Source organism: Augochlora pura, chromosome 4 (assembly GCF_028453695.1).
Source record: "Augochlora pura isolate Apur16 chromosome 4, APUR_v2.2.1, whole genome shotgun sequence".
In the NCBI taxonomy this organism is placed as follows: domain Eukaryota; kingdom Metazoa; phylum Arthropoda; class Insecta; order Hymenoptera; family Halictidae; genus Augochlora; species Augochlora pura.
Window position 1 is genome coordinate 12,744,545 of NC_135775.1, and position 111,924 is coordinate 12,856,468.

Genomic DNA, 111,924 nt, shown 5'->3' on the forward strand with positions numbered 1-111,924 from the left:
TCTTCATCCCTCGGCCGTTTCTGTCTTCTTCCATCGCGCCTCATCCCTCTCACCCCAGGATACCTCCGCCATCCGGCGACGGACCCGAACCCTTGGCGCCCCTTTGCTCTTAGCCGCGGATGCGAAAGCCGCGGTGTATATATACGGGGGCGAACGAGCGAGCCAGCGAACGAACCGACGATGCTATAGCGTAGCGCTGCTACGTAGCTTGAAGCAGCTACGGCCAAGTTCCCGTAACTCGCGCTCCGGTAAATTTCCACGGAGACCCTCCTCCTCCTCCTTCCTTCTCCTCCTCCTCCTCCTCCTCCTCCTCCTCTGCCTCGACCTCTTCCTTCTTCCACCTTCCACTGCACCTTTGGTCTTACTCGCTCGCCCGTGTCCGTTCTAATATCTCCTCTCCTCGCTCTCCCCGGCCGTTTTCTCTGTCTATTCGTCTTGCTTCACCCGCCACCCTCTTTATTCCACCTTGCCCCCGCTTTTGTGCCAACACAGGGTGAAACCACACCGGCAGCGATCTTCGCGTTTCTCTAGTGTACGCCTTCTTCCTCTTCTTCTTCTCTTTTGGTTTCTTCTTCTTGGGCTTTCGATCGTTCGTTGATTCGCTCGGCCGTTCGTTCGTCTGACAACCCCTTTCCCTGTCTTCCTTTTCCAGCAGGCGTCCTCGAACAGCCGCTACCAGGATTTCCACTTCGCTAGCGATTACGTGGGTGTCCAGGTAGGTGTGAGATCGCAAAGATACGCGCGCGGGTGGAGTGCACGCGGCAACAGCCGCGTGGGCGTTCGCCAGAAGGGTGGCTCTCTCTTTTCCTCTCTCTTCCTCTTTTTCTGTCTCGATTCCCCCAACCTTGCCCCTTTTCTCTCTCGGGCTATCGATTTTCCTTTTTGAGCAAAAATTTCGAAGGTTCGCGTTTCACGCAGACAAAAGGGGTGCCCGTGATCGTTGCCGACCGCTATTCCGGGACAGAAAAGGGATCCAGGTATACGCCAGGTTTCCAGCGAACCGCGGCTTAACCGTCGGCCGTACGCGGAAACCTCGGGTCCGCTAATTCTACGCGCAAACACGCCCTTCCTGTTCCCCGCATGACCCTTTACAACAGAGTAGCAATGTATCTTTCATGTTACGGAAGAGTTGCCGCAGTGAAACCGATTCAAAGTTTTCAAGAACACCGAACAAAGTTTACGGAAGTATGCGGGACAGCGATACAGGAACAGCGAGGCGACGGAGAAGGAAAGCAAGGAGCGAAAGAAGGAGTCGGACGTTTCCGGGATTACTTTCCTGTCCGATTCAAGGAATCCAGTCGCAATTAAAACGCTCTGAACCCCAGGCTCGTAATTAATACGATTTCCACGGATGGAGGGAAATGCCGGCCGAAGGCGTCGGGGCATAAAAAAAATTGAAAAAACTCCGGCGAAAGTACGTTCGTCCTCCTGGACGTCTATCAGCGAAGCGAGAAGAAGTCCCGGTCGAAATCGGACGGCTCGATTCGGTTATCGGGACAGTGTTTGCGTTTTCACCCCGTAGCGATCGTTTGCTCGATGACAATTTATTCAAATTAACCTCTCGGCATAAGCTTCTGATCGTAAATCTACTCCGGCAACCCTTGCAACGTATTAAGTACCACTTCAGGAACACGGTAAATGGAAACTCGTGACAACGGAACATCCACGTGGGGAAAGGTAGCAAGGGCGTGCGCGCGCGTTCGCGTGGGAGAGCGAGAGCAGCGACGAACGAAAGAGAGACATCGGGAGATACATTTATGAATTGCCCCATTCACGGAATGCGAATTCTCGCTCGGCAAACTTTAGGGGTCAACGGGTCGGGAACTGTTAGGTAGTTCTCCCATTGGCCGTACATGCGCTCTCCCGGCCTCGTGCTCCGTCTCGCTCCCGCCCGATACAACCCCTCCGTCGATATATCGACACTCTTTCGAAACTTCCGCCCACACGGCCTGCAATAACCCCTGGATCGTATTAAACGAGCGAGTTAAGAACTCGGGCTCGACTTTCCCCGTCGAACTTTCCTCCGTCTGATTCGTGTTCAACCGTCCTCCGGATCTCCTGGTGCAGCTGAGAGATGACCCTCGACCGCGTGGGAGGGTTGGAAGTTTATCACGGCAGATCTTTTACGGTTGCAGCGACGATAAGGAGGCCACCGTGAGGGTAGGGGAGGGGGGGGGGGGCGGATAATCGTCGTTCAGAAGTCGCCGAGAACGCCGGCTGCCCGCCCAGCCACTGCCATGCGGCGCGGGGGAGGGAGAACGCGGGCATTATTCACTTTGCGGGAGCCGAGTCGCTTCTCGCGGCTGTAATAATTTTCTTTTTTATGAATGAACTTCGCTCTCTACTCTTCGCTATCTCTGTTTCTCTCTCCGGCATTCGGTGTTTCTCTCTTTTTCTCTCCTTCTCATACCATTTTTTCTCATCTCCCTTTCTGCTTCTATCGTCTTGCTCTATGTTCGTGCCACGCGTTTCGCGGCGCGCCGTACAGTGATCTGACGGAGCAGAGATCCATGACCAAAAGTAAATCCTGCAAGTTTTATATTTTTAACGATTCTTTTTTCTAATTGGTTTACAAGCACTCGGAGCTTTAAATCTATAAGATTAGTTCACCCAGATAGTTCCGTAGTAAGATGTAAGGTTATGAATACCAGGTAATAAATATTTTAAGAAATTAATTTTTTAAATTAATTATTTTAGACTATCAATATAAGTATGAGTTCGAGTAGGTAATAGCGGCCGGTTCTAACTCTGCTGCTCCGAGGGGCAATTTTACCCGCGGGGCAAGGGGAGGGGGGAGCTCCGCCGCGAGCCCCGGTAGGCGCGAAGTGGGGGAAGCGCCGCTGTGAGCTCGCGGATGGGCGTGGTGGGGGAAATCTCGTGGTTTCGCGTCCTTGAGGACTCGCGTTACCGAAATTCGCTTATCTTCCGGAACGCGATTTTCTCGCCTTATTGAAAAAGGAGATGCCTATTGCTTATCGCTCGCATTATTACACAGTATGACATTTTTTCTGGAGCGAGAGAAAGGGAGAGAGGGCAAGATGCATCTCTCTCGCTTCCATGCGACGGTTGTCGCATATAGTGAGGTGTACTTGTGTGCATGTTAATAAATAGATTCGGCTAAACGTGGAGCAAATTAAATTAAAGTGGCTATCATACAGTGCGAACTCTTGCTCCCCAGAAAAGAAAACGAAACGTCTCGCTTTTAATAAAATTCATGATAAGGCGAGAAAAACCACGAGTGCGCGAAAAAAACGCGAGCGCGAGTCCTCAAGGACGCGAAACCACGAGATTACCCCCACCACGCCCACCCGCGAGCTCGCAAGATGCATCTTCCTCCACCGATAAGAAAGCGCGGCCGTTGCGTTGATTAAAAAGGAAGAGAGAGGGAGACGCCGCGATGCATCTTGCCCTCTCTCTCTCTCTCTCTCTCTCTCTCTCTCTCTCTCTCTCTCTTTCTCTCTCTCACACTCCAGAAAAAATGTCACACCGTGTAATAATGCGAGCGATAAGCAATAGGCATCTCATTTTTCAATAAGGCGAGAAAACCGCGCTCCGGAAGATAAGCGAATTTCGGTAACGCGAGTCCTCAAGGACGCGAAACCACGAGATTACCCCCCACCACACCCACCCGCGAACTCATGGCAGAGCTTCCCCCCTTGCCCCGCGGATTAAAATTTCTACTAGTTCGTATTATTGCAGAACTTACAAAAAAACTGTTGAAAACTTTTAGATGAGATTTATTTTATATGAGAACTAATTCAATTTTTATTAAGGACATTTCAATTTCAAAGACGTCCCTCTACATCCCTCGGCTCTATGTTATTTCAAAAATGACACTCGAGATGTATTTCGACGCTTCAGTAAGCTGTCAAGCGGTAAACGCACTCGTCATTCAATGCTCGTATCCACTCCAAGACTAAGCATGATTTTTTAAACATTTTCGATGATCTTGTCAAAAATGTTCGTAACAAAAGTTGATCAGTATTCATTTTTCTACCAATTAAAATATAAAAAACTTGGAGAAATAAGTTTTTTTATAAAAAATGGTGATTGGCCAATTTTTTAAATGTTAATTCATACTTTTGACTCGGTAACATCCTAGCTGGTGTCAAGGCGAATTCAATGACCTATTACACTACGACATTAAACCTTGAAACAACGTTCAAATAATTTTGGCTTTGCCAGACCACTGTGTGACGTTTCGAATGCGCGAGACGCGAACATTCGTCTTCGTCAAAGCTGGAGGTCTGGAGGTCTACGGTTGGCATGCGTTCTTGCTCCGCGATTTCTTTTCCACGATTTTCCGATGGTCGATTCGATCGTCTGCTCGGATGAGTCACGCCTTAATTTCGACGGCATTCGTCGGAAACCGATCGGGAACAATGTCCCCCATAGCGAAGGGGTTTGCTGCACAGAAAATAATCCGATTCTGCTCGAAATGGAGTTTCACGATTTTGTTTTAATCTGCACAATGATTGCTAGATTACTAATTATTTCTTTCGAACCATTATAATTTAATTTTTTTATTTACATATTTAATGGGATATTCCGATCCGGAATCATCAATTGTAAGTGTAATTCTTAAAATGGTGTAATTTTTAAGCAGTTTCTTTTCTGCTATTAACATTTATGTATAATTATCTTTTGAATTAGGCTAAGACAGAAGTGTTTGACTTAGACTTTTGCGTGACGACTAACTGCATCCAAATTTTAAAACAGTTTCCCAATAAAAACCAAAGCATATTTTATCTAAGAGATTGTTTGAAATTAGTAAAAATCGATGAAATATTTATCTAGATAAAAATTTATCCAAATGAGTTTTTATTATATATAATATAATAAAAATTCTATTATTTTATGATATATAATATAATAAAAATTCAATTATTTTATTATATATAATATAATAAAAATTCATACATTATTCGTATAGGAATTCATAGGGAAATTAATCAATTTGAATTAAAATCGTGAAATCTAAAACATTTCTTTCATAGTTTATCGATTTACTTCTTCCATATTTCTTTTTTTTAAATGTTGCATCGGAAATTTGTTTAGTTTTGTGTAGATTGATCATTGGTGTATAACTAAATAATCTTTCTACGGGTGCAGAGAAAGGCAGCAGCAATTTCATAATTGTATAAGTATTTGGAAATGAACAAATCCTGAATGTACTCGTATAAATATATTCTTATACAGTAACAGAAAAACAAAGTTAGTCAATATTGTTAGCATTATTTTTCGAATAATTTAAAAATATCTATTTGAATAACTTATTCGAATTAAACAGTTGCACGAATAATTTATGCAGAATAATGAATAATCATTATTACCATCTAGATAAATTTTTATTTGATTAAATATTCAATAGTTGAATATTCAAATAAAAATGTATTCATTAGCTCATATCTTTGGTAAGTACGTAGACGACCGCGGTGCTAATAATTATGACTAAAATTGATATGATACGAACAATAAGTGAGTTTACGTGCTTTTCTTCGTAGAAACATAATTTTTTATTAATAAAACAATTAGTTGGAAAAATAATTGTCTCATTATTCAAATTAAAATTCATATTTTTGCAATTTTATCTGGCAAATTACTGGTAATTAATTTTTGCCTGGTTACCTGCCTGAGACTGTTAAATATCGTGTCAAATCTTTGACAGAGGTTATCGTATTTACTATTTGAATAACGGATGACAATCTAGTAAATATAAAGTTAAAGACACCACGACAGTTTGAAGCTCGAAGTTTTTTCCATTCAATTTTCAAGGTTGAGTCGTTAGCGAAAATACGTCTGATTCAAAATTTCGCACATATGTATATGTAATGTCACCAACCGTCCGCTTGCGACGCGACGCTGTATTATTGTATAGCGCCAAAACAGTGTATCGCTCGAACGCCGCGTCCGCGGAATGATAACGGAGTCAGCGACGAAAAATAAACACTTTACCAAAACTGCTATCTTTATGTCCTTTTTGAATCTTTAATTGCACGTTTCCTCGGACTGTTACAGATTCTACTGTCACATAGTAGGAAACTATGTCATCTTCATACGTAGAAAATGGTGCAGTGATCAAAATATCAACTCACGTTTACTAAAAGACTGGCACCTGTTGACAGCTACTCAAATAAATATAAAGGTTGTAAAGTTGAAAGTGATTTGGATAAGAACCCGTAGGTTATATACGTGCTGAAAAGTCCCGTAAGGAAATGCTGGAAAGTTCCCGAGGAAAATGGGACCGGTTGGTGGTCTGCGGATTAAACGTGCCTGCCGCTAAACAGCCGAACGGAATGAGGTCCCCGCGACTGACACCAAGAGGATAATCGAATATGCCGAGTGGCGGATTCCATGAAGCTTCGACCCTGTTTGTCCCCAGGATCAGAGGAATATCTCTCGGCCCTGTTGTTATAACGCAGCTTCATTTCCATTCGCCGCACGGCCGCTGATTACCACAATAGGACCGGAGGACACCTGTGACTGCTATGCAAGGTAGCTCTGTACAGGGCGCGCATTGTAAATTTTTCTATGGCGACTTGGCCCAGGTCAAAAACACCTTTCATTCGTTACGACGCCGACCTGCGTTGTTCGTCGTTCCGCCGCCGTTCGACGGACAAGTTAATCCCGTGCCTTGGTCGGCCCACACAACACCGTTGCTCTCCGCGGCCCATCAACCGACCAACCTACCCGTTCCTAGGGTCGTAAAGCGAAACAAAGAAAGCAAACGGTACTCGATCGAATGATTTAAGAGCTCTATGGAATTGTTAATTGCGCCCTGGGCCAACCCAATCGCAAAACGCTATAAAATGTCTATGTAATCGTACAGCATTCGAACCTTCCTCTCTCTCTCTCTCTCTTTCCCTATCTTTGTCTCTATTTCTCCGGTTCTCGCCATTACACGGCCTATTAGGTTTTTAGTTGGTGTCTTTCCACCCTCTTAACCGGCGAAATCCATCACTGGCTACCTAACCGTATCGCCTCCGGGCAAACAAATTATTCCTACAATTAGGGGGCCGGTTCCCTGTTTATTTGTTCCGAATTCCCGATTCCCTGTTTCATTGTTTACGCACATTGCCACGTGCGTTAAACAGCGGATATCGGGAAAGGGTTGAACGAAATCACGCGGTAATTCCGAGCGTATATCGAGCCGAACTATCCCAAACACCTGTTAGTTCGGTGGAAAATAAATCTGCTGGAGGTATAATTATTAGAGTCGCATCCAGCTCGATCGCCGGTCCGCCCTGCCCTACACCCTTCTGGCCTCCCGCGGTTGCCTCGAAAAGAGACGCGACCAAACCGGAAGCGAAAGCAACGTTGCCCCGGTGTCGCCAGCCAAATCCTCCATTTCACTGTTTGGAAAGTCTCTCGGACAACGGAAAATCCGGGGACGCGATTCTCGTCGTAAATAACCGGGGTAGACCGTGTTCTCTCGGCAGTCTCGTTCCACGCTCGCAAATGAGTCCGAACAGGATCGTTGAACGTTTCGCACCGGGGGACGATTGCGAAGTTGGCGCCAACTTCTACGGGCTTCGGGAGACGCGCGTAACCCCGGTGGCTCCTCGCTAACAAGTACCGTCGCAGACCCTTGCCTTCGAGTTACAACCACCTTTGATATAGTACAGCTGATTCCATTTAACTAATTACAATGCCGGCGACTCGCAATCGCTACAGTACCAACCATCTTGCATCGGATCGATGACCGCTGCCTACATGCAAATCTCGATCCTCCTGGATCAGTTTTGAAAATTGATTAAGTTCTTAATTAAGTTCCTAATTAGTAAACAAACAGTTCCATATTTGATCGTCTCCGCACGAATTGCAAGCGCAATAAAAGTGCCGTTAAATTCGTAACAAGATATTCATTTAGCCCAAATCAGCAGCTCAGCGGCGCGAATAGATGCGATGCCCAGACGATTAAACGGAAACTGGATATAAGATAAAATTAACTGACAAATGTCTAAAACCGAACGAGTTCAATGACCAGACTATTTTGTCGCTACTGGGATTTAAATAAACATCAATGTAGAGTATTTATACGATAGAATATCTGTACGAAACTACGAGTAATTGCTTTTACAGGTATATGTTCAAATAATTTCTACAAACGTTAACTCTCAAACTCTAATTATTCTGCTGTTCTATGTAAAAATGGAATAGGTTAGTGGAACCAGTTGCTATAAGGTGATAAATTGCTGAGCCTTTGGTTTATTTTCATGCATAATTTTTTAAGATGTTTTATCCAATAAATATGAAATTAATTATGTCAAAGAACTGACCAATGGTATCACAATTTGTCATCGCGCAGTGATAGCTCTGCTACTTTACATAATTTTTAATCAAACATTGATGAATTTATAAAGTAGACACAGAGGCAAAATTGCACGGAAGTGAAAAATAATCTATGGGCATGTCGTTCGCGGGGACATTTCTTCGGAACTTTTATGGTGGATCGAGAACACCCCTCAGTTTAGCGAGATGCACCGTATTGGTCCCGCGCGGTTTTTACAACCATGGAAAAATTGAAAACTGTTTGGGGTTTCCCGGACGCTAACGACGCGAGACAGGACTACTTTTAACGTGACTTGGCCTGGCCCCGGGGCCGTAAGAAGAGTCGTAAAACCTGGCGTTCGATAATAAGGTACAGCAAGGGCTGGGTAATCCGTGCTTGGATAAACCGATAGTCGATTCTGTCCAGCTAATCCCACGACCCTTTCCACGAAAATTGTGTACTAAGACCGCGGCGAACGGTACTCGTCATTCTCTTCTGCCCGGTAAACAAGACCGTTACTGAAAGTCTACCCCGGTCTATTGTTCATCGAACTGTCCGACAATTATACTGCTTAATCCTCCTCGACAATTGATAGCCCTGCGTTAATATACCTAGTGTCTGGCTCGTCCATTTATTGCTCCACCGTCGAAAGCGACTGGAATCGGGCGAGTTTGCGCGCATTTTATACCCCCTGTCCCCCATTGTCATACTACAGAATTGACATCACGACTGTCGGTTTTCTATTATGCATAAACCAGGCCATCCATTCAGCGGGCGAGAAAAGAACAGGACCCCTTTCTCTCTTTCACCCTTAGTTCTATGAAAGTTGACCTGGCACTTTCGCGGTGTACCTTTAAGGCGAAAAGTTCGTGTTAACGTAAACGAGGTAGAATCGAATCCATCTGTACTTCGACTCTAACCACTGTCTGCTTCAACTCTGCTTGCAGTTCTCGATTACGCGAAAACGACCTGTCAGGGCTGGTGAATGTACTCCTACGATCCGTTCTCTTCTTAAAAATCGACATTCTAATTAACCTTATAAAGTAATCTTGTACGATATTTACGTATATGTTAACGGCAAGGCTTTCTGAATTATCTGTACATTCTTCAATCAAGTTATGTCGCGTGACACAATTCTTAATTTGATGCTAACATTTATTGGAGCAACTAGCGAACATTTTGTTCGTGCGAACGACCACACGAGATCAACATTAATAAGATAGAAAAACTTTAATATATAAATTCAATAATATCCACAAGAGATTGACCCTGCCATTTAAACAAAATTTGAACAAAAATCAAACCGATATTATATACATACATGTATACGCGTTGGCTCGGCGACTTATCATCGGTATCGATCAAAGCGAAGACCGCAGTGGTCAATTCCGGACGATACGTCGCGAAATTAGTCCAGGCCGTTTTCTCCGGTCTCATCCGGTACACGCGTGTCTTTTTCGCGGAACGATGGCGACCGTTAAGTCCGAGACTGCGAGCGTCACGTAGCGTACGCACGCACGCACGCATGTACACATACTTATACAGCCGTGTGTACACACGTAAGCACGCACACAGACGGTGCCCGCGCCTTCGCGCATGAAACGAGCGCTCGCGCGTGCACGGTCTTCGTCCTCGTCGGTGTTCCGCCGGTCGTGTTCGCTCGGTCGCGCACATCCTTCCGCGAAAGGCCGAGCCGCGAGGGAAGCAGGTGAAAATTAATTGTACGGGTTACCGGCTCGAGTGGCGAAGGAGCACACGGTCTGGCTTCGTCTTGTCGGTGCGCGGCGCGCAAAGTGCGCCTCGCCGCGTACCGGAGGACGTGTCGATCGATTTTGCCCTCTCCCCCCTTCCGCCCCCTTCGCCGCTCCTCTCTCCTTTCTCTTTCACGCCTTCGTCCTTTCCCCTTTGCGCGACTCTCCGTTCGTTAATCGGCCGCCGTACGTCCGACCGCGTCTCGAGTCTCGAGCAGCAGCAGAGGCAGCAGCCGCACCGATATCGAGATCGATAAGGTGTATCCGGTGACGTCCGCGCTCCTCCGCCCCGCTATCTTCTCGATCTCGTGCGCGTTCGAAATATTTTCGTAACGTTGTTCCTCCGATAATACGCCGACGATGCTCTCTCTCTCTCTCTCTCTCACTCTTCCTCGCGTTCTTTCCCACTCTATTCCCCTCTCTTGTGGACTATCTCCCTATCGTTGGTACCAATTTATCGATAAACACCCGATTCCAGTTATAACGCGCGCAAACATGCGCGGACCAAAATCATCCCACACGGTTATTCGGGAATAACAATACCGAGCGATAACAGCACCGTTCCCTTCCTGTCGGTCGAATCGTCATCGATGCCAAATTAATCGCGAAAGGCAACCAATCGATTTCAGTGATCACGGCAGACGTTCGTCGCTTGTCCGTTACATAAAACACGAACGGCTTTTTCACGATGGTGTTCTCGCCCGTTTTCGTCCGCTCGTTCCCCTTTAACGTTCGGTTACAAACCAGGAGAGCCCGATATTTCGGGGCACGATTATTTCTGGAACGACCGAAAAATCCGTAGCATTCGTGGCATTCGCCCGCGCGTCCCGTGGGCCGCGCGCAGGTAATATAATGTCGCCGTTGTCGCCGTCGTCGGTGTCGTGCTGTTCGAGCTTCTGGTTGCCCCGTCTATATCGCCAACGTCGACGTCGTCGTCGTCGTCGTTCCTGTAAAGTGGGACTCCGAGAAGGCCGAAGGCTGGCGTTCACGGCCGACCAACCGAACGAGCGATAATTATCGGGCAAGGGTAGGGCGCGACTCGTCCGTTCGTTCGCTCGCCGATGCGACCGCTCGCACGCGAAAAAGAAATCGACGTTATAGGTGTCGGACGTGGCTGCGGTGTCCGCACGCGTATTTACGAGAGTAAATACGCTTGGTCGCCGGTGCCGCCGCCGTCACTGTTGCCGCTGCCACCCAGCGGCCTGGTAAATTTATCCGCGAATTACCGCGACGTTCCTTACTCCGCAACTTCGTACGGCCGCGTTCGCTCGCGTACGGATTTTAGGCCGCGCTCATAAATCCAGCTCTCCCCTTGGGGCCGCGCGCGACGTTGCCGGGGGTAGGAGGGTCGGATTTAAGGGTTTTGCCACGGGTTCGCCGTCCCTCCCTCCTTCCGCCCCTCCGTCCACCCTCCGTGCAGCTCCCGGCGGCTCCTCTATATTTCAGAGGAGAGAGCAGAGGTTGGAAAAACGGCGAGCCCCGGAGAGAGATCCCGGAATCGCGGGGAAATTAAACGAGCGTTCGGGTACGCGCGAAAAAATCGCGTCGCTCGTAAATTTCGACGACCGGCTTTCCTCTCCTCTTCCATTCCATCGTTTCCTGTCCGGTTCTATCTCGTTCCTTCTTGCTTTCCCGCTCTCGGTCTTTTCTGGCTCTATCATCGGCCGTCGCTCTCGTAGTCACGGCCGCGGACCGGAAACTCGGACACGGAGGCGTCCCTCGGAACTCTCGTCGGGGGGGAGGACAAAGAAATCGACATAGCTCGTGGCAACTTTTGAAATGGGAAGAAGGAAGTCTGACGAGAGACTCGCGGACCAAGGATATTGCGTATAGGATCCTATGTAAGGGTAAGCGCGGAGGGTTGCCTCGTGTGCTTGGTGTCACCTTGGTAAGGACAAGGAACGGAAGACCGGTAGCGGACGACGTCGACGTCAACGTCATCGTCTAGCGACGTGAACAAGGAGGAGGAAGAGGAGGCGCAGGAGATGGTGGAAGAGGAGGAGGTGGAGGAGGAAGCAGGAGGACGACAACGTCGACGACGGCGACGACGACGACGACGACGGTTGAGAAGAGAGAAGAGGCCGAGAGAGGGTCGTGGGCTGAAGAGGGGTTTTAGTGGATAAGGGCGCAGAGGGGTAAAGAACGAGAGAAGCGCGCGTTCGACAGCACGAAGGAAGACCGAGGGACAGGAACGGAAGAGGACGAGGTGAACCTGTGGGGAAAGGCTATGGGCGGAGGAGGGTTGGGTCAGGGAGGGACGGATAGGTAGCGTAGAATAGCCGGGGGTATAGGCAAGACGAGGCAGGGACGAGGCAAAAGCAAGACGCGCGGCGCGGTTCGGCTCGGCTCGGCGCGGCGCGGCGCGGCGCGGCATGGCAAAGCATGGCAAGCCAAGCCAAGGCATGGCATGGCAAGGCGAGGCGCAAGCTGGGCTGCGGCGGAGGATCAGAGAGGGAGAGGGGAGGGCCGAATGGCGCGGTACCGCATGGCAAGGGGAAGTCCGGGTGGAGGGGTGCGGGGGCTAACGACGGAGGGGCGAAACAGAGAAAGAAAGAGATAGAGAGTGTGTGTGAGAGAGAGAGAGCAAGCCATCGCAATAGAGGGAGAGGGAGAAAACGGCGTCGCGAGTCCGCGGAAAGCCGGCGGCGACCACCGCCGCAGTTGAGCGTCGCGATTCGTCGCGAGAACATCGTGCGTTGGTAGTTCGTGCGCCCCGACGTGTACATCGCCGTGTGCGCACACACAACGGAACAGTTAGCTGCGAGGCGTAGAACCGGGCGGATCGACTGATCGCCGATCAGGTTCGACGGTCGAGAGGGAAGCGAACGAACCAGCGACGGGGTGCGGTGCGGTGCGGTGTAGTGCGGCGCGACGCGAGGCGACACAACGCGCGCCCCGAAACCAGTAAACGCGGTGAACGCACACACCGGCGGTTCAGTCGAGGTCGATCCACCGTCAGGTGAGGATCGCCGGTGTCACGGTCTCGTTTGTACCCTAAGCAGTACACGGCTGTTAAATCGCGATTGATTGTCATCATATATATACATATACACATACTCGTGCTGTGTATATATAGATATATATATACATTGTTATTATATATATATACACATTATATTGTGCGTCCGAATTGTTTCTCATAAACACCTGCCCACGTTGTTCGACGAGTTTACAATCTAGTCGGTTTGTCGGGGTTGTTTTTTCCTGAGTGAAGGAAAAGTGAAGACTGTGATTGTTGTGTGCTGGAACCACTGCGACCGATGATCGTTGTTCTCTGGTGACATGGAACGGGATACGTCGAACGACACGTCTCATTGATACGTTTGCGTGAACTTGAAGGTTCGCTGTTTCCGCGGGGAAGGAGAGAGCCATAGAATAAAGGAAACGCGAAGAATCAAATAATTTGTCAGTGTTCCCGGGAATTGGTGCGCGCGGCTGTACGCGTTTGTCCTTGACGAACGTCCTTTCGTCGACTCGTTGCGTCGAGACACTGTGCGTGCTTTTTTTCCCTTTCGGTCTGGCAACAGGCTCTGTCTCGCTCGGTTGTCTTGATTGTCGCTTGCTACGAACGCGACTACTAAGCAGTCAAACAGAGAGGACAATCGGTTAGTCAGACAAACCATCACATTGCCGCGAGCAGATTGGAGCAACGAAGAAGAACGCAGAGACGACACGCTCGGCCCATTCAGAGTACACGGTCCCACGAACCAACACCCGAGAAGAATTAATCGAACCGAGACGACCGGGACATCATCAAAGTGGGACCCCGAAGCGGATAACGCGACGGCGAGAACCGATCTGACTGTAAAGCCGGCGCGACCTCACCGCCGAACCCGTGTGTGTCTATCACCATCTTTGTTTCGCCCGATTCTATCTTCCTCCGGACATCTCCTTCCAACCAGAGTCGCCGCTATTCCTCGTGGTACAGCAATAATATCGTTTCCCGCGCGGACTGCGGATTGGCTGATGTACCCACGAACGAAGAGCACCGGAGCAGCGAAGCAACGTGCCCCGTTTTACTCGCGCTAGCGCCGAGGACGTGTACAAAGGAGAAACGAAAGGAAGATAGAGAGAGAGAGAAAGAAAGAGAAGCCACGAGCGCGGAGTGCGCCAGAGTGGCAAAACTGTGGCAGACAGACAGACAGAGAGAGAGAGAGAACGAGAGTAGCAAAGGAGGGGGGTGGGCGGCAGACGAGGAGGGGAACCGCCCGACCGAGTTGTTTCATTCATAAAAAAGTTCTTTATTACTCTCTGTGAGCGCATGTGCTATTCCACGGAGGAGGACCTCCCCCGACCGGCGTAACCACGTTTACACACGGTATTATTTACTACTGCGCGAGATACGAATCGCTGCCACACGCCGTGGCAACGGTACGGCGTACGGATCTCTTTGGTGGCTCGCGTCGTGTTACGGTTCCCATTATTCGGTAATCGTCGGCTTTCGGTATTTGTCGCTCAGTGATATCGTGGTTGAGGTATCGCGTGTGTTTACGTACCTGTGTATAAATGTCGTGTGTGACCACCGTCGACGCACCTAACTAGGAACAGTTTTTTATCGAACGTTCACCGAATCGGTCTCTCGACGTTTCGCCGAAGAAGAAAGAAAAAGAAGAGGACTTGGTGCTATCGAGTGGGGTGTCCCTCGGACCCGCTGCTACCGCTCTTCTCTCTTGCTCCCGTTTTCTTTCGCGAGCGAGGGACATCGTACGCGCTCGTCCCCTCGAACAGACACTCGTCTCGATTGCGGACGAGCAATTGGAATTCCTCGCGTGTCCACACGCAGGCCCGATATAGTCGGATGGCGCGATCTGGAACGTGAACGTCGATCGATCGCCTTCTCGCGCGCGTCACAAGACCCGCTCGAGGCTCGGCGAAGGTTCGCGCGCGCTAACACACAGGGGCTACCAACCGCGAGGAGGAGTTACCGGTGGTGGACAGAGAGAACGAGAGTGTGCATGTGTGCAGTGTCGGTTGTGCGTGAACCAAGAGGAACAATAGGGGGGAAGAAGAACCGTTGAAAAACGAAGACGGTCCTCTGAGCAATCAGTGCGGCCAGCAAAGTGAGACTGATCGTGCGATCGAAGAACGCGCGGGTAGTTCCGTTGTATAGAAAGTTGCTATTGAAATCTTTCAACCTGGATCTAAGAACGACAAATCTTGACGTTTACGTCGACGACCCTGATCGGTTGTTGGACGTTCGCGATAAATCGCGGGCCAGGGACCGCAGCAAAGCAACCAAAATAGATCCAAAAGCGTTGATCTTAGACGAATCAATCACCACGACGGAAGACAACGGTTACGAGGATCGTTTGCGTGAAGGCGCGAAAGATCGTCTCGCCGGAATGAGGGGCGAGTCGGCACGACCGGGGAAGCGGCCCTTAAGGGCACTTTCCGCATCCGAGAAGATGGACGCTATACAGAGGGTACACGAAGGTGAGAGCAAGGCGTCGGTGGCTCGGGACATAGGTGTTCCTGAGTCGACGTTACGAGGTTGGTGCAAGTCGGAGCACAAAATCCGAGGTATGGCGAGGAACTCATCGACGCCGGACAGTGAGGCGCACTCACCAGCGTCGTCTTCAGGTGCAAATATGACGGGCACGGGCAATTTGGCCGGCGGATCGGCGAATTTATCTAGCGAGGACGAGGGTCCTTGCGCGAAGAAGTCGAAAATAGATCAGCAAACATCAGTGGTGACCAGTGCCGGGACGTCCTTCGTCGGTGACGTTTGCACCGATGTGGACGGCAAGCAAGAGAACAAACAACCGAAGATCGATTACGTGGGCTTGATGACCAGCATGGCGGGCATGAGACCCGAGAATAGTTCGTTACTGCTGCAGCAGTTGGGTCTGCTGTCCGGCGCCACCGGTACCCTAGCCAAGAATATTTTGAGTATGTCACCGGCATTGTCGCACGGCAGCGCTGTCGGGCTCGTCGAGAACGGCCTCCAGTACACGAAAAGCAGCACCGGTAACGCCGGTTGCCTGGCGAACGCCGCAAACACTTTAAACGGTGGCACCGCCAAAAGACACAGTATTTCGGCGATTGCGCCCGCTCAAATGGACTCTGTGGTTGCGAAGTCTTGTACGAGGAAAAGCTTACCACCTGCCGCGGAAGCGCCGTCGACGCCGGTCCCGGCGTCACCACGGAAAACTAACGAGAACAGCGGGATCCAACGGTCGAGCAAACCGAAGAAGGATGGGAACGTGAGCGGGAACAACAAGAAGGTGGACGAGGCGCTCTGGCTTTGGCTGACGCAGCAGCAACAGCTGCTCGGTCAACAGTCGGCCAGCTTCAATCCGAGCATCAATCAGCAGGACGGTTCGTGGTTCTGGCAGTGGTACAAGCAGTGCAGCTTCCCGCTGATAACGCCGACGCCGACCCAGCTAGCGCCCAGTCCGGTCGCCAAGAAATCGCCGAGCAAGGCGAGAGCAATGCTCGACAATGTTCTGTGCAACAATAACAACAACAACGAGAACGTGAAACGGAGCCTGAACATGGACGTGGTCCCGGACGAGGAAGAGATGGAGACGACCGGAGACGTGCCATGCACCACCGAGGAGGCGATCGAGCACGGCGAGAAGTTCTTCAAATGGTTGGACAAATGTTCCGATCCAGCGGTCACGCGACTACAGATCATACAGTTCAAATACCTATTGGACAATCTGAAGGCGTGTAGGAAGAAGTCGTCGTCCAGCTCGAAACAGAGCAGAAAGTAGGCGAGAGATAGAGACAGAAGCTCCTGTGATGCTAAATATATATCTTAGAAAGAGTGCGGTTAGAGCGTGCCGCGTCGAACGCCGAGGACAGTGGATCGAAAACGAGATAGGTAGAGAGTGTGTGGGAACGTGTGCGTGTATTTGAGTGAGGGAGAGATAGAGATAGAATGATGGACAGTAAATCAGAGGCTCGTCTTCTCGAGCTAACGCTACACAAAGTCACGATCTCCTTTTTTCGTTCAATCATACTTCGCTTATCGGAACGTATTTTCCTATACGTTTCGATTTGTTTTCCTTCTTGTTTTTATTTTTAAGCCTCGCGCACCTAGTTTCTTGATGTATATGAGTGTGCCACAGAGAGGGAGAGAGAGAGAAAGAGAGAGACAAAGAATATGAACGAACAAACGATCGTGTCATGACCCATCCACTCACCACCGGCTCCTCAAGTTTAGTAACCTTAAAGAACTTCTTTCGTCTTTTGTTCAATATTAGTCCCACTTTGATCCTATCTGGTTCAATTTTCGTGTTAACCGGTTACCCATAGAGTCGGATCGAATCAAAAAGATAGAAGGGTCGGTAACCGATCTTTTGCTTGTCAATAAGCTTGTACATAAGAGGATATACCAAATTTGTGAGTGGACTGTTGTAATTATAGTGAGAGTTACGATGTTTCTAGGGGAGGTAATTAATATCGAGTACTCAATCATTCATTAGCGTAAGGTTGCGCGGGAAAAAACGTCCTCGCGACAATCGAGTGACACTGACGGTCACAGAAAACTGTATCCGACCGATGGAAAACTATTTAGAAAAATGTTCGCCTCGAAGACTATATATATGTATATACACGTACTCAAACACGTATTCATATATACGTATATTATGTTGTCCGATGCGAACCGGTAGTGCGATAGAAGAAATCGGGAATCGAGACATCGCAAAAATCTGTTATCCTCGGTCGGGAAAAGGGGGTGGTAATCTACCATCTTTATTTCTTTTTTCGTTTTCGATTTTAGTTAGGCATATATCACGGTTTAATTATTCGCGCAGCATATTATTGTATACATATATATTTAATGAAATGAAAGGATGTCTTGGCGACGTTCATTCCGTTCATTCTAGACTGCGCTTTTTCCCAAACAGTTCTACCTCTCGTGTTCTGTTAGTGAGTTATTTACATAAGGTAAACAAGGAGTAAGGTTATGTGTGTGTCGTATATGTGGAAGGTGTGCGTGCGCGTATGACTGGGTATGTATGCGTGGACGCGTGCGCCTGAACTGTGTGTGTGTATCTACACGCGACTCGCATGAAACTAAATGGTCCAAAAATGAAGAACACAACAAAAAGAAAAAGTCCGATGGAACGGTTACGAACGCGATGTTTATTATGTCGATGAGAAATTATATATGAATATATATAATTAAGGACCTTCGTCGCTTAGCTTTACGAAAGAAACAAGACATTGTTCGATCGAGTAATATGTTTGTGACTACTCACTATGCTGAATGGCTTGTCCAGCGGCACGTAGTCGATATAGTCGCTGACGAATTTTCCGCACCCCTGCCATGTGTACAGTTCTGGATACGGCAGCGTACTTCGTCTGATAGTCGTAGACACAAATTTCTGCACACACACACACACACACATAAACAAACAAGAAAGCGATTAGTATTGTTAAAAAAGACAGATGGGCACACACACATATCCTTTTCTATATCGCGTTTTTTGTTTCTCCATTGTTCTTTGACACGATGCTTTGCTATCGTAAGATTCGTTCCACGAAGTGTAACGTTCTTCGTCAAATATTTATTTTTCTTGAACCCTGTCTCATTTCGGAATTGTGAGATGAATCAGTTTTCCGTTCGAGCATCGTCCACGCAACAATCGATCGTCGAACCCTGTCGAAGCATTTAATGCCATTATTTTTGTTGTTTTCGTCATTGGTTCATGAGTGTGTTTGTATGTATATATATATATAAATATATATGTGTGTAAATATGTGGGAACGTTGACCGCGTGTGAAAACGTTTGTCATGTCTCGTCGTTCCTATCATGCTCGAATTGTACTTCGAAGGGAAACCTCCTAATCTTACCGGTAGCAAAGCGTATTTATATTAACGAAACATACTGAACATAGATACAGACACACATGTACACACAACAGAAAACCAAAGTGAAAAAAGCGCTGTCGAGTGTTTGACAGCGCGTGTAAATAAGACTGTGACCGTGCACTTGCACGTGAAGTGCATAACATGTATTGTAGAATGTTTGAAGCATGTACGAATAAATGTATAGCGAAGTTTATTTTTATTATTTAGATCGTAGAAGAGGACGGTTCGAGTGCATTAGAAAGATTCCTATTATGCAGTTATATTTCCATTAGTTGTGAATTTAATGGAAAGGGAAAAATGACGGCGGAGAGAACTTTTAGAATCTGTTCGCAAGACGACATTCCTCGTTACCTTTTAGATAAAAAGAGAGAGAGAGAAAGAGAGAGAGTGAAAACACGTGCATACACATACATACACACGTAAACCTTTAAGTAAAGGAACGACTCAAAAAAATTTTTAACGGTAATATCGACATAATTTTATTTATAACACGGTTTAATTTTTATATGAGGAATGAATAATATGCCTTTGTATAATGAGTCGAAAATATTTATCGAGAGAATACACGAAAAATAATAAAACACGAACCTATTCGTATATTTCTTGACACTTATTCCTTTTATCGAACACTGATCATAGGAGTGACCAATAATCAAGGGAGTAACGAGAAATGGATGTAACATTTTTGCGAGGAAATTAGTATATAAAAGAGAAAACAGCAAAATTCAAACTCGTTCGCTGCATCGAATTATCAGAGGAATTGCGAGTCCGAACGTTTCTTTTCAAATCGATCAATTTTCAATGTCTTTTATTCGATTCCTGTAAAGGTTATCTTTTCATTTTGATATTAGGCAAACGGGCAAGCGTGAAAGCTCGTCTTATAAAATGTGCAGAAAATGTATAAATATAAATATCCAATGTTACGTACAAAAATACAAGAACCATTTGAACTGTTACGAATTCGAGTTCAAAGCACGCGAAAAAGTTTCTCCCGCGGTACTTTTACTCGACATCTTGACGACTAATAAAACGATCGGAGGAGGCAGGGTGGAGAACTTCATGCGGTACTACGTAACTAAACTACTGTAGGTAACCGATTCGAGCAACACAACACTTAATTGTTCGCAGTTGTTAATAAAATCGAAAAATTTCTATGCGTTTCATCAGAAAGCGAGAAACACTCGACTAACGAAGAACGAAGTCTCAAATTAAAAATGGAAGAAAAAATGCGATTCTGTAAAGTTGAATAGTAAAACCAGGTAGAACGCGACAGAAACGATATACTCGAACTATTGTTCGAGTCTTTCGATTAATATCTCTAATTTAATATTTAAAAAGTTAATTTGAAAGAAACGCAGAAATAAATAAAAAGTATTATTTAAACTGAAGTGATGTTTTGCAGTAACGTGTATGTATATATCACCATTTTCCATATCATATTTTCCAGTTAATTATATAGCTAGCTTTGTACATGCAACAATTCGATCATCAACAATATCATGGGCACACGGAATAAAGAGGACAATTCGTTTATGACTGATTTGTTGGTTAGCGATAGTTTGCATTTAACTTACTTGCATGCCGCACTCATTCTCGCACACGAGCAGAAGCGGCTTTCGATCCGGATATTTCATGTGAAATTGTCGTCGAAAGTTTTCGGCGTACCACGCGAGCACCTTCTCCTTATCGCTGACAGTATTGTAACTGCGTGGAAGCGTTCTCAGGTAAACATCTTCTCTCAAGTCAGGTTCCGGCCAGCACAGTTTAATCATACCAAGTTCTTGTTGTGCTTCTTTTATGAGTCCAGGTGAAATTTCGGTAAAACTGATAATGTTTTCGGACAATTTATCAGTGTCATGTTCTGCGTTCGTCCCTGTGAAAGTTGTTTCACTCTCGGAACTACTAAATTTAGCTTCTTCATGGTTGTTGGACATATTTGATATAACAATTAATTAAATAACTCTGCACGAGGGAAGCTAACGATTGCAACTTTGTTCGATACAGTAACTTGTCAGTGCGACAGGATGTCAGAATTTAAATCGAAGTACCTCGATAAATGATTGTTTGTTGTCATAGCAATTGGATGTATTTGGTATTTAACATGCTAGTTAGAGGGCACCACCGATCGAGTAAATCGATCATCGTTTTATGTTTGTTATTTCAATATAACATAATAATCTGAAAACAGTTTTTGATGCAATATTGTATTACCATTCTAAATGATTTCTAAAATGGTTGCAATATTATCCAAACAATATTACTTCGATTTTCTGTAATTACGTAACAAAACAGTTGATAACATGCAAGCTACCAAACATTTCCAACAACTTCAGTGATTCACTCAAGATGGCGCATAAAAACAGAATTTCTTATTGCGCCACCTTTCATGTTCGATAAGAATTGCAGATGTAATACAATTAACAACAACAGGTAAGTTTTTGCAATTTTATTTCGTATCGTTACATTTAAATTTAATAACACAGACATTGTTAAAACTCCGTGGTTCTTTTAGAATTGCAATCAAATAAAATAATAAAAAATAATCAAATAATGAATACAAAATAACTATCAAAATTGAACTTCATAAAGTGAAGCCATAAAAATCGGTACCTACCATATAGGTCTATACTTGCATCTTGTTAACACGTTCGTCGCCCAGCGCGAAACGCCCAAGTTTCTTATCGAGCCCAAATTTAGTAGTTAGATCGCATAGGATAACGTTATATTTTATACATTAAATATAAATTAATGTACAACAAATATAATAATGTATGAATTTTTAGTATTTTTATTTTGTATATTTTACATTTGCCGGTGCATAATTCCATTCAATTTCTGTGCTACAAATGAAATTTTCGTAAATTGAATAAATAAAATCTTGAATGAGAAGAGTATCACCCATATTTGGGTGACGGGGCCCCCACAGAAGCATACCTGTCACCCAGATATGGGTGACGCGGCGACGAACGTGTTAATAATTACATGCTATTATTTATAGTTTTATATAGAAAATGGCACATCATAATAAGCCTTATAATTTTATTAACAAAAGTCTTCAGATACATATCACTGGTATAAAACATACGCATCGTCGGAACAAATATACATAGAAGCTGCGAGAATAACATTTCACGATAGTATACATTTTTATTCATAAACTATAAATATAACAAATCGAGTTTTCTATACATACATATATATGTATATATGAATATATATATATGTATACATACATACAGTCGTGTGTGTCTCTGTGTGTGTATGCGCGCGCGCGCGCGCGTGTGTGGCCGCGTGTAAAAAACAATGGAACTAAAGGATAGTTACACGAATGTTGCATTGCTCACTTGCATAATCTTGCAAAAATCTCATAATAAAATTTATGCGTTTAGGTCTAAGGTGCATTTTATTCGCGTGTCATCGTGTCAATTGACTTTCTCGTATTGTATGTTGTTTGTTTCTAGGATTCACTCGCCTTTCCTTGTAATTTCGCGTCATGGATTCAATATATTAGAGGTCGTGAAAGACTGCTTGGGTACTAGACACAGACCGACAAACATCAATTGTCTTCGTTCGAATCTTGTCGCCATTTCTGAGCCGCTTCCCATCTCGCATCAGGCACCAATTGTGACTGCATACCACCTAAAACGTTACTTGTGGCTTCGGTGGCCAAAATAATTGGCTTCACGACTGTTGATGGTATTTGTCGTAAAACACCCCCAACGGCGCCAGAAACACCCTTCTGCTCATGTTCTTCGCTAGCTACACGGACTAACTGATTTGCTGTTTCTCCCAAACCCTAAAAAATATACCTTTGATGTTAGTGATTAGCATGACAAAATATTAATTCTGTTTAGAACATTAATTGGATGATTTTACAACCGTGAATATGCATTGGACACCAATAAAGATCTACAACAAATTATCTCGCAAGGAATAGAATTAACATTTAATTTATTTTGTTACCAGTGCTATAATATAGTTTAATGCAAGCTTTTATAGATGAATAAATAGGCAAACTAAGAATCAGTTGAAGATAATGGTGAAATACAGCGGAAAAGTATATTCAGCATTCTGAGTAATAGATTCACGTTAAATTATTTTTTAATAAAGTCCTTTATATATCAGCAAATCTTGGCACTCTATTAAAAATTGTATTTAGTGCATTTTGGGTTCCATAAATATTTTACAATTTTCAAGATTCACCTCTTTTACTAGCATATAGGCGTTATTCATTCCTTCTCGAATGTCCAATGGTTGACTATATCTCTTCCGACGTCCTTTCTGTCCTTTAGGTTTTCGCCTTACACTGGGCCCAGGACTGACCATGTCGTAAGCTGTTTCAGCGGTGCTTTGTATAGCGTGTATTAATCTAGAAGTTAATTCTAATGCTGCCATTGTCGTCGACGTGGTAAAACTGTTTGCACCTCGTTGGAGGCCCCTAATGATTCTTCCATCTTTCTGGTACTGTTCAATGGGTAACCAAAAGAGATCTCTTATCCCTTGAACTATAATACCAAAGGAGCATTCAATTTGAATATTTAATATAGTATATTATACAGTGAATATAGTAAAATATCTAAAATAATATTTTTACTCACATAATTGAACCAGCGAGTGTATAGGACCTACACCACCAAGCAAACTTGGGAGTTGATTCTTTTTAATGTCTTGCAACCACTCGGAGAGTAAAAATGTAATGAGTTTATCGAATCCCAGAAGTCCATGTCGATGTGTCAATCTTTTCAGTCTTAATTCAGAACAGTTCAACTGTGCCAGTCCCATTAGGAGGCCCGCTAATGATCCGTGAGTGAGATCAACACGCTTCCCATGATAATCTAATCTAACAAGGACTTCGGGGGAAAATATTACACTCCTGGCGTAAAAAAAGACAATATTTTAATATGTTATGAAATAAATCTTACTTTCATAGTATCGTTACCTAAAATATATCGGTTGACAATCTTCGTGAACTTCTTGCATTGCTTTCGTTTTCGTTTTCTTCTCTTTGATCATTAGCTCGTCTTCCAACAATATTAACAGATTCGGATTTAGAGTATCATTTTCTGATGTATTCGTTGGTGATGGAGCATTAGGCGCAATGTCGTTCACGCTCATGACTGGTGGATGGTGAGTTAGTGACCCTTGCTTGGACATTGGAGGAGTTTGAGGATTATTAGACGTATTAGAGTTTTCAGTTATCTGCTTCGATTCACCACTCAATTCGTTGAAGAATTCTATCAAGAACAATAGGCTGTCTTGATCTATATTTAGACGCAATGGCAGTAGGCTAAGTTTTAAACAACATTCTTGAGCACTTAATCTTGGGTCCGGTCTGACATGGACAGCTTTCATGGCAAACATGTTCGCATGCGACTGTTTGGGTTTTGACTCACTACTATATTGGTATAAGAATTTGTTGATTTGCGAAGATGCCAGCCTGTCCCGAATTTCTATATCACTTATTAGCAATATCTGTCTTGCTGCTTCAACAGTGTTATCTGGATAGACCTCATGTTGAAATCGTACTTTATTCAACTGGAGTTCCATCAAGACATCGTGCTGTCGACCTGGGCCTCCTAATGCTTGCCATTCTGTAACTTCTTTAACCTTTCCTCGCGGTGAATTTGGCACACTACCGAAATGTACCTCATTAGGATTGGATTTATTGAAAGTGACACCATCGCACCAAGGAGATCTGCATATATAATCACAATTTCATGATATATTTAAGATTTTTGTTGATATGTATACATACCGTTCTTGAGGTCCTGTGTTCGGGCGAATTATATTATCATTAATAGTAACTTGTTTCTTGATCGGTGGCGACATATCAAAATCCTTTCCTCCGTACATGTGCCAAATCAGTGTCATTTCGCAGAGGGTGTACCTTAAGATGGGAACAGGAAAATGTCTAGGCGCTTTCAGTAAATCCGTTTTACCGAGCGGAACTGAAAAGTGGTTGTCTATTATCCTTAAAGATTCTAAACACAGCCACCGAACTTCTGGTACACCGTGCCTAGGCATGATTCCTGTACCAGCCTCTTCTCCTAATATACAAAAGTCCTCATTAGAGTCATCAGCCTCCATATTACATTCTGATTTGGCACATTGCTCAGGGCCTTTACACATTTCAGGTACTGCTTGTGATGATGCTTGGGGTTCGTCGGGAAAAAAGAACACTTCTACACGATTTTCGGCTATCATTGTGTTATCACCCACATTTGCATCTTTTCCTAAATGGTAACAATACCGTTACTTATAAATGAATTAAATTATGTTGATGAGTTAAAAGAATTATGAGTTAAAAATGTTGCATTGTATTACCTTTCACGGTCTCTTCCATCGCTTCCTCCATTAAACTATTTATACGTTCTTCTTGACTTTTAGTTAACATATTGATACTTTCGTCCCCGAGAAGACTCTCCTCATCTCCAGAACTTGGCACTGTGATACTTTCCATGCTTTCTGTATTCGATGTCAAGTCTCCATCGCTGGCAAAGTATTTTAATAGTTGAATAAGAGCACGACCGGAATCCGAACACGTTCGTATATGAAGAACATTGTTGCTAGCTCTCAGATCTATTCTGGGCCCTCCACCACACATTTTTTCATTTAATCTCAAAGATAGTTCAAACAAGCCTACATCCATGACGCAAACATAATCCCGCTTTATGTTAACTATTTTCCCCAACTTATTGGAGATAAATAAAGCAATATCTTCTGCTATAAAATGTAATGTTGAAGTGTTTGTCTGTGCAGCTATATTACTAGAAACGCTGAAATTGCCGAGAGTCACCATTGCTCTAAGTGGCAAATATAATGGCCTAAAATTTAAAAAAAAAAGCGTTCCATTAGCTGTTCATTATAAATGTCCTTTGAATTTATCGGAATAAGAACCTATAATCAATTGCACAGTTCCAAAGATGTAAATGCAGCTCTGTTAATATCCCAGGAGGACAATATCCAGCGACTGGATGATCAGCTACATCCAAGCAATCTTTCAGTTGCGAAAACCATGATGTAGTACTAGTGCATACTCTATGTCTGAGCGTTGCATTTGATATGCCTATTGCTACTCTGAAAGTCTATAAAAAGAAACATGAATATACAAATAATTGCACTAATTATAATAATTGGTTACATTTAAAAAACAAACTTTTATACGATGAGTCTGATGAGCCGTTTGTATTCGAATAGCAAGCATCACCATATCTTTATCATTGTTGCTTGTTCCTATTACATTCGCATCTGGTTCGGTTTTATATATAACCTTTTGACAATGTCGCGGAGTAACACTGTTAATAGGTCTCAGTGGAGGCGGTTCTGATGGAGTGGTCATTAATCCATAATGATCCAAAGACACTTCTTTTATCATGGCACACACGTAACCTAAATTTGAATTCCCTTTATAGGCAGGTACTGAAAATATCGTCGCGTCTTCCAATCTTATTATCAATTCCCCCTGTTGTCCGGGTATAACATTGCGCATCGAATCTCGAACTGGGGCAAACATACAAAGGAGGCCTTGATCTATACTCAAAATTAGTGCTAATTTACTCTGACCATTTCTTGATGACTTATTTTGATGTTGTCTATAACTTTTATCAGCTGCAGAGTGAAATATGCCATCTGAGTCCGATTCCGTGTCGGAATTGTATTGAATGCCACTTTTACACGTGCTGAATCTAAAATGCACAAACATATTATATGGTTATCAGAAGACGACTATTTTACTCTTGTTAAAACTCATTACTTGGGATAAGTTGACTCTTGCAATAAAGTAGATGCCAAATTAAGTCCAACATAACTCTCCATGTGCGTACTATACTTCGGCTTCGGTGCTGATGGTTGCCATAAAAATAGGTCAGTATTTAATCTATTAAACAACAATTCATAAAGATGCTTAGATGGTATTTGTACAGAGACACATGGAAAGTTAATCTCCACTTGAATCCTAGAACCTCGAATGCCTTCGTCCATAAACTCTAGCATTTCTTCTCGACTGCCTGGTATAATTAATTCCTCTCCTTCTCTATTAATGAAATTAAAACATTTTTAAATCTAAAATTACTATAATCATGACAATGTTCTTCTATATAAAAATTTCGTAGAATGTTATATATTTTTCCAAATTAGTTAAATGTTGTCAAACATTCTAATAAACCAACCTTTGTTCTGTATCATCCCTGTCATCCTGCCCAGGTGGTCTAGAATGGGGTGTATCGGATTCATGAATCACCCGTTTGGAACTGAATGGCGATGGTTGATGCTTAGGAGTCTTCTTTAAAGTTTCGTCCAGGCTGGAATCCGTTTCACCATCGGAACTGTCCTCTAGTTGGCTGCTCAAGCGTTGCGGATAAATCGTAATAACCACTCTGGCCCAGTCGAAACCTTCGTTGACTTGCTCACAGGATACATTGTCTTTTTCGTCAGTAGTTACTTTGCCTATATTTATTAGAATGTCCGTCTCCGTTTCCGCATATGAAAGAAGCATCTTCTGGAATTGAACCTCGTACTTCACCACAGATTGAGGATGATTTTTCATGGTACAATTTATTTGCGCATCTTTTAATTTCAAAACCATGTAATCCATTCTTACTGATCGTTTCCACCATGGTGCTCGATTCATGTCGTGCAGTGGTCTTAAATCTGGTATTGGAAACCTATTTTTAAATTATTGACCATTTAAATGTGTAATATGTAAAAAATACTCATATGCTTTCACTTTTGTATTTGCATATTACCTTAATTTTATTGTACACTGTGTTGTAGATACATTTATAACAGCTGCAAAATTTGATAACGTTGAATGTTCTACATCTTGGTAAAATAAAGTTTGTTGAGTCTGAAAAAGATATTACTTAATAATAAGAGTTTAAATTACAATACAATGCAATATTTCCTCCGTAATCTTATAGCACAATGAATTGTTCGTTCGCGAATGTTTCACTTGATTTTGAGTTGCACGATGTTCTAAAAGAAATATTATACATTATTGTGAAATAATATGATGAAACTCACGGTATTTTTGTTTTTAGATGCTGCATTACAAACGCATATTGGTTGTGGGTTAAGTAAAGCACATATCCTATCTACAATAGTTATATCCACTTCGCTGTTGCATGGCCCCAGTTCAATGCTACACATACATTGGTGCAGGTTTAATTACAGCAACTTAAATTTATTTTATGAATATAGATTGTTACTTAATAAACTTACTCTGTTTCTGTACAAGGATGCGTGGATTTCATTAATTGGGCATGTCGAGCACCATGAGCATCTTCCACATACTTAAATTTCATTTTAAAATTTGTTTTGTTACTAATACCGTGTTTTGTTAAATTCTTTTTTACAAAAGTAAGTAATTCTACATATTCCACCTGCGGTGTTCCATTTACATTGGAATTGTTTGAATCGATTAAACATTCTACAATTTCTAAGCTGGCTAAAGTCAACGTTCCAGATATTACTGAAGACAATGTAATAGTCTTTTCCCTCCCTTCCATTACTAGAGGGGCAGCAAGCAACCTGTAATAAATCCAAAATGATTAAATACAAAATTTAAATTGTTTTAATATAATACATAGATTATTTATACATGCCTAATGTGACTCAAATGGCAAGCATCTAAAAGCAATTTAGATGCCTTGTCAAAATCTTTATTTCCATATCCACCAACTGCAAACATTCCTAGTTGCTTAAAAAATTCATCTGCTGAATTTTTCATTTGCTGTATACTGGAGCATGTTAGACCACCACCATCCACACATGTTGTCAATATATCTTCGTGTAACAAGATCACAGCTATAGAAGATACTCTCACGCGAAAATGAAACGTATCAACAGAGGAACCATTGTCTACGCTGTGTCTGTGTTTGCGCTGTTTTGATGTATTTGTAACTGAACTTTTACTGGTGGACATACTTCCATCCATACTAGTATTATTGCTTGTAATAGAATCGCTCATTGAAGAAGATCCCGGTAATTGCATTGGTAAAAATTCATCTTCATTATCTGACTCATCCAGAGATGCTGTTGACCAACCCTGCGTGTGCCTCAGATCCTACAATTTTATATTTATGATTCATTTATTGAAGATTTTTAAATATTTAATCATATATTTATACCGCAGTACGTAATCCTTGTGTTGGACGTATTTGATGAATAAGTTCTCGTTCTACGCGATTAAAGTCACTACCGGCCATTGGTTTCTCAGTGCATGTTCTCGGTACAACGTTACTAATGTCTTCCAAGTCTGGAGATGCTAATCCATGTTCTAGTTCCAATAAAACATGCACCTGCCGAGGGCTTAGAAATGAAGTGAAGGATCCCAAAGTTACTTCCAATTCTACCTAAAGTAATTAATTTTCCTTTACTTTGTGTGACATTCATTAAAATGTAGTAACAACATATTAAGATATTTGTTATTTAATTTCAATCATTTGACTTTACCTTTGGCCCTGAGACACCTTCTCCTTGTTTGAACATCAATCTTATTTCTTGGCTGCCTGCCAATTTAGCAAACATTATAGGATTCGATCCATTTAAGTTATTAAAAATATTTCCTTCTGGAGGAGTTTGGGTATTTTGAACAGGAGATATTTGTGCTGAAGAAAATTGACCATCTGAATTCTGTAGCAAAAATATTCCAAAAAAATTTTTTCTAGGTTTCTAATTTTATTGGTTTCTTAACTAAATTTCAAGAAAAAATATTACTTTAAGATCTGGTGTGGAACCCCTACTCGTTGCTATTAAACTTCTTGAAAAAGTTCTTGCTCGAGATGGAAATTCATCTGTATAAAACGTTACACCCTCCAGATAGAAGCGTTTTGTAGTAAACGCTGACACAATATAACTTTTTGTTGCCTGGTTGGGATCTAATGATGTACTACTTGGGTCCAAGCCTGCTTCATCTGAATATTCTAGGTTTTGTATACACATTTCTATTGCAACTCCAGTGGAAGAATCTAGTGGCACATGTTCCAAACGTATTATGGTATCTATAAATCTCACTTTCACCCTGCATAAAACTAAAATCAAATTGTTTTGAATTAAGATACATTTATTCTTAAACTTTATATATTATATCCAAATCCATACTTGAGTCTATTGTTTGTGCAAATAGTTCTATTCCTTCCAATGGCTGCGTATTTCCAGCATTACTAGCATCTTCTTGTAAGCATTCTTGTGCAAGCTGCATACTAGATGTCATAGAACTCCACATAGACTCAAACATTGATGTCCCACTTTGCGTTCTCTGTCTAGGTTGCACAGTCAATCTGAGACGGGTTACTTCCACATACGTGGCTTCACTTAACAAAGCTGACCAAGGTATACTGATGGACATTTCTGCTATAAAACCATCAACGAATTCCAATGGGAGATTTTGTTGTTCTCCCATTTCGTTAAGTGCCTATTAAAGAGAAAGTAACAGTTGTTTGTTACTCTGTCTTTGAGTTTCATATTCAATAAAAGAGAATCCCTTTAAATAAGAAGGGTGACTCATACCTGTCATTACTAAGCAAAGACTAAGAAAGATGAATGAAACAAAGAAAATGACAATACCTGCACATCAAGGCTGACATTGGTTACACGACCAGTTCCATTATAAAGATCTACAGTGAGCTGATCCAATGTCAACTTCTCCTCAAAAAATTGACCAAGATATCGTTGTAGAAGATATCTGCAGGCCCGTTTTTTGATTCCCTGTGACCAGGGGAAACATCCCAACCAGGACATTTTATTTTTATGTTTGACAGTCCAAATCTAAGAAAGACAGGATTTTTGAAGGTCTATCTCCCGTCATGCGTCTTATGTTAGGCCTATTATTCGGGCACAGTGCATAAAAAACAATTTATCTACATAAATTACATCTTCCTAGCAGGTGTCCAACTTGGTGCAATGATCCTTAAACATAATACGACAATTCGGATGTAACGGGGGTTCTAGCTGCGTAATGTTTTCCTTCGGATACACTACAAACATTTACACATACACATGCTGACGCGCAGGTACAATCGCGCCTGACTATCGGACAACACTGTGAACGAAACACTCATTGACTAAAATCATCTGACTTTCGAGAGAGACGCGTACCGATACTTGGATTTTCTAATATGTATTGCCGCTTTACATTTGTATATTAATGCAGTTTCATCACATTTCAATAACATTTCAATACCATTTATATCACGAGTGATACAGCAATTCCGCTACACTCGCTTATGAATCTATTTTTTTTCTGTTTATCGTTGAGAATTATTCATTCTGTTTCTCTGATGAGTAAAGCAGCGCGGGACTTCTAACTTACAACTTGAAACGAATTTATTTTTATCATACCATGTCATAGGTTATTATTTTTATTACAATTTAATAAAAATCTATTCTTCTAACTATGGAGTTTACTATACGAAATGCTGCGATATACATAGTGTGATTGCAATTAATTTTTATTATACCTTATCATTTGTTCCGTATATGTACATATTGTATATATGTAACGTACCTATATACGTATATTTGAAACTATGAAAAAAGTATAAATGATTCCTATTGCATATGTATTTGTACAAATATTAAATGTATTCCTTATTCCAATGCGATTTACATGTCAATACGAAAAATTTAGTGTTTACACAATGTCAACTTTATGATACTCTTTGCATTACATATGGTTTTTTGAGTAAACATATATGCGCAGTTATTGTATACTTACTGTACATTATGTAAAAATAATTTATCATTTTGGGATTTTCATATTTTCTCTATATGCATAACCGATAATAACGTTTTAATATTTATTTAAAGTTTTAATGTATCCGTTCTTGCGCAATTATTTGGCGTTCAATCATTTCAAATTTATTTAGGAGACATGTAAATGAAGGAGATTCTTTGCAAAGTTTACCAGACTGATCGCGCCCTTATTCGTACTAGATTTTTAATAAGTGATGTGTACATGTATTTACATGCATATATATAGTATACATATTGGATTGGATCGCACTGTCATAGAAATTATTCAGTAGTTTCCTAGAAGTTCATTAAAACGAAATTTTTTTCTATAAACGTGTTACAGACGAACAATTATCTCTACTGATTAAGAAAATGGCTCTAACCAATATTTTGTTGCTCAGCCAAATATCTGGATATATTGTAGCCTTTATTTTGTCACTTTGCATTATTATTCCTATGGGTTTACATCAAGATGAATTTAGGTATTTTCAGCGTCAAGTAAACCAATTAACAATTAATAATGAGTTTTATGTGTGACATGTTGTCACTGTAATTTTCTTTTTCAGGGGACATTGTCTACTATTCTCGACAGGAACATGGCAAGAATCAGATGGACAATTTGTTGTAAATTGGGCCTCGCAGGCTTATTGTAATTATACAATATTTGTTGGTTTGTTGTTGCTTTTAACATCTGCTATACAAATCTACAGATTATCTGTATTAATGTATCATGGCGAAGATAGCTCTTTCTTATCAGCATTCATAGATGTTGTTAGTTCAATAGTGTTAACAGCAATAACTTTAATTGCTGCGATTATTGTCACGCTTGGATTTATGACTTGGTGTCAAAATATGACAATAAGATTTCCATCGTGTGAATTGGCAGCTGGAAATGACATTGATAAAGCTGATGGAATAGATACATCTGGTTTTCACATAGAGTTAGGTGCTGCTCAGTTTGGAACATGGACTAGTTTATCTATTTGGGTTGGTTTGTCAGTTTTTGCAGTTTTAAAATTGTTACGATATCATCAATTGGAAAATATGAAAGTTTCTATGTACAGAGAAAGACAAAGATTGATAGAAGCTGCTAGAAGTAATGAAGTACAAGAAGTGAATTAAGAGAATATACATATTGTGTAAAAATTTTTAATATGCCAATGTTTCAATTATATTATCGAAACTCTGAAAAAAATGTTTGTACACTAAAAAATCAATTTTGCAAACATGCAGTTTCTAATTAATGTAATTGATACAATATAAATTGATTTCAAACGATTTTCTATCAAAGAGTATGAAACCGCAAGTTTTTGAGATTAAAGAGTAGAATCTTAAAATAAGTTTCTCTTTGTTCAAATTGTAATATGTTATATAGTTTTTAAACTTTACACATATCAAGACTGGATAAAATTGTTACTTATATGCTTTATAATTAGTAATATATGCTCTAGTAATAGAAGGTTTGTGATTTTTATTTTAACTAACATTCTTTACCTTAATCAAGTGTTACATGTAAAGCATTTTTATTGTATTATAGTTTGTCATTTGTATATACAGTATATAAAAATAGGGAAGACATAATACAACATAGTTATGTATTGCAATTAATATAGTTATCTTTAATGGAGAAAGTTAGTATTACATATTTTATAAGTATATATATTATAATATAATATATATGTATTAAATGTATATAATATACGTTATGTTAAAATAATATTACTTAAATATATTTTGTAAGTATATATGTAACATATTCTAATAATACATGAGTAATTTAAATGTGTGTAGATACTTTTTATTCTAAGTATTGTGTAAATGACAATTCGAGAAATAGTACGTTAAGACTTCAATATATCTCTGCACATTCCAAGACTATTTCTACGAGTTCCTATAGGACATCGTCTTGTAGGTGGATCCACTATTATAAATTGTTCAAGATCTGCTGGTACACATTCTACTTCAAAAGTAGTTTCATTTATACCCAATACTCCTTTGGGAGCACATGGACCACCTATAGTTCTCAGAGGATAACATTCATTATTGTACTGTACCAAACCATCTTCAGAACATGGATTTTTTACACATCGTGGTGTTGCTTCATTTTTAGGCAACACTACATAATTTTTAGGGGGACAAGGTCCTTGTCTATAAGCTTCATGACAACTGTCATTTAAAGGAAAATATAAAAATGTAGGTCTGCAATCACATATCCATGCACTTTTATTTCCATATCCAGGATAAAGATACATATTTTCAGGACATTGACCTGTTGCAATTAATGGTACTCGTTCTGTTACCTAAAAAAACGAAATGTATTAATTATTTCTTATTATGTAATGTAATTAAATTATTGTTCAAACATTAGGTAATTACCATTCCTATACTGCTACTAATAGGAGATATATCATCATCTTTTGGAAATACAATGTCTTGACCAGATATTATATGATTCCATATAACCAATGTAGCACAAAAAATTGTCCACTTCATTTTATGAATATAGTACTATTTAACTGTTTAAATATTAAATTTTTAATAATATTTTGCAATAAGTGCTAATACTTAATTGCAAAAAATATTTATTTCTGTTGAAAACAGATTATGTAAGCTATAATTTAATATGAATGTCAACTTACATTATTGAATGTGACTATCTACTGGAGATGCAGAGAACTATATATTACACTTATGTATGTACATACATATATAGTGTATGTATTTATATACTTTTCATTGAATGACCTGACTGCCCCTGAGATTTCAAGGTCAGCCATAATTCAAAATAAGAGAAATAAAATTATTAACCAATCACTGGTGAGTATCACCAGTCATTAAATCATTAGCCAATCACTATTTTCAACTACAGTTGTATGTATTATTCCACAAAAATAAAAATACTATTTTAGATGTTTAATAGCAAATTATATTTGTAACATAATTAGAATACATATTAGTATATTTTTAATAAATAATAATAAGTTTATTGTTTCACAATCTCAGAATGCATTACCACTACTATCATATTTGTGATTTTCTTCTTCTTTAACTATATAATTATTCAACATATACTTGACATCGGCTGCATTTGATACAAACATGCTTTTTTCAAATTCTGGCCATGAACGAAATTCTACATAAAGATCTTGCATTTGTTTAATGCTCAAATCTTTGTACTGAGTAAACACATTCATATTTAAAGCTATTAGTCGTATACCACAACCTGGTATCAATTTCCTGGAAGAATTAATTCGTTATATATTTAATAATCTAATGTGTACTTAATATTTACTACGACTATAGTCACATAATTACTTACTCCAATGAAGGTATTATTCGATCAGCTGGGTGATATAAATGATGTCGAATAAAATACCAAAAGTAGAACAACTCATTTTTCCCATAGTCTAATATTGGTACTTCACGTTTCGGTTCAATTTTAACAACATATAGACTGGATAAATTTTTATTACAGTCGTTTTCATTCAGAGGTGAAAATTTCTGTGTAGATTTTTTGTTATATGTTACAAATGCATTACTACTTACTTCTCCAAAAACATGATAATCAAATATTGTTTGAAACATAACACTATTAGATCTTATTTTTGTACCAGCGAATTTCTAAAAATTAACCATTAATAGTTAAAAACATCATATCTATATAATATAATGCATCGCAAAGTAAATGAAATATTATAATTTTGAAATATTTTTAATAAATGTCTATACTAACATTCCACATAAATGGTGGTACAGCCAGATAAAATATTGGTCGTCCATATACCATAAAACATGTTTGAAATACTGTACTTAATATTAAATGTCTTAGAAATCCTATTCTACCTGTTGCGCCAATTACTTGCATACAACTTTTTTCATTCCATTTCTTATGTTTTACATTTTTCAATAGATTATATGTAATGTCAATATTACTGTGAATATTATTTATATGCATTGATTTTGATATATTATAAAGATTTGCTTTTTGCACACTCAATTTATTAGGAAATTTATTACACAATTCTTTTAACATACTCATAAAATAGTTTTCCTTCTCATAGATATGAACAAATGGGATACCTATATTGAGCAACTCCTCGGTTACAAGACCAAAACCAGGATTCAATTCTATCACATGTGATGTATTCTTTTGTAAATCAGCTTTAATTAACGAGACAAATTTTTTAGCTACAATTTTATCCACAATGTATAAGTTGTCTTTTAAATTTGTGAATGAATTCACTGATGCATACTGCAGTGGAATATTATGTTTAAGTCGTTTAAGGAGAGTATTTTGTTTGCATAAGACTTTTACATTCATATAACGTACTAATTGTTTTGAATTTGTTTTTAAAATAAATCTTGTCAAATTTAAAAAACTACCATTGTTAAATCCTTGTAATTGTAATGTGAAATCATGTTTTATTAATAACAAATTTTTCCGCATCATCCTCGTTGCGATAAATTTGTTTAACTAGTATATAGTTAGTACGATCGATGAATAAATTTAAGGTTAGCAAGTAATTTTACAGATATTGTCGAACGAATTCATTTTCAGTAAGTATTTCACTATGTATATTATTTAAAAATTTGTCTTAGTCGATGCTGTTTTTAAATTACTGCAGTTAATATGTACTCTACATATGTATTCATGTTTTATATGAAATTGTGCTACTGCTAAAGATAAAAAATGAATTAATATTATAAATAGATATGGATAAAACATTAATATTGTTCTTGAAATATTATTTCTTTATATTTTACTATTACGGAGAAATGTGACCATTGATCGTATGGACTAAAAAATACATTCAAACAAATGACACGGAACGTGTATACTTCACCTATGCAATTTCCTTTCTCATAACAATGTAACACATATACTTTGTATACTTTATATACTTATTGACACGTTGACCGTTGATTACATTACCGTGTATGTATAGACTTTGAAGTATTTTCTCTTTTTTGTGTACATATTTCTGTTGAACTATTTTTAATACATAAATGGTTTGTATATAAAATATGTTACTTCCATGAATAATTATATAAATTAATCAATTCTTTTGTTACTACATATTTAGTAATACATTGATAACGTTAATGTTACAATCACAAAAATGTAACGTAATGTTTTATATCAATTAAATTTAAACGTATTTATATCAATTAAATATTTGTCTTATATTTTTTATGTGTAACTGTTAGAGGTACGATTTTTCCTTTTTTTAAAAATCATTTTAAATTGCACTTTATTTATAAATTTAAAAAATTAATTAATTCAAACTAGAATTTCAGACCTTAATAGTAATTTAAACATTACAAAACTTGGAGAGAATTTATATATTATAGGCACTAAAAAGCATATTGCAAATTTGTACAACTTTCTTGCACGCATTACTTAACACAGCCTTGAGAAATGATTGTAACATTTTAAGTCTTTTTATTACAATGTTTTTGTACCTAGAACCAGAATGATTATATAGGCAACAAATTGAAAGTATTCACACAAGGTACAGTTTCTGTGATCTTTAAACATTGGTGTCAATATCTGCTCGCTACTAACAGTTACATTGTAGATATGGCTCAGACTGCATCCATAGTATCACGCATAGTGGCATCTTCTATATCTGCTACTGTGAGAGCAGGTAAAATTATAAGAGATGTTATGAGTCATGGAGGTCTAAATATAGTAGAAAAAGGCAAGAATGATTTACAAACTGAAGCTGATCGCTGTGCTCAACGGTGCATTATTGCTTCGCTAAGTTCTCAATTTCCAAATATTACTATCATTGGCGAAGAAGAATCAACAAACTGTGATGTACCACCTGATTGGATGGTGACAGAGATAGATCAAGAAATATTAAAATTAAAGTTACCAGCACATCTGGAAAATATTGATCCTAAAGATGTATGTGTTTGGGTAGATCCATTAGATGGTACATATTTATTTCAATTGTCATAAAAAAAAGTACGTATACCTTGGTTTGTAAAACATATGTTAAAAGAAGATAATGTTTTAGGAACATCAGAATATACACAAGGACTTGTAGAACATGTTACAGTTTTAGTAGGAGTAGCAGTTGGACAAAAAGCTGTTGGAGGAGTAATACATCAACCATATTATAAAAATACTGATAGTGGTATATTAGGACGAACTATTTGGGGCATAAGTGGTGTAGGGTTTGGTGGCTTCTCACCAATAACACCTGTGGGTGGAAAAAGAATAATTACAACTACACGGTAAATTTTGATTTCACTGTCATTATAATTTGTCATGTTTAATATCAACAAATATTACACATCTTTTTAGTTCGCATTCAGATAATAATGTTCAAGCAGCTATAGATGCTTTACATCCTGATGAAATTTTACGCGTTGGTGGTGCAGGGTATAAGGTAATTATACTTATAAATAATAGATTCAAATTCATCAGAGTGGTTATTTAATATGTTTATTTTATCGTAGGTAATACTTTTATTGGAGGGAAAAGCCCATGCTTATGTATTTGCTAGTAAAGGTTGCAAAAGATGGGATACTTGTGCACCTGAGGCTATTCTTAGTGCCGTCGGTGGCACTTTAACTGATTTCTATGGAGAATTTTATTCATATAATGCAAAAACTTCATTTGCAAATGTAAAGGGAGTATTAGCTACTGCTCCTGGTGAAAATCATCAATGGTATTTAAATCAAATACCAGACAAAGTAAAACAAAAGTTGATACAGTAATTTATATAGCCCGTTATCAATTATAAAAGATTTATCTTATGCATTTATGCCCCTTTTTTAATATTTCAAACACGAGATTAGAAGAGAATGTTTTTTTAAATTCTACATACTTAAAGACAAATTGGAGTCTTTCATGTCTCAATGTTTGAAAATGAATATAAAAATAAAATAACAAAAAATTTTAAACTTGTAATGTTTCTACTAAATATCGAAATTTTACAGTTTTGATTTAAATGTATCTCGTAATGATCGGCGTAGAATTTTTCCTGATGGTGTTTTAGGTATACTATCAACAAATTTGATGCCACCCCGAAGTCGTTTGTGACTCGATACACGATCTGTAACAATTTTTATTAACAGTTAATAAAAATATTAATTTTCTGAACTTCATTACTTACCATTTACAAATTTAACAATATCTTCTGTCGTTATGTCAAATCCATCTTGCCTAACTATAAAAGCAGCTGGTAATTCGCCTGCTTCTTCATGTGGTAATCCAATAACTGCTGCATCTTTAACTCCAGGACATGTTAATAATAATGCTTCTAATTCAGCTGGTGGAACTTGATATCCTTTGTATTTAATAAGTTCTTTTAAACGGTCTACTATATAGAAATAATACTCTTCATCATAGTATCCTATATCTCCTGAATGTAGCCAGCCATCTTTATCAATTGTGGTTTTTGTAGCTTTCTTGTCATTGTAGTATCCTTTCATTATTAGATCTCCCTTGAAACATAATTCTCCAATCTCGTTTGGTCCTAGAGGTTCACTCGATTCATTTCCATTGATTGCTATTACCTTTGCTGAATGGAAATACAATAGTATCAAAACAATATCATGAAAAGAGCATATCAATTATATTACCTGAAGTTCCAGGGACTAGAATGCCTACGCTTCCATATTTTGTACTATTATTTGGTGATCTAAGTACAGCCAGAGTAGTTTCTGTTAATCCATATCCTTGTTTAATATTTGTCATATTCAATCTTTTTGAAACTATTTTTGCAATATTTTCTGACAAATGTGCTGCACCACACCTGATCAAACAAAAGTAATTAGTTTTTACTAAAATTTAATGGTGGAACTTATTGTTAGAAATATTGGCTTACCAAATATCTTTCACACTAGATAAATCGTATTTATCTACAATAGGGTGCTTTGCCAGAAATACCATAAGAGGTGGTACAAGAGTTATGTATTCAATCCTATACTTTTCTATAGTTCGTAGAAACATTTTTTCTTCAAAACGTGGTACGATGACACTCTTATTTCCAAAAGCAAGTCTCATAAGAAGTACAGAAAAAGAATATGCATGAAAAAATGGTAACAAGGCTAATGTTGTTACGTTAGTATTCAAAACCTCAGGTGTTGAAACTGCAAGACCCCTTATTACCGCTAATAAATTTTTATTTGTTAACATTACTCCTTTTGGTAGACCTGTTGTGCCACTGGAATATGGGATGACTGCTATATCATCATTATCCACAGAACAGGCACTGAATGTATTATCAACAATTACATCTAACATCAAATTCTTCATACTGGAAAACTCATTATTTTCTGATTCTCTTAACATTATTAGCTGAGGTGACCAGAATAACTGAGGATGAATTTTAAGCATGTTACTTGCTCCAATCGTTGATACAAAAATGTATTTTGGCTTTGTAATGTTTAACGCATATGTTAATTCCCTTTCTGAATAGAGTGGATTCAATGGACTAACAGTAACACCTAGATAAAATGCAGCACACATTGGTATACAAAATTCTGTATTATTCTCACTGCATATAGCGATACAATCATGTTTCTTTAATCCCCTTTTTTTAAGAGAAATTGCTAGCTTTTGACTGTCATCCAAAATTTCTTTAAACGTTTGTTCTTGTCCTGTACAAGCATCTATCTAAAAACATTTCCATTAGTAAATAAAAATAATATTAATTTATTTGTATGAACAGTGGAGATAGTATTTAAATTATTTACTTGTGCTACCCAATGTTTATGAATGTTTAGTTGTTTTAAAAGTAATTGTCCAATAGACAAATTTTTAAATTGTGGAATAATATCAGGTGGACCATGTAAAATATTTTTTTGTTGCATTTTAAAAATATTTTATTGCACAGCTCACTGGAAGAAACATAGTTTTTTATAATCTTTTACACGAAATTATGGCTATTATCTATTTCTTGTATGATAGATTCTTTATATTCATTTTCTATGACAGAAGGTACTAAATATATAAATAAGATACTAAACTAAATATTATTTTCTTTTTAGAATTAGTTATTAATATACAGATAAGAGTAAGGGTGGCAGTTTTGAAAATTAGTGGTGTATTTACGTAAATATAATTCTGTTTCTTTTTGAAATAGATAAAAGTAAATTATTCTTTTAAAACCAACATACCGTGTCAATTTACTCCTAATTATGGGTGCGGTATAATAATACACTGGAATACACGCATGCTACTTACATGTGTACATGCAAATATGTATGTATGGAACACCGGCACATTAATGGGGGAGTGATCCTTATAGTAGATAACGTAAATCTTATCAATTTATTATTACATATATTTAAACTGTTTTCACAAAAATTGACATAAAATATATTTTTTCAAATTGATTGATAATTCTATATTTACTTTTATTTGACATCATCATGATTTATATAATTTATTATTCAAAGATTTTAAGTGTTAATACGTTTGTATCTATACATGAAACAATACGAAATCTAAAGGTGGCAGCACTAGATAGAGTTTGCACGGTACATTAAACGATCTTACTCCTCTACATCTGCAGGCCGCAGTTCGATTCGTTAGCGAGAGCAATATAAAAATATTCTTTGCTCTGATTAGTTGACATTTACTGGTGGGACAGTGCTGCCCTTACAGCCAAAGAAATAGAGGGAAAACAGCAAGTGAGCAAGAGAGCATGAAACAGCGCAACTACATGCGAAGCAAGTCACATGATGTTTAACGATGTAGCTTGCCTCATTCTACTGCACTTGCGAGAGGCCAGCCACGCATTATTATTCAAATAATAAAATCTGTTATCTCACAGGATTTTGAAAAACGTATTTGTAAAGACTATTTTTGCGTCTATATACAGCCATTAACTCTATGTAATTATCGATCTCGAATTAGTTACAGAATGATCGAAGTTTTTCCGATCTATAATTGATTGGAAATCGAAAATTACATCAATTTGCCGAGTCTCACTACATGGAAGTTGCTGTGACTAGAGACTTGTAAGGGGGTTAGAACGAAACCAGACTTCGTTACTCCGTTTTATTAAGTTTTGCTTAATAAATAACTAATGCTTTAATAAATAACGCAATCCTCGATAATATTCCTGAATAATATTTCTGGTCAACTTCGTGGTACTATTATATTATCATAGTTTCCTTTTCTTGTATCAATGTTATGTTAAGTGTCATTAGTTTTTCAGATACTTCAAATACGTTGGAAAATGAGTACGTTTGATAATAATTTCATAAGAATAATTTAAAGAATTTCACGACGTGTCTTTCGGATGGCGCGCCAACCGAATACATGTGCGGAGTGAGGCCGCAAGCGCGGCAAAGTAAAAGCAAGCTAGGTTTCTTATCCATGTGCACAACAAGTGTAGAATCTGATGGGTATTATTCTGTTTCTCTCCATCGTTTTTCGTTCTCTTTCTACAGTACTTGTGTGAATTTTTATGCGCAGTAAAATGGTAGGGATGTGTGCACCAGCTTAGGAAGCATAAAAAATGTGTAGGAATAATCTAAGTTTATGTTGCTGTAGACCAGGTCTAATGTAGAGAACTGTGATTTTAACTGAACCACCAAAGCAGTAAAGCTACCGGTAATTAATATTCTATAGAGTGACGTTCTCACACTGAGGTTCGTCTATCTATCGTCGACGGCGCTGAGGTAGAAATTCTACAAATCTTACACACTGGTGCAGGCTTGTGGTTGTTTCCAGTTGTTTCTGTGTAGACGTATACGTGATGTGAGTAAACGGTGAAAACAGTTTGAGATCACTTAAATTACAAATAAATATTTTGGGAAGCAATTAATAGAACGACTGTAAGCTGTATTAAAAGAGAGCGGCGAGGTGTAAAAGATGGGTGTACCAGCATTTTTTCGGTGGTTGAGTAAAAAATACCCTTCCGTAATTGTTCAATGCACCGAACAAAAGGTAGGTTAGATTGTTTGGGCGATGAATAATTGATTACACAGATATCGGTTGTATAGGCAAACTTTATGGTTCTTACAAAGTGTTCGTGACCTTTTTTTATATAACGTAAAAACTTTAACAGCTTGTAATATATTTTTTATGTTTTTGAATACGTTTATAGATATTTATATTTGCATTACTGCATTGTGATAAAAATGTAGTAATAATATAAAGAATTGTTATTATATAATTTAGTGCTGTCCTTGAAAATAAATAAGCACTGATATATTTAAATATACATTTATGACTTTTTAAATACTATGTTTTAAATATTGTTGTAACTAACGATCACTAATGATTTGTAGGGATGTGTAAATTCAGAGGAACCAAACCCAAATGGTATAGAATTTGATAATCTATATCTTGACATGAATGGTATTATTCATCCTTGTACGCATCCAGAAGATAAGTAAATATTCATTAAATTATTTGGTAATGTAAAGCTGTACATACTTGAAAATGTTTTACATAATCAGTAACATTGTTGCAGACCAGCACCAAAAAATGAAGACGAAATGATGGAAGCTATTTTTGAATGCATTGATCGTCTATTTCGTATTGTGAGACCCCGAAAATTGCTTTACATGGCTATTGATGGAGTTGTAAGTTTTACGTCCAGTAATTTTATATGAATAATATGGTTGTACATTAAAATAATATTTATAGGCGCCTAGAGCTAAAATGAATCAACAGAGATCAAGAAGATTTAGAGCATCGAAGGAGGCAGTTGAGAAAATTAGTGAAATTAAAAGGATACGTTCCGAATTGGAATCAAGAGGTGCAGTATTGCCACCGGAAAAAGCAAAGGAAGATCATTTCGACAGCAATTGTATTACACCAGTTAGTAGAATTGGTTTATTTTGTATTAAGATGTTTGAGAAAATAGTTTTCGAATAACCACATTGATTATAGGGTACACCCTTTATGGCAAGATTATCACAATGTTTACATTATTATATTCATGACCGTCTAAACAATGACCCTGGTTGGAGGAAGATAAAAGTAATTTTAAGTGATGCAAATGTACCAGGCGAAGGAGAACATAAGATAATGGATTTTATACGTAAACAGAGAGGTAAAAATATATTTAGTTTTCAAAGTTATTATATAAAAATAATATTTTCATCGTTGTGTATAATATATATTAAATGGTTTTTTATATAATAGCACAACCTGATCACGATCCGAATACGCAACACGTTTTGTGTGGAGCAGATGCTGATTTAATTATGTTGGGACTCGCAACACATGAAATGAATTTCACAATTATTCGTGAAGAGTTCAAACCAAATAAACCGAGACCGTGTGAGATATGCGGTCAACTTGGTCATGATATGAAGGAATGTACGGGTGCAAAACCAAATGATAAAAATCAAGAGATTGCTTTCGACTCTGAAACCCTGTTCATATTTGTGCGTTTAAACGTACTTAGGGAATACTTAGAGAGAGAATTGAAAATGCCTAATCTACCATTTAAGTACGATTTTGAGCGAGTTATCGATGATTGGGTATTCATGTGTTTTTTCGTAGGAAATGATTTTTTACCACATCTCCCATCATTGGAGATTCGAGAGGGGGCCATCGATAGACTCGTTACATTGTACAAAGAAGCACTATATAAAACAGGAGTGCGTAATATTTATTTAACGAAACCTTATTATTTGAGAACAATACTTGTTAAATAATAATATTATCAATGATAATAATTTTGCATTACAGGGATTCTTAACAGAGAGCGGAGATGTGAATTTAGATAGAGTTCAATTCATCATGTCTGAACTCGGTGATGTCGAGGACGAAATTTTTAAGAAAAGACAAGAGAATGAATTAATGTTCAGACAGCGTGAAAAGCAGAAGAAGAATCGAATGCAAGGAATCAGTAATTACAAGCCGAAGTGGATTCCTACTGGACAATTTGCTCCCATGGTATACATTATCAATGCAAACTATTGGCAATAATGTTCTTCTGATGATATTAGTAATAATGCTTAAAAACATCTATTTGCTAACAGCCGTTGGGTGAACGAGTTAAACCGGTACAAAATGCCCGTTACGAAGCTTATCAGATGCGCGTACAAGGTAGAAATTATAGTACTCCTAATACAGGAGGAGGTCATAATAAAGCTCTAGAGAGCATGATGCAATTACAGGTATGACTGTGTAGTTCAATCTACAATTCTTAGTGGTTTCATATTTTTAAATGTGTATTGAATATGTTGTAGGAATCACCTGATAAAAAAAGGAAACATTTACCTGAAGAAGATTCAGGGGATGATCAATCGCATGACGAAGTACGATTGTGGGAAGAAGGCTTTAAAGATCGTTATTATGAATCGAAATTTGATATTTCTCCTGATAATTTACAATTTAGGTAATAAAATTGCAGTGTATTATAATCTATAAACAATATCATCAGTTATTTATAAATAACAAATTTTGTATTGTCTATATAGAAATAATATAGCTTTGCAATACGTACGAGGTCTGTGTTGGGTTCTACGTTATTACTATCAAGGTTGCGCATCGTGGAAATGGTATTTTCCCTACCACTATGCTCCTTTTGCTAGTGATTTTATTAATATTGGCGGTTTATCGACAGAATTTGAAAAAGGAACAGAACCTGTAAGCTAAAATAATATGATTAAACATATAGGAATAATTAATATTTAATGGAGTATTAATATTTCAATTGTTACAGATCCGTCCATTAGAACAGCTAATGAGCGTATTTCCAGCAGCTAGTAGCAGTCACGTTCCTCCTTCGTGGGCGAAGTTAATGAGCGATCCAGTAAGTACAATAGTGTTATCATTAAAAAACGTGAATACTTTTAGTGATATTTAATTAATTTCCATAAAATCATTTGCAGAGGTCGCTAATTATAGATTTTTATCCAGAAGATTTTAAAATAGACCTGAATGGCAAAAGGTTCGCTTGGCAAGGGGTTGCTTTACTTCCGTTTGTGGATGAAAAAAGACTTTTTAAGACTTTGAAACCATATTACGAGCTTCTAACAGAAGCAGAGAGTACGAAATTAATTTTTCCAATTTTTCTAAATATACAGTTTCTCCCCGTGTTACGCAATTAGAGATATAACGACATGATAAAAAAACAATTGAAAATTCGTCGTCAAAGACGTATACATTCTCTTATACAATTCGATATATGAGAGAATTTTCATACGAAGTTTCGTTTATTTCTATCCTGTATTCCTTGTCCGTCACTTGTTTTGGAGGTCTGCAATTTAGCAGATGTGTCATGATATAGTGAGGATAAAAGTATGTCTCCAGAAGATCGTCCAAGTGTAATGCTAGGGGGAACCTGTATGTTATATCCGATTCAAGAGTAATTGCAATCCATTACCATTTTTTTTTAGAAAAACGAAATATCAGGGGCGACGACCGATTGTACGTTGGAGTAGGAAACAGCGGTTACAATTTGATCAAAGAACTGTACGTGAATAATGTTAAATCGGACGTAGAAACTCCTATAAGTATAGATGGGATGCGTGGCACTGTATTGTTCTCAGAAGATTGCGTGGGAGATGGAGCTACTTTACCTTCTCCTGTATCCGGACATCCTGTAAAAAATAATAAAATATACTGGTATGTACGATTGGTATACGTTTTTAATTGTGCCCTTGCGACTCGATTTGTACTCATTTTTGTTGTATTCTTGTTACAGCATTCGATACAAAGATCCAAAATACAGCAGTAATTTTATTTTCCCTGCAAAGAAATTGAAAGGCGCCAGAGAACCACCGAAAGTATTAAAACCTTTAGATATGCAACAGATGAAGGGTAACAATGATAATGTGTGGAAACCTCGGATCGGTTTTACCCCCGCAACTCAAACTGCGTCTTTGACCGACGCTGGACGTAGGATGCTTGGGTAATTTATGTCAATATTTTACGCATTTCGCTATTTAAATATGTTATCTATCTTTTCTTAATTCCTGAATAATCCTTTTCTTAATAAGTTTTCCTAAACTTTTTCCATTTCATATAAATTAACTATCGCGAGCCGAGTAGCTAGTGAATATCTTTGGAACATTCAATCAAAGATAGATTTCAAAACTATCGTCTCATGATTGATACAGTCATTAATATTTACTAAATATGTTTGCTCATAGGCATTACACAAACCATAATAGAGTACCACCTCCGTACACTTCAGTGTCTGGACCACCAAATTTGTATCCAGATAATCAGCACGGTGAGTTATTGCATGCATTTTAGTTTATTGAAACCATACGGTTATCTAAATTCAAAAGAAAAACGAGGTAGAAGTTGAAAAATGATTGGGACTTGGATTAAAAGGGAAAGAAGTTTTTATCTTTAACCTTTTCGGTACGAGTGCCAGATATATCCAGCATCTATGTGATGATCAGTATGGACGAGCGCCGAATGTATCCGGCATCCATCTGATACCCGGTATAAATAACAAAATTTTATATAAGTATCTTTTAACATTAAAGCTACAAGCAACATGTTTTGTTAAAAAACATTGTCTTATCAAGCACAGTTTTTATTTAACGCTTAGGACAATCTTAAGAGGAATGATTGACCATGTGCGAATTTTCGGCGCGGCGCCTCGTACAGCGAGAGTGTCACGGCGGACAGAGCGCTCGTACCGAAAGGGTTAAATCAGCTCAGTACTCTTCATTTTTCAAACAATAACATAGTTTATGAAAGTTTGATTAGAGCGCACGCGACTCTTCGCCATCAACGACAGTACCGGAAAAAATTACTTGAAAATTACAGTATTTATTGTTTTTCTCATCATGACGGAGGTAGTCATTTCATCTCATCGTTTACATACTTATTTCATGTTATGCTCGTTGGTCGGTTGAGGGCGTTTTCTGAGTGTCCTTACTTCGTCGATTACATGCGTTACAAACCATTCTTATATTTATGACATCTGTTTTATCGTAACTACGTATGTGCACAAATTCCATTGACAGATCTCTCTTCGAACAAGTGTCGGATTTTTTATAAACATAAGTATCTGCAGCGTAGAAAAGATATTGCGCCCTGATACCGATGATTATTCGCTTTCTGAATGGCAAAAATGCGTTATAAAATTTTATGCAAGCATGTGGAAAATCTTGGTCAATATAAATGTATGAGACCATCAACAATCTATCGCTTCTTTATATCTCGTGTATTAATTAACAAGTTTACAGGGAAATAATTACAAATTTCATGTGTATATATGTATACATATAGTGAGCGAAAAAGTGCTCACACATCTTTTAAAACGGCATCACTTTTTTTTAAACTGCTCGGAATGACTTGAATTTTGTTGTAAATGTTAGAGGTACTAGTTCATTGTACAATTACTAAAATGCTTTCCTTTTCATTTTGCTATTACTTAGAACAAAAAAATATAAAAATCTTTCGGTTTTTTCATTTTTTCATCTTAGCCCATAACGAAATTTAAATAATACATTTGAGCCTTCTCGATAACTTATATATGTATACATGTTGAAAATTTCATTGAACAATTTGAGTCATTTAATAAGAATAAAATATACCATTACAGAATTATAAAATGTAAGATTTAAGTAGAGTTAAAATATTCCAAGGGAACAAAAAGTAATGTGATACAGTTGAAAAAAGGTTTTGATAGATAGCGTATAATTTGTTTTCTTTTAACATATATACTTTGCATGCGCTGTTATTTATTTTTATTAATTACTCCAAGAGCAGGTATAGCTACTTACATTTAGTATACTGTGAATTTCATAAGGTACAACCAATAATTCCAGTTGCAATACAGTAATTTGTTTAACAAACTTTTGCAAATAATTTATTTCATGTTGAACGTAATCTTGCAGTAGAGAAAACAAATCTTTGTTTGATTTACGTGACTAGAAATGAAACTACGATTTTAGTGGATGCGATTTTTGATTGCATTCTAATTATTTGTTTAAACGTGTTTTTTTTCATATATTCTTCGTGTTTTAGTGTATGCACAGGTTGAGCATCACATTTAAAATCACATCATAGCTTAAACTATAGCCAAGTATCGGTGCGAAACATTCCTTCAATTTGTATTAGAACCTACAATCTTTGGTTAAAAAAATAACACGTACCGTTTACATATCTTATCTTTCGAGCTTCTGTTATTAATGATTTCGTCTTACTCAATTAATATTGGCATTATCAAAAATTGATTCCGCTTTTCTAGAATCTTAGCGATGCTTGTCCGAGTAGGGTGTGGATGAAGGGGTGCAAGGGGGCAGTCGGGTCTCGTGGGGGTCAGAGACAGTGACGGGAGCCACGAGCCTGTCGTGGCAGGGGGCGGTGAGTTGCTAGAACCGAGGGGTCCCGGTGTTCGGATTAGCTGCGAGGGTAGTTTGTCACGTAGAGCGTGACTCCGGCCGTTCCGTTGTTTGGCACGTCGAGGCTAGGAACTGTTCCACGGGCTTCGCCCAATTATAAAACAAACGCGGCGCACTCCGTAATTATCCAATTAGCGGATGTTCCACCTCCCGAGCTTTCACGTATCGTCTGTCTGTCTGTCCCACCCCTGCGCGATCTCCGGCGTGTCTGGTCTGAATCACAAAGGCGAACGGCGCGCGACTCTATCGCTTTGTGCCAGCGATTCTCGTTACACCGTCGTTGTGCCGTTGTTTTTCCTCCTGTCGACGTGTGGCCGTCGCCGAACAAACTCATCTCGTTTTATGGAACGTTGAACGAGCGCTGGATGCTAGTTTTCGTAACTCTCGGAGGTCAATTCCGAACCTTCCCGACATCCGGAAAGATGAATTACGATTTCAGACGGACTTGACACTGTAACTGCCTTTTGCTCCACTCTGGGAGGCGTGATCGGCGAGCACGACCAAGGAGACGGACACGATGCGACAGACCCGTAAAAACAAAGCGTCCACGTATGGACCGTGGTGTGTGATTGATTTACCGAGGGGTGTAAATGCCAGACACATACGCGTGCACCATGACTCCCGAGATCCGCTTCCAACGACCGATGTCGTCAATTATTGCTCGAAATTTCATCGGTCGATGAGATCTACGCGTGAATTTTTAAGGAACTAATAAGTCTATCGGAAGGATATAAAGTATTGTTCGCTCAAATGTTGTAAGATCGCGTTTCTGCGACACTTATTCGGAGTGGTTAATAAGTACCCTAAAAATTGCTTGAATTGTTTCTCATCGCTTCGTTCACTGTTTTTGTGCATCCAAGGCGAGAGCGAGGAAAAGCAACAAATACACTGTTCCTTGTTTGGTCCATGGAAGCAGTTTCAACTATTGGTAGGGATAATTCTGCGACATTTAGGCGGGGGAAAAATACGACACTTAAGTGGACAATACTGTACAAGGATATCTGGGTCCAGTTAAGTACGACATGGGTCCGGTTAAGGCCTAAGTGGAATCGGCGAAAATTGAAGTCAGCAGCAGTCGTTCATGTGCGAAGATTTCAACGAATCTTGACAATAGACAAACGAAGCATACCAATCTGTTTTCGCATTTTATTGCGTCGATAGTTGCACTGCTCCTTATGTAAGAGTTTTATGATAGAAGTTATTTTAATCCCTTGCACTACGATTTCTCTCACGACTACGCTGAACGATATAATTCTTGTTTTTGTTAAGTCTTCAGATATTAATAACAAAAAAGTTTAATTGTGAGAGGAAATAAGTAACACTTATATTTAGTAGTTCGTATGCGAAATATTTGATGTAGCACGAATCGTTCTGGTTAGTGTGGTGCGGGGGCTAAATTTTGTTGGAATCGTAATGGAGGGTCACGCGTGCAGCACATCAAAACAACGAGTAAAAACAAGAGTTAAAACTGACTCGCCTTCTTCGACACACTGTTAACAACGTTCAATCGCAAGCCAGGCCTAGTCCCGACCACTGTTGGGTGGAATCTCGCGAAGGATCCCCTAGGAAGGGGTCAAACACACGTTACAGAGAAAAGCTAACCTGTCGATCGGCGAGTAAGCAAGCAAACGTTCCTCGGACCGAAGGGGGTTGAATCGGGGAGAAAGAGGAAGAGGAGAAGGAAGAGGACTGCGAGAGTGGAAAGAGGAGAGAGGGTTTGGCCTACGTCTGTTCGTATCTCCGTCCAGATGACAGGTGCAGAGGCCCCTCGTTAGACAAATTAAGCTTCGTTCCTGGCCTCCCGCCTCGACCGATGTCTCTCCGGCCGTCTCTCCACGGCTTTGTCCAGCCGTCTCTGTTCCCGGGCCGGCTCTCCCTCTTCCTCGTGCTTGCGAGCTCGTTCGGGACTGGTTTCGAGTGGACTGCAAACACTCGTGCAGCGGTAGCAACGCCGACGGAGGCTCGAATCGCGCAGAAACCGGGCGCAAGACGAATGGAGGCTGCTCGAACCGCTATCTAACCCAGCTACCGGTGATACCGAGATCTCCTGCGTTGTCCGTCCGGGCGGTTTCGCGATCATGGGTGTTGCAAATTAGAGCCGGTCACCGAGAGGACGTTCGTTCTTTCGCGGGAAACCCGTTGGACTTTGTTACATGAGTCAAAGACTTAAGGGACTTACCTTGGGTTCACTTATCGACACGCAGATCTGGCTTTCGTAAGATGAATGTTTCCGACGATAAAGCAGTTATCTTTATCATTTTTGCGATCAACAATTTTTCGAAGCGTATTCTTAAAGTACTTATTCAGTGTACGAAGAGGTTTAACATTTTTATTGATTTATAATGGGAGATTTCATTTCATATCTCTGCAATAATATGGTTAGGTCAATTTTGAACTTTGCTGTTTATTATTTGTCGTGGGTTTGTTAGAAATATTTTTCCCTAATAAGTTAAACTTGAATCATATCGTTCTTCTATAGTTATATGTATTAACTTGGAACACGTACCTAAGGGATTGCAGACGTGTTAACGTTTTCTTTAAAATCATGGTACTTCAATCTGTTTGAAGGAGCCATTTTGTTTAATGATTTAGCAAATCGTTCGATAGATTGCAAAAGTGCTCGTGCCCCGAGAAGACAACAAGTCCAAATTGACAGCAACGTGCATAATTTCTATAGAATTCTGTACGAATACCTTGAGAACAAGATGACCACCGGAGAGTACCTTGAGGCTACCAAGAAGGTTGGTGAAGGATCCTAGAAGAGACTGATCCGCCGGCAGAAGAAGCGGATTGCGATAATAAAATAGTTTTTTCCCCCTCGGGTCCGTTTGGTGGACACGCTTTGAAGTTCCAGGGCGAAAAGGAATCCACCGCGAGCCATCGAGTGTCTGAAGAGATCGCGAGGACAAACTCACCTACGCTCTCGAAGATGAATGGATCCTATAGATTAATGGGGGTGGAGGCTGTATCGCAGGTAGACATACGCGAGATGAATAGGCGAGGGTGAACGAGCATTTAAAGAAGAGAATCCTCTGTCCGTTCTTCTGTCTCTCCCTTCCTACCACGACGGCTTTGTTCCGGCTCGTCTTCGGGATCGAAGGCTTTTCCATGGAAAACACGTGTCCTCGTTACCCGTTCCAATCGTAATTACCGAGACGACTGTCTTGCTCAGGGATAGCTACGGATCACACTTCCGGTCGTTTCAATAAAATCGTTAGCGACCAATGAGTTTACCTCCCAACAGAGATCTTGCGAAATAGGAACAGAGTGTGCCAACAAAGCCTATACAATCTATCACAATAATTGCATAAATTACGCAGATCAGTGATTTGTTCTCTCTAACTATTTGTTTAAACAATATCATCTCATTTAGAAGATTCGCTCGCACTCAGAACACAAAAATTTCAATCAACATCCATTCAAAGCTCGTAAAGGAAGTTCAAATTTTCCGTTCAGTGTTATCGGAATTTCAAAAGAACGATGCGAACGTCTGTATGACATATTGCTCGCGGGAGCACGAAGTATTGTAAGAAAACAATAGAAACGAAGTTACCAGCGACCTGAGAGTAGAATGGCACAAAGAGCCTGGGCAAGCGCAGAGATCTATTATTCTCCTGGATTTTATTGAAATCAGCCGGGAACAGGTCCGTATCGCCCTTTGCTGGTATTTCGGGCTGTCTCACTCCTCGACGTCTTTCCGTCACCAGAAAGTCGAAGATTTTCGCGAGCGAGCTTCTCCTTTCGGCCCTTTCTCGAAACAGCCAACGAAGAAGAGGATGAAGAGGATGAAAAGGGGTCCGCAGACCGTTTCACGGTGGCAAACCGTGCAAGCGTTCTTCTTGCGAGGCGTCCACGGACCCGTGGAAAACGACTAATGGATGGATAATGACCCGTAATGGATGCGCGGCGGACATTACAGGTAATATCTCGTGAAAGCGGCTGGAATTTCTCGCGGTGGCAGCGTGGGATGGCCCGAGAGAAAAAGAAGAAGACCGAGGAGGAGGAGGAGGAGGAGAGTACCCGGCACGTAAATAGGCGCACACCTCGGTGACGATGGATGGGGGTTGGGGACGAGAGGTAATTTCTAACGGCGTATCCAGACTGAAGAAGCACCGCGCGAGCCTTTCAGCGGACACGTTTCGTACACTCCTACCATTCAGAATCTGGGAAATCGTTTTTGGATTGATATTCGGACTCCTCTGCCGTGTTCGGCCATCACTGACCCATAATTTCTATCGCGATTAGTGAGATTAATTAACTTTCTATTGTTAGTCCGAAAAAGCTCTCTCGGTGCCAAATGTTCTATAAGATGTTTCTAGATAGTGTAGCGATTTGGTCGTCAGCTATACTTAAACCTTTGCCGTACCATTGTTTATATGTGCCGTACCAATTTTTTCTGATTGCAATAATTTCTCAGAAGAAGAAGAAAATAATTTATATTTGTCACTGTTCGACGTTTCTTGGATAATTAACAGATACCGAGAAAACGAAAGTGCATTCCGGCTTAAAAGGACGGATAACATTCATACTTGACAGGTTATTGCTTGAGATCATCATAACGACTCACACTCGTCAAAGTACAGCAAGGGGTAAAAAATTGGGAAGATTTGTGTAATACCGGTGAATTCAAGTGATTGTACTTTATCTTCGGGTACTGTTGGAAACAGTCGAATTAAAGAAAAAGTAATTTGTTCTAATAACGTTTCATAAAATGCAATAAATCGTTTTTCTTTATTTCTATCATGTAGATTGATAATTTGTAAGAACAAAGAAGTTGTAATTTGCATCGAATGCAAATTGTCGTCCAGTTCCGACTATCTGTTTCTGGTTATTTAATAGATTTCAAGACCACAAAGATTAGTAACGTTAGTAAAATACATTTTAAAATAGTATGGAAGTTTGATTTAGCCACGTCTACAAATATCACAGGAAAAATGATCGATATTTTCTTGATCTAGTGTTCTTACGATCATTTCTGGATGATATGTCCTGAAAGCTTATTAAAATTGCTTGTTTTCTTTTCTCAATTGATGTTACAATTTTAAATACTCAACCAAATCGTATGTAGAGTTAAAAAATTCAGTTTTACTTAAAGACATTGTGCTAGCTTAATCGTTTATATGTATAATATATGGGATTAATTGACTTGCGTAATGATAAAACAAATTACAAAACGACTCTTCCCCCATTATACCGAGAGGCTAATTTGCAAAGTTTACTTTTATAGTAAGCTTCCACTATATTGAAAAATAGAAGAATAGACGAAAACTAAACCTTTACAAAGATGACGATACTTTAAAGTGGACGATTTTCTAGAAAACGGAGCTTCGGATAAAAATATGTTTTATCAAATTTATTTCTTATTTTTTCACACAGTTACCTTCTGCTCGATTATAGCGGTTTGTGACGGACTATCATATTTGTTACTAATGTTTCATGATTTATATATATATCATGAGGAAATATATTAATTAGCTACTGTTTTTTAGATTGAAGAAATCTATTTTCGATGTAGTACATGTAATAAGATTTTTCGTGTAAATAAGCAGTAAGACATCGTGCTTCAACGAAACGTAGATAAATAAAAATCAAGTTTTATGTAGTTAGAAACAAAATTCTCATTTTGAATAGACAAATGATAATTTTAGTAATTTTCTGGTTGAAATTAATAACATTAATTGAGCCGTTCAGTGTACACATCGACTAACTCCATAAAACAAGAAGTCGAGAAACGTGATGAAATGATGTACATTGTTTTTTAAAATTCTTGTTATAACATAGATTCACATATATAATGTAGAATGCATAAATACAGATATAGCTTTCATTTAACGATGTATAAAATTAACAAGAAAGAATAGCCAAAAAATAATCGTCGGTAATGTTACAGTTTTTATGTGACTGGTGGAGTTAATCAATTTGGCAACTGAAAAAAGCAGCAAAGTTAAATTCAGTCTTTAAATTTTTAAGTTTTTCATTACAGAAAAAGTTAGTTATTATATATTTTTATTACAGCTTTTCCATAAAAATGAATGTTGACAGTTCTGTTATAATATATTATTTGTGATTAATTCATCAGGAATATTACTGTGGCGACCCTGATTTTAACGGGAAAATTTCTTTTACCTGAAAAAATTCTATAACATCCGGCTTGATGTCCAAAATAAGCCATATTTTTTCAAAATTTTAGAAAGCCGCTAAAGGTGGAAAAATGCCGGAAAATCGCGAAATCTAATTTACCATGTAACAACCCTCACGGACAAGTTACAGGGTTAAAATTTTGCGCAGATGAGTTTTTATTGGTCAGCTATCGAACGGTATATGACTCATTGAAAAACATCTAAGGGCAGTTTTGACCATCTTAATCGGCTATGCCCTTTCTTGAGACCCACGAGATCCTTCAGTTTCTGGCCAAACAAACATTTTTTTTATCTGTTTGCCAATGCAATTTTATTACTAGTATTATTGAGAGGGGGAAACATCTTCGGCTGTTTAAAAAAAAAGCATTGATGCATGGCAACAAATCAACGATTACATTAGAGTATGGAGTTAATCAGAATGGCTTCTGAAATAAATTACTTATTTTTCAATGGCCAAAAAAATTTTGCCGTTTAATGGTGTTAATCTTTATTATTCAGGAAAGTTATTATAAATATAAAAAGTTATGACTATACCAAGTGCTTTGACACTTAAATTTAAGATTTTTCAAAAAGTGGAGTTAATCGATGTGTGCACTGGACGGCTCAATTGTCAATAGTTTCAATGAAAGCATTTAAGTACTATTAACTGCATTGGTCTGCAGGTTCAAGTACGATTTAATTACTAAGTCAAAAATATTCTTAAGGATATAAAATTATACTATCCGATGTGATCAATGCATTCGCACCTTTCTTTTGAAATTTCGCGGAACAAGGTAATGTTTCGCATGTTTTGGGGATAGTTAACGAGAATACAGAGCGGACAGTCGAGAATCGAAACGATAAAGCTCCCATGGTTCGCCGCTGGGATAGATACGGTCTGTTTTCCATGGTGTGGGGCTGACGGGCGTCACCGACAGCGCCGTGGCTAATTTCCTCGGCATTGAGCCGCATTGTACTCTAAATCGGCCTTCCCGCCTTCGGAAACCCACCCCCTGAAACCACAACCGGCAACCTACACCAGATCGCTCTCTGTACGCCGATCGAAACCCATTTAACGTGCCCGTAGGGCATCGGATTCTATACGTTCGAATTGCCCCTCCCCCTTTCTTGCTAACTTTTTATCCTGCTGATCTGATTGACCTTTAATTTGTCACGATTTTATTATTTCTTTAATCGAATCACAGATAGAGGAGTACTTCTACTTTTAATAGCTACCAATTTCTAACAATTCACACACCGTAAAGGATCGAGGAACATTGCTGCCAAAGCTTCTTTCAATAACTGTCGTCCTCGGAGATTGCACAAAGCGGAAATGAAAAATTTAGATGTCGAAATCGAATATTTTGGTACAGCCTTCTTTGGTAGAACCTCTGTTCCTGTAACGATTTATCTTCACCATGCGTACATTCAATTTCTCGTTTTTGGACTTGTATCTTTAATATCTTCTTTACCTCCCGCTTTTAAAGTTTAATTATTTCTTCGTCTATTTTTGTAATCTCGTTGTATTTAATCGATAATTGTTTGTTGTTCTAAGCTGTTATCATCTATCGTGGTATTTGATTACACCACAATACGAATTTTTCCTTCGTAGCTTGTTTCTGAAAAAAGATCTTCAAGGTAGCGGAAACGGTCGATTATTTCGAGCTGTTATTTTTTATTCTCATTTCAAATGAAATCTGCGCCGCAGCTGGTCTTGATGCGTCGAGTATCCGCGTCTGTGGTTCGAAGAAGAAAACCGTGCGCGGGGAAAATAGACGTGGTGAATCAGAAAAAGCAGAAGGAGAAGGAGAAGAGGAAGAAGGAAGGAATTAAGGTTCTCGCGAGTGCTAGATTTAATCGCGGTATTTTTTTCGCGGAGAGTCACGGACCGGAAGAGCCAGTCTCCACCCGGCTGAGAGTCGTGAATTTCCGAGGTGTCAGCGAGGCACGGCTCCTTCTCCGCGCCGCGCCGGTAAGAAATCGTGAAACGGGTTGAGGATGCGTAGAGTGGCGAGGGTGAGAGGGCGACTCGACGTCGAGAGGGATCCGCCCTCCTGGTGAAGGGTCCAGCCGGGTAGACAGTCTCACTAATTACGCCGCGCCTCATTAGCGTGGAAGCCTGGCAGTCGCTTAAGGACACGTACGACGACTCTTCTTCGGCTTCGTCAAAGATACGAATTTTTCTTTCCTCTTCTTTTTGTCAGCGGGTGTCTCTCTGCCTCCTCTCTCTCTCTCGACTGTTCGTCCCTTCTCTGTTCTGCCTGTCTCTGCCTCTTTCTTCTCCTATCTTTCTCTCTTCGTCGCTTACACTGTCCGGAGAACACTGAGCTAAATAAGGGGTAGCCTTTGCGCGACTCCTCTCGCTGCGTGGAATAGAAAAAAGAAAATATTAGCAATGAGGAGGAATCCTCTTCTGACGTACGAGAGTACCGAGGAGTGCTAGCGCGTACACAGCCCGTTGATACACCGTGGAAATGAGGGACATTTTCGGGCAACGGATTCTGACGCGGGGCGATCAAGTCGAAGACGAAATCGTGGTTAACGCTGGAACGATGGACTTTCCTGACAGAAATGTAACTGAAGAAGAGTCCTTATAATCTTATTTACCGACTTTTTCAACATACTTTTTATGACAATCCTTCTGTCACGTTGATTATTTTACACACCTTAATGAAACACGTGAATGTCTAAACTGGTTGTCAAAAAATTGATATCCATGTAACAATTTTTAAACTTTGAATCCAATTGGACCCGCAGCACCGCCGTGAAGGCGCTTAATCCCTAGCTTTTCGTTTATGATTTGTATGTAATTATTTTCTGAGCAGGAAAATATTTATTACATATAAAATCCACGTTGTTATGCATCTTCTCAAAATTATTTTATATACAGAGTCACATAACTTTCACATCTCAAATAGCATGACCCGAAGTATATACATGGATTCGCCTATACATTGTGTTGTTACATAGGTTCTGCATTCACGCATACAGTGTACGGAATTACTTCTATAGATTTCAAAATGTACTCTTGTGTTATAAGATTCGGTAGATAATTATGCTAGCCTTTCAGTTTGATTTCATTAAATAAATGATCTCGATCTCGTATAAGTTTTACGGTAAAAGAGCCAATCTGTGAAGACAATGAAACAAATAGAACATATATGTCGTATAGATATGATGCACGATTCTGAAATTGTTTTAAGCAGCACGTTGCGCATGTTTATTTCTCGCCAATCGAATTGGAGCAAGTGGGCTTGTTAAGGGAGCCCGGAGATCGCTTTGATTATCAATTCCTCGGTTGACCAAGTCGCGAGGAATCTCTACCAACCCCTGATTCGAGCGTGGAACTCCATTAGAAGCGGGCAGCCACGCCGGTACCGTTCCGATTTGTCTCGGCGAAGGGTTCGCGCGATTTCTAGTGGCTAATAGAAAGCTGCTCTTGCCCTCGGGCCACCATGGACCCGAAGGGAGCCAAGGGCTCGTTCGTTTGGACTTTTACTTAAAGCCAAACCAACCCCCTCGACCCTTCACGTCGGAGATCGATATTATCGGTACATCAGCTTCCTTCCCACTCCCTTTTTAATTGGAATCTTGATGTCTGGCTAGGTGGCCTTTGATACTACTCGAGGAATGCTGTTAACACTTTCGTGGTTGTTCCTTTGTTCTCTTTTTCAGAGAATCTGCGAGACTTGGGCCGTGTTCGCAACGGCAAAGCAATTCATTGCTGGTCTTCGGACGAATATTAAATTAATCAAACAAAATGAAGAAATTTTCATCCGCGCATAGACATGTTTATATCATATATGCATATTTAAATTAATTTCTTCATTTACATTTCGTTATATTCTATATTCCATACATAAAATAATCAAACAATAGAGGGTATCTATAAAAACGTTAAATCATCTAGAAAATGATGTTCATGTTTTCCATACACAGCTCCAATAATGCGAATATTGAATTGTTGACAGACATTCCTTCTTTAGTCACCGTCGTATCTTGCAGCATTTTTAAGAATATGCTCGAAATATTTCTAACTTACTTCTTGGAGAAGATTGTAGATTATTTAACGTCTCGGGTGGTATGCCTATATTCTGCTACACTTGATTTTCTCAAGTTTCTGGCATTTGAGATGAAAATGTTAGACAAGATTATAAGTGTGATACTGTAAGTATGATACTCTAAGCTCGGCGAATAAAGGAATTCATTTTAATTAAGAGAATAAGTTAATCTTTTTTCCTACGAGCGTGTATGTATCCATTCAGTCAAGATATTTCCGAATTATAGAATTTGGTGTTATTTATTAGCATCCCCAATGAAATGTTTTCGTTTATACTTTATAAATTTGGTGACGGTAATAAAATAGTAAATGTGCTAATGGTGGTTGAAACGCGGTATTCCAAGCCAGAAGTGTTTCCTTTGGTTCCTTAAACTCTTGTTACGCGATCTCCATGACTTCCGGGCTAGTTTCGAAGTCGAGGACCGCGCCGCGTCTGTTTCAATTACATCCCCATGAACTAACTCAAGACGAAGGAGGAGGGAGCTTACAAACGAAATTTCCCTTTCTTCGTCCGGTGTTCAGGGACCTCTCACCTGAATGCGACCGTCCCTCCGCGGGCTCTTTCACGTAAACGCCGCATAAAAGTAAATGGTGCGCATATCCTAGCCGCGCGGTCGACCCTTCGCTAGAGAGAGGTATTCTGTTTAGTGAGTGGATCATCGATACACCTGTGCGCCGACCTTTAATTTTCTTCCTTCGGACAACCCCTCATTTCGCCCTCGATGTTTACTCCAAAGTGTAGAGCAAGAATTTTCTGGGTGTCTTCCTTGAAGCGTATACATCTTTGAACCTTTCGTGTTCCTTCCCATCTGTTCACGATTTTACTTAATGATCGACCGTTGTGTGTAGTGGCTTGTGCACGAATAGCACGAAATTTGAAATAATATGCCCGCAGAAATACGGACAAAAATAAAAATGAGGAGCTTTTAGTAGTTTTAAATATTTCGGGATTTACCTTCCATGAATTTCTTTTGTTGGTGCAGAGAATTAAAGTAAAAGATACATGTACAAGTAGTAAACATGTACAACGAGTTACATAATATGCTTCGATTTGGCAATTTTATGGTAGCCGTCTAAATGTGTGTGCTTTAAACTGTTTTATATACTTTTGAATCTACTTTTGGAAGATAAACCCTAATCTTATTAGACCTAATATAAATATATCTAATAATTTGGACTACTAAAATATACGCATTGTAAATCATTGTTGTTCGCATAGCATTTTTATATTTGTGGAATTGAAAATAACACATTTGAATGAAAATATATTTTCTCATTGTTCATTTTCATAGTAAAAATAAGCACTGGAAAAATTTAATTTACAATATCGAATTCTTAGATTTTAACCTGTTCGATAAACACGCATACATGCGTTTTACAATTGACGAATGTTTCTTATAGAAAAATTCAACACTGGATATTTAATAATGAATCTAAAATAAGAAATAACGTGTAAGATTTGAAGCTGCCACCAAAAGTGTCGTTGATCCATCGATTTCTCCATCGAGATCTTGTCGCGAAGTTCTTGGAGAGGAGTGTCGTGCGGGCCGACAGCTCGTATGCACGCCACTGTAAATCCATCGTATAATCGTGCGTGCAGGCAAAAGCAGGGAGGCAAGAGCCTCGTCGTCATTTCTGAATTAATCTCATTCGACTGCCCCCTTTATGCTCGGCGGGTCTCCCTCGCATCCTGCGGTGAGCTGCTTCTCCCGTCGCTTCAAGGTTAATTGGAACGAAAGCGAAGAAAGGAGAAAAGGAGCGTGAGCCGCGGAGGGCACCGGATAGAATCCCACGGAGTTTCCTTAGGCCCCGTCACTTTAACCAACCAGATTTAGCCCCCGTGAACCGGCGAGTCGAATAATGGCGACCGAAGAGAGAAAAACACGGTTAAATTCTGTCACTGTATAGTACGCGCGTCGCTACCGGAAAATATTCGATCGTTTACAATATTCGTAATTTGGGGAAACGAAAAAGATGGAAGTCGCAGCCTTCTCTTTCAGCATCTCTTCCCAAGGTTCTTTTTTTTCAGCTTTGTCTACACTCTACCCGAAAGTTCAAGCATTCGTTTACTCCTTTCTCAATGAAAATGTTAATCTCCCGCGACTCGTTTCTCTTTCTCGAGATCAAAGGAAACTTTTATGGAAAAGGTACGTACAGTTGAATGATGGAAATTGCGCAGCGCAATAAATAAACTACTTATGAAGAGGTGGTACAATAATAACATTTCGCACTAAGTCATGGTGAAGAAAATTGATGAGGAAGTTGATTTCCGAGAGAGAAGTGAGAGCCTCTTGGCTCAGTATACAGTCGCGTCGGAAAGCGTGTTAACAACTTTTCAAAGCGAAAAACTTTTTTAACATTGGTTTAAGGGAAACCGACGTTCTCTAAAGAATGAGTAATAGAACAATTATTTAGATTTCAGCTGATTGAAATAATAAAATTAAAAAGTTATGTTTCTTCAACTTTTCTATCTGATCCTATATAGAAAATTTAAAAAATATTTACATTAAATCCTTTGAACATTTACCCTTAATCCAATATTTAGAACGCGATAAGAATATAGTAGATTTCACATATTAAAATAATGGAAGAGAGTTGTCCTCACCAGATTTGTATTTTATTCTCATCCACATAAATCTCTTAACTTTAATTTTTAGAAATTAAAGGTATTTAAATGAGAGTCAGAATTGTATAATAACCAACGAATTTTAACAAACCAATGATCGTTAAAATGCAATAAAAAATTAGTGTGCAATTAAGGTTCGTTTCCAAGTAAAACTTGCCCGAACAACGTGCGGATTTAAGAACGTTCGAATCAAGGGTTGAAGCGTGTCCGTGCTCGAAACTTTGAAGCGCTCTTCGCCGCTCGGAGAAACGAAGATTTTTCACGCAAATATTTCGTTTTGTTCGAAATAATACATATTAAATATAAACCATCCGGTAATGAAGGATTGCAATCGTATCGTAAATATTCTACTGAAAGGAAAACATTCAAAAACCTCGGCCGGGTGCTCGAGACTCGCGAGAGGGCGACATCGTGCTGGTTTTTTCGCCACGCCGCGTGTCTGGTTAAACAGATTTCATTTTCCATCCTCGTGCCAACGGATTTCTATGTTTATCAGTCGCCTAGATCCTCATCCCTCGTCGCACGGGAACTTCCCAGCTCGAGCGGACCATTATCTCTATTTATCGTTCACCGATTTTCATGTTCTTCTTTCTTTCTCTCTCTCTCTCTCCCCCTCTGTATGTCTGCTTGTCCATCTCCGTCTCTCTTCACTCGTAATTTACACTTTCTGGGTCACACGATTAACCGAGAATTCTAAGGGTTACGAGGGACGTGTTCTCCGAAAAATCCTTAGAATAAAAATGTTTTTTTTTCCGTTCCGACCCTCTTGTTCCCCGATATGTTCCCAGCACCGCGAGCACGCTTTTCCTCTCATTTTTATTTTTTCATTTTCTCATTTCCTCTTTCTATATCTCTCCTCCCGTTCCCTTTCTCATTCTTTTTCTCGCCGATTCTCCGTGTGCGGTTTTTCCTCCCTTTATCCCTACAAACCCGACACGAATTTCTTCGCGCTCGACTGACCCGAGAACTGCTCCGCGCGTGCTAGCACAGCACGTAATATCAAGAAACCGCGGAGAACGAAGCCCAGCGTCCGCTTGCCGGGAAAACGCAAAGAAAAGGAGGAGAGTCAGAGGGTGCGGTTTTCCGGCTCATTTCCGCCCGCGAATTCTGGGGGGAACAACGTTTCCACGGGGAGAATTTTCTGTTCGCCCCCTCGAGCTACCTTCGGCCAGCTCTCCTCTTTCCCTCCTCCCCCACCCCCTCGTTTTTTCTCCCTCTCAGTCTTCCTCTCTATCTATCTCTTGCTCCCGATCTATCCCCCATTGTACCCTCCCACAATGGTCGGCGAGGATCATCCGTCGAATCGGATTTTAGCAGGCGCCTAGCCCATTTCTTCCTTTTTTTTCGGCGTCCCGCGGCTTTCTCAAGAGGCTGCAATTGTAGTAAACACTTTTTCGCCGAACTACGACTTACATTTGACCAGAATGTCTAAGGTCATCGACCAAAGTAAAATACGACACGTTTTCGAAAAATTTCGCTGTGCCTTTTGGAGCGCGAAAGATAGAACTTGCCTTTTTGAAAGGAGATAGATAATTTTTATTTTCCAAAGTCGAAGTGCTTGGTCGGAACCTTTTTGTAGCTGCTTTTGTCGGTATTTTGGATGAAAAGCGAATAGAAGGGAACTACCAATAATTATGAATCGTTTTATAATACAATTATACTACCTGTTAATACGTAATTATGGGAGACAATTACTTTTGTTATGTTTAAAAGTAATATTTTTTCTTTTTTTACAACTGATAAATCTTTGTGTCTTTTTTCATTAAAACTGAAAATTTTAAGTACTTGGTTCTTCTCGTTGTACCGGACTACTACAATGATTTAAAATCGATCCTTTTGATCTTGAACTAAATTTTGACTCACCCTAAACGCAAACGATACTCAAATTATTACAGTTTAGCCCATCCAGTGGGAATTAAAATAAAATATTCATGCGCATTTCAACTTCTGTCTTGCTCTTAAAAATTTCGAATAGAAAAATAATTAAATACTTTTCTTTATAAAATAATACGTAAAATATATATGTATTTCGGAATTTTTGTTACCAATAGTGCAAACCGATCACTAAGTGATCACGTAGATTTTTATCTGCTATCGTAAACGAGAGATACATCGGTTCTCCGGAAAAGAAACAGCCATCCTATGGTCGCTCCAAAATCATCTTCAGAAGCAATTAGGTTGAAAGGGCTTGTAAACCTCGAACATTTCCATCAGAACCACGAACAGCGTTGACAGTCTTTGCGGGGCTGTCCACTGGGTCAGTACGAAAGGGCAGAAGAAACGAAACGCTCTGGGGGTCAAGTGGTTCGCGTCGCTCTCTTCCTTTTCATTCCCGATCGAGAGTGCGAACATCTATGCCGCGGCTAAGTGGCACCCGGATCCATGACACGTTTTGATTCCTCCGGAACGTATCGGGTTTCGGGACCAACGGTTCTACAACCATCGCGCACCGGCGATCCCGTTTTTGGCCGTGCCGACTTGTTGACCCATCTTCCCCGCCCCCCAACAGGATCCGATTTCACTGGTCTCGAGGACTCGCGACCAGCTCGGCACCGAGTCCACCTCGTGGAATCCTCTTCACCAACTCCTGCGGAATGTCCACTCGTTCCCGGCTCGAATTTCGCGGTCAAGCCGGAAATTTGGATATCGCCGTGTCCGATTCTGTTTGTCCGATTAGAATCCATTTCCTGGATCGGTTTCTTCCAACGTGCAGGATAGAAGTCTCGCAGCTTCTTGCCGAGACCAATATCCAACTGTTTTTTAACGTTTGTTGAGCATTAAGAAACTTCGGGTACTACATTATGGATTTTATGCATTTGTAAGAAAAGTGAGCAGGTTCGTCTTGAAAAATATTAGTTAGATATATTAGTAAAAATATTAGTTAGGTATATTGTTGCAATTATTTTTAAGTGTACGTAACTTACTGTATCTATGTTACTGCATATGTTTGATTCTCTTCATATTTTGTTTAAATACAAGGTTCTCAAAAAAAAACAAAAATTTGCCTTGTCTTACGACGAAAATAGAACGAAAAAGTGCTAACCAACACAGTTGTGAAAGAAATAGCGTAATGGATTAATACATGAGTATCCCTAAACCTTTTTAATCAGTTAGCTGTTTTTGGCGAGTGTACTCGTCGTGAAGGTAGAATTATATTTTGATCGCACAGTGTATTGATTATGCACAAAATATGCATATTGAAGTAGGATTTTATATTGTTATTTCTACGATCATGTCGTAAAGTACAACACAATATTAGAATCATATCTTTATTGTAGAAGAAAATGTATCGGCCGATCGGATTGGATCGGGAGAACTGACGTTCGAACCAAGATTTTTACTCATCCGACTGCTTTAATCGATTAAGTTATCTCGGCCATCCGACGATACATTCTGTTTTAGTACTTACAAGTACATAGAACATCACGTAAACATCACTGGTCAGAAATAATTTGGAGGAATCACAACAGTACATTGATATAGTTAGAATTGACATCTTCTTCGTATGCAAATTCAAGCAAACTAGTTTCTTAATTAATCATATCAGCAGTTGACAAATAAAAACCAAATTCTATTACATTTACTCTAATAACATGCGTGTTGAAATGCATGAGTTTAGAAACATTTAAAGTTATACTAATATACCCTTTGGTTCTGGGAATGAACATGAAGTTTTGGATCGAAGATTTTTCCCAGAATTTGTCTGTATTCGCATACATACTATTACATTTATGTTCTGACAACACCTAATTCCCCAAAATGAAATTTTTAAAGTCTTTAATCAGAAAGAGAAATTAGAAGAGGAAAGATGGCGGAGTGAAACATTTGTTTGCATGTTAGTAGCTTTAAAAATGAAACTGCAGGCCCAATAGGATATTAATAGTTCAGTTGGAGCCTTCGGATCCGCGCGCTGCGCTGGAAGCTGCGAGGGTGGTGGAGCGGATTCTCGCGCGCAGCGTCGCATCGCCGCCGAAAGCTCCGTCCTCTCTCTCTCTCTCTCTGCTCACTTCTCCCACTCCCTTTCTCTCTCTCTCTCCATCTACTCCAGAGCTCTCGAAGAGCCCTTGATTTCGCAATCCGTACGAAAGTCTTGCGGCACACAGGACGCGACAGAGGAGGACTCGAGGGAGAGGATGAACAGTGTAGAAACGGAAAGAGTAACTGAAAAAGAGGGTGAGTGGGAGAGTGAGAGATGAAGATAGACAGCGTCAAAGGCAAAGTGAGATAGAACGGAAAAGATGAGAAAGAACAGAGCGAACCGGAGATCGAACACGAAAGAAATAAAGAAAGAATGAAACAGGGAGCGGGATGGGAGAAGAGTTAGAGGGGGAGGGGGCGATATCCCTCTCGGTGTAGCATTTGAAGGAGACGACGGTTCCCTTTGCAAGAGTAGATCCTGATGGGACACGCGGTGAAGAAGAAGAACGGGGAAGGGAGAAGGGCATATTTACAAGGAGAGACGAGCGGCGACGGACGGACGATGAGAAGAAGAGATGACACACCGCAGACAGAGATGGAGAGAGAGAGAGGGAAGGCGAGAGAAATCGGAGAGAGAAGAGAGAGCGAGAGGACGAGGGAGGATCGAAGAGCACGAGGAAGACGATGGGAGTGAAGGATCCTCGACAGTTCTAGGATACTCCTTGCCGGGTATCCTGGGGTCCTCGGTGCACAAGGGCCATCCTCTTCCTCTTCTTCCTGCGGCACTCTTTTCTCTGGCTTCTCCTTCTTCTTTTCCTGACGATTCGCGTGTCGCCGCTGCCCCCTCTCCCCGTTCTCCTCTCAGCCATCATCCTGACCCGCCATTTTTCTACGTTCTCTTCTTCCGCAGACGGTTTCCGCGGTTATGCGCGCTCTCCCACCTCTTTCTACGGTTCTCCTCGTCTTCTTAACTCCGTTACAAAGCCGAGTAGCCACCTTTTCACCGCTCTTCTCGCTTTTCACGATCTCCGTCCCCGTGTCGTTGCTCGCGAGATCTCTTCACTCCTCCTCCACCGCCCCCGAGCTCCGTGCTCGCGTGCTCTCCGACCGCCTCCTCCATCACGAGGACCGTCTACTTGGTCCTCAAGCGATCGTGTATACCCTTCGAGATTACCTAATCACAGCAGCATTGCTGCACCGCCCGCGGGAATGACTTTTTTCGCCTATGGAACTGTCTCCTTCCGATTTCCCATAGACTGTGCACCATCGCCTCTGGAACCTGTTATGGCGGTGAAAATGATCTTATGGATAAGATTAATAGTAAATTTACAGAACACTGAAAGTAGAAATTTGATATTGCTTCATAAAAATAACAAGCATCGATTCGTACAAATAACAAGGTCTCACGAATTTTAAATATTCTACCCCACAAAACTTCATATACGTAATCAGGTCTCTGCTCTAAATAATATTGCTCTTAATGTGGAAATTCCTATCTTCGATTACTCTTCCATCAGTTTCAGTTCGAGCTCGAGTAATCAGAGAAGATATTTATTTTACCCCATACACCTCTACTAATTTATTTATCTTTATACTTTTCCCTTTTTTTGTTTCAATATTTTCCCTAGTCTATCTGATATTATTGATGGGTTACATAATAAATAAATAACTATGGAATTTTTGATAGTATGCTTATAAAGCGATAAAAATTGTTTAAATTGTTCCCCAAAAGCTCGACTTTAATAAAAGATGCTCGGGAAATTTGATCATATTTCAATTCAATAAAGTTGATTTAGAATTGCGTTAATTAATTTCTGCAATCGATAAATATTTTGATTTTTCATACAGCTTTCGAAAGTTTTTGATGAATTTACTAAGCTTTAAATTTTTACAAAAGTGTGCAATATAAATTTAGAATATTAAAGAATATTATTATGTTTTATAGTGACACAAAATTTCTACATTTAGTTTTTACGCAAATTACATGTATTTTATATAATAATCTCATGGAACTTTATGGAATTACGTCTGTTGATGCTCGCGGTTGATTTTAGTAAATCGTTCGAGCTTTTGAGAAATTTACACGCGATGTGTCGACTAACTCGAAGGACCACCTCCAAGGTAGGAGGAACAAATTTACACCGTGAATGTTAACAACAAATATATTTACACTCCCGGTGGAGATACATGGAATGCGTTCAAGATTGTTACAAGTTACTAGTTGTCTAAGAGTTTGTGGCTATGTCTACTTTACGTATTGTTTCTGAATTCCGAAGTGTATCTGCCGTGCGAATCGAAGTTCGTCGATAAGGTCACCTCGGTTCGCCCTACTCTTGCAAGTTAGGGGTGGGTGTTGAGGAAAGCCGCCCAATCGCGACAAGCCCAAAAGACAACGCCTGGGACCTAGGAAGGGGCAGTGCCACAACGTTTGCCAGGGAGTTCCCGGTCGCGCGTGGGCCTGGAAAATTCCCGACATCTGCATCCCATTCCCTTAATTGCCCGTTGCCCCAGAACGTGCCGTTTTCCGCGATCCGCGCCGCGCGATGGGCATAGGGACCCGCGTTTATGGCGGGGCAATACCGCTAATGGCCAAGAGTGTCGATCATGTGCCTTGGAACAATCGCAAACTACTTTCTAAAGAAGCGGGTGACAGGCCCATACCCTGGCCGATTCTAAGGGTCCCGAGCACATGGCCCCCCGCCATAAAACCCTCGCTCAGCAATCCTCAACAACGTCGTTTGGTTCTATTAATAAACAAATCTAATATACATGACGAGTTTGTCAAAATACAAATCCATGATGCTAGTTTTACGCTTTAATCTACGAAATAGTTGTCGTTACTTTTTATTGTTTAATAATATTTATCCGCTAATCATGCCAATTAAGGTACCTTCTGTAAGGAACTTGGTTAACGCAATAATATTAACTTTTATTTTACAAAGATATACACAAAACGTCTGTTCCCACGTGGTGTCACCGAAGAAGTGTGGCCACCTCGTTCCGTTGTCCCTCGCCCGATCGATAATCCCAATCATTCATTTGTTTCACGCACACAGAAAAAAACCGCAACCAGATGTGTTACCACGCAATGTTTGGCACGTACAAGGAGGATTTAAGCGTCCTATCACAAGTAACGGGAACAGCTACTTGGTATACACGAGAACAGTTTGGTAAATGTGTGGCTCAACCCAATACATGTGGGAAGAAGGTTAAGTTTACACCTGTAGAGCAGAGATTTTACTCTAAGCTATGCTCAGCCAATCAGACTGCCCTTCTAAGCAACAACTACACGCAGCTGTCAACACAGCCCATTTTCAGTGGGACTAGGGTGCAATCTGTTCGTGACGACTTTTTTGAATATTTAAGAGAGAAGAGATCAAATGCGGTTGTAGAAAAATCAAACTTCAATCTAGTTCAAGAATTACGGTCAGAGATTGAAGAGATTACAAAGAAACTGGAAGAGAATGGTCGTAAGATGACTATGGGAAGCTTGTCAGATGAGGGTGCTGAGAAAGAGGTTCCTGAATGTGTTGTCCATGCATCAGGTGTTTGTTTCCTGGGGAAAAAACAAATGACTTTCCTATTATGAGTTCTTTCTTATTAACCATTTATAATGTTCATATTACCAATTCAAAGATCATGTTCCTTGTATCATAAATTTTATATGTGTTTCTTATGTATTTTTTAAAGAAATAAATCCGCGAATAGCAAGATGGGCGTTAGAATTACAAAGTTTCGACTACGATATAGAGCATAGACCAGGTACACAAATGGCACATGCGGATGCATTAAGTAGAGCCACAAACATCCTTGCAATAGAGGAAAATCCGTTTGAAACCAATTTGGCGCTATTGCAAAATCAGGACACCGAAATTTCAAAAATCAAACAAAAACTAGAATTGGAAGAAGACGGATTTTTTGAAATGTAAAACGACCTCGTGTACAGAAAGCGTAAAGACGGCCTGTTGTTTTATGTTCCTTCGAGTATGGAAAAGAATGTCATGTACAAGTACCACAATGAAATGGGTCATTTAGGTGTTGACAAAACTGTGGGATGGGATGGGTGAAAAATGGAAGGGGGTAATTGTCGCGTGCAAGAGCCTTATTTAGAACCCGAAAATCAACGCACATACGAAGCTCTCCATTTTTCTTCTTAACTAAAACTATCGGGGATGCGTACTCGGAGTTGCTGGGTCTAATCATACCCTTGGCGAGAAGATTATCTAGAATTGTTGTTAACTGCTCCTTTTCCGCATACGAAATTCGCCGTGGAGAGCTGTGAAAAGGTTTATGATCCTTTACAATTAACTTTAACTCGGCATTAATTTGGGGAACTAATGGGCGAGATGTCAGAATTTACAGTCAGCGATTCTACATTATTTTTTTCTATTGGAACTGTAATATTCATTATATCTGAGATTGGCTCTGGGTCACTCCTTTGCGGCTGCGTCAATTTCATCCTGAACAAACTTAGAGCATCTCTACCCAATATAACGGAGGCTGACATTGTAGTTGGCGGCACAACCAATAGCCTTATTTTTTGCCGACAGCCATCAATCGCAACGCTGGCGACTACAGCTCCTATGACATTCAATGGTGACGCATTAATGCCAACGAATCGATTACTTACATTGTAGCTAGTTTCGCTTATAATGCCCGGGACACAAGATTTTTTTATGACGCTTATTGGGCTACCGGTGTCTAACAAAGTATTCAATCTTACTTCTACGTTGTCCATAACGAAATTTAAATTACGGTGAAACTCATCCTCCTGCGGGGTGGAATTTTGAACAAAATTGACTTGGGGCTCTCGCTTCTTGGAGCAGGCAGGCAGCAGGTGTCCCGTCTCTCCGCAGCCAAAACAGGAACCTTTTTCTCTCCTCGGTAGACGACAGTCACTTGACCAATGACCCATCCTATTACAATTGTAACACCGAACGTTTGCAGTTGGTGGGGAAGGCTTCCCCTCCATCGACATTCTCGTTTTGGATCCACGCTGATTTCTTTCCTCGCTGCCTAGCGAAACTCTGCTAAACGCTGCGAGGAGTTCCGTCTACCTCCATGCGCAACAAAGAATCCGCTGGAGATTCCTCACATGTGTCCTGCCAGATCTGTGCATCCCGTCGCAGCTCATTTGTTTGAGGCGTCCCGCCAGCCACGCTTTCTGTTGTCTCTGCGGCGGCCATATTCTCACTTCCGACCGATCGCTTCGTCGGCTCTTCCACCCAAGCTCGATTTGGGAATTTCTCATCGAGCCGTTGGATTCATTCCGATTTATTTCCCACTGTGGAAAGTCCATGTCGCCGCAAGATATCTTTCAGCTCATTCACCAAGAAATTACGTTGATCAGGCTGTGCCATCATAATGTTCTTTTATTTTTCAATAGTTCAAAATGTTCTAAAAGTCACCCAGAAAATTACAAACCGATCACTCAGAAAATCACACAGAAAGTCACTCAGAAAGCCACGGGGAAGGAAAAAAATCGTTAGACAGTAAATGTTCACAACACAATCACGATTTATAGCTTTTGTGAATCCTTTATCCCACTTCTGATTTGTAAGGAACTCGGTTAACGGAATAATATTAACTTTTATTTTACAAAGATATACACAAAACGTCTGTTCCCACGTGGCGTCACCGAAGAAGTGTGGCCACCTCGTTCCGTTGTCCCTCGCCCGATCGATAATCCCAATCATTCATTTGTTTCACGCACACAACCATGCATTCATGTTATCTTATTACTATACATTCATACAACCGCACACTCCTTCTTACATACCGCACACTCTCAGCCATACAATACACATACACTTCAAAAAATCTTTCATTTAAAAATTATCTTCTTCAAAAATTGATTAAGTCTAAGTTTGACTAAATTCAGCCAAAGTTTGTTCAATATTATAATGGTAAGATTACTGATGACAGGGAAGTTGTTAATTCTTGTGTGTGCATCCAAAATTATCGTAATATTTTAAGTTTTGTTATTTAAAATATTTTCCGTAAACGTTTCTCATGAATTGATCTAAGTGTACACAAAATAGCAATTTAAAACAATTTTGCAAAATATTGCAAGAATTGGGATATCTGAGGTATTAACATTGTAAGAAGTAGGGCAAAATGTGTTGTTGGTTCGAGTCAGGTTTATTTTGTTAATTGGTTAAAGTAGTCGTCCGCCAAGCGAAAGATCCGGGTTTGAATCTATGTCCCCTATTTATCCGATCGACCGACACGAATTTATCCTACAGCATTATTCCAAAAGTTACTAAAAATAATTGAAGAAAAAATGCAAATGGACACTCAAGTTTTACACACAAGGAGTCAAACGGGAGGAAAGTTAAAAATCCCGCGATTTCGATTGAGAAGTAGATAATCACGACTCACGTAAAAGAATGATCCGAATTTCCTAATCGTGTCGATGTTCGCTCCTCGACTCAGTGATCGTAAATACACCAGCGAGAGCATTCCGGTAGAGGGAGGGAAGGTCACGTGGATGTAAACGCGGTATAGATGTCGACATCGATGTCGACGTCGACGACGCGAGCACCGGAGGTAATGCGCCGGCTGAGGCAAGGGTCCTTGCTTTGACTCCAAACTCACCAGTATAACTGAATGCCTCTCTATAGGCCGAGTACGTGCTTCTAAGTGCATCCTGATTTTTCGAAGCTCTTTGATTATACTCTCCGCGTCTCCACTCCCCGCCGCGGTCCCTCGCCCACCCGGCACTTAATCCCTTTCTTCCGTCGTCTTTCCCCAATTTCTCTTCTCCGGTCGATCCGCAGACGATTAAGAACTCGCACTGATTCGTCAAGCGGTCCACAATCATCGAATCATGTGGGTTACGCTGTAAAGATTTAATTACAGCAACGCCTTCGATGCAGATCTTTTTTCTTCCAATAACAGAAACTCGTTCTTCTATGTATATTCGTTTCTATTAACACATTCGCTACGTTGGTTTCCACAACAGCCTTCGCAGTTCTAAGATTTTCCTATGAAGTATTAAATAATATCACCACAGAGAAGTTGCAAATTTGAGACCAAGTGTGTTTTAGTACACGTGGAATTAGCTTCAAGTTATCCTGTTGACATCAAGTTTATTCTTCAAATACAGACCCCATAGTTTAACTGCTGTTGTATCTAATTATATTTTATGTCGCGGGAACAGATTTGTTTATTCTTAATTAAAAAGGAATTAGCTTCAAGTTATCCTGTTGACATCAAGTTTATTCTTCAAATACAGACCCCATAGTTTAACTGCTGTTTTATCTAATTATATTTTATTTCGCCGGAACAGATTTGTTTATTCTAGGAAATCTCAGCCTGCTGTCAGAATGTCTTTTTTAATTAAGACATGAATTTTGTAATAAACTAAACAAATTCATGTTGTCATCTAGATTTAGATTTTCTGAATTCTGTCAAACTCTGTTGTTATGTATGCGCATATCGCTTATTTCAACATAAATAAAGTTCTTCGTGTATTAAATATTTGCCGGTATCTTTTGTTCATCTTTTTGTCCCCCCCTGTTTTCTTTGAGATCTTCTCTTCGACATCCTGACGTCAATCTTGACTCCACACTCGAGAAATCGATTTACGGATTGCCACGGGCTTTTGGACGGCACGGGCCGACCGCAGCTGAATCTCTTCACAGGTGCACAAGTAGCTGTGTTGATTTATTTGATAAATGAGTAGTGGATAGGGCTTTAAGCGGGCGAGAGAGAGGGAGAGCTCTCCACCGGAGAGTCCTACAACGCCGAGCGCACTACTCTTTCGCTCTTCTGCCCCCGTACCCTTCTCCCGCCTCCCTTCTTTTTTCCCGCCCCTCTAGCTCCATCGAATCAACCGTGGAACCAGTTGAACCGACATAAGTTCCGACGAGTGCGATTCGAACACTCGTTGCCTCGTTACTCGTTACCTTTCATCTTGACAAGACTCGTCCCTTCGTTTCTTCGTTCGTTTCGTTGTTTCTTTCAAATTACTCGAAATTTCTGCCCCACTGTTTTCTATTTTCTCTTTTGCTTTTTCAACAGCCCGCTCTTAAACTTCATAGATGTAACTTTAACACTCGCGCGATGGGGTGTGTGAAAACATTGTTATTTGATTTTCTAATTTTGGGCACTTGATTAAACTTTTGGCGTACTTTATTAAGGTTTATAGACATATTTACGTGTCTGGAACAAGTATTTGCAAAAATATGTTGATAAACACTCGGTGCAATTTTTGTCAAAAAGTTCCGCTGTTCGAATGTTAATATTTCGTATGTATCCATAGAGTAGCTTCCATCAAGTTCATGGATCGTGACTGTTGAAACTATATAGAGATAATAATAAATATTTGGATAAATAATAGATAATAAATAAATAAACAAAGTATGTAACCCTCTATATATATATATATATATATATCGAATCCTATTTTTGTGTTTAAGCTTCCGACAAAGCTCCGGAGATTATCATGTTTATTGCGGAACTTTCCCCATGCAAATTAATACACCGCCCGCCACGTGCGCTATTATTAGTTCATGCTGAACTTAATATCCATGTCAATGGATGTTTTTGTAGTAAGAAACCATATGCAATGAAATAATTCTTAGCGGGTACTATGTCACTCTAGGGGTGGGCATAGTTTGTTCTGAAAAGAAAGGTAGAACATTTGAATTACAAAAATAATTTTAATGTTGTTTGATCAACTATTACATAAAGGAATAGCAGTATTTATATGAAGTGAAGAAAGTAATAGAAATACATCACATGAAACTATGAAATAAAAAAATCAAGCCTAATTATTCTTACTTATTCACTTCCACATTTTTTCTTACAATTATGAATAAGAATGAATACGTAATTAGCGGCAATCTCATACGCTGTCTATAATAGTTAAGAGTTAAACCCATTTTCAATAGTCCTCCTTGTAGTCAACGGTGATTGGCAATGGGACCCCGTAACAGAGGATAACACAATATAGATCGAGAGATCGTGGATCTAACGGCTAACACGGTCAAGAAATAATCATCAGTCATCCCGTAGAGCAAAAGACGCGATCCGGGAATGGAATCCGATAAGGTCCTAGCGAGGTAGCGGTGGAGAGACAGAGAAAGAGGGAGTAAGAAAGAAATATGCAGAAGCACTCGTGTCAGAGGCGACCAATAAATTTATCGAGCGGGTGTTGGCATGGAGACTGCCGGACAGAGCTCGGTTGGATGGCCCAGAGGGCGATGAGAGGGCACTCGAGAATCCTCCAGGAGCCCGTCACGGGGAAATTGGAGGCAGCCACGGCGGCGGCGGCGACGGCGGCGGCAGCGACCAGGAGGAGGAACAGAAAGGAGGAGGGAGGTGGCGCGTAACCCCCGAAGAACGACGGAGAGACGGGTAGCTAGAACGAAGAAGGAAGGGTAGTGGGTGATAGGGGGCGGGAGGATGGTGGAAGAGAAGGATAGCAGGTCGTGATATCGATTTCTCGCGGTGATCCAATCAACGATGGTGCCTTATCTGACGCCTTTGCCACACCGGCTTCGACGGAGACCCGTTGTGTCCCTTGAACCGGCAGAGATTCGCGAGTCGACCTTTTCTTTCTTCCCGGTCGTTCGTTAAATATCGAGCGGTCTACCTTGTACAATCTTTTCGCCGAGTCTTTGCTAGTTTGCCAGTGCAATCAATGTCACCATCTCGAGGTATAGTCACGATTACCAGAAGATTGTCGGATTGCGGCTTTGTCGACGTCTCAATCATTTTTTGCTCGGTTATGTTATACGGTTATCAGTATTATTTAATAGGAAGTTTATTTGTCGACAACGATATTCAGCGTAATAGCTAAGATTTAGGACCCAAGGAGAACAATAGCAGGGTTAATCGTACTTGACATTGTGCGATTGATAAATTGAGTGTACTACCCTGTGGTCCTGATTAGTCTTGATCCGTCAGAGTTTTATACCATTTTCTTGCTAATGGAGACTGATACGTTTTGGCTATGAAATCGACTGATTACTGGGAATCTGAGTAGATTGAGACCGTAGTAAATAAAAATTTATACCTTATTATATTATTATACATTATTAGGAGTAAGAAATGGAAGGTTGAATCTTCCATACGTAAATATCCTTTCTGAACAATCATTTTTCGCAGAACTAGGCTGCAATAGCCTGTTTTGACCATCATTCGAGTAACTAATGAGTACAATAGATTAGTTAGAGTACAATATAATACCATGTGATTCGTAACTAAATTAATCAATACAGTAACCTGTAGTAAAATCTCAAATTGTATAAAATCGAGCAAATAGGTGCGCACAATCACGAATGATGATACGCTATTTACCGTTTCGCGTCTTCCCCCAAAACGTAGTATGAGAAATTGCAAATTGCAGAAGCGTTCTAATAATGATTCTAATTCTTTCTGCTATAAAATAAATTCCATTCTTCAAACCCTCACGCTATCAACATCGTATTACATTCTACATGATGTCTCTACACTACTCCTGGGATAATCCGGATTTATGTTAAACATCTATAATGTATTCCATGTTTTCGAAATATGATCTCAACGCACACATCATACCAAACAAAGTTTGATCTTATCCCAATACTATATTATTCATTTTAGCCGCAGAACTTGCAAAGTTATGTTTCCTTACGCGATTCAGCACACTTCTTTACCCACTGTCGACGGTATACTACACAACCTTGGCATCTACTCCTCCAGAACTTCATGCCATCATTTTTATTGTCAGCTCACTAGGTCTGCATCAAGATTATTCTCATACATCATAACCATCCGTGCCTTCTATATCTCCACAATCGAAGTGCTACATAGTTTTTCCAGGAAGTCTCTAGTACAAATGATAAATTTCCTACCACAATGTACCTTTTATGTTCATGCAAACATATTATGTTCATAGTATATAGTCATAAGTATGGTCCTTCTTGCATACAAAGTTATTAACTATTTTGTGTTCTATTTTGATAATCTTGAAATCTCGCCGCGCACTCCTCTAGTTGCTATAATCGTCCCAATCACCTTTTCTTAATTCGAACCATTACTGTCATCTCTTTACCTTTCTTTATACTTCGCATACTTCCTTTAACACGTTGACGCCGGCGCCGATATTCACGATTTTCTCTGTGAGTCGGCGCCCGAAACTTACAAAAATTAAATAATTATGTTAAGTTTATAATATTGCATTTCTATGTATTTACTATTGAATATCTGTTTCTATTGATCAGATAAAATAACATAAACCCATTTTGTACTAACTATTTTGTGAAATGCAAGCAAAATAAGCAAATGTACGTCGCCCACGGGTCTGACACGTATGACCCACCGGTGGGTCAAGCCGGCGTCAACGTGTTAAAGCCTCCGCTATTATTATTCGTTATTTCTGTTACCCACGACACCTCCCTCGTTATTCTTCCCCACCCTTCTTTTAGCCTCTCTTACTCCCACGAACAGTTACTATTGCTCTGCCATAACTTTTAATATTATTCTCATTATTTTTACGACTTGTTGCTGTTTTTATTATTTACTTCGTTATTGTCAGGTTATTGAACCTTTCGATTATATATTTCTTTCTTACTTACATTTTGCGTTATCGCATCTTTAAGTCCAGGGAATCGTTATTATCATTATATCTTCGCCATGATTTTCTATTTCGCGACACAACTAGGTGATATCCGGTTAGAGACGATGCACGGTGCATCCGGAGATCGATAACGCGTCTCGGATGCAGGCGAAGACGCAGCCAATATTTAACGAGCTTGCGAGCTCGCCGGCTCGTCCTCGAGGCTTTCTTTAACGTCTGACGATCTTTAATTCATTAACGGGGCATTAATTATTCATCGCCGATAACGATGGAATCGCTGATCGTCCCTCCACGTTGGTGCGCCCAAGTCGGAGAAAACGGGAACGGAGGAGAGGAACTCCGTGGGGTGAGTTCCGACCCGCGAACGGTTCTTTTTTATTACCCCGTGATTTCTCTTGGATAAATCGTGTATCCGGCGCAATTGCGGCGCAACAGAGGGAGAGAATCGCCCGTTAGACCTTGTGTACGGACTGGCTAATCTCTCTGACATTGTTTCGAAACAATACGACATCCGCCCCTAATTTGTACTGCCTTCGTAGCGCTGCGCCTCGACGCGCCCCGCTGGCTGGCTGGCTTCCTCTGCCCAAGCGTCGACAGCGCGGCTGACAGAGTCAATATTTTCGCTGTCTGCGTCCCGCGCGGAGACGGAGACGGAATATCGGCAGAAATTCACTAAACCGAGAAGAGACCGGCTAGGCGCGGCGAGCAGGGAGAGGAACGTTCACCGACGCTCTGGAAAAGAGAAGAAAAACGCCGCGGATTTCTGCATAGCTTGCTCCGTTCCGGTGACTCGCTAGCTCGCTCGCTCGCTCGTTTGCTTGCTCGCTTGCTTACTCAGCCGTTTCGGATTAACCCGAGTCTCGCGTATATATTCGCCCTTCCCGCGTTCCGTTTTCTCTTAGCGCTCGTCTTCCCGGGAAACCGATCGTCCCTGTCGGTTTCGTTCGCCGTCGGAGCCATTAGGTTACCCAAAAGTTCTTCCACTACTTCGCCGATGAATTAATTGATATAATTTATCGCCGGCATTCAATGTACTCCTTTATTCATGGCACCATTTTATTGGGATGCTTCTCTATTAGGGTAAATGTGTGCCTCATATCGTTCCCATATTTTTTAATCATTATTTCTTTTTTATTAAAAAGACTTTCATTCAACATAGATACACATTTAAAAACTGAAAGACGCGTTTCTTTACAAACTACTGAAAAATTCAAGAAAGAAATTCAGCTTCAACGAAATCGAGAAAAATTTGAAAAAACATGCTAATTCGCAGATTTGAGAAATGGGAGAAGTGTACTTTCTTTGGCTTTCTTGCAAGAACAATTGTAAATCTTTCTTGCAAAAAAAATTCTTGCAAAACGTGCGAAATTTGTTTTTAAACATACATTCAATGCACTATATGTACACGAAAGTATTTACGAAAAAATTTATAATTTTTAAGATATTTTTAACAAAATCGAACTTCTTCGATTTCGAACTTCTTCGAAAACATTTTGCAATGTGTTTTACATATATTGTTGTCCACGTCGTAAAATTGATTTTGACACCAACAATCGGATGAAACGATGTAAGACGTAAATTAATACGCAATAAAGAAGTGTTGGTACGACACTGCGGACATCTACATATAAGCATCATAATATAATATCTATAACATATAAATGTCTGGCAAAAGAGAGAGTAATTGAAGGGGGTGATTGTGATTTGCGGGCTGATTTCCAGCTTTCGCGAAGCTATAGGACGAGGAAGTGTAAACTTAGGAAATAATGAAGCGCGTCTATATAAGATCAATAAACCGCAAATTGAAGAATAATGAAACATCAATGAAACGTTAATCGCGTTGATATTATTATATTAACATACATAAAATTATTCTCTGCAATCCCTTCTTAAACTGCTACGAAAGTAGTCGGGTACATTCCCCAATTATTTAATGTATTCGTTCATCCTACATCTATCCTAAATTCGTAATAAACATTAACTTCGTGAAACTACGTGCTCTAAACATTTTACAATCAGCAGAAATGGCTGGCAAGTATCATTACCAAACAACGGGTCCTCGTGCATGTGAAACTGTTTAAGAGTGCTCCGAAAATAATGCAATTGTTATTTATCGTTTAAAACACTTAATACAGAAAATAAAATTTGATTTTATTTCACCGGTTGCACAATACCGAAAAATTATACGAGTTTCGGTTAAGTTAACCACCCGACCGGCTCATGTTCCCCAAAAACAAATCAATCAACCGTGTGATCGTAAATTTCGTGGATCCGAAACCCCGACACGCGTACACCAATTGTCATCCATTAAAAATTCAATATCACTGCAAACCGCTCGCGAGACGGTAAAAACCATCGGACTCGTCTCGCGCGGCGCCACTCGTACAAAACAAAATCCGGTTCCTCGACCCCGATCGGTCCAATTCAGCCCGTTCCAAAGACGATCGGCCAGAGGAAACGTTCCCTTAATTACCATCGAACAGCGTCGTCTAGGCACAAGGTCCGCGGGGTGGGGGTTGCAATTAAACGCCTAGCGAATTACAGTGGAGCGTAGGCTACTCCGGGCCCGGTATTGGATCCCGGGGGTTCGCGGGGGTGGTGGTTGGAGGGCAGGAGTAAGGCTCGAATCAATCCGGCTCCCCTTCGCGAAATTGTAAATAAATTAGGAGCTGCACGATCGCGAGAGTCAACACGTTGCTCGCCGCGCGACCTGCCCACCCCCCCATCACCCCCTACGTTTTCGACGGTGGCTGTGTGCGTTCGCTGCGTGGCGCCACACATTTTCGCCCCGTTTTGCTCCCAGTTTGCGCACGCGCGCTCCGACGGAGAAGCTGGATTCCGGTGGGCGTGCGTCCTGCGGGATAGAGCGAGAAGAAACGGGACGCGAGGCAGATCCCGACGGCGAGGGTGAAGGCGAGGGCCAGGGTGATGGCGAGGACGAGGGCCGCGCAGGGAGGGCTGCTCCGAGAGAGAAAGGGTGCGGGAGGAGGGCTCACGGACGGGGGACCCACACAACCGCGTTGCGTTTATTAACGCACGTTGCACGGTGGGGTTTGCTGGCACAGCATCGGCTGTGCGGCAACCAGCCAGGCAGGGTCAAGTGCTTCGCTCCGTCCTTTTCCGATCCCAGTCGCTCCTTCCACCACCCTCTCGGCCGCCGCGTCAACCCCCGTTCGCCGACGACCGCTCTGTCCCACCTTCCCGTGTACCCAACCACCCCCGCGCACAGGCCCAATCGCCCAGCACGGCTGCGAGCTGGAAATACCAGCCGGAGAACGAACGCCGCCGCACACACGCCTCCGATTTTATTTCGCGGCAATTGTTAATTCGTATGTTAGGCCTTTTCTGGATTGGCTCTCGGCGATCGATCCTTCCGGCATTTGGTCGGCAGAGCTTCCGAGGTGTTTATGCACGGCCGCGGCAGTCTGCGCATTTCAACCTTTCGCGATTTAGGTTGGTTTCGGTTGGACGCGTTACCTATCGCGTCTCATTTATTTAAATAAAATGAGTAGGTAAAATACAAAAAGAATGGGGACATTTCAAGAATTTAATCCTATTGATATATTAGTCTTGTTAAAATTATAGGAAAGAAGTGCATTTTTATTTTACCTAGAACGATCTCCTAGGATTACTGGCAGCATTATACGGTTTTTAATTTGTTTGCAAACGTGTAAATAAATACTAAAACATAGAGTTTATATATTATGTAACCTATAATATATAATTCATAATCATAATTTGTATATAAAAAATAATATATATGTTTTAGTATATTTTGAAAACAGTAAATAATATTTTAGTTACTTAGATTTTATTTTTGGTCGCTTGCATCCCCACAGTGATTTCGATGCCAAAAGCTTTTGTTTGCCCACATAAATACAATACAATAATTTCTTTTGTCACTGTTCTGCAATTGAATAGGTAAAAGTTGATTTGATTGATTTCTAAATCAGATGAAAGTATACGTTATAGGGTTCGCCGTCGTGCACTTGGCGGAATGATTTGAATATCTCTTTTGTTACGTGTTAAGACTTGAACTGCGACAAGTGTGTAATTAATTTCAATTTTTTGTAGGAGCATCGAAGATCATGGTTGTCATATATTGCATAGCTTAACTAGTTGTAGATTTCATGAATTGTAGATTAGATGTACGTGTTTTTTTACAACCTGCTTATTTCAATTAAATAAGTGGATGTTCGTGAAACATTATATATTAAACTGTTCGTGCAATTATTAATTTATATTCGGCTGGGACCATCCAAATTTAATAACATTCACTGGACCCTATGAACACCCCATAGTAATGAAAATCCCGAAGAGTATTTCAATGATAAATTTGCAGTCGGGGACGCACCACAAAATATCTGGAAACCAAACCGCTGGGTTCGTTAATGATCGGAATAATCGTTGATTTTCTGAAATAAATTGACGCAGAGGTGGTTAGAGGGATGGACAATTTCGTCCTGGCTGAGTTGCACGCTGGTCGAATAACATTTTCGACGAACGTTTTAAATTCTAAATAATCTTCGAATGGAAATTGCGTCGAACAAATCGGCGAATAAAATTGACAGTTGGATGAGGACCTTTGACAATGCATATAATCAATATTTAAATAGTAGACCCGTTATCGCAGAGCAATCTTTTATCTTCGAGGTCGTCAAACTGATTAAAATATTCGTAACAATTTCGACAACTATTGAAACTGCGAAACTCGTTTTGCTCGTACTCCGCTGCTTGAAAATAATTACCCACGGGTGATTACAGACCGCCGTTTCTCAGGCGAGAACGATAATTAAAAAATACGTATGGTTTAACATCATAGATATCGAGGTGATCGTACAATGACAGACAATTGATGAAGGAGAAGAAGCTAGTAAAGAATACAGAAATATGTCCACGATTAATAACAAACTAAAAACACAATCTGTTCATTATCTTCTCGCGCCGTTGCTTTTCCACATGGGCGTAACTGACAAATTTCTGCAGCGATAAAGAACGAAGCTACAGTTCTCTTAAAGAGAATTCGATTTCCCACGAAAGAATAAATTTCCAAATCGCTGCGCCGTGAAATTTGGAGAGCACTGCGCCCCGTCTTCTATCCACAGGGGTTCCCTGGAGTGGGAAATCGCGATCCGTCTCTCAAGTCAAAATCTTGAGGATTTATTCGTTCTCGTTAATTCGTTATTCGAAATAAAATTTGCTCAGCTGCGGACGAGCGTGGCTGTGGCAGCAGCGTGGCCTGGTCTCTCTGTGACGGCGGCGGTAGCGAGCTTGCATTTTCCTCTCGAGCGAATCACGGGGGAAGGACGGAAACAGGGAAACAGAGCGGCAGCTCGGAGAGGGAGGAAGAAAGTAAAAGTCGCCGGGGGTAAACGTGTCTCGTCTCTCGTTTCGTTTCGTTTCGTTTCGTTTCGTTTCGTCGGCTGGCTCGTCGAGGCGCTAGAAGGGCCGGCTTCGAGGGCCTCCATTACCGGCGACTAAAAAGAGGAACAGGAAAGCGCTGCGAAAAAGAGAAAGAGCTAGAAACCGACGAGGAAAAGAGCGCGAAATGAAGAAAGAAAGAAAGAAAGAGGGAAAGAGGGAAAGAGAGAAAGAGAAGCGTGGAAGGGGCGAAGGGTTCGCGAGGGGGTTGGAAATCTTGAGCTGCACCTGGCTCGTTTCTTCTTCTTGGTGGCGCAAAGGCGAGAATGAATGCCGGCAAAGAACGCGAAGAAAGAGCGGAAGGACGCGAAGAGAACGGACGAGGAGGAAGTTGAAGCAGCGAAGACGAAGACGGAGACGAAGAAGTCGTAGAGCGCGAGAATGCTCCGCGCGCGTCGTTGATGACGATGGGGTGGGGGCCCCCGTGGAGGAGGAATTACCGGTTCGTTGGCTAACTGGCTTCATAGAAGAAAAACCTCTTTATATCTCGCGCTCGCGCTCGCCCACGCACCCAGCCAGCCAGCCAGCCGGAGGCAGGCCTCTACCCGTTGGCGGCTGAAAAACGCGCCTTTAAGCCTCGAGTTTCATCGAATACACCCCTGAGTGCACGAGTGGCGCGCGGAACAAAGCCACCGGAAATCGCCCGAGTGGTACTCCGGCTTACTGGCGCCATCTTGTACGGACTGCGGCAGCCTCCTCCTCGATGGGGAACGCACACTCATTGTTCTTTTCGTCAGGTACTTGCGCCACATTTTCGGCGGAACAACCCCTTCTCGACGCTTTACCGGCTCTCTGATGTCTTTCGCGCCGCGCCGCGCCGGTCTCGAGATGTCGATCATTTTTTGGGAACTCTACCGCTGCTAGTCGCGGTACATGTTCAGTGCCCGCTCCGCTCCGTTTCGTCCATTGCTGGCCTCTAATTTGGTTAAGTTGAGCAAGCTTTGCTTGGGCATAGGCTTACAGTCTTCTTTTCTGTTTATATTCTGAGAGGATTCACGACGTAGAGAATATGCTAGTTGACAACGGTCTTTAGAAGCATTTTTAAGGACACGGAAGGTCCGTTTCACTGATCTCGAAAGTCAACATCTTAACTGATTTCTTTACAAACTTTAGTTATAAATATAAATTTAAAAGTATTTTTAATAGTATGTACTGTATTGTTTGATGGTTCGTATTTGGTTTTTAATTTTTTTATCGTATAGTACAGTACTGTAGTGTTTTTGGGGGTGTGGAGGGCAGAATGATGAGTGTGTCGCATAATACTGAATGAATGGGACCGATGTCTGCAGAGTGTTTAGGCAACTTCGAGTGACCTAAGCTTATTGCTTAGGTTCCTCGAAGTCCTGCGTAATCGAAAACCAGAGCGAGAGTGTAAGAGAAAAAGAGCGAGATAGAGAGAGGGAGAGAGATTGAGGAAGAAACTATGACAACGAAATAGTGTTTTGTAAACTTTGGAAATACCGCTAGCATGCAATTGTCGATACTGGAACAAAACATGTAAGAAATCGTTATTGGAGTTAGTATCACTTTTAACTTAGCTGCCAAGTGTCCCAATTGATTTGAGCCTCCTTACTGTTAACTAAAAATATTCGATCGACGTCACTCGCGTTCGAAAGTCGATAATGCGTCAACCTTGATCCTCCCTCCACTGCTACCTTTCTTTTTAAATATCGAAATCGCTATCCGTTCTTCTTGCGCAAACATTATTCCTCTCGAGCAGTCCCTCCAATCTTACATGCTTAGGTGGGTGTAGGTAAACATTGTACGGCGCGTGTAAGTAAAAGGTAAGCTAAATAAGCGTTCTCTCCTTTCTCTCGGTCTCTCTCTCTCTCTCTCTTCCTCTATCGCTCTCTGTTTCCTTTTTTCGTGCTCGGATACACGCCAGCAGGAGCGTGTACGAAGTGTCTCTTACCAGCACTGGTGCCTTTTCATTCGAGTTAGTCGGTTGGTCTCGCCTCTCGAGGAAAACGGAGCCAAAGGGTTTCGATTTCCGTGTGTCGTGCGCCCACCGGAAGTCCTTTTCACCCTTTCGCGGCGGGCGAAATTTATTTCTCGAAAAGCCGCCGTTCACTTCCGATCCCTCGAACTCGAAAACATGTCTTCCGCGAAAATCATCCCTCAACTTCACCGTCTCTTCGCAACGGGGACTCGAAGCTTCGAAGGGTCTTCTTGACATTGGTAGCAATTAAAACTTATCCTGACGATTTTCTGTAGCGAATGGCGTTCCATGCGACCGCTGAATTATCATTAGAAAGAAGAAAAGTTTCATCGCCCTTCAAGCAGATATTACCTCTTTTGTAGATTGAATCCGCGAGGCAATTTACGTCGTCATCGACTTTGTATTTTTCTATAGAAAAAAAAACCTACAAGAGTTTGCACGATTCAAATTATTTTTGCATTTTAATAAACTCGAATAAAATACACGTTGCGATAAAATTCGTTGCGAACGAAATAATTGACAGGTTAGTGATCGCTCCTGATATTTAAATAAACAATCACGAATATCTGTCGCGGTAGTATTAAGACCTGAATTTCCCGGCGGGTGCACCGCTCGATAACAACTGGGGCGTATTTAATTGGAAAGTCGCGGCAGTTCGAAAGGAAAAAATGATTTGCCCGGTGTTTAAATGGCGGATAATTAATTACAAAATGAAAGCTCTGCCTGCCAGACGCGAACCTGTGAAATTGTATTGGAAAAGGAGATGGGAAATCGGCGAGGCGGGAGAGTGGCAGGGAGAGAACGGGAAGAGAAAGAGAGAAATTCGTTCATATGTAGGTAGTATATGTGCTGTGTGTTGCCTCTCCGCCACGGGTATTGGATTGGATTGGATCGCCGCGTCAGCAATACAAACACTCGAAGCCTCGATGTGGGTCGGCCTCTCCCGTTCCTGTTTCAAACTGAAATTACACTTTCCCGGCCCCCGACGCCCCCCTAGACCGGCCCCATTTTTCCCTGCGCGTTGTCATTTTTCGACCGTCTTCGAGAGCCGAAGATTTCTACGGCGCTCGTCACGGAGGTCCAGAAAAGTTGCGAAACGTTCTAGATACCCTTGATTCGTCAATTTCTTGTTCACCAACATTTTCTTGTTAGACGGTGATGAGGAACAGATTTTGAAAATGATTTTGTAAAACAATCGAGCATATCCGAAACTCCGTTTATATGAACTTCATAAAACAAAATTTTAGTTGCGTCTGATTAACTGAACTCTATCCGTAACTGAATCCTCTTATAAGTACGTACGCGAATTCCGATGAAATGAATGGAAACTTATAGTTAGACAGATGGACTCCCATTATGTAAATCTACTGATTATGTAACCGACTGATATCTCTTTATTTAGGTTCAAATAAATAGAGTTTTACTGTATTGTAAAATGTGGCGTAGTTACTATGTAAAATTTGCCAGTACCAATCGGTATCTTATAAAGGGAATGCATCCAATACATTTTCGAGTACTTATTTATACATATTTACCATTTTTTATTCAGTTATTTTATTCTGACACTACATTAAACATTTTACACCCTTTAATAATTTCATTGCTGACTGAAATCAATAAAGTATAGCAGAATATCTGCAATTATTGTACGGATGAATGCTGTTAAAATCTATTCAGATATATTCATGTTATTAGTCATAGAAGGATCATGGTGTATCAAAATTCTTCATTGAAAGGGTTAAATAGTATATTTTCATATGAAAATGAAACATTTTTGACGTTTGATATATTAACAATTACTAATTACACTCGCACAGCTATACAGAGGATAATTCCTCGGTCCAGCATGCAAGCCAAAGATGTCCGCGTAACAAGTATTGTACAAATTAATGCGCGCAGTTGGGGCCGTCTAATTAAATACCTGAGCGTGGTAACGCTTCACGACCCTTTGCGATGGGGTTGAAGCGGTCAGCCGTGGGCTGGCATGCACGCCGGTCGGGGCTGCTATTATCATAAACGCAACAATAACGAGGGATGATCCGACGTGTAAACTGCTACCTCCTACTCCCCGCCCCTCCCCCCTCCCCCTCGTGGGCCCTTTTTTTGGCGAGGGTGAGGATTACCGTGGGGGCGCCCCCTCGAAAACCGTTCCGGGGATGGAAATCCACGGGGGATGTTATTGTTGCCGCAAGAGAGCGAGATGAAGCGGTCGTGGCGCTGCTCTTGGAACAGAGGCAGCCGGACTCTCTCTCTATAGCTGGTAGACCGGAGTCCACGAGACCACCCCTTCGACCCTCGATAATATTGACGGTGTTTGCCGCCTCCCATTACGAGCTCGATTGAACCGAACTATACGATTATCATGCGTCACTGATAGTCTCTCTATGCTCGTTCGAGCCCCGGCAATCTTGGGGGGTCTCTACAACCTTTAAACGATTGCTCCTTGGGTACATAGAAGACGGGCTGGCCTTCATCGGGGGTGCAAAGTTAAATACTATTTATAATGCCAAGAATTCTGGTGTAATTCATTTAGGGGTTCTTTCTCGATAAGAGTGTAAAACTCGATTCGTTTAAGGGTTCCCTCGCGTTAAGAGTGTAAAACTTAATATTTCATCGATCATCGCCTAGTCTGAGGGTTTTATTATTCAATTGGTAGCCCTGAGGGGTTTTTGATATTTAATTTACTCTTTTTTAATCTAATTACACGCAGAATCCTTAGACGCTTCATTTTATTTTTCAAATGATAGTGCATAAGTATAACCACAGCTAAAGTACTGCAAGTTAATCATTGTAAAAGATATAAGTCGAAGATTATTATTCTAGAGTTCCCTACAAAAATATTTGAACAAAAATTAAATCTTTAGAGTTGGATCAATAGAAGATATACATGAGTTTGTAATAGAGACAGTGCAATAGAATAGCTCAAGTATATAAAAGTGTAAAAAGTGACACTGCATTTAATAAAACTGCATATAGTTCAATAACATCTGTAGTAGTTTTAAATAATAGTTGATTCAATCTACATACTCCGTTGAACGAGAGAAAGAGATCGTGATTAACGAAAAATAATTTCCATTCTAAACAGTTAATTACCACTTCACTGATGTATAACACTTCCATGAATAAATCAGAGACAGATAATCTGAGATTTGAATTTCGATCAATTACAAACGGTTACACGATGCACTCGATTCTACGAGTCTCGCGACTCCAGCGAATCTGTTTGCCAGGGCGTGACATTTTCACCGAGACGCGTCACGATACATACTAGACTTCTAGGATCTCTCCATTAGAATATTCACGGAGAATTCTCAGTCGACTCGCTATTTAACCTCCCGCAAGGACACATGCACGCATACAGGTGCCCGGAGTGGGTAATAGGTCATAGATCATGCGCGACCGTGCTCGCTGCATTGGAAAAAACAGCGCTAGATTCCGGCGAATAAAGAAACGGCGAGTTCGAACGGCGATCCCGACACACCGAGCAATTCCGGACAATTTTTCCTCGGTACGAAGTGGATCGATGGTCTCTTGGAAGACGAACACACCGTCGGGGAACAAGAGGCTTGCACGCGGAATACATGAATACGAGATCCAGCAGCCCCCCCGAGAGTTCATTACGATTTCCGCGAAGCATCCGAGGCATCGTGCACGACTCTGCTCTGCCTGTCCTCTCCGCGGCGCAGGTAGCTTATGATCGATTCAATTAAAATTGATTTCCACTCGTCAGGATACATCAAACAGTACCGGTCCTCCCTCCCTTCTCCTCCACCGACTCGGGGGATCGTCCCTCAATGCGCCTCTTGTTTCGTACTTTTCCCCCTTGACTTCGGTAAAAAGCATGATTCCGCGATTCGAAACCGAGTTATAAATATTCAACGGTAGTCAAAGACGAGAGCATCGTTGCAAACTCACGGCTACAGGGAGGGGGGGCGGGGGTGACCGCCCTTGCCTAACCAGTTTTGTTCTTTTGTCAGCGTCGTCATTATATTTCCCGCCTCCAATTTTTCTCTCTTTCCTTTTCTGTATCCGCCCGATTGTATTTGTATTTGCGTGGGCGTGTGGCATCCACGCGTAACGACTTCGTTCCTTCTCCGTCTCTCTTTATCTCTCTTCTTCTTCTCTCTCTCTTACTCTTTCCCTTTATCTCTGTCTCTTTTCAACCCCCGGCCCCTATACGCTCGCGCGCGTGATTCCTGCACGCGGCCTTTCGAAAATCTGTTATTAGCATCGAGACTCCGCCATTATGACGTCTCGCGATTCCTGACAAACACTCCGTCTCCAGTCCGAACAGCACGCGCGTTTACATATTATTCGAGGGTGCAACGGGGGCACACGCGCCGCCACGCTCCCTTTCACCGCTCATTCACCCACGCGTACGTGTCCTACCCCTGCCTACGTTGCTCTTCTATCCTTTCCTGTCGCCCGTCGATTCTGATTTCCTCAAACGATGAGGTAAACGACTCTCATCGGTTGTCGGACCCAACTATTATTGTTTCGTACTATTAACTCTTCCTAATAGCGGGGCTCTGGATGTAATTGTCGTTATGCAATTACAGTACTTTCTCCTAACTTTTCGCATTGTTGTCTACATTTTGTAGATTTGTGTCAGTTCTAGATATCTTGAAAAATTAATTCAGTCAGTCGACACAATATTTGCCATAATTGATCTGGATCTAGGAATTTTTCAATGTACCATCATAGTCATAAGATTTCTACGGTGTATTGCCGCTTTCCAATTTTTAAAAGGAAGGTCCAAATTGAAAGAAATTATGGTATTTTAATGATCAGCATTTGCGACATTTTACTGCCCCCCCCCCCCCAGAACTTGTGAAGAAAATTCTTTCCTGACTTTTTAACATGTTCAACCTGAATCTATAATACACAGCGGAATCTTGGTTCTTCAAACTAATCGAAGTACGCGAGCAATAATAAGACAGTTATCGAATTACAGCGTTGAATAAAAACTTTATTTATTTGTACAATTAAACGCGTTGTACATGAGTTGTTTTCGTCTCAGATATTTACATATAAATCTTGCATGCCGAATAATTGAGATATGGATTATTCTATTAAAATGTTTCTGTAGCTCGAACATTTTACACTTACCTGTTCACGATTTGACGACGTTTTGTATCTCGCGGCAACGACAGGTGTAGGAAAGATTGACGAACCGTTCGACTGACTTTTCAGGCTTCCAGAGGGGATACTATCAAGGGGGATACGAGAGCTCCAGACCTAGCCAAGCCGTCCCGGCTAAGCAGGCCCCAGGACCATGGGCTGCTGGGTGCGTTCCCCATACCTACCAGCGTTACCAGCATCAAGACTATCAGCAATGGAATAACTACAGCACTCAACCGTACGGACGAAACAATTACCAGAGTTTGCCGTACAATAGCTACCCTCAGCAATGGGTAAGATTCTCATACTTTATATTCAATGGCAGTAATCAGTCGATCGTTCCTATTTGCCGGTTAAATGTATGCCGCGAACACTCTGCGCTTATATCGATAGATGGAAAGTTGAATATTTATTATATATATATAATTGTTCTTTGACTGCGGTGACCTTTTTTTTTTTTTTTACAATACTCAGCAGTGCAGACCTGAAAAGTCTGCTGTCTATTTATAACGTTGTTCAAATGCCGATGTGTGAAAGTTTGTAAAGAGTATACGCCTTAACAGTCGTACAGCAGACAGTCGATTGATGGAGTCGAGTCACATTTGACCCAAGCTAAATTAGTCAAGTAAAATGCAGTAGGTTTTGTTGTCAGAAGTGACAAATAATAATCAAGTATAAATAATTAAATCTACAGGTTTTCCATACAATTGTTTATTTTCTTAGCGTAATGTAATATAATTACATTGTGTAATATAATATAAAATATCAGCCAGATTTCTATGTAACATCCATATCGACTAAGATATTCATCGTATTGTGGCACAGTCATTATCTATTCATTTAAAAAATTCAATTTTATTCAATTCAATATATTATAGACAATCAATCCTTTGCATTAGGGAACTAATGAATATTTTCCTCAGAGAATTAGATTCCACATCGAAAACATGAATGTCGTAACACGATATTTTGTGATACATAATATGTAAATGATTCACAGGTTTGCGATATTTGTCCTGAAACAGTTAACGCTATTTCCTTTTTATCGATTGATCACCATGAACGGTCGGAACTTTCTAACGTTTATAAGCAAGCTAAAACATTTGAAGAATCGTTTGCAGGGATTAATCTTGGGATGATTTCCCACTGTTTTAGAACTATTCTTCCAATTACCAAGGTTATGGTAGTGGAGTCGGCAGTAGTAGTGGCAGTGGCAGCGGAAGCGGCAGTGGCAGTGGCAGTGGCACTGGCACCGGCGGCGGTGGCGGCAATGGCAGTGGCAGTAGCACCGGCACTGGCAGCGGTGTTGGTAGCGTTAGCGGTAGCGGTAGCGGATACAGTAGCAGGACGAGTGCTAGAAGAGGAGGAGGAAGCGGAGGAGGAGGAGGAGGAGGAGGAGGAGGTGGAAGAGGAGGATACAGACGATAAACGTAAAAAAGAATCCCGATCATTCGACCAGGCACGTCGTCGATCGCCGGATTGAAAAGGTATATGGGAAATAAATGGAACCGCAAGAAAATTTAACGCTAGGACCAGAGATAATTGTCTCGTCGCGAGTAACAAACACGACCGTATCGCTCAAACCGTAGACCGAGGCTGACTAGGTTGCAGAAATCCAAGCGTTCGTGTACAAAATGCCGACGTTGTCGACCTCCTGTTCTCCGTTGAATCGCGAAGACATCACATTCGGCGACCAAAAATTGTGCATAATATAATGTTACGCGTAAAAGGACACCGTAAAGTGACCGAAGGCAGTCAATAATCAATTTACGACGCCATTAATAGGATAAATGCGTACCTGTTCAAAGGAAAGATGTAATTAGTTGTAAGTTTTCAGACGATATAGCTGGAGCGAAGACCGTTCAGAGCCACCGATGTTTGTCCCCGACAATGCATAATTTTCCTTCCAGTCGAATTATCTTAAATCTTGTTCTCCTATTTTCTTAATACATTGTGTATATAGTACTCTGATTTGGACTGACAAGAAAAGAGGGTTATTATTTTTAGAGATTTCAACGAGTTTTTGACTCCGATGTAAGTTATCACTACAATCTAAACGTAAACACAGTTAAGGTAACTACGAGGGGGTCACATTCCTTCGTGTCTCGTTTTTGCAGTTTGGTTCCATCAGTGAAACTGTGAGATGAACAGAAATGTGTCGAGTAAGCGTATTCACTTGATCATTTTTAGCGTGAACCTAATTAAGGTTACTTCTCTACTAGACGTAGCGTGAACGCGTTCACTCCGAACATATATTTTTCTACAATTTCACTGGTCGTCTTGCGACATTTATCGTCTTGCAGAAACTTGTGCCTAAAGTAGGTAAAATGTTGTCATAGAATTATAAAGTGTATTTATCACGAGACATTCGACGTGTACGATTAGGAAATTGTATATTGTGAACAGAAAAATTTGTTGCAATCGAGTTCGATCATCCGAAGTCGTTCTAACGCGGGAAAGGTGGCCATGAATAGTCGAGTAAAGTTCGCTCTAACTATGACTCCGTAGATTTGGAATTCATCAGATGATAGCATGCGCATTTTCGCGTCATTTTAGAAGCATAATCAGTAAAGTCTTTGATATGAGTGGAAGTCTCTTATAACACTATTAATCATCTTTTTTATTTTTATTATATCAGACCACTCCATTGATCAATTATCACTATGCCGCACGGATACTGAATTTATACTTTGTATTTTTAGTTCGTTGGTATCCTGTTACAAACATGTAATTGTTGATTTTGTAAAACACAATCGAGGCCAACGCGTCGGGATCGACGTGTTTCGAGAATAATTCCGAAATTAGCACTTGTTAATGAAATTGGAAATGCTGACGTATGATTATTCTTTTCCGATTTGTGAGTAACTCTGCCGCGTGGCCTCAATTGTACAAATTGTTTATACATATTGTCAGTGTACAGTCGACTGTGGGGAATTATACGATATCCCTATGGACGGTATATGCGGCACGCGTGGACATTTTTGTAATGTATGTACTTGGGACAAATATACTTTAATTGGTTCTAGTTCCGAACGTTCACTGTATCCCCTCCATCGTCCACAGACTCCCAAAACAACGTCCAATGATCCTTGTCTAGCGAATATTCACGTATCGAATCAAAATTGAGAATAAATTGTTTTCATAGCATATAATAATAAAATTAGTTTAAAATTTTGTTTAAATCAACTCAATTAAGTATCTGCTTTAGTCTTTTATAGTCTTTTATAGTCTTTTATATATATATATATATTATAGTCTTTTATAGATTGTATAAAATATTTGGAGCAATCAAAGGTAAGTAAGACAAGCTAAATATAAAAACGCCAATAATAGATATTAGAAGATTCTCATAATATTGATAATGTTATATCTAATCGAGCATGCTTAACCCGTTGCGCTACAATAACGAGTCAGACTCGTGGCGAAGATTTTATGCAAGCTCTACTAAATATGAATATTATTAATTTCTTCTACATCGAAGTAATAATAAATTCTTCGGTTATTAAAGTATAGAAACGAAGGTAAATAAAGACAATACAGGAAATAAAAATTGTCTGGTTCTATTAGGAAAATTATTAAACATGAGTAAGTGCTAACTGTCACAGTATGAAAAAAGCGGTAGTGTATGGGGTTAAGGAAGAATAAAAAAATGTTCACAGAATTTTAAACATGTATTTTTGTTTTAACAATGTTCTGTTATAAAATTCAATACTTTCTTATGATAGGTACCTATATGTATTATTTGACAGTATAGTATAAACAAGTGTATCTCGAACAGAAAAACTAATATTTGTAACATTTTCTCTTGAATGGATATAAAATAAATCACCCTTGAGCGGACCTTGAACCTTTTAATATCTTAAGTTTCTTAGGGTTAAACTGCGTACCCTTGACAAACATAAGAACGCACGTCTACTTTTAATAGTTTCAATAAATTAAAAATAATGTATCAATATTCGGATATCTTTTGCCGTATTCACTGATCCGCATTTTATTTGTTCATTATTTATCGCAGCTGCATAAAATCCGGAGTCTAGTTATAGTAACCTAGAGTCAAAATAAAATTTCGTCGGGTAATTTTTGTCCGAGCAAGGCGGATCCATTGGTTTCAATTGTAAACGCTTTTGTCCCGGCGGCGAACAATGTGAACATTTTGGGAAATTGGAAAGCGTAATCGCCACGAATGGCGTGGCACGGTATCACGGTTGAAACCAGGCGGTCGGGTACATCTGGTACCGGTCTACCAGAGCGGGCGAGCATTGAACCAGCGAGTACCACTCGAGAAAACAATAGCGAGCAGCGCTCTTGTTCTCCCCCTCGCTCTCGCCCCCTTACTCCTTCTTTCTCTCTTTCTCTCTCTCTCTCTCTCTCTCTCCCTCTCTCTCTCTCTCTCCATCTCTCTCTCCTTTTCTCTCTTCCTCCTCCCTTAGCCTCTCCTCTATCGTCACCCTGAAATCTGGATCCTACGCTGTAGAACCGTTCGTTGGAAGCCGCTGGGTTCCTTTGGCTGGGCAAACTCTGTAGCACCCCTCTTAAGATAATTATAAACTATTCATACACACCACTGGCCAAAAGTTCGCATCCACTTCCGGTTTTCTGTATAATTACATCACATGACAAATTCGTTTCAATCTGATACGTTTATCGTTGCCGGGGCTCTTTTATAAATTAATGCAATTACTCGCAGTTAAGATTATTGACTTACCGAACACAGCTTCGCGTATAAAGACTAACAGAGTCCAAGCTTTCGGTCCGCAGTGTATACAATTTCCCCAAAGGTCTGAGGTGGCTTAGCAAAGCGAAGAGTAAATTTGTTTAGTTTCATTGATCGAATTAATACGCGTGACTAAATAAGCGCAACTAAAATTCCTGTATATCTCTTTCAGCTTTCATCGTTTTCACACTTCGTGGAACCAAGGGACGACAGAAAAAGCGTTCAACGATGGAGATCTCGCTTATCGGTACGTATTGTATTGCACACGGCCCATTTAATTTGCATTGCCCGCATAAAACTATCCGGACTCTCGTTCGGCGATCCAAGCCGATATTTCCGATAGCCCGCATGGGTAAGTGTAAACAACCCTTCCGCTCTCCTGTTCTTCGAAACTATTCTTGCAACGCTTTCACTACAACCGGTGTAGTGGAAGTTGCCATTTCCGCAACATTTCTCAACTGAGAAACTGCTAGATTATGGTACCTTCTACTAAACAAGATTGGAGACTCGAAGATACATTGGTAGGTTGTAAATTCTATGCATTTATGACAGACGCGTGTAGTCGAAGTATAAAATTGTAAAGACACGCGATGGTTTTAATAATATTGTTACACTGTTTTCGACTTATGAGAACTATTGAAAGAGACAATTCTTTTTTATTAAATTCATATATTTCATAACCGTGCTGGAAAATTTTTATTTTACATAAAAATTCGCAACCTAATAATTAAAGCCAAGCGCTACCTGAGCTACGAATTACATTTTTGAATTTTCGTTATTTCCAGCAGCGGTCCAAGTTGTAGTGCGACAGCGATAACCGCTACTGTACGACGGTCTCCTACTATGTACCTGTATGCGTATTTTAAAGTTCCTTCTTTTGTTAGAAACATTCACCGAGCCGTCCAATTTTAAGGAGCCGAGAGCTTTTAGCCGTGGCGAAAGTACAAGCAGCTAGTAGCTACTCGGTCGTCCGCGGTATAATTTCCAAGTGTTCGAGCCTCTGATTTCTTTGCGCCACAAAGAAGTCGTCTTTTCCGGTGTGCTTCTCTTTGAGAAACTCGCGTGCATTCTCGAGCACGGTTATTGCGTCTGCACACGATTATGGACGATCGAGCGGGTGCGTGCGTGCCGCGCATACTCCTCCATCCGAAGTGCTCCTTTCTGTGAAGCATGCGGCGTTATCTCGGCTTCCTTGTTGTCCCTTTGATGAAATAAAGCACTATCCGCGGCGAGATCTACCCCTGCATCAGTAGTTGCGCGCTCTCTCTCCCCGTTCCCCGTGTACACGCGATCTGTGTGTATATACTTTCGTCATCTCTCTCTCTCTCTTTCTCTCCCTCTCTCTCTCCCTCCCTGTCTCTCTCTCTCTCTCTCTCTCTCTCTCCCCACGGTCTCGAGTTCTCTCGACGGTGCAGGACACAATGCGGCCCTTACATCTTCATCGAGTACGAGTCGTCGCTTGCGTGTAATGCGTTCACTCTGGTTTCCATACGGGCACCGAGCCCCCGACCATTTCCTACCACAGACTGGGTTCGGTCCAGACACTTCCAATACACTGTTTTCTCAAACTTACGCGCTAACGAAAGCGAGAGCGTGAACGCTTTGACGGTCCTGCGCTTTCCATTGTAAAATCCGCAACAATCGACGCAGACGTCGTCTGAAAACTCTCGCGCGCGCGGTATCCGCGGATACAGACGTATGTACTTGTTGCTTAGAAATTATCGTCGCCGCTGCCATGTCACGGTTGCGAAGAGAGATCCGAATTTCGCAAAGAGAATGTCAGAGCGCACGTTTTCACGCGTATCGGCTGTCTAGAAATGATTTTCTAAACATATTTGAGTTTTATCGCTTTATTGTTCCACTCGAGCGCATATTTTGGCGTTACATGTTCTTGTAACTGACTTCTGAACGAATGAAACTAAACAGTTGCACTAGGTGGTGTATTGAGTAGTGCGACGTACGTCGAACACTATACTATCGCAAACAAACACACAAACCACGATAGCAGACATAATAATAAAATTACTTCAACTTAAAAATGCAATATTACCTGAACTTCATTACTAACCACTTAATGCTTTTCAACGAGCAGTGCTCGCGCACGTCACACGTGCCCAAACGCATCAACCCGAGCGCTGCTCGCCCGTTTGAATTCTTCGTAGTTTGTATAAGATATGAACGATCCACACTGGCCAGACGTTGTTGAATATTTGTTCGATATTGTTGTGAAAATTGTGGAGTCGGTTTATGTTTGGAGCCATGTTTTGAAATTTATCGTAATAAAGCAAGCAATTAATTTTTTCCGATGTTTTTTCTTATTATAATTTATATTAGTAATATTTAGTATAATTATTTTTTATTTAATAATTATTTTGATTTGTATATAATATGTACATTTGAAATATAGAATAAAAAAACCTGATGTTTTTAGTTACATTTTTGCGGAAATAACCCGAGCGTCAAGTGGTTAAGGAATATTTCCGGAGTATTAAAAGATAAACGTTTCTTTATTGTGGAATCGGAAATCGCAAAATTACTTTTATGCGATGTCGGTCGATAGCGGCTGGTCGAGATAAGTCACGCATACGTGACGCCGATCGAACAGTTAACACCTTGAGCGTTTCATACAAGTACCGTTTGTTTAACGTTTATCCTTTGTTGTTAGTCCATTGAAATCGCTGACGCTACGATTCGCGAAAATTGCATTTTAAACAAGATAATACTCGAATACGGATACACGGTTGGTCATTGATCCTCTTGGGACCGGAGTTTAACGCAGTCCGATGTAACCGTTGTTTCTCTACATCCTCGATTTCACAGTCATCGGGAGAAGTAACGCGACTTCGAACGCAGCCAACGACAGCCATAGCGGCTCAACAAGTACGCTCGGCCAGTGTAAGATACGCGGACTCGTTGTAAAGCTTCCGAAATCCTCGATATTCTCGTCCGCGGGTTCACGGTTCTGTATTTGCTTTCAGCCGGCGATAATGGGTTTCACCGTTTTGTAACAGCTCGACGTCGCTCGGTCGGCACGCTGTAATCTCTGAATTCGGATCAAGGATGCTTGAAAAAAACGGTGACACAGAAAAAAATCCGGTGCTTTCCGATCGCTATTTTTCCACTGTTTCCGACACAGCGGCCGGCGCAGCAGAATCTACTTCTTCCTTCTGCTCTATTTTTTTCTGTCTCTCTTTTTTATTTTTTACAACTGCAGAGTCGATGTAAAACGTGCTCGGTGTCGGCGGCGGCGGCGGCCGCGGATTCCAATGGCACGTACGCACTCCTGCGATCTACGCGCGGCTGCGGGGCTGAAAATAAAAAAAAAAAAAAAAGACAAAGAGAAATGTGGCGAGGGGGCCCGGAGGGGAGGGGGGCGAAAAGGGCCGAAAACAGAGAAAGAAGAAACTTTGGCGCACGGTAACTGGAGGCAGTCCGTTGGGTGGTTGAATCGTGGAGTGGAAGGCAGTGAGAGCCCTTGTACGCCCATGGAGATGAAGGTCCAGGTGCGCCCTCACCTCACACGGCTCTGCTCCACGGCACATCCGAGTTCTCTTCTTGCCCCTTCGTTCTCCTCTCCGTCTTCGTCCTTCTTACTCCCTCGTCTTCTTCTTCTTCTTCTTCTTCTACTTCTTCTCCTCCTTCGCCTTCTTCGTCTCTTTCTTTCTCCCATTCTTCTGGCTCGCCACTTCTCTCACGCACTCACGGCCCACAGGAGCTACGCGCATTGCTCTGTCACGTAAAAAACGTGGCAACTCGTGTTAATGTACGTGGCCGGCCTCCTGCTCGTGCGTGTGTGCGCGCGATCGTTTGCACGTGTCGACGGACTCCGCTCGCGAGCGCGAATATCCGTACATGGGTGCAGGCACCTAAAGGTAAAGAATAGGGGCTGAAGTACCAGCGTGCAAAATGGATGGCGGATGTAAATGTCAAGTAGCCAAGTGTACGCAACTCTCTCCCTCTCTCTCTCTCTCTTTCTTTCTCTATTTCTCTCTTCCGTTTTCGTCTCTCGCATCGTTTCTCGCGATTTACTTCTCCCTCTCTGTTCCTCTTCCCCCCCGTCTCTCTCTCTCTCTCTCTCTCTCTCTTTCTCGCCCTCTTGCTTTCTCTCTTTCTGGCTCTCGCTCTTTCGCTCTCTCTCTCTCATTTGTTGTCTCTGTCGCCTTGTGCTTCTCGTTTCGAGGTTACGCCGCTTGCGTTTGATAAGTACGCATTGGCCGAGTGTCTACCGTCGCTCGTACGGCGCGAAACCACGCGGAAAGATCAAGCAGCTGCCGACGAATTTTCGGAACGGAAGTTGCTCGACCAAGAATCCCTCGAGTTCGTCGTGTACGGGGTGTCCCTTAATTGGATGGCTTCCTTAAGCTCCGCTGACGATACGTGGGTGCCCCGGTCTGGGGAATATAGCAAGTCTCGCCTGCATTCTGGTTAATTGTTACTCATTTTAGAAACGAAACTTCGGAGTAAATACAATTATCCAGTGGATGGAGACAGCGCGTAGGTTCGTCATTACGATATTGGTGGTTTTATTTACACTCGTTAGTTTCTGGAATTGAACTCGTTGAATCGATCTGTGTATATTTTCGGTGCGATGAAAATAATGTTGTCGGTCGATATTAAATCATGAAATCGATTTATGGTTTTGTTCGAGAGGATTTTCAGAGAATTACTCGATCTGATTCGTGATTGAACTAACTTGAGAGCTTCCTTCCATAATGTAAATGACAATTTTCATAATTGGAATACATACTTCTTTAATTAGGTTCATCGTTAACGAGCATAATTAAATTAGTCTTTTAAAGGATAAAAATAATCTTTTAAAAGTAAAAGACGCATTAAAACGTGTACAGTCGATAAAGCAAGAAACTTGAATCGGAAAAATTTAAATATTCGGAAGCTGTAATTAACACACCGGCAGTTTGCGATTGCTTCGCTCTCCTAAAACCGAGAGCCGCTCGAGGGTTACGTGGTACGTAACTCCGGAACTGTTCGATATCGGTTATAAGATTTGTCCTAAAATGTAGTACCTGCGACTACATCATATTTCGATCGAAACAAAAATTCCGGCATCGTATAAAATTCCATAATTCAATTACTGACCGATGAGCAGTTAAATACGAATACATTTTGTGTTATAACGAGTGCACAGATGAAAAAACAGCTAACCGTTTCAATTAAGTAAATAAATATTTTGTAATAAAATTACAGAATGAAACTCTTATTTCATTACAACTTAATTCCATATTACAACATCCACACACAACTCTTCAAAAAGTTGTTCACTCTCTAAACTACGTGCAAGTAACACGTTCACAGAAAGCCATTTCATTACACCGATTAAAACAATTTATTGAAGTATGAATAAAATTACCGTTGTTTCTGGAAAATTGTTCAAAGAACTCAGAACTCTTGATCTCCGACTCTGAAAAGTTCTTTAGAAGTCTGCAAGTATATAAAAGTATTAATACGTGACTACTGTAGCAACTCCAATCAACGCAAATACGATACCTTTAATTTCGGACACAAATATATTCCTAAAATAAGTATGAAAAGTCAGCGTCCGTACAAAGATGCAGAATCTGGCATTGCGGTATTTTGCAAAGGCCGGTGGAGCACGTTCGATCGGTGGCACGATATTTATCTCCAATTAACGGGAGCAACGGTGCCGCGAATTATCTGTGAAACGATCGGTGGATAGGCGTCTCGCGAGGTAACGCGATATCTCGTGGTCGTGACATCCTCGGATCGGTGGGTGGTCGGTTTTGGTGGCGTGTCGACGGGTCGCGGGAAGGTAAGCTCTCCTCGGTCGACGTGCACCTCGTTACCGCGTCGGTGGAGACGGGCTCAGACACCGGGATGACGCAGCACCGGCTCCTGGTTACCTCTGGCCATTGTTCTCCCCGCATTTCTTTCGAGCTCGTGCTCAAGTGCTCGATCGCTACCCTCCCACGGTGCCCGGATCCCTCGCCGCGTTTTCAGCCCTTGCTCCGCGTACGTCTTTCGTGTCTAAACGAGATCGTAATTTTACTCGGTGCGCGTCAATAAAGACGCTGCTGCGTCGCTTGCTTTGACCGGGCACGAACCGACGGGGTGGAGTGGGACCGACCAGGGTAACGGGGGCTTAATTTGACCGTGATCTTTCGCGAACCAGCCGCGCGTCGGTGTGCCGAAAGGATGCCGGAAAACGGTGAACTTTGACGATGCGGCACTGTCGGCGTCGATAAGCCACGATTCAGTCGCTCCACTGGCAGCCATGTTACTATCAGGGGGAACGTATATGGTGGATCTAACTATGGTTTATTTCGCGTATTGCAGATTCGTTGTCCGAAATATTGGACCACATCCGTTGACCAAGATTTGCGCACTTGTTTATATTAACCCTTTGCACTATAATAACGAGTCTCTCTCGCGATAAAGATTTCATGCGAAATCTACTAAATATGAATATTATTAATCTCCTTTAAATCGAGATCAAATTTGATTCTTCTGTTATGAACGTATATAAACGAAGGTGCATAAAAACGATAAAATAAACAAAAATTGTCTTGTCCTATTAAGAAAAATATTAAGGATAAATCAATGGTAACCAATGCAGCGTTAAAGGCATAGTGCAAATCGTAGTGCAAGGAGTTAATGGACTTTTAGACAATAAACAAGAAATATTATAGCCAATATTTTGTAGATCAAAGTGTTTTCCATCTTTTATTTTGATATTTCATATAAAATTATATATAATTCAATTATATCTTGAAATGCAACTTTACAATTCGGTGTGGTTCTAATAACATTTACTAATGTAATTGGTAAATATTACAATTTTTCGCACGTTCCAGCTAATTGTGGCACTATTTATAAATCTAATATAAATCGTCAAAATTACTGTTAGTTCATTTTCAAATTTGGTTTGACATAGATCCGCGAAAGGGTAAATCTTAACCAATGAATGCTCATTGTAATCAGCATGACAGAATTATGATTGTGTCTCAGGTTATAAAAATATGAAAAATCATTCACATTAATAATGACCAAATGAAAGGTACTTTGTAAAAGTTTTCACACCTTCGTTATTCGAAATTTCGAGTTGAAATCGGGTTTTTTTTCTACGGATATGGATTGAAACCCAAAACCTAGGTAGATAAATCTAAAATCGTGTCCCAAGAATTTTGGGAAATATATAGAAATCCGGAGATCTATCATATTATGTTACATATTTATAGCATATCTGAGTCAGATTATACACAATCAGGAGATGTTTATAAAATGTCAAACTGCGCCTTTTCGACCCCATCTTATAATTTCGGACACTCGAAAGTTTTCTAGAACCGATATGACTTCGAATACTCAAAATTTTCGGGTCCCGAGCTAGCTCGAACTAAACAATTTCCTCTCACTTTCTACAACCTTCAGGTTACAAACGTGCAATAGTTGTGAATAAGTACTCTTACTTCACGTGTCAAAAATACGAGAGAACATTAGTGGTGTGTATGGAACAAATACAAAACAACATACCTTATATGTTAACCCTTAACCCTCTTAGTACCGGCCAAATAAGTCTGTATCTGAGCGAAATGTTTAAAACTCGTTTGACAAAGTTTGATAAAGTTTCGGAAAGAAATTGCAAGAATTTTGAAAAGCCTGATAAATAATAAGTTCAAAAAGGGAGAAGAAATAAGAAATGATATTATTGTTTAATAAAAATATTAAGAAAACTATCTTGTCAATAATAGCCAACAACGAAATATCGTTGTTCGGTACTAAGAGGGTTAAGTATAATGTTAAAAGTGTGCCGGTTCATTTTTCCTATAGCTTCCAGAAGAATGTGAAACAGTGCATATTTTAGTTTTTATAGGTGCATCTACTTCTAATAAAAGTGTTCATCAATAAAAATGTATGATTAAAAAAAGAAAAATGGGTTTCGTATCAGTCACTTCGACCTTACCGTGTTCGGTAGGTTTCGTGTTAAGAAGCCGATCGGATCGAAAGATTTGTGCCCTCGAGTAGTCGAGTGAGCAATCAGCTAGGAAAAGGGCGAGAGGTGACGAGCTGTGGCCCCCCGCGAGGTTTCCCGCGCGGGGCACCCGCCTGTCGATAATGTCCCGCGGCCGGCTACCGACAACCGACAAGGGCTCCACCTGAGCGTCGCGAAGGACCCCGCGGTTGACCCCCCGTGCGAATCGGGGCCCCCTGCCCTCGCCACGTCGACTCCTTGACTCCGGCTGTCCGGTCTCGCGGAAATAACGATACGCTCGCTCGGAAAAAAGGTACCACTGGTGGTGGCATGCACTCGTCACCCTAGTCCATAGTCCCGGGGGCCCCGCAACAACGTCGCCGCGAGAACCGGCCGTACGAGTCGCCCCTGGTGGCCTCTCCGTGTGTGGGAACCTTCGATCTCGCGATTTTCCTTCGTCGCTCGAACACAGCCTCTCGAGAATTCATCGAATCGTAGGCACCGGTTGGCAGATTGCGTTCTTGCCGTGCAAACGCTTGCTCGGCTAGCTAGCCGGCTTGCGTGCGCGCGCGAGCGCACGGCCATCGCTCTTACAAAAGCTCTGCACCCTGTGTCTACCTTCTGCTCGATAAACAATATACCATCGTGTACGCGCCAACGGATCTACGAGTGCCCCCCCCCCCCCCCTCCCTCTCTTTCCTTTTTCCATGCACAATGCACCATCTTATGACATTTTTCGTGTTCGACCGTTGTCGTCGAGTGCTTAAGTGCTCGTTATGTGCGCGCCGCGTCAAGCTTTTGTGCTCCCGTCGTCGCAGCAACTGTTTTTCGGGCGTCGGTTAAGTGTGTCCGCGGCTTGTACGCGCGCAGCAGCGGCCCGTTGTTCCCGCCGCGGAGAATTAAAATAACGGCCCGACGTGCCCCGCGGCTCGTCTGTCGCGCGATCCGCGTGCCGTGAGTTTCGTCGATCGAGCCCGGCCCGGCCTAACTGCGCGCCGCGCACCGAGACACACGAGGGGAAGAATTGTCCAATCGCGAGCCTCGGCTGCGAGGGTGCCGCGAGCCGCTTGCCAAGCGAAATTAAATACTCTTTTTTTTAAATTAATTTTATCCTCGCCGACGTTGTTAATTAAACTGGCTGCGGAAACATGGAAATCCGATATGGAAAGCAACGTCAGTTCTCTGTCAATTCCGAGTAGCCGAATACCTCTTTCAGTGTCATTAACAATTGGAAAAATTGGGGGGAGGGGTGGGAGGGGATAGTCCCGAGCTTGCGCATCGATATGTTTATTACAGGATTAATGGTCCATGGAAATGTTGGCAAATCATCCCCGTTTGGCGAAACGGTTCTCGCAAGTCTTCCTCTGTTTTGCAATGAATTTCTTTAGAAATCCGTTCTCGAATAGATCCGGCGCGCACGGAATCGGAGGGCAGCCTATTAAGCGGCGAGTAACGAGCGATTCGGGCGACGACCGATTTTCTCTCGAAACTTTTTTCTGAACGGATTATTCGAAATGGGAACGGCAGAGAGCGCGAAAAAGAAAGTCTCGGTCAGTAGGTGCGCGTAGAAGTATTTTCCATCGTCTTCGAACGATTTATTTCTGGAGGTCAGGCTCACCCACGCAAGGAGCCAGTGGGACGGGCGGGCTGGCGGGGCGTGGCTTGCCAGCGGTAGGGTCTCCCGGAGGCGGAGCCTCGCCCCACTCCGTCTAGCCGGCGATTTTTGCTCCCAGACGGGTACCCACACGCATGTCCTGGCGCGCGCGCGCCTGTGTGTGTACGTGCGTGCACGCGACTTCTGTGACGCTGTAACGTGTGCGTTACACCGTGACGTCGCTGGCTTGGATACGGGTCACAGACAGTAGGCTTTGCCAGATTTTCTTCGACCGATCGCGCGGAGTTAAACGATTTCTTATGACGCGACATTGAAACGGTGTTCACAGTCCAAGATTCTTGTTCCTAGACCGCAGAGCGAGTCGCGAGTGACGTCGATCATTCGGCGAGACCCTCCTCTGTGATTTCCTACCTTCGTTCCCGGAATACTGTAAGTGACTATAAACTTTCGATCGGCGCCGCTCGAATCTGTTTGCCGACTTTCTTTTTTCGTCCAAGTATCATCTGTCTGTCTTTTCGTACGCGTTTAGCCGAGATCACCGACGAATTCGAGTTCCTGAGATCGGGATTCGAAATGTTCGAAGACAGGAAGACGCTCGACAAGCAAAGTACGTGGAAGAAAATGGACGCATTGATCCTAGGTTCGATGGAAAAACTGTTACGGTAGTTCGTATTATAGATTGATTAAAGGTATTCTCGTTTCAATCAAGATTCAACTAATTGATTTCTCGACATTGTTTTAAACTGCACTGGCATCTTTTCGTTTAGGCGGGACCCTGGTGGCAGCGGACAAATTTTAACGCTCGGATGAGCAACCACGACCAAGGTCGCGAGGTTCGACCACGGAAAAGTGTACGGATCCGTAGCCAGCGTTGCCACTGGTTCTTGTTTAACCCTTCGCACTCGAAGCCACTTTACTTCCACATCCGAAACAGTTTTTATGATCTGCGGTATTTCCGTTTTATATGATTTCGTTCATTTAAAGTATATGAAATTAATTCTTGTAATTCGTTCGGCAGTTACAACTTCTGCAGTCCTTCCAATATAAATAAATTTGATAACGTAAAAATAATTTTAAAACAGGACATAACAATCTTTAGTGGTTCCTTGGAGCCACTATCCGAGTACAAAGGGTTAATTAATCAGCTGATAAACTGCTTCACTGATCAGTACTCGTTCGTACTCGGCGAGATTTCAAACTTCGATTAGCCGTAGGAAGATGATTCTACCAAAAACGAGTAAGGAAAGCTGCCCAGGGTAATGCTGTTACCTTTGATTTCGCGTAACACGGTCGGCCCATGGTGTGCACTTGGATCGATCGGGTCCCTAACGGGTAGCTTTTGATTTCGATCAGGATTGAATAACGGAACGATGAGACAACTATTCCCAGGTCTGGCGCCAGATGGTTCCGCGCAGGTATCTTACGTATGACGTGTGCAAGCGAATATCACGAATTCCGTTACGGTATGGATGGCAAAGGCAGCTTGGCGCTGCAATTACCTGCAGGGCGAGGGAGTCAAGTAGCAATATCTGGACCCGTTATCCAGTTCGGTTATCCCGGCTGGAATGCTTTGTGTCGCCCGGCAATCTGCATTTCCCTACCTATCTGAATGGAGGTCTATGAGACCCGCGCGGCATGATTTCAAATGAAATCGACTCTTTGTCCCCGGCCCGGAAATTTCCAATTCAATAACGCCCGCGCGTAAGCGGACCGGGGGTGGGCGACCGGCAATTGTCGATGCGGATTGAACGTCTCGCGGAAAAAGTTTCTCGCCCCGTGTCCCCCGGAAGCTTGAAACAACCGTTCGGGACGCTTCCGCAGCGTCCGTTTCCGCGCGTTTGACCGAGATATTTTAGTTTCGAGATCTCGTTAAGGGTGCCCGGTGACTCTTCCGCGTTCGCGCCGACTGAAACGTAGTCGGAAACACGAGGCTTCCGGACACGGAGAACTCGAACTTTACGACGAACCCGTGGGATAAATGTAACCGCGATACCTCGAATCTGGATACAGTTTTATAAGGCGCCTACTGTTTATGGAGACAGGAGCATTGGTTTATGCATTTGCTCGTAGGAAGCATCGATTGAAACGCCAGGCCATGAATGACGAATGCCAGGTACTCCCCGCTCCGACAACCCTTTGCAATGCATTAGGATCCAGCAGCTATCAAGGGAAGACCGATGGAAGACGACATTAGCATCCGGGCTGGGGGCACCCATACTTCGAGCTCGCGTCTTAGATCGAAACAGCCCCATGTTTTCACCGGGCCGGTATTCATGAACGGGGTCTCCGCGTGGGGCGTTTCGACTTCCTTTTCCTTCATGAATTTACAATCGACCGGAGGACTCGCGGAGACAGGCCTGCGCGTGCCATTCCGCCGCGCAGAACTTTAAACGAGAGAAAATGGGACGTCCGCCGGTGCGTCCTGGAATTCTTTTTATTAGCACGATTGAATTTCGATGCGTAGATGCGAGCGGCTTAGCGCCTTTCGATTCGCGTACGCCAATGCTATTTTGGTAGCCGCTGCGGATTTTTTGCGTATACAACAAATATAAGTACATTAAATGGAAAGTGAAATCGTTTAAAGAGTTTACAAATTTGTTTGTATCATTTTCAGCTTATTAACCTTTTAGATACGGCAGGATTTTGCGCAAATAAAGTTTTTCGTAACTAAATTACGATTTTCTCTTAATATATATTTTTTCCGGATATCTATATACAGTACTAATAACATATATTCTTTTCTTAATATATTGTATATACACCCTTTCACTTTAATTGTTTGCTTTAATAAATAATAAAACAATTGAGTAAAGCACGAGCCATTCGCGAAAGCCACTATAGTGGCGCGTAGTATCTAAAAGGTTAAAATGATTAGAACAAGAAAGAGAATATTTATGTAGCACCTACATCTTTGAATAAAAACAGGTGACATTTATTTTGCAGAAAAATCAGCAACCTAGTTATCAGATTGTTGAATTTGATAACAATTAAGTGTTTTAATGTTTCAGCTTCATATAAGAAGAAATTGCATAAAAACATCGTGCGTTTACATTAAAAATATACTTCGTTGATTATAAAAAAACAAAAGAGGAGTGTTCATTTTTCATTATAATATGTTAAAAATTTTCGTCGTACATACCTAAAATCTGCAGTCTATTAACCTTTTAGGTACTACGCGCCACTGTAGTGGCTTTCGCGAATGGCTCGTGCTTTACTCAATTGTTTCATTATTTATTAAAGCAAACAATTAAAGTGAAAGTGTGTATATACAATACGTTAAGAAAAGAATATATATTATTAATACTATATATAGATATACGGAAAAATATATATATTAAGAGAAAATGGTAATTTAATTACGAAAAACTTTATTTGCGCAAAATCCTGCCGTGCCTAAAAGGTTAATTGATAGTAAAATGTACAAGTTTTAGGAAATTATCGAGAACGTTGAAAATGCAGGGCGAACAACCCTTTCGCTTTCACTGGAATCTACATATCTCGTTTTATTTGTTGTCAAATATACGTTCAGATATGCTCTGAACAAGTAACAGTGGTAAACGTAGGAAACGTTCGGTTCTCTGATCTACAAACCGAACGAAACTGGAAGTAATAACAGCACAAAGCCGGGAAGATCGCAAAGAAGATAAAAAGATCCAATCTGAAAATAAACATGGAGGCAAAGCGCATGCAGGCCACCTGACATAACCCGGACACCGGGAATCGATGGTTGCTGGGACCGTCAAAGAAGAACGATGGAAGTAATTAGAATGTTCTAATAAAGTAGGTATAAAGGAAGATAGGAGTTACGGGCAGCAGCGAAGCACAAAGGTGAAAGATTGAAAAGCTAGGAAAATTGTTGCCGGCGACTGTAGTTCCAGTCGTATAGGCTGGCAAGATCATAGGGAAGATCGGATCACAGAGTGCTACAATTATCATCGAAAGGCCACAAAGGACGAGCATTTGCGGTCCCGGATCCGAGCTAATTCCCATCTGTACTACAATACGAATCAGAAATCGTCGGGAAACCGTCGGAAACCGTCGGCACCGGTAATCGTATCAAACAGCAGCAACAAATCCTCTGTCCATGTAATAAGGGCGTGAAGGGTGGTGGCGGTTAGGATCCGGGGAGGAGAGGTGGCAGACAGCACGAGAGGGGAAATAAAGAGAAAGAGAGAGTATCGTCGAGCGTACGAGGGTGAACGGGGTGGGGCGGGGTGGGGACGGTGCCACGTGCTGCTGTCACTGGCACAGATTATATTATATAGGAATGGCAGCGAATAGGTGTAGATATAAGCGTCGAGCGGCAGTTAATAAATATGATAATGGCGGCCGAGCCGAGAGAAAGAGAGGGGTGCGTGGGGTGCGATATGGGATACCAGTGTATAAGAGTGACCACCAGAAGCGGAGGCCTGTCACCGTCAGATCCTCTCGTATGTCATGCGACGCACGCACACGCTCGCGGACAGACGGTTGCGCTCGGGCAATCGACACGCGCCGACATCGACGAGCGTGAAACTCGTGCGACCATTTTTCTTTCCCCGCTTTTACGGTTTTACGGTTTTACGGTTTTACGGTTTTACGGTTTTACGGTTTTCGGAGCTGCCGGCCTTCCTCGATCACGGCGCAGGCTTCGAACGTAGCGAATTAGGATACTTTGACCGGAGTCTGTTCCGAACTCCGACGGAAGTTAAGGATTCAACGCTCGCTTGACACGTTCACTGCCAAGTCACCCGTCTCTATGGATGACGGAATTATTTGCTCAGATTTGAAAATTTATTTGTTCGCTACTCGTGCCTTCTTAATTTCATCATGATCCGTGAACCGTAAGGATATTTGCGAATGTAAATTGACGTCACGCAACTTAACTTTCGAATTCTAATTTGGTTAAATAAAATACGTTAATTTAATGGGATTTTCGAGGTGGGTGGCGTAGCAGTCGAAGTGCGTTAATCGCGCACACGCATTCGTACGAAATGCCAGATTACCAATAAAACACAATTAAATCTATGAATTCCGAAGCTGTATGAGGAGTCCACTTTTTAACATTGTATGAATTATTGATATATAATAATACAGTTTGTAACAATGAGAAACGCAGGGAATAATAAACAACACGAAGCTCGCAGAGAAAGTCAAGAAAGTTGATAATGAAATAAAGAACCAAGTTATCGAGTTATTATGACTATTACATTACATAATATAATATTATATTAAGGTTTATTATGAAGAGTAAAAGATATAGTTGCAGCAGAATAGAGGAAATCCAGAAAACCGGAATCCATAAGAGTATTAGATTCAGAAGAAACCGGATCTAAAAGCCTGTAATAACGTGTATCCAAAAGAATAGGAAGTTTAAGAACTTTAGTCACCGTGACAGACTTCTCAGCAGCACGTAGACAAAATATCGTCGGCGGATGGCCAAGCGAGGAATACAACTTTTTTTTTCTTCTCCCCTTTAATTAATCTCGCTTCCGCGCGGAAGTCTGGAACAGTTTTCCGCCGCCGTGCCGCGCCGCGCCGTGCCGGTGATTCCCGCTTGTCCCGGGGAATTGCGATCTCCCGTTCGCGTGTCTCGTGCCGGCCGTACCTGCTATCCCGCTTCCAGGAGCAATTAGTCACGGTGCTCTTGATAAATCGCTGGAATCCTGACCTCCCCTTGCAGGGGGTTTAAGTCCTCGGGCTACGGACCCTCCGCAAATATCCAATAAACAGGCGGGCCGACTCCTAGGCTGGATGGCTTCTCCTCTCTACCTGCACGTCGGGCATTAACCTTCACCTATCGAGGAGATCGGCTTACCTTAATAATCGTAGGTACACCGTCGCCGTTCGAAGGGGGTTAGGACGGTACGGGGCCAGGAATACGCGGCCTGGATCAGAGTATGAGGGTGTTTCCATGGCGCTGCGCCGAGATCGTTCGTCACGCATGAGAAACGCAGCGATCGGTACTTGCCGAGATATGTAATGAAACATTCTTAGCCTCTCCCGCGATATCCCTACCTGCGATATCCTATTTTCCAGTATGAACTCGAGACATTCAATTTCGACTTTGTCTGATCATTGGCACGCTATCTCTCCTGGCGAACTTTGCCTTTCTTCTATTAGGTCGTTCGGAAAGTCGTTTCGTTTTTTTCTTGGTGGAAATGAAACACAATAGATTACTAAAGAAAATCTATTGTAAAGAATCAAACAAAATTTTTAGCAAACAAGACTTACTACATCAGTTGTCCAATTATATAATAATTATGCATCTTAAGCGTGAAGTTGGCTGTGAAAAAATTAAGTCTTTTCTTGGGAAAAACGAAATTACTTTCCGAACAACCCAATAGTATGATCCTTCTTCGGCTCAGACTCTTAAACTGAGTTTAACCCTTTGCCCTACGATTCTTTTCACGCTGCGTTGATCAGCATTTATTCATCCTTAATATTTTTAACAAAAGGACCAGACAGTTCTCGTTCATCTTTTTGTCTTTATGTATTTTTGTTTCGAAACTTTGATAATAGAAGAATTTATTTTTATTTCGATGTAGAAGAAATTGATAATATTCATATTTAGTAGATGTTGCATGGAACCTGTATGACGAGTCTGACTCGTTACAATAGCTTGAACGTGACATGCCCTGTCTCGCGTCGTTGCGATTTAACTTGCTCTTTAAACTTTACTATATATAGTATCAACCAATAACGTTAAGTTTACAACCGTCATCCATCACGATTACGCTCAACAGCTTGTTCCATCGGTTTCCTTTTAGTCTTTTAGTTGCGGACGACGCGCGTACGTGTTACAAGGAAATGGCAATTTTAAAGTTGACAACAAAAATACTTCTTCTACGATTTATGTTGAAATGCGTGTGAAACATATTTATAAAATTCGCTCGTCTTAGAATAATTTGAGAACAAGTTTCGAATGAAACTACAGTCATTGTGATTGATAAAACGCGTACAAAGTTGATCTTAAAAGTAGATCGACGCAGGGGAGTTGGTAAAGCACATAGGTTAAGAACTGCCGACAATGTGTACAGTCAATTTATGTGCTCCATTATGTCGTTATATCGCTTTTCAATATTTAACGGTACAAATATCGCAGTCCTTTTTATTTCCTTTTTGAAACTGAATCAAACAACGAGCCCCATATTTAACCCTTTTGACAGCGAAATTTTCGAAATTTTCTATGTTGACTCACCGATTATTTCAAAGATAAGTTTAATTGTTCAAAGTGTAAGGACGCTTCGTGATGCTGTGGATATACATTTCACCGCGGAAATAATTTAATTGAGGAATCGATTAAGTCGGAGATAAGGTTGTAAATGAAAGCCGGACGGTTCCGTCGCAGGCGTTCCTTCGAATAAGTATCATTTTATTAATATCTCTGTCGTTATTTACAAAACTTTGTAATAATCTCTAAATTTCTTCACCGTCACACGCTACTCTCTATTCGTCAATCTATTATACTTTGACGCTCGTATATGTGTACACGTGTATCCATGTCGCTGTGTGTGCGCGGCGGCGCGCGCGTGTATGCGTGTGTGTAATCAGATGCGTTACATTAATGTCGATAATGCTCGAGTTTCCATTTCTCTCCTTCCTAAATCGCGTTTACAGTAGAACGGGAACGCCGTGCTCGGTTCGGGGCGAGCAACAAGAATTCCGCTTCGTACGGCGTTTTCGTTCGTCGCTGATCCAACTTTTGCACCCCCTGCTCCCACACCCCCGTCTCACTCTCTCTCTCTCTCTCTCTCTCTCTCACTCTCGCTCTTTCGATCTCGCTCTCGCTCTCGCTGTCTCGCTTTCTCTCTCACTTTCTCGCTCTCGACCCCTTATTTCCTTGATCGGGCAAACGTCCGTATAGACCACCGTACACATTATTCTTATTTACATCATCGGGATTCATGGCTGTGACCTCGTTATCACCGCGCCGGGATACACGCTTTTCTCTTGGTCTCTTCCGACCGGGAGAGCCTCCTCTTTCTGCTCGCCCTCCTCTCTCATCTCCTCTCACCTCC

General features: G+C 41.0%; 9 protein-coding genes across 12 annotated transcripts; 4 read left to right on the forward strand and 5 right to left on the reverse strand.

Moving 5' to 3' along the window:
* Positions 1–13,356: 13,356 nt before the first annotated feature.
* Positions 13,357–19,544, forward strand: Dan (protein distal antenna). The gene has a single exon (XM_078177859.1). It carries the CDS (start codon positions 15,366–15,368, stop codon positions 16,737–16,739), a length of 1,374 nt encoding a protein of 457 aa, XP_078033985.1. The 5' UTR covers positions 13,357–15,365; the 3' UTR covers positions 16,740–19,544.
* On the reverse strand, positions 18,180–20,781 carry LOC144468397 (dynein regulatory complex subunit 7). Its single transcript, XM_078177831.1, has 2 exons — positions 20,422–20,781; positions 18,180–18,359 (listed from the first exon to the last, which is right to left on the reverse strand). The coding sequence occupies exons 1-2, from the start codon at positions 20,779–20,781 to the stop codon at positions 18,180–18,182; spliced, it is 540 nt and encodes a 179-aa protein (XP_078033957.1).
* A 946-nt stretch (positions 20,782–21,727) lies between these two features.
* Atg2 (Autophagy-related 2) lies at positions 21,728–31,239 on the reverse strand. Of its 2 annotated transcripts, XM_078178593.1 has the most exons (19): positions 30,413–31,233; positions 29,948–30,260; positions 29,564–29,877; positions 29,300–29,479; positions 28,975–29,199; positions 28,450–28,910; positions 28,067–28,375; positions 27,869–27,986; positions 27,592–27,692; positions 27,016–27,510; positions 26,601–26,879; positions 26,004–26,532; positions 25,745–25,932; positions 25,172–25,671; positions 24,603–25,080; positions 23,787–24,542; positions 23,446–23,720; positions 23,051–23,352; positions 21,728–22,643 (listed from the first exon to the last, which is right to left on the reverse strand). In XM_078178593.1, exons 1-19 carry the CDS (start codon positions 30,584–30,586, stop codon positions 22,404–22,406), a joined length of 6,237 nt encoding a protein of 2,078 aa, XP_078034719.1. In that variant the 5' UTR covers positions 30,587–31,233; the 3' UTR covers positions 21,728–22,403. The 2 variants fall into 2 exon arrangements, with proteins under 2 accessions (XP_078034719.1, XP_078034720.1); XM_078178594.1 differs by lacking the exons at positions 21,728–22,643; positions 23,051–23,352 and having other exon boundaries at positions 23,639–23,697; positions 23,770–24,542; positions 30,413–31,239.
* Positions 31,240–31,698: 459 nt separating this feature from the next.
* On the forward strand, positions 31,699–33,262 carry LOC144468553 (transmembrane protein 179). The gene is made up of 2 exons (XM_078178111.1): positions 31,699–32,061; positions 32,146–33,262. Exons 1-2 carry the CDS (start codon positions 31,952–31,954, stop codon positions 32,699–32,701), a joined length of 666 nt encoding a protein of 221 aa, XP_078034237.1. The 5' UTR covers positions 31,699–31,951; the 3' UTR covers positions 32,702–33,262.
* LOC144468554 (uncharacterized) lies at positions 33,177–34,354 on the reverse strand. The gene is made up of 3 exons (XM_078178113.1): positions 34,219–34,354; positions 33,956–34,095; positions 33,177–33,879 (listed from the first exon to the last, which is right to left on the reverse strand). Exons 2-3 carry the CDS (start codon positions 34,070–34,072, stop codon positions 33,421–33,423), a joined length of 576 nt encoding a protein of 191 aa, XP_078034239.1. The 5' UTR covers positions 34,073–34,095; positions 34,219–34,354; the 3' UTR covers positions 33,177–33,420.
* Positions 34,355–34,448: 94 nt separating this feature from the next.
* On the reverse strand, positions 34,449–36,450 carry Mttfb2 (mitochondrial transcription factor B2). 2 transcript variants are annotated; one of them, XM_078178109.1, is made up of 4 exons: positions 35,313–35,453; positions 35,126–35,200; positions 34,899–35,033; positions 34,449–34,816 (listed from the first exon to the last, which is right to left on the reverse strand). In XM_078178109.1, the coding sequence occupies exons 2-4, from the start codon at positions 35,137–35,139 to the stop codon at positions 34,579–34,581; spliced, it is 387 nt and encodes a 128-aa protein (XP_078034235.1). In that variant the 5' UTR covers positions 35,140–35,200; positions 35,313–35,453; the 3' UTR covers positions 34,449–34,578. The 2 variants fall into 2 exon arrangements, with proteins under 2 accessions (XP_078034235.1, XP_078034234.1); XM_078178108.1 differs by having other exon boundaries at positions 34,899–35,200; positions 35,313–36,450.
* A 33-nt stretch (positions 36,451–36,483) lies between these two features.
* LOC144468552 (3'(2'),5'-bisphosphate nucleotidase 1) lies at positions 36,484–38,693 on the forward strand. The gene is made up of 6 exons (XM_078178110.1): positions 36,484–36,589; positions 37,047–37,092; positions 37,159–37,518; positions 37,603–37,822; positions 37,893–37,977; positions 38,048–38,693. The coding sequence occupies exons 1-6, from the start codon at positions 36,587–36,589 to the stop codon at positions 38,306–38,308; spliced, it is 975 nt and encodes a 324-aa protein (XP_078034236.1). The 5' UTR covers positions 36,484–36,586; the 3' UTR covers positions 38,309–38,693.
* LOC144468549 (luciferin 4-monooxygenase) lies at positions 38,478–41,043 on the reverse strand. 2 transcript variants are annotated; one of them, XM_078178107.1, is made up of 6 exons: positions 40,782–41,043; positions 40,292–40,435; positions 39,421–40,211; positions 39,176–39,348; positions 38,707–39,114; positions 38,478–38,646 (listed from the first exon to the last, which is right to left on the reverse strand). In XM_078178107.1, the coding sequence occupies exons 2-6, from the start codon at positions 40,406–40,408 to the stop codon at positions 38,525–38,527; spliced, it is 1,611 nt and encodes a 536-aa protein (XP_078034233.1). In that variant the 5' UTR covers positions 40,409–40,435; positions 40,782–41,043; the 3' UTR covers positions 38,478–38,524. The 2 variants fall into 2 exon arrangements, with proteins under 2 accessions (XP_078034233.1, XP_078034232.1); XM_078178106.1 differs by having other exon boundaries at positions 40,715–41,043.
* An 890-nt stretch (positions 41,044–41,933) lies between these two features.
* Rat1 (5'-3' exoribonuclease 2 Rat1) lies at positions 41,934–92,675 on the forward strand. Its single transcript, XM_078178735.1, has 17 exons — positions 41,934–42,494; positions 42,839–42,942; positions 43,024–43,135; positions 43,200–43,373; positions 43,446–43,608; positions 43,701–44,161; positions 44,253–44,459; positions 44,546–44,683; positions 44,756–44,904; positions 44,987–45,155; positions 45,232–45,321; positions 45,401–45,557; positions 45,908–46,136; positions 46,216–46,422; positions 46,664–46,746; positions 89,723–89,943; positions 90,806–92,675. Exons 1-17 carry the CDS (start codon positions 42,420–42,422, stop codon positions 91,076–91,078), a joined length of 3,012 nt encoding a protein of 1,003 aa, XP_078034861.1. The 5' UTR covers positions 41,934–42,419; the 3' UTR covers positions 91,079–92,675.
* The last annotated feature ends 19,249 nt before the right edge of the window (positions 92,676–111,924 follow it).

Coding starts and splice junctions, on each gene's coding strand:
- Rat1 (XM_078178735.1), top strand. CDS start 42,420: ATGGGTGTACCAGCATTTTTTCGGTGGTTGAGTAAAAAATACCCTTCC. Junction 42,495..42,838: donor TTCAATGCACCGAACAAAAG/GTAGGTTAGATT, acceptor AATGATTTGTAG/GGATGTGTAAATTCAGAGGA. Junction 44,905..44,986: donor CCTGATAATTTACAATTTAG/GTAATAAAATTG, acceptor TTGTCTATATAG/AAATAATATAGCTTTGCAAT.
- Atg2 (XM_078178593.1), bottom strand. CDS start 30,586: ATGTCCTGGTTGGGATGTTTCCCCTGGTCACAGGGAATCAAAAAACGG. Junction 29,480..29,563: donor GTTCCACACCAGATCTTAAA/GTAATATTTTTT, acceptor TTTTTGCTACAG/AATTCAGATGGTCAATTTTC. Junction 28,376..28,449: donor TGCCATTTGAGTCACATTAG/GCATGTATAAAT, acceptor GATTTATTACAG/GTTGCTTGCTGCCCCTCTAG.
- Mttfb2 (XM_078178108.1), bottom strand. CDS start 36,029: ATGATGCGGAAAAATTTGTTATTAATAAAACATGATTTCACATTACAA. Junction 35,201..35,312: donor TACCACCATTTATGTGGAAT/GTTAGTATAGAC, acceptor GTTAATTTTTAG/AAATTCGCTGGTACAAAAAT. Junction 34,817..34,898: donor CGAATAATACCTTCATTGGA/GTAAGTAATTAT, acceptor TAATTCTTCCAG/GAAATTGATACCAGGTTGTG.
- LOC144468549 (XM_078178107.1), bottom strand. CDS start 40,408: ATGCAACAAAAAAATATTTTACATGGTCCACCTGATATTATTCCACAA. Junction 39,115..39,175: donor TCTAGTCCCTGGAACTTCAG/GTAATATAATTG, acceptor ATTTCCATTCAG/CAAAGGTAATAGCAATCAAT. Junction 38,647..38,706: donor TATTGTTAAATTTGTAAATG/GTAAGTAATGAA, acceptor AAATTGTTACAG/ATCGTGTATCGAGTCACAAA.
- LOC144468397 (XM_078177831.1), bottom strand. CDS start 20,781: ATGTCCAACAACCATGAAGAAGCTAAATTTAGTAGTTCCGAGAGTGAA. Junction 18,360..20,421: donor AGAATGAGTGCGGCATGCAA/GTAAGTTAAATG, acceptor GTGTGTGTGCAG/AAATTTGTGTCTACGACTAT.
- LOC144468552 (XM_078178110.1), top strand. Junction 37,519..37,602: donor TTGGGTAGATCCATTAGATG/GTACATATTTAT, acceptor ATAATGTTTTAG/GAACATCAGAATATACACAA. Junction 37,978..38,047: donor TTGGTGGTGCAGGGTATAAG/GTAATTATACTT, acceptor ATTTTATCGTAG/GTAATACTTTTATTGGAGGG.
- LOC144468554 (XM_078178113.1), bottom strand. CDS start 34,072: ATGAAGTGGACAATTTTTTGTGCTACATTGGTTATATGGAATCATATA. Junction 33,880..33,955: donor TTAGTAGCAGTATAGGAATG/GTAATTACCTAA, acceptor TCGTTTTTTTAG/GTAACAGAACGAGTACCATT.
- LOC144468553 (XM_078178111.1), top strand. CDS start 31,952: ATGGCTCTAACCAATATTTTGTTGCTCAGCCAAATATCTGGATATATT. Junction 32,062..32,145: donor TTACATCAAGATGAATTTAG/GTATTTTCAGCG, acceptor TTTCTTTTTCAG/GGGACATTGTCTACTATTCT.
- Dan (XM_078177859.1), top strand. CDS start 15,366: ATGAGGGGCGAGTCGGCACGACCGGGGAAGCGGCCCTTAAGGGCACTT.